The sequence below is a fragment of the Triticum urartu genome, chromosome 7A (genome assembly GCF_056163025.1).
Source record: "Triticum urartu cultivar PI428250 chromosome 7A, HENAU_Tu73, whole genome shotgun sequence".
NCBI lineage: Eukaryota > Viridiplantae > Streptophyta > Magnoliopsida > Poales > Poaceae > Triticum > Triticum urartu.
The window spans coordinates 138,054,516-138,198,694 of NC_141879.1; the positions used below are offsets into that span (position 1 = coordinate 138,054,516).

The 144,179-nt window shown below is 44.6% G+C and overlaps 5 protein-coding genes and 2 pseudogenes across 6 annotated transcripts; 5 read left to right on the forward strand and 2 right to left on the reverse strand.

The window, feature by feature from the left end:
* Nucleotides 1-30,433: 30,433 nt before the first annotated feature.
* LOC125521098 (Tetratricopeptide repeat (TPR)-like superfamily protein) lies at nucleotides 30,434-33,416 on the reverse strand. 2 transcript variants are annotated; one of them, XM_048686148.2, is made up of 2 exons: nucleotides 30,703-33,416; nucleotides 30,434-30,527 (listed from the first exon to the last, which is right to left on the reverse strand). In XM_048686148.2, exon 1 carries the CDS (start codon nucleotides 33,285-33,287, stop codon nucleotides 30,792-30,794), a length of 2,496 nt encoding a protein of 831 aa, XP_048542105.2. In that variant the 5' UTR covers nucleotides 33,288-33,416; the 3' UTR covers nucleotides 30,434-30,527; nucleotides 30,703-30,791. The 2 variants fall into 2 exon arrangements, with proteins under 2 accessions (XP_048542105.2, XP_048542103.2); XM_048686146.2 differs by having other exon boundaries at nucleotides 30,434-30,598.
* A 3,231-nt stretch (nucleotides 33,417-36,647) lies between these two features.
* Nucleotides 36,648-38,483, forward strand: LOC125524187 (F-box protein At5g49610). The gene is given in 2 exon segments (XM_087536747.1): nucleotides 36,648-36,955; nucleotides 37,079-38,483. Coding segments are annotated over 2 exon segments (1,437 nt in total). The 5' UTR covers nucleotides 36,648-36,703; the 3' UTR covers nucleotides 38,264-38,483.
* Nucleotides 38,484-42,742: 4,259 nt separating this feature from the next.
* On the forward strand, nucleotides 42,743-43,883 carry LOC147958576 (protein FAR1-RELATED SEQUENCE 5-like; annotated as a pseudogene).
* A 13-nt stretch (nucleotides 43,884-43,896) lies between these two features.
* Nucleotides 43,897-45,078, reverse strand: LOC147958577 (protein FAR1-RELATED SEQUENCE 5-like; the record flags this gene model as incomplete). Its single annotated transcript, XM_087532200.1, has 2 exons — nucleotides 44,983-45,078; nucleotides 43,897-44,616 (listed from the first exon to the last, which is right to left on the reverse strand). Coding segments are annotated over exons 1-2 (816 nt in total), but the record flags the coding sequence as incomplete, so codon positions are not given.
* A 611-nt stretch (nucleotides 45,079-45,689) lies between these two features.
* On the forward strand, nucleotides 45,690-52,808 carry LOC125523746 (uncharacterized). The gene is made up of 5 exons (XM_048688809.2): nucleotides 45,690-45,958; nucleotides 46,075-46,124; nucleotides 46,250-46,373; nucleotides 46,449-46,556; nucleotides 51,954-52,808. The coding sequence occupies exons 1-5, from the start codon at nucleotides 45,772-45,774 to the stop codon at nucleotides 52,571-52,573; spliced, it is 1,089 nt and encodes a 362-aa protein (XP_048544766.2). The 5' UTR covers nucleotides 45,690-45,771; the 3' UTR covers nucleotides 52,574-52,808.
* A 1,848-nt stretch (nucleotides 52,809-54,656) lies between these two features.
* LOC147958578 (uncharacterized) lies at nucleotides 54,657-82,170 on the forward strand (annotated as a pseudogene).
* A 2,279-nt stretch (nucleotides 82,171-84,449) lies between these two features.
* LOC147958579 (F-box protein At5g49610-like) lies at nucleotides 84,450-86,392 on the forward strand. The gene is made up of 2 exons (XM_087536615.1): nucleotides 84,450-84,757; nucleotides 84,838-86,392. The coding sequence occupies exons 1-2, from the start codon at nucleotides 84,596-84,598 to the stop codon at nucleotides 86,041-86,043; spliced, it is 1,368 nt and encodes a 455-aa protein (XP_087392741.1). The 5' UTR covers nucleotides 84,450-84,595; the 3' UTR covers nucleotides 86,044-86,392.
* The last annotated feature ends 57,787 nt before the right edge of the window (nucleotides 86,393-144,179 follow it).

The following is a 144,179-nucleotide window of genomic DNA, read 5'->3' on the forward strand; positions in this document are numbered from 1 at the left end:
GAAGGGAAGTTAGAGACCGCACAGTATTCTGCAAATCATTGTAGATATTTACTGTTTATAAATCATTGTTTGATATTACTATTCACAAATCGTTGTGTTAGATCGTAATTTTTAGAAGGCCAGCGAAGAGAAGTCGGGGCCCTGTATTATCCTTTGTCGTCTCTTCTAAAGTCAGAAGATCTTGTTCTGGCAGCAGCCTCACAAAATTAAAAATCTAATCGCAAAAAATAACCTGAAGCTTGCAGCATGGCTCCCAACCTAACTGTTAGGACGTAACCACCGCCTCCCCACAAAGTACTCCACTATTATGAGTGAGATGATATATACTGCTCAAACACTAGTCGGTGTTGGGCTTTCAAGAATATGTGGAGATTGTTCAATTTTTTGCAATTAAATCCACATAAGGTTTTGTTATTTATAATCAGTCGGAAGTACGATCGAGCACAACAATTCAGTCACTGGGTAGAAGTGTAGCCATTTTCCGGCGGGAGTGGACAACCAACATCTAGATTCTATGGACCGGTGAACCCATCAGGGCATCTCCAACGGCACCCGTAAATTTCGTCCCTCATCACGTACATTTTAACAATAGTTCCAACCAACCGGATGAAATTCATTCAAATATGTCTGGATTTTATATAAATATGATGAATTTCATTACATTTACATCAAAATGGTGCTAGTTCGGCTTTGGAGGTATAATTAATACATAATCTAAATGGTCACCTGCGCCCGTTCCCCGTGTGTGGCCATGAGCCCCGAGAACTGAAACTTCGCCTTCTCTAGTTCCGCCTCAGTGCTCTCCAGCTCTGCCTCCGGAGACCCGGGAAGTGAAGTTGTCCACCTCCACGTCGCCGCCAGGCGACTAATCGGCCGCCAATGCTGAGCCCACCAAGCTTGGCGTCGAGGGGAGGGGAGGAGCGATGACCTTCTTAGGACACGAGCGGCGACGACCTACCGTGCACTACTCTTCCTCGCTGTCGGTGGCGCCCCCGGACGTGTCGGCTTTGTGGTCGTCATGGCGGGGAGCGGCCTCTGAAGGAAATATGCCCTAGAGACAATAATAAAGTTATTATTTATTTCCTCATATCATGGTAAATGTTTATTATTCATGCTAGAATTGTATTAACCGGAAACATAATACATGTGTGAATAAATAGACAAACAGTATGTCACTAGTATACCTCTACTTGACTAGCTCATTGAATCAAAGATGGTTAAGTTTCCTAGCCATAGACATGAGTTGTCATTTGATTAACGGGGTCACATCATTAGAGAATGATGTGATTGACTTGACCCATTCCGTTAGCATAGCACTTGATCATTTAGTTTGTTGCTATTGCTTTCTTCATGACTTATACATGTTCCTATGACTATGAGATTATGCAACTCCCGTTTACCGGAGGAACACTTTGTGTGCTACCAAACGTCACAACGTAACTGGGTGATTATAAAGGTGCTCTACAGGTGTCTCCGAAGGTACTTGTTGGGTTGGCGTATTTCGAGATTAGGATTTGTCACTCAGATTGTCGGAGAGGTATCTCTGGGCCCACTCGGTAATGCACATCACTATAAGCCTTGCAAGCATTGCAACTAATGAGTTAGTTGCGGGATGATGTGTTACGGAACGAGTAAAGAGACTTGCCGGTGACGAGATTGAACTAGGTATTGAGATACCGACGATCGAATCTCGGGCAAGTAACATACCGATGACAAAGGGAACAACGTATGTTGTTATGCGGTTTGACCGATAAAGATCTTCGTAGAATATGTAGGAGCCAATATGAGCATCCAGGTTCCGCTATTGGTTATTGACTAGAGACGTGTCTCGGTCATGTCTACATAGTTCTCGAACCCGTAGGGTCCGCACGCTTAAAGTTCGATGACGATTATATTATGAGTTTATGCGTTTTGATGTACCGAAGGAGTTCGGAGTCCCGGATGAGATCGGGGACATGACGAGGAGTCTCAAAATAGTCGAGACGTAAAGATCGATATATTGGACGACTATATTCGGACATTAGAAAGGTTCCGAGTGATTTGGGTATTTTCAGGAGTATCGGGGAGTTACGGGAATTTGTATTGGGCCTTAATGGGCCATACGGGAAAGGAGAGAAAGGCCTCAAAGGGTGGCCGCACCCCTCCCCATGGGCTGGTCCGAATTGGACTAGGGAGGGGGGGCGCCCCCTTCCTTCCTTCTCCTTTTCCCTTCCCTTTCCTTCTCTCCTACTCCTACTACTTGTAAGGGATCCTAGTTCTACTAGGAAAGGGGGAATCCTACTCCCGGTGGGAGTAGGACTCCCCTAGGGCGCGCCATAGAGAGGGCCGGCCCCTCCCCTCCTCCACTCCTTTATATACGTGGCCAGGGGGCACCCCATAGACACAACAATTGATCTCTTGATCTCTTAGCCGTGTGCGGTGCCCCTCTCCACCATAATCCACCTCGGTCATATCGTAGCGGTGCTTAGGCGAAGCCCTGCGTCGGTAGAACATCATCATCGTCACCACGCCGTCGTGCTGACGGAACTCTCCCTCAAAGCTCGGCTGGATCGGAGTTCGAGGGACGTCATCGAGTTGAACGTGTGCAGAACTCGGAGGTGCCGTGCGTTCGGTACTTGATCGGTCGGATCGTGAAGACGTACGACTACATCAACCGTGTTATGCTAATTAACGCTTCCGCTTTCGGTCTACGAGGGTACGTGGACAACACTCCCCCCTCTCGTTGCTATGCATCACCATGATCTTGCGTGTGCGTAGGAATTCTTTTGAATTGCTACGTTCCCCAACAGCCTCGGCGATGTCCTGCTCCTCGTCGTCAGTCACGCCGAACACCGCCTCACCTGCGTCACTGCTCTTCTTGTAGGAGGGCGCCACCGCCGCCACCCGCTGGCCGTACCGCCAGTGGGCGAGGCGGATCTCGCAGGCGGAGTAGTAGGACTCGAGCATCTCCTCCTGCTCCGCTAGGTCCGCGTCCAGCGCGATCGCCCTGCCGGCGGCGAGATGCTCCTTCGCTTGTATGTGCTCCTGGAAGACGTGGTTATTTTCGGCAGCGTCGGTCTGTACCTCCCGAAACTGCTCATCCCACTCCTCCCGCGCCATGTCCATGTAACGGGCACGAGCCTCGCCGATGGTCATGGTGCAATGCACCGGAGAGGGTGGCGCGGAGGAGGAGGGTGGCGATGGTTCGTCGTCGACATCGTCCTCCATTGGGACATCGTCGTCCTCCGGCTGCCTGCCGGCCAGCCAGCCGGCAGCAATGGCGGCCATCTCCTTCTTCTGGTCCGAAGTCAGCCCGTCCTAGAGAGCTTTGGAGGGGGGGGGTAATCCATGATCGGAGTGGTGTAGAGAGGGGTGGATGGGTGGCGTCGGAGGAGACGCCTCGGCAACCGCGTGCCATCAATGTGGGCGGCAAACGAACGGACGGGCGGCCGTTGTGTCGTTTGGACGCGCATCAGTCGCCTGCACCGGGAAGCGGCACAGGCGGCGCTCTCTCGGCTGGCACGGCGCTTTCAATGCCGATGTCAGTGAACGGCCGCGTCCGCTTGGCCGAGCATGAATGCGGGCGCTAACACTCTGGAGCAGCGTTGACCGAAAACACACGGGAGGGGGAAGGGGTTTTGGGTGGGCCAAGGCGGTTAAAAGAGGGCTTGGGAACGGTTCAAACTGCTGCAAAGCCCCCCACCCCTCCACGTTTGTCTCCGGTTTATGGGATAAAACACGTCCAAACCGTGCCGTGGACCGATACAGAACCGCGTTGAATGGCTTCCGAGCTTCGAACAACGCGGTCCGGAGGCATGCGGGAGGTTTGCAGGTCAGCGTTGGAGATGCCCTCAGCTCCTGCAACCAGTCTCTCCGATCAGTAGTTTGCTCCCATATGAATGGTGAACCGCCACCTCGCCATATCTTTCATGCACCAGGAACGCGTTGCTGGTTGTCTTAAGGACTATTTGAATTGTGACTATGTTTGTCATGTATTGTCACATTATTTTTGCCATTCTTACACACTCGCCTTAGTTCCTTGGAGGGCGATGGTAGACATGGTACCACCGTCGACTGCAAAATAAAACTCCAAAGTACCATGGCTACTCTACGTCAACTTCAAGCTCTAACATTCTTTTTCACGCAACTAGCAGATTAACATCCCGGTAAAGCAAAATGGTTGAAAACTGAAATGAAAACCAGAACTTTGTTGACACCTTATTCGGCACATTCAGTAAACCACTCTTTAGATTACTTGTAACTTATCTCCAACACTATCATAATGGAGACTACAACAATAGTTCCGGTAAATCATTTGGGTGCATAACAAATTGGATGGATCAAGACTACTTTTTTTTTTGCCAAAGGAGTCTAAATTAAGTATCTACACAAAATTAAGGAAATCTGTTTCGCTCCACTACTGTAGCAGATGAACACTAAACTTCAGTCTGATCATAGCACGTGTACATAGGTAAATCACAAAGTCACCTACTATTTGCATTCAAACTTTTCTAGAGTACTATAATACTAGCTTCAAACAAAGTCTGGTGTCATAGCAAAACATATCCTATTATTCTCTTCTTCCAAACACAATCTGATTAGCATCTTATTAAAATAAGATACCAAACATAATATACATGAACAATAATCTATAGCAACAATTGTACACTGAAGCTGCAGAACAAATCCCGGTTACAGAAGTTGGGGGACATAGACCCTAGAGGGGTAGTGACCTGGTGTCCCGTTCTTGCTGATGGTGGTGTCATGAAGCCTATGAGGGCCAGGTCGACGAAGCCTCGGGTCCGCCTCCTGCCATCATCTTCTTGCCAGAGTTCACTCATGCCGACATCCGGCTCAGCTTTGGCGGCCCTGGCGCACAGCAGTGGAGCACTCGCAACCTGTTCAACGTTTCGGCTTTTCTTCAAGATATCCTCGCCAAGGCCAACCTCCTCTGAGCCTCTCAGAAGCATGCTTTCACCTTGCTTTATAAATAAATATAGCCACATGGACAGCACGACAAAACACACCAAACACCACTAATAAGTACCAAGAGTGCACAACTAGATGATGTCAGCAAGACGCCGAGAAAAATCACAGGGGAGGCTGGACCACCACGAGACACATCCTAGGCTGCCGGCGGCGTAAGAACACATGTCACCTTGAAGAAACTGTCAAACATACATGGCGCATACACATATACGTGACAGAGGAGATCTCTTCAGAGGTAGTTCAGGAGGTAGTTTAGCTAGGATATCTATTCCGTTGTAACCAAGTCTATCTTTTGCTTTCTTTCTCCTTAAGTTGTATCTTGATTCTCTCTTATCTTCTCAACCAACTCATGTATGCACCTCAGGGTTATTGCGCCCCTGCTATATAACACGTAGCACGTCGCCCAGGATAAGGCAAGACGTTTCCGCCATCGCACATGGTAATCAGAGCCTTCCTCTTTCAATCTAGCCTCCCGATTGCATCTAGTGCATAGCCATGTCTTCATCCTCCGGCACCGCTCAACCTAGCCTCAATGGCCAGGTCACCGAGAAGCTCAACCGCACGAACTACGTGCTATGGCGCACGCAGGTCACACCCCACCTGCGGGGCGCCGGTGTCTTCGGCTACGTCGACGGCACCGCGCCGGAGCCGGCCAGACTCCACGTCACCAAGGACAAGGACGGCAAGGAGTCTTCTGAGCCCAACCATTTCCACCCATTTTGGGTCCGGGAGGATCAACAGGTGCTTGGCTATCTGCTGAGTACCCTCTCCAAGGAGGTGCTGGTCGTGGTCACCGCGATCACCACGGCGCGCGAACTCTGGGTGGCCTTGGCGGGCATGTTCTCGTCCCAGTCCCTCAGCCGCGTCAACAACATCAGGACTGCGCTCATCAACGCGCAGAAGGGCAACCAATTGGTCGCCTCCTACTTCGCCTCCCCGCGCGGCCTCGCCGATGAACTCACCGTCGCCAGAAAACCTATCCAGGATGACGAGTTAATCTCGTACATCCTCCACAGCCTCGACGTCGACTACCAGTCGCTCGTCTCCGCCCTCGACGCTCGTGTTACGCCAGTCACCCTCGACGAGCTCTATGCCATGCTCAGTAACTTTGACCAGCGCATGGCCTAGTTCCACGGCTCCTCCGGCGGCTTCAAGTCTTCTGCCAACGCTGCATCTCGCGGCCGTGGTGGCGGCTCTCGCTCGCGTGGATCTCCCCGCAACAATGGGCGGTAAGGAGGAAACGACAATGCTAGCGTCTTCTCCAACTCTCGCAACGGCCGCTCCATCAACTCCAAGCCTCGCCGCAGTGGCGGCTCTAGCCGGTCACGTCCTGATGTGCCCTGATGTCAGATATGTGGCAAGCTTGGGCACACAGCCAAGGACTGCTGGTACCGCTACGATGAAGATGACGACTCCTCCCAACACGAGGACAAGGTTGCTGCGGCTGTGGACGGCTCCTGCGGTGTTGACACGAACTAGTACGTCGATAGTGGGGCTACCAACCACATCACCAGCGAGCTCGAGAAGGTCACCATGAAGGAAAAATACCGGGGCAAAGATCAAATCTACACTGCCAACGGCGAAGGTATGAGGATCAGTCACGTTGGTCACTCACTTTTTAGCACCCCTCGTCGTAAAATTCATCTAAAGAAAATTTTGCTAGTTCCTAATGCCGACAAGAATCTTCTTTCTGTTCATCGCATTGCCATTGACAACCATGTTTCCTTGAGTTTCATCCTTATTTTTTCTTGATCAAGGATCAGGCAACGAAGAAAGTTCTTTATCAAAGTAGATGCGTTTGAGGGCTCTACCCGTTGATTCCGGAGCGTAGAAGATTCAATAAACAAGCCTATGGTGCTGCCAAACTCTTGTCAACATGGTGGCACAATAGATTAGGACATGCTGCTTTCTCTTTAGTTGAAAAACTGCTTAGGAAAAATAAGCTCCCATTTGTTGGTGAGCGTGATCTTGAAACTATTTGTGATTCTTGTCAATGTGCAAAAAGTCATCAATTGCCTTATCCCATATCTACTAGTGTTTCTACCAAACCCTTGCACTTAATCTTCTCTGATGTTTGGGGCCCTGCTCCTAGTTCTGTTGGTAGACACACTTATTATGTGAGCTTCATAGATGACTACAGCAAATTTTCTTGGATTTATCTTCTCAAGAAAAGATCTGATGTTTTTCAAGTTTTTCAAAACTTTCAAGCTCTCGTTGAACGAAAATTCGATAGTAAGATCATTGTTGTCCAGTCGGATTGGGGAGGGGAGTATGAAAAATTAAAATCCTTCTTCCAAACCCTTGGCATATCACATCATGTGTCATGCCCTCACGCTCATCAACAGAACGGCTCTACTGAACGCAAGCACAAACACATAGTTGAGGTTGGTTTAGCCCTCCTAGCTGGCGCATCTATGCCCCTCAAGTTCTAGGATGAGGCTTTCCTCACAGCTGTTCATATCATAAATATGCTTCCTAGTCGTGTCATCAACAATGAAACACCACTAGAACGACTTCTCCACGTTAAACCCGACTACAAATCTCTTCGTGTCTTCGGTGTGCCTGTTGGCCCAATCTTCGCCCATACAACAACCATAAGCTCATGTTTCGCTCAAAACAGTGTGTTTTCCTAGGCTATAGCACTCAACATAAAGGTGTCAAGTGCCCCGACGTTGCCATTGGCCATGTGTATATCTCACGAGACGTTGTCTTTGATGAAACCAAATTTCCTTTTGTTGATCTTCTCCCAAACGCTAGTGCTCTTCTTCGCCAAGAGATCCTTCTTTTGCCTCCTCATCTCTCCGGTATTGATCAAGGGGGAAACAATAGTGATGATCAACTACTGACTAACCCTCTTACTGATGATATGCATGAGCCTTGTGGTGTTATAGGTGAAAACAGCGAGAAAAATGGTGAAACCAGAAAAGAAAACGGTGAAGAAAACTCTCCACCAGAGCTATATTTCATGTGCCCGGAATCCGGAGACAAATCCTCCCCGGGATCTGTTCACCTGCAGCACATCAGATCCTCCTCGGGATTAGCGGTAGCAGACGCGCCAGGGGAGCCAACTGCACGCACGCCTGCCTCGGACCAGGCGCGCACCATGCGGTCGCCGCTCACGGGCTGCGGTGCGTCACCACCTCCGCGCCAATTGCTACCTCTTGAGCATTGCGTTGGTTTTCGCTGAAGAGGAAGGGATGATGCAGCAAAGTAGCGTAAGTATTTCTCTCAGTTTTTGAGAACCAAGGTATCAATCCAGTAGGAGGCTACGCGCGAGTCCCTCGCACCTGCACAAAACAAATAAATCCTCGCAACCAACGCGATAAGGGGTTGTCAATCCCTACACGGACACTTGCGAGAGTGAGATCTGATAGATATGATAAGATAATATTTTTGGTATTTTTATGATAAAGATGCAAAGTAAAATAAAAGCAAAGGAAATAACTAAGTATTGGTAGATTAATATGATGAAGATAGACTCGGGGGCCATAGGTTTCACTAGTGGCTTCTCTCAAGAGCATAAGTATTCTACGGTGGGTGAACAAATTACTGTTGAGTAATTGACAGAATTGAGCATAGTTATGAGAATATCTAGATATGATCATGTATATAGGCATCACGTCCGAGACAAGTAGACTAACTGCTGCCTGCATCTACTACTATTACTCCACTCATCGACCGCTATCCAGCATGCATCTAGAGTATTAAGTTTATGAAAACAGAGTAACGCCTTAAGCAAGATGACATGATGTAGAGGGATAAACTCATGCAATATGATGAAAACCCTATCTTGTTATCCTCGATGGCAACAATCCAATACGTGCCTTGCTGCCTCTACTATCACTGGGAAAGGACACCGCAAGATTGAACCCAAAGCTAAGCACTTCTCCCATTGCAAGAAAGATCAATCTAGTAGGCCAAACCAAACTGATAATTCGAAGAGACTTGCAAAGATAACCAATCATACATAAAAGAATTCAGAGAAGATTCAAATATTGTTCATAGATAGACTTGATCATAAACCCACAATTCATCGGTCTCAACAAACACACCGCAAAAAGAAGATTACATCGAATAGATCTCCACAAGAGAGGGGGAGAATATTGTATTGAGATCCAAAAAGAGAGAAGAAGCCATCTAGCTAATAACTATGGACCCGTAGGTTTGAGGTGAACTACTCACACTTCATCGGAGGGGCTATGGTGTTGATGTAGAAGCCCTCCGTGATCGATGCCCCCTCCGGCGGAGCTCCGGAACAGGCCCCAAGATGGGATCTCGTGGATACAGAAAGTTGCGGCGGTGGAATTAGGGTTTTGGCTCCGTATCTGGTCGTTTGGGGGTACGTAGGTATATATAGGAGGAAGGAGTACGTCGGTGGAGCAACAGGGGGCCCACAAGGGTGGAGGGCGCGCCTGGGGGGGTAGGCGCGCCCTCCTACCTCGTGGCCTCCTCTTTTGCGTCTTGACGTAGGGTCCAAGTCTCCTGGGTCTTATTTGTTGAGAAAATCACGTTCCAGAAGGTTTCATTCCGTTTGGACTCCGTTTGATATTCCTTTTCTTCGAAACCCTAAAACAAGTAAAAAAACAACAATTCTGGGCTGGGCCTCCGGTTAGTAGGTTAGTCCCAAAAATAATATAAAAGTGGATAATAAAGCCCAATAATGTCAAAAACAGTAGATAATATAGCATGGAGCAATCAAAAATTATAGATACGTTGGAGACGTATCAAGCATCCCCAAGCTTAATTCCTGCTCGTCCTCAAGTAGGTAAATGATAAAAACAGAATTTTTGATGCGGAGTGCTACTTGGCATAATTTTAATGTAATTCTTCTTAATTGTGGTATGAATATTCAGATCCGAAAGATTCAAAACAAAAGTTCATATTTACATAGAAATAATAATACTTCAAGCATACTAACTAAGCAATTATGTCCTCTCAAAATAACATGGCCAAAGAAAGTTCATCCCTACAAAATCATATAGTTTAGTCATGCTTCATTTTCGTCACACAAGAATGCTCTCATCATGCACAACCCCGATGACAAGCCAAGCAATTGTTTCATACCTTAGTAATCTCAAACCTATAGACTTTCACGCAATACATGAGCGCGAGCCATGGATATAGCACTATGTGTTGGGGAACGTAGTAATTTCAAAAAATTTCCTACGCACACGCAAGATCATGGTGATGCATAGCAACGAGAGGGGAGAGTGTTGTCTATGTACCCACGCAGACCGACTGCGGAAGCGATCACACAACGTAGAGGAAGTAGTCGTACGTCTTCCCGATCCGACCGATGCAAGCACCGTTACTCCGGCACCTCCGAATTCTTAGCACATGTACACCTCGATGATGATCCCCGGACTCCGATCCAGCAAAGCGTCGGGGAAGAGTTCCGTCAGCACGACGGCGTGGTGACGATCTTGATGTTCTACCGACGCAGGGCTTCGCCTAAGCACTACAGCGATATGATCGAGGTGGAATATGGTGGCAGGGGGCACCGCACACGGCTAAGGAACGATCTCAAGGATCAACTTGTGTGTCTAGAGGTGCCCCTTGCCTCAGTATATAAAGGATCCAAGGGGGAGGGGCTGGCCGGCCAGGTTGGGCGCGCCAGGAGAGTCCTACTCCCTCTGGGAGTAGGATTCCTCCCCCCAATCCTAGTTGGAATAGGATTCCAAGGGGGGAAAGAGAGAGAGGGGGGCCGGCCACCTCTCCTAGTCCTAATAGGACTAGGGGAAGGGGGGAGGCGTGCAGCCATCTTGGGCTGCCCCTTTCACCTTTCCACTAAAGCCCACTAAGGCCCATATGGTTCCCGGGGGGTTCCGGTAACCTCCCGGTACTCCGGTAAAATCCTGATTTCACCCGGAACACTTCCGATATCCAAACATAGGCTTCCAATATATCAATCTTTATGTCTCGACCATTTCGAGACTCCTCGTCATGTCCGTGATCACATCCGGGACTCCGAACAACCTTCGGTACATCAAAATGCATAAACTCATAATAATTGTCATCGTAACGTTAAGCGTGCGGACCCTACGGTTCGAGAACAATGTAGACATGACCGATACACATCTCCGGTCAATAACCAATAGCGGGACCTGGATGCCCATATTGGCTCCTACATATTCTACGAAGATCTTTATCGGTCAGACCGCATAACAACATACGTTGTTCCCTTTGTCATCGGTATGTTACTTGCCCGAGATTCGATCGTCGGTATCCAATACCTAGTTCAATCTCGTTACTGGCAAGTCTCTTTACTCGTTCCGTAATACATCATCCCGCAACTAACTCATTAGTTGCAATGCTTGCAAGGCTTATGTGATGTGCATTACCGAGAGGGCCCAGAGATACCTCTTCGACAATCGGAGTGACAAATCCTATTCTCGAAATACGCCAACCCAACATCTACCATTGGAGACACCTGTAGAGATCCTTTATAATCACCCAGTTACGTTGTGACGTTTGGTAGCACAAAAAGTGTTCCTCCGGCAAACGGGAGTTGCATAATCTCATAGTCATAGGAACATGTATAAGTCATGAAGAAAGCAATAGCAACATACTAAACGATCGGGTGCTAAGCTAATGGAATGGGTCATGTCAATCAGATCATTCAACTAATGATGTGACCTCGTTAATCAAATAACAACACCTTGTTCATGGTTAGGAAACATAACCATCTTTGATTAACGAGCTAGTCAAGTAGAGGCATACTAGTGACACTAAGTTTGTCTATGTATTCACACATGTATTATGTTTCCGGTTAATACAATTCTAGCATGAATAATAAACATTTATCATGATATAAGGAAATAAATAATAACTTTATTATTGCCTCTAGGGCATATTTCCTTCAGTCTCTCCACTTGCACTAGAGTCAATAATCTAGATTACACAGTAATGATTCTAACACCCATGGAGCCTTGGTGCTGATCATGTTTTGCTCGTGGAAGAGGCTTAGTCAACGGGTCTGCAACATTCAGATCCGTATGTATCTTGCAAATCTTTATGTCTCCCACCTGGACTAGATCCCGGATGGAATTGAAGCGTCTCTTGATGTGCTTGGTTCTTTTGTGAAATCTGGATTCCTTTGCCAAGGCAATTGCACTAGTATTGTCACAAAAGATTTTCATTGGACCCGATGCACTAGGTATGACACCTAGATCGGATATGAACTCCTTCATCCAGACTCCTTCGTTCGCTGCTTCCGAAGCAGCTATGTATTCCGCTTCACATGTAGATCCCGCTACGACGCTTTGTTTAGAATTGCACCAACTGACAGCTCCACCGTTTAATGTAAACACGTATCCGGTTTGCGATTTAGAATCGTCCAGATCAGTGTCAAAGCTTGCATCAACGTAACCTTTTACGGTGAGCTCTTTGTCACCTCCATATACGAAAAACATATCCTTAGTCCTTTTCAGGTATTTCAGGATGTTCTTGACCGCTGTCCAGTGATCCACTCCTGGATTACTTTGGTACCTCCCTGCTAAACTTATAGCAAGGCACACATCAGGTCTGGTACACAGCATTGCATACATGATAGAGCCTATGGCTGAAGCATAGGGAACATCTTTTATTTTCTCTCTATCTTTTGCAGTGGTCGGGCATTGAGTCTGACTCAACTTCACACCTTGTAACACAGGCAAGAACCCTTTCTTTGCTTGATCCATTTTGAACTTCTTCAAAATCTTGTCAAGGTATGTGCTTTGTGAAAGTCCGATTAAGCGTCTTGATCTATCTCTATAGATCTTTATGCCTAATATGTAAGTAGCTTCACCGAGGTCTTTCATTGAAAAACTCTTACTCAAGTATCCCTTTATGCTATCCAGAAATTCTATATCATTTCCAATCAGTAATATGTCATCCACATATAATATCAGAAATGCTACAGAGGTCCCACTCACTTTCTTGTAAATACAGGCTTCTCTGAAAGTCTGTATAAAACCAAATGCTTTGATCACACTATCAAAGCGTTTATTCCAACTCCGAGAGGCTTGCACCAGTCCATAAATGGAACGCTGGAGCTTGCACACTTTGTTAGCTCCCTTTGGATCGACAAAACCTTCCGGTTGCATCATATACAACTCTTCTTCCAGAAATCCATTCAGGAATGCAGTTTTGACATCCATCTGCCAAATTTCATAATCATAAAATGCGGCAATTGCTAACATGATTCGGACAGACTTAAGCATCGCTACGGGTGAGAAGGTCTCGTCGTAGTCAACCCCTTGAACTTGTCGAAAACCTTTTGCGACAAGTCGAGCTTTGTAGACAGTAACATTACCATCAGCGTCACTCTTCTTCTTGAAGATCCATTTATTCTCAATTGCTTGCCGATCATCAGGCAAGTCAACCAAAGTCCATACTTTGTTCTCATACATGGATCCCATCTCAGATTTCATGGCTTCAAGCCACTTTGCGGAATCTGGGCTCACCATCGCTTCTTCATAGTTCGTAGGTTCATCATGATCTAGTAGCATGATTTCCAGAACAGGATTACCGTACCACTTTGGTGTGGATCTCGCTCTGGTTGATCTACGAGGTTCAGTAGTATCTTGTCCTGAAGTTTCATGATCATCATCATTAGCTTCCTCACTAATTGGTATAGGCGTCGCAGAAACAGTTTTCTGTGATGTACTACTTTCCAATAAGGGAGCAGGTACAGTTACCTCATCAAGTTCTACTTTCCTCCCACTCACTTCTTTCGAGAGAAACTCCTTCTCTAGAAAGGATCCATTCTTAGCAACGAATGTCTTGCCTTCGAATCTGTGATAGAAGGTGTACCCAACAGTCTCCTTTGGGTATCCTATGAAGACACATTTCTCCAATTTGGGTTCGAGCTTATCAGGTTGAAGCTTTTTCACATAAGCATCGCAGCCCCAAACTTTAAGAAACGACAACTTTGGTTTCTTGCCAAACCATAGTTCATAAGGCGTCGTCTCAACGGATTTTGATGGTGCCCTATTTAACGTGAATGCGTCCGTCTCTAAAGCATAACCCCAAAATGATAGCGGTAAATCAGTAAGAGACATCATAGATCGCACCATATCTAGTAAAGTACGATTACAACGTTCGGACACACCATTACGCTGTGGTGTTCCGGGTGGCGTGAGTTGCGAAACTATTCCACAATTTTTCAAATGTATACCAAACTCGTAACTCAAATATTCTCCTCCACGATCAGATCGTAGAAACTTTATTTTATTGTTACGATGATTTTCAACTTCACTCTGAAATTCTTTGAACTTTTCAAATGTTTCAGACTTGTGTTTCATTAAGTAGATATACCCATATCTGCTTAAGTCATCTGTGAAGGTGAGAAAATAACGATATCCGCCACGAGCCTCAATATTCATTGGACCACATACATCGGTATGTATGATTTCCAACAAATCTATTGCTCTCTCCATAGTACCGGAGAACGGTGTTTTAGTCATCTTGCCCATGAGGCACGGTTCGCAAGTACCAAGTGATTCATAATCAAGTGGTTCCAAAAGTCCATCAGTATGGAGTTTCTTCATGCGCTTTACACCGATATGACCTAAACGACAGTGCCACAAATAAGTTGCACTATCATTATCAACTCTGCATCTTTTGGCTTCAACATTATGAATATGTGTGTTACTGCTATCGAGATTCATCAAGAATAGACCACTCTTTAAAGGTGCATGACCATAAAAGATATTAATCATATAAATAGAACAACCATTATTCTCTGATTTAAATGAATAACCGTCTCGCATCAAACAAGATCCAGATATAATGTTCATGCTTAACACTGGCACCAAATAAAAATTATTTAGGTCTAATATTAATCCCGAAGGTAGATGTAGAGGTAGCATGCCGACTGCGATCACATCGACTTTGGAACCGTTTCCCACGCGCATCGTCACCTCGTCCTTCGCCAGTGTTCGCTTAATCCGTAGTCCCTGTTTCGACTTGCAAATATTAGCAACAGAACCAGTATCAAATACCCAGGTGCTACTGCGAGCTCTAGTAAGGTACACATCAATAACATGTATATCACATATGCCTTTGTTCACCTTGCCATCCTTCTTATCCGCCAAATACTTGGGGCAGTTCCGCTTCCAGTGACCAGTCTGCTTGCAGTAGAAGCACCCAGTTTCAGGCTTAGGTCCAGACTTGGGTTTCTTCTCCTGAGCAGCAACTTGCTTGCCGTTCTTCTTGAAGTTCCCCTTCTTCTTCTCTTTGCCCTTTTTCTTGAAACCAGTGGTCTTGTTAACCATCAACACTTGATGCTCCTTTTTGATTTCTACCTCCGCAGCTTTCAGCATCGCGAAGAGCTCGGGAATAGTCTTGTTCATCCCTTGCATATTATAGTTCATCACGAAGCTCTTGTAGCTTGGTGGCAGTGATTGGAGAATTCTGTCAATGACGCAATCATCTGGAAGATTAACTCCCATCTGAATCAAGTGATTGTTATACCCAGACATTTTGAGTATATGCTCACTGACAGAACTGTTCTCCTCCATCTTGCAGCTATAGAACTTATTGGAGACTTCATATCTCTCAATTCGGGCATTTGCTTGAAATATTAACTTCAACTCCTGGAACATCTCATATGCTCCATGACGTTCAAAACGTCGTTGAAGTCCCGCTTCTAAGCCGTAAAGCATGGCACACTGAACTATCAAGTAGTCATCAGCTTTGCTCTGCCAGACGTTCATAACATCTGGTGTTGCTCCAGCAGCAGGCCTGGCACCCAGCGTTGCTTCCAGGACGTAATTCTTCTGAGCAGCAATGAGGATAATCCTCAAGTTACGGACCCAGTCCGTGTAATTGCTACCATCATCTTTCAACTTTGCTTTCTCAAGGAACGCATTAAAATTCAATGGAACAACAGCACGAGCCATCTATCTACAATCAACATAAACAAGCAAGATACTATCAGGTACTAAGTTCATGATAAGTTAAAGTTCAATTAATCAAATTACTTAAGAACTCCCACTTAGATAGATATCCCTCTAATCCTCTAAGTGATCACGTGATCCAAATCAACTAAACCATAACCGATCATCACATGAGATGGAGTAGTTTTCAATGGTGAACATCGTTATGTTGATCATATCTACTATATGATTCACGCTCGACCTTTCGGTCTCTGTGTTCCGAGGCCATATCTGCATATGCTAGGCTTGTCAAGTTTAACCTGAGTATTCTGCGTGTGCAAAACTGGTTTGCACCCGTTGTAGATGGACGTAGAGCTTATCACACCCGATCATCACGTGGTGTCTGGGCACGACGAACTTTGGCAACGGTGCATACTCAGGGAGAACACTTCTTGATAATTTAGTGAGAGATCATCTTATAATGCTACCGTCAATCAAAGCAAGATAAGATGCATAAAAAGATAAAAATCACATGCAATCAATATAAGTGATATGATATGGCCATCATCATCTTGTGCTTGTGATCTCCATCTCCAAAGCACCGTCATGATCACCATCGTCACCGGCGCGACACCTTGATCTCCATCGTAGCATCGTTGTTGTCTCGCCAATCTTATGCTTCCACGACTATCGCTACCGCTTAGTGATAAAGTAAAGCATTATATCGCGATTGCATTGCATACAAATAAAGCGACAACCATATGGCTCCTGCCAGTTGCCGATAACTTGGTTACAAAACATGATCATCTCATACAATAAAATTTAGCATCATGCCTTGACCATATCACATCACAACATGCCCTGCAAAAACAAGTTAGACGTCCTCTACTTTGTTGTTGCAAGTTTTACGTGGCTGCTACGGGCTTAAGCAAGAACCAATCTCACCTACGCATCAAAACCACAACGATAGTTTGTCAAATAGACTCCGTTTTAACTTTTGCAAGGACCGGGCGTAGCCACACTTGGTTCAACTAAAGTTGGAGAGACAGTCGCCCGCAAGCCACCTGTGTGCAAAGCACGTCGGGGGAACCGGTCTCGCGTAAGCGTACGCGTAATGTTGGTCCGGGTCGTCTCGTCCAACAATACCGCTGAACCAAAGTATGACATGCTGGTAGGCAGTATGACTTATATCGCCCACAACTCACTTGTGTTCTACTCGTGCAAATAACATCAAACCATAAAACCTGGCTCGGATGCCACTTTGGGGAACGTAGTAATTTCAAAAAATTTCCTATGCACACGCAAGATCATGGTGATGCATAGCAACGAGAGGGGAGAGTGTTGTCCATGTACCCACGCAGACCGACTGCGGAAGCGATCACACAACGTAGAGGAAGTAGTCGTACGTCTTCCCGATCCGACCGATGCAAGCACCGTTACTCCGGCACCTCCGAGTTCTTAGCACACGTACAGCTCGATGACGATCCCCGGACTCCGATCCAGCAAAGCGTCGGGGAAGAGTTCCGTCAGCACGACGGCGTGGTGACGATCTTGATGTTCTACCGACGCAGGGCTTCGCCTAAGCACTACAACGATATGATCGAGGTGGAATATGGTGGCAGGGGGCACCGCACACGGCTAAGGAACGATCTCAAGGATCAACTTGTGTGTCTAGAGGTGCCCCTTGCCTCAGTATATAAAGGATCCAAGGGGGAGGGGCTGGCCGGCCAGGTTGGGCGCGCCAGGAGAGTCCTACTCCCTCTGGGAGTAGGATTCCTCCCACCAATCCTAGTTGGAATAGGATTCCAAGGGGGGAAAGAGAGAGAGGGGGGCCGGCCACCTCTCCTAGTCCTAATAGGACTAGGGGAAGGGGGGAGGTGCGCAGCCATCTTGGGATGCCCCTTTCACCTTTCCACTAAAGCCCACTAAGGCCCATATGGTTCCCGGGGGGTTCCGGTAACCTCCCGATACTCCGGTAAAATCCCGATTTCATCCGGAACACTTCCGATATCCAAACATAGGCTTCCAATATATCAATCTTTATGTCTCGACCATTTCGAGACTCCTCGTCATGTCCGTGATCACATCCGGGACTCCGAACAACCTTCGGTACATCAAAATGCATAAACTCGTAATAACTGTCATCGTAACATTAAGCGTGCGGACCCTACGGTTCGAGAACAATGTAGACATGACCGAGACACATCTCCGGTCAATAACCAATAGCGGGACCTGGATGCCCATATTGGATCCTACATATTCTACGAAGATCTTTATCGGTCAGACCGCATAACAACATACGTTGTTCCCTTTGTCATCGGTATGTTACTTGCCCGAGATTCGATCGTCGGTATCCAATGCCTAGTTCAATCTCGTTACTGGCAAGTCTCTTTACTCGTTCCGTAATACATCATCCCGCAACTAACTCATTAGTTGCAATGCTTGCAAGGCTTATGTGATGTGCATTACCGAGAGGGCCCAGAGATACCTCTCCGACAATCGGAGTGACAAATCCTATTCTCGAAATAAGCCAACCCAACATCTACCATTGGAGACACCTGTAGAGCTCCTTTATAATCACCCAGTTACGTTGTGACGTTTGGTAGCACACAAAGTGTTCCTCCGGCAAACGGGAGTTGCATAATCTCATAGTCATAGGAACATGTATAAGTCATGAAGAAAGCAATAGCAACATACTAAACGATCGGGTGCTAAGCTAATGGAATGGGTCATGTCAATCAGATCATTCAACTAATGATGTGACCTCGTTAATCAAATAACAACACCTTGTTCATGGTTAGGAAACATAACCATCTTTGATTAACGAGCTAGTCAAGTAGAGGCATACTAGTGACACTAAGTTTGTCTATGTATTCACACATGTATTATGTTTCCGGTTAATACAATTCTAGCATGAATAATAAACATTTATCATGATATAAGGAAATAAATAATAACTTTATTATTGCCTCTAGGGCATATTTCCTTCACTATGGGTGGAATAGAATATGATGATGGGGGTTATGTGGAGAAGACAAAAAGAAAGAAAGTCTCACATCAACGAGGCTAATCAATGGGCTATGGAGATGCCCACCGATTGATGTTAATGCAAGGAGTAGGGATTGCCATGCAACGGATGCACTAGAGCTATAAACGTATGAAAGCTCAACAAAAGAAACTAAGTGTGTGTGCATCCAACTTGCTTGCTCACGAAGACCTAGGGCACTTGAGGAGGCCCATTGTTGGAATATACAAGCCAAGTTCTATAATGAAAAATTCCCACTAGTATATGAAAGTGACAAGACAAAAGACTCTTTATCATGAAGATTATGGTGCTACTTTGAAGCACAAGTGTGGAAAAAGGATAGTAGCCTTGTCCCTTCTTTTTATTTTCTTATTTGGCCTTTCTTTTTTTATTTGGCCTCTTTTTTGGGGGGACAATGCTCTATGAATGATGATAATCACACTTCTATTTATTTACAACTCAATGATTACAACTCGATACTTAGAACAAGATATGACTCTATATGAATGCCTCCGGCGGTGTACCGGGATATGCAATGAACCAAGAGTGACATGTATGAAAGAATTATGAACGGTGGCTTTGCCACAAATACTATGTCAAATACATGATCATGCTAAGCAATATGACAATGATGAATGTGTCATGATGAACGGAATGATGGAAAGTTGCATGGCAATATATCTCGGAATGGCTATGGAAATGCCATAATAGGTAGGTATGGTGGCTGTTTTGAGGAAGATATAAGGAGGTTTATGTGTGAAAGAGCGTATCATATCACGGGGTTTGGATGCACCGGCGAAGTTTGCACCAACTCTCGATGTGAGAAAGGGCAATGCACGATACCGAAGAGGCTACCAATGATGGAAGAGTGAGAGTGCGTATAATCCATGGACTCAACATTAGTCATAAAGAACTCACATACTTATTGCAAAAATCTACAAGTCATCAAAAACCTCAGCACTACGCGCATGCTCCTAGGGGGATAGATTGGTAGGAAAAGACCATCGCTCGTCCCCAACCACCACTCATAAGGAAGACAATCAAATAATACCTCATGTTTCAAATTTGTTACATAACGTTTACCATACGTGCATGCTACGGGACTTGCAAACTTCAACACAAGAATTTCTCAAATTCACAACTACTCAACTAGAACGACTTTGATATTATTACCTCCATATCTCAAAACAATCATCAAGCATCAAACTTCTCTTAGTATTCAAAACACTCATAAGAAAAAAAATATCCATCTTGAACACCTAGCATATTAGGATTATTTAAGGAAATTACCATGCTATTCAAGACTCTCAAAATAATCTAAGTGAAGCATGAGAGATCAATAGTTTCTATAAAACAAGTCCACCACCGTGCTCTAAAAGATATAAGTGAAGTACTAGAGCAAAACTATATAACTCAAAAGATATAAGCGAAGCACATAGAGTATTCTAACAAATTCTAAATCATGTATGGCTCTCTCAAAAGGTGTGTACAGCAAGGATGATTGTGGTAAACTAACAAATAAAGACTCAAATAATACAAGACGCTCCAAGCAAAACACATATCATGTGGTAAATAAAAATATAGCTCCAAGTAAAGTTACCGATAGAAGTAGACGAAAAGAGGGGATGCCTTCCGGGGCATCCCCAAGCTTTGGCTTTTACGTGTCCTTAGATTATCTTGGGGGTGCCATGGGCATCCCCAAGCTTAAGCTCTTGCCACTCCTTGTTCCATAATCCATCAAATCTTTACCCAAAACTTGAAAACTTCACAACACAAAACTCAAAGTAGAAAATCCCGTGAGCTCCGTTAGCGAAAGAAAACAAAAGACCACTTCAAGGTACTGTAATGAAATCATTCTTTATTTATATTGGTGTTAAACCTACTGTATTCCAACTTCTCTATGGTTTATAAACTATTTTACTAGCCATAGATTCATCAAAATAAGCAAACAACACACGAAAAACAGAATCTGTTAAAAACAGAACAGTCTGTAGTAATCTGCAGCTAGCACAAGATCTGGAACCCCAAAAATTCTAAAATAAATTTCTGGACGTGAGGAATTTATCTATTAATCATCTTCAAAAAGAATTAACTAAATAACACTTTCCAAATAAAAATGGCAGCAGTTCTGGTGAGCGCTAAAGTTTCTGTTTTTTACAGCAAGATTAACAAGACTTTCCCCAAGTCTTCCCAACGGTTCTACTTGGCACAAACACTAATTAAACACAAAAAACACAACCTAAACAGAGGCTAGATAAATTATTTATTACTAAACAGGAGCAAAAAGCAAGGAATAAAAATAAAATTGGGTTGCCTCCCAACAAGCGCTATCGTTTAACACCCCTAGCTAGGCATAACAAGCAAGGATAGATTTAGGTATTGCCATCTTTGGTTGGCAATCCATAAGTGGATCTCGTAATAGATTCATAAGGTAATTTAATTTTCTTTCTAGGAAAGTGTTCCATGCCTTTCCTTAACGGAAATTGGAATTTAATATTTCCTTCCTTCATATCAATAATTGCACCAATCGTTCTAAGGAAAGATCTACCAAGAATAATAGGACATGAAGGATTGCAATCTATGTCAAGAACAATAAAATCTACGGGCACATAATTCCTATTTGCAACAATAAGAACATCATTAATTCTTCCCATAGGATTCTTAATAGTGGAATCCGCTAGGTGCAAGTTTAGAGAGCTATCATCAAAATCACGGAAACCTAACAAATCACACAAAGTCTTTGGAATCGTGAAAACACTAGCACCCAAATCACATAAAGCATATCATTCATGATCTTTAATTTTAATTTTAATAGTTGGTTCCCACTCATCATAAAGTTTTCTAGGAATAGAAACTTCTAACTCAAGTTTTTCTTCATAAGATTGCATCAAAGCATCAACGATATGTTTAGTGAACGCTTTATTTTGACTATAAGCGTGAGGAGAATTTAGCACGGATTGTAACAAGGAAATACAATCAATCAAAGAGAAATTTTCATAATTAAATTCCTTGAAATCCAAAAATAGTGGGTTTAGCAACATCTAGGGTTTTAATTTCTTCAATCCCACTTTTATCAATTTTAGCATCAAGATCTAAAAACTCCGAATTATTGGAACGTCTTCTAGGTAAAGGTGGATCATATTCAGTCTCATCATTATTAAGATTCATATTGCAAAACAAAGGTTTAATAGGGGACACATCAATAACTTTTAGATCTTCATCTTTATTTTCATAGCAATCCGGTTTAGCAGCCATCCTATTAACTAAGGTAGCCTGCCTATCCAAAATTTCAGCAGTCAATTTCTCAAGACGAGCAATTTGGGATCTTAAACCATCGAATTCTTTAGACATATCATCAAGCTCTTTATTCATAAAACTCATAAAACTTTCTGTTCCTTAAGCTCGTTTCTGAAGAAACTATTATGTTCAAATTGCAAAACCATAAAACTCCTGACATTGCTTTCGATCTCTTCTAACCTTTTAAGGTGAAGATCACCAAATTTAGATAGAGCCATCGTGACAAGCAAGCAAACTAACACACAAGCAAACAAAAAGCAAGCGGGCAAAAAGAGGAAAACGGGAAAGAGAGGGAGGATAGAGAGAGAGGGCGAATAAAACGGTAAGGGTGAAGTGGGGGAGAGGAAAACGAGAGGCAAATGGAAAATAATGTAATGCGGGAGATAAGGGTATGTGATGGGTACTTGGTGTATTGACTTTTGCGTAGACTCCCCGGCAACGGTGCCAGAAATCCTTCTTGCTACCTCTTGAGCACTGCGTTGGTTTTCCCTGAAGAGGAAAGGATGATGCATCAAAGTAGCGTAAGTATTTTCCTCAGTTTTTGAGAACCAAGGTATCAATCCAGTAGGAGGCTACGCGCGAGTCCCTCGCACCTGCACAAAACAAATAAATCCTCGCAACCAACGCGATAAGGGGTTGTCAATCCCTACACGGCCACTTATAAGAGTGAGATCTGATAGATATGATAAGATAATATTTTTGGTATTTTTATGATAAAGATGCAAAGTAAAATAAAAGCAAAGTAAAAAAGCAAAGGAAATAACTAAGTATTGGTAGATTAATATGATGAAGATAGACCTGGGGGCCATAGGTTTCACTAGTGGCTTCTCTCAAGAGCATAAGTATTCTACGGTGGGTGAACAAATTACTGTTGAGAAATTGACAGAATTGAGCATAGTTATGAGAATATCTAGGTATGATCATGTATATAGGCATCACGTTTGAGACAAGTAGACCGACTCCTGCCTGCATCTACTACTATTACTCCACTCATCGACCGCTATCCAGCATGCACCTAGAGTATTAAGTTCATGAAAACAAAGTAACGCCTTAAGCAAGATGACATGATGTAGAGGGATAAACTCATGCAATATGATGAAAACCCCATCTTGTTATCCTCGATGGCAACAATACAATACGTGCCTTGCTGCCCCTACTGTTACTGGGAAAGGACACCGCAAGATTGAACCCAAAGCTAAGCACTTCTCCCATTGCAAGAAAGATCAATCTAGTAGGCCAAACCAAACTAATAATTCAAAGAGACTTGCAAAGATAACCAATCATACATAAAAGAATTCAGAGAAGATTCAAATATTATTCATAGATAGACTTGATCATAAACCCACAATTCATCGATCTCAATAAACACACCGCAAAAAGAAGATTACATCGAATAGATCTCCACAAGAGAGGGGGAGAATATTGTATTGAGATCCAAAAAGAGAGAAGAATCCATCTAGCTAATAACTATGGACCCGTAGGTCTGAGGTGAACTACTCACACTTCATCGGAGGGGCTATGGTGTTGATGTAGAAGCCCTCCGTGATCGATGCCCCCTCCGGCGGAGCTCCGGAACAGGCCCCAAGATGGGATCTCGTGGATACAGAAAGTTGCGGTGGTGGAATTAGGGTTTTGGCTCTGTATCTGATTGTTTGGGGGTACGTAGGTATATATAGGAGGAAGGAGTACGTCGGTGGAGCAACAGGGGGCCCACGAGGGTGGAGGGCGCGCTTGGGGGGGTAGGCGCGCCCCCTACCTCGTGGCCTCCTCTTTTGTGTCTTGACGTAGTGTCCAAGTCTCCTGGGTCTTGTTCATTGAGAAAATCACGTTCCCGAAGGTTTCATTCCGTTTGGACTCCGTTTGATATTCCTTTTCTTCGAAACCCTAAAACAAGCAAAAAAACAGCAATTCTGGGTTGGGCCTCCGGTTAGTAGGTTAGTCCCCAAAATAATATAAAAGTGGATAATAAAGCCCAATAATGTCCAAAACAGTAGATAATATAGCATGGAGCAATCAAAAATTATAGATACGTTGGAGACGTATCACCAATCGCCACCCGCCACTTGTCATCATACGGTTGGCGCGGGCGGTGCACGCTTCACCAGCCAACCGGTGTGCTACAAGCATTGTTGAGGAAATCGTTAACTGGTAGCTGCTCGGTCGGCTGGTGAGTAGGGGATTAATAGGCTAATCAGCAAGTTAATCGGCCATTTAATCAATTAATCAGATGATTTATCGGGTAATCAGCTACTTGGGGACCCTATGAGAAGGGATTAATCGGCAAGTTAACTGGTTAATCGGATGAATTCTTGAACAGGGGCTACAAGCGGCGCCACCCAGTCCGCCCGACCAGCATGGCTCCAAAGCCGGCGCGGGATCCAGCGCCGACATGCGCATGCACCCGACCAGCGTCAGACCCGAGGCTGATTCGCCATCATGTGGCAATGACGAGCCGGCTCCTCCAGCGGGATCTTCTGCGGATTCTACACATGAACAACTTTTGTCCTTCACCACAGAAAATCTGAGCAGGGCGGAACCTGCTGCTACAGCGCATGGATCTTCCTCGGGATCGGCACGTGCAGAAACTCATGTTCAGCCTGCGAGATCCTCTGTGGATGAAAATCTGACCACTTCTCCGCGGCGTACACGACTACAAAAGGGAGTAATACAACCTGTTAATTACAAACGTGTAACAAAATATGGCATGGTTTGTTCTACAGGTGAACCTCATACTCTAGAAGAAGCACTTGGTGATGAAAATGGAAGAAAGCAATGAATGAAGAATACATGGCCCTAAGGAAAAATAAGACATGGCACTTAGTTCCTCCACAGCAAGGTAAAAATTTAATTGATTGCAAGTGGATATTCAGGATCAAGAGAAAATCTGATGGAACTATTGACCGTTACAAGGCTAGCCTCGTTGCAAAGGGTTTTAAACAACGGTATGGCATTGACTATGAGGATACCTTTAGTCCAGTTGTTAAAGCTGCAACCATCCGTCTTGTTTTGTCTATTGCTGTTTCTAGGGGCTGGAGTCTCAGACAGTTAGATGTACAGAACGCGTTTCTTCACGGTGTTCTAAAAGAGGAAGTGTACATGAAGCAACCTCCTGGGTTTGAAAGCAAAAGTTCCCCCTCTTATGTGTGCAAACTTGGCAAGCCACTTTATGGGTTGAAACAAGCACCGAGAGCACGGTACTCTCGTCTCTGTCATAAAATGCAAGCACTTGGCTTTATTCCATCCAAGTCTGACACTTCTTTATTCATCTACAACAAATCCAACACATGCGTATTTTTTTGATATATGTTGATGATATCATTGTGACAAGCTCATCAAATGAAGCAATCACAGGACTGTTGAAAGATTTGAGTGCAGATTTTGCTCTAAAAGACCTTGGTGACTTACACTATTTCCTTGGAATTGAGGTGAAGAAACATACAAATGGACTTCATCTCTCTCAGGAAAAGTATGCAACTGACTTGGTAAAAAAGGCTGGACTGCAAGGTTGTAAGCCAACACCCACTCCATTATCTAGCTCAGAAAAGTTGTCTCTCATAGAAGGCAATCTCTTGAGTCAAGAAGATAGCACAAAATACAGGAGCTTGGTAGGAGCACTTCAATATCTCACTTTGACCAGACCTGATATATCTTTTGTTATCAACAAAGTGTGCCAGTTTCTCCATGCACCTACTAATGTTCATTTTACTGCTGCAAAACGCATAGTGAGATATGTCAAAGGAACTTTGAACATTGGTCTAGATTTAAGCAAATCATCTTCAAACCTTGTCAGTGCCTTCTCTGACTCGGGTTGGGCAGGATGCCTGGATGACAGGCACTCCACCGGTGGTTTTGCAATCTTTTTTGGACCGAATCTAATTTCATGGTATGCTCGGAAACAGGCAACTGTTTCTAGATCCATCACAGAGGCAGAGTATAAAGCACTGGCGAATGCTACAGCTGAAATTATATGGGTTCAGTCCATGCTGAAAGAACTGGGCATCAAGAACACACCAGCTCCATGTCTGTGGTGTGATAACCTCGGTGCAACTTATCTGTGTACCAATCTAGTTTTTCATGCAAGGACAAAACATATTGAAATAGATTTTCACTTTGTTCGTGAGAGAGTTGCTCAAAAGCAATTTGATATTCGCTTTATTCACTCCAAGGATCAACTTGCAGATGGATTTACAAAGGCTTTGCCTGTGAGAAGCTTTGAAATTTTTTAACATAATTTCAACTTAATAAAGTTGTAATTAAGGGGGGTGTCAAACATACATGGCGCATACACATATACATGACAGGGGAGATCTCTTCAGAGGTAGTTTAGCTAGGATATCTATTCGGTTGTAACCAAGTCTATCTCTTACTTTCTTCCTCCTCAAGTTGTATCTTGATTTTCTCTTATCTTCTCAACCAACTCATGTATGCGCCTTAGGGTTATTGTGCCCCTGCTATATAACATGTAGCACGTCGCCCAGGATAGGGCAAGACGTTTCCGCCATCGCACAGAAACCACCGGACTTTGTCGGATGACCGCCTGCCCTCTCGCTCCGGACTGAGGAGCTTCAACCCTGCCGGCGAGCAGGCAAGACTGACAGAACGGAAGACGTCGTCACCTGCAAATGAGAGGGGATGGCGACATAGCGTTACTGCGAACCACCCTACCTGAAGCAGGGCCAAGTGTATGGAGGGCAATCCCTCATGGCAGAGCCGCCCTTGATGCTGGACTGATCAAACGTGTGAGCGACGGTTCTTCCATTCGGCCTTGGGAGGATCCATGGATTCCGTCTACTATTTCTTGGCGAGCGTTTGTTCGTCTGCCTGCGGCCACAATGAACAAACAGGGCAGAGGTTCTCGTCGACGAGAACAGTAATTCATGGGATATTAATTGGAAGAGCCCAAACATATTTTGTAGAGCTGGATGTCTCTGGCATATGTAGGATTCCGTTGGGGCGACTAATGGAAGATGCATGGGCTTGGAATTTGGAGAAATGCGGTCAGTTTACGGCTCGCTCCACTTACGGAGCACTCATGGCTGCAAAAAGACAAACAAATGATGCATCAAACTCAGGTAACAGTAATTACTGGAAGAAACTTTTGTTACTGGTGGAGAGTAATAAAAGGTTTATGGTGCCTTGCCGGTCAGATCTTTCTGAAGGAGACACATTGAAAGAATAGGCTGCTGTGAAGCATGTGGAGCGGAAGAAACTATTGATCACGCACTGGCACAACTGGTATCGTCATGAGAAATAATGCTGGAGCACTTCTTCGCGCCAAGGCTCGCCGGCACGAATTTCCTGCAGGGACGGGGTTCTGCTCGCGACAGTCTAAACCATTACCAAATAGAGGATAAGAATTACACCCTATCACTTTTTTTTAACGGGGCATTGCCCCTTTCCATTACTTCCATAACGGAAATACAGAATTCTCCGAACAGAAATCAGCAGAGAAACTACAAAGCAGAGGAAGCGGGGCGGGGCAGATAGCAGGAAACCGCTATAGATAGTTCGCCATCGAACCACCCACCACCGGGCAAAAACCTGCTACCACCAAACCAACACAAGTTCTAACAGAGATGCATCTATTGCCAACATCGGAAGAGCAATCCAAAAGACAGAAAACACCAGGTACAATTCTACAGCCACTTAAATAAACGACCACAGGAGTCCCCAGCTTCGGATTACTCCAAGCACTCGGCCTCCAGGAATACAAGATGTTCTCGCCCCCTGCAGAAGCCGAGCTCATGAGAGACGCAGGAGTGGTAGCCTCGTTCATCAATGTCTCGACTTCGGCCCTGAAGACGCCTTGCTCCCCGCTTTTGAGTAAACCTGCCCAGTTCCCAGTATAAGAGAAATGTACAGATTATGAACACAACTTCCATAGGGGATTGCATCTTATGCTTCTCAAAGGTGACCTTATTGCACACATTCCATATTCCCCAGCAAACAGCTGCAATACACACATATAGAATTTGGTCCTGTCCGGCAAGAAAGCATACAGCCATGTCGAGCTTTGCCACAAATTCCTAGGACAATACAAGGTGCCCAGAATCCTGCGAATAGTTCCCCAGGCGGACTTAGCCACACTACATGAGAAAAAACAAGTGCTTAGCAGCTTCAACATCACCACAAAAAGAACATAAAGGATTTTCAGGCCAGTTTCTCTTGCACAAATTATCACGTGTCAGAATAGAGTTCTAAAATAACTGCCACATAAAGACCTTAATCCTTAGCGGGATGTGTGCTCTCCAAATCTATTGATTATTAGCCCCAGCAAGCCCATTCTCCAACCACTTATAAACAGATACGGTTGAAAACAGCTTGTTCTTAGTATGAGCCCAACTCACTTCATCAGGAAATATCATTCAACACCATAGACTGGGCATTTTTTTTAAATCTCCTCCCAATGTGAGAGACTTTCATCATAAAGCCTTCTAAAGGATAAAGCCAGCCCAGAGTTTAAAGCATCAGCCACAGTACAATCCTGCCGTTGACAAATGTCAAACAAACCAGGATATTGAGCTTCCGAAGTACCCCCAATCATATGAATTTCTCTTAGATTTAAAGTATGAATAATCGAATTAAAAATATCAGATGATCGAGGGAGTGACATATGTTTATTCTTTTCCCCACAATGTCTCAAAACATTAAGTCACAACATGAGGTACAGCAATACTATTGCAAAATTCAGACATCTCAGAAAGAAATTCCAACTTATGCTCATCATGAGCAGCTCCATACACAACTAACACAGCCAACTCCAAATTCAAAGTTTTATGCTTCACACTAAGCTGCATAATATAAAACCCTCTCCTATCAGAAATAGTATCCCAGGTTTCCATCTTAATACCACAAAGAATACCCCGAGACTTCCCAACAGAAGCAATGCAGTGCCAATCAAAACAAAAAATCCAGGATCAATTTTTCTAAAAAAGCATCATTATTTCCTCTTTGTAGTCTCTTAAATTCCCAGGACATCCAGGGGATGAGCATGACTATGTCTTTGATGTAGGAAGACATGCTTTTCTTTCCCACACCCCTACAATTCCAAAATAATACTCTCATTGTTTTTATATCTATCGGGGGGGGGGGGGGGGGGGGCTTACTCTACCAGATCAACTAGGGGGCAAAGTAGAACTTTGCTGACTTCTAGTACAAGGTATAGAAGAGGAGGTAAGAGACGAAATAGTGACATTTCCCTTAGCAGGAGACATTTTCTTTATTACTAGAAACTACAGTAAATGTCTCCTACTCTTCCACTACAGTATCATGCCCGTTTGATAACAAAGTATTTTCTAAGTATTCTAGGAATAGTGCAGTTTTTTTAGTTATCACAATTACTGTGAGTTGTTTGGTTACCTAAAAAACTGCAATATTAATACCACAGTATCTTTAATACAGTACCATGGTATTTTCTCTGTCTAAAAAAAAGAGGGTCCGACCTCTTTTTTTTTTAAACTAGCAACCGAAAAAGACAAATCCACGCACGGCTCAAGGTCGTTGTTCTTACTTAACCGGTTCTGATGGCGCCCAATTTATTAGGATCTTCAGCTCGGTGATTTGGCTATCTGTTAGGATCTTCACCGTGATTTGACTCAACGAAACATCCAAGAGTTAACTCACTGTGATTTGACTCAACGAAACATCCAAGAGTTAGGCTGGTTCCTAGTCCAGTACGCGATTAAAAATCGGCATGGTAAGCTGGACGCAGAAGTAGCGACTCCGTTGGTGAACTAGTCACAACTACCGTTTGCATGCAACGGCGGCTGGCTTAAAAAACACGCGTGTTTGCTACAGCTAACAGCTAGCCGGCATTTTTTACATCGATGCGCACCATGCTAGTCAAATAAGTCCTCTGTATTATTGATACTTCAAAATATGTTGATATGTAAAAACCGTGGTATCCTATAACCACATGCTAAAATACTGTAGTTTTTCAATACTTCGGTTTTGACAATATTTTGTTGCCAAACACAGCTAGACACAGGGCACAGGGGGGCGACATTTCCATTCGAGTCATGAATATCTAAACAGTGTTCATTTTTCTTACTAATTTGTTCCCTGGATAATTCCAATTCCTTAAGAACATCAATAAAATCAAAATTATCCAGGGGTATATCAACACGCATCATCGATGCTCTAAACATAATCTCCTTATTGGGTAGTACAGAAAAGGAATTGCCGTAATTGAATGCAGGATTACCTTCCATATTTCTCTTAGCAAATTCGGAGCCTTCACATACACCATATCACATTTAGTTCTACAATTACATAGGGTATTTGACTCAAGACTTGAAGTCTTGGATACGACTGGGGCCTATAAAGGATATTTAAACCAGAAGGTGTCCATCCAATTCAGAAGCAACCATGAGGAACACCTATTGAGAACTCCACAAATTTAGTTCCATTGATCTTAAGCCCCAAGCTGCCAACAATTAACATACAGGACCTACGATAGATGATAAACATCATGTCGTAATTTGACAAGAGAAATATTATTGTACTACAAAGAGGGAAGTAACCACTGAGAAGCGTTTTCCAGATCAAAGATACCTTGAGAAAGTAGTTGCACGCAGTAGGAACAATCTGCTAGCAGCAGGAAAGGGCTTCCTGGTTAGAGCCCTTGAGGTGAGCAACAAATGTCAGTTTCCATCTTTCTTGCCCATAGTTTGAGCCCTTGAAATTAAACCTTTCTCTACAAGTATACTTATCTCTGGAGAAGTTCTTCCATCTTTAGACAACACTTCAACTGCTTTATTTATTAATCCTACCATTTTCAAATCATCACCCTGTGTCATGTCCCTTTGAAGAACCTCTTTCAAAAGTTCACATCCTTTAGTTGTATTCCCATTTGATATCAAAGCATTTATAAAATATAAGCAGGAAAAGGTATCTAACACAAAACCTTTCGTCATCATCTCCTCATAGTAGGTCAGTGCAGTCTCTACTCGACCACACTTGCACAATCCATTTAGAAAAGCAGTATACGCTATCTTATTTGGAGCACAATTTTTATCACTCATTTTGTGCCACAAAACAATGGCTTCGTCAGGTCTTCCAGCACCGCAGAGTCCATCTATCAAGCTTGTATATGTAACTATTGTTGGCGACTTCTCTTCATCAACCATTTTATTTAAGCAATCAACCGCTTTTTCAATATTGCCAGACTTGCACCAAACATCGATCATAAGGTTGTAGGTAACAACAGACGGAAACAGACCCTTCCCCAACATCTCTTCCATAATTTCTTGCGCCTCATTTAATTTACCTGATAGACGGAACCCATTTATCAAGATATTATGTGCTACCACATCAGGAAGATAAGATTTGGCAGAAATGTCACGGAAGAGTCCTAACGCATTGTCCACCTCACCGGTTTTACACAGTCCATTCATGGCTGCGGAGTATGTCACGATATCAGGAAGAAAACCCATTTTGAGCATTTCTTCTAGAAAGCCAAGAGCTTCTGTTATCCTGCCACTAAAGCAAAGCTGTTGCACCATTTCTGTGCAATTCTTTATCCATGGTCTATGTCCATTGGTGCACATCTCCCTCAGTAAATCAGAAGCACCATTTGGATCTTTTCTCCTGCAAATGCCATAAAATAATGAATTATATGTGAACTCCGTGGGAATCACACCAAGATCCTTCATTTGGTTAAACAATTTGTATCCTTCATCTAACCTATCTGCATTGCACAACTCATAGATCAAATCATTAAACATCAATAGCTTTCCCTTGCTGCCAAAGCCAACCATATCCTTCACGAGAGCTAAGGCATCATCCAGCTTCTTAACCTTACAAAGGCCGCACACAACAATGTTGAAGGAATCAGAGTTTGGCTTCACATCCTGCACGGTATCAAACACATTTGCACCAACAGTCAAACCATCACTAATCCCCTGAACACCACGCACCCTTGAGGCGAGCAACTGATAAGCTGCTTCTACCTGCCCGTGGTTAACAAGCCCTTGTAGAACCACATTGTACAGTGCGGTAACATCACTGGGTTTTAACTTCCCGGCATTTTCATTGATAAACGGGCTAACAGTGGCTATATCTCCTTCATGAATGAAAGCCTCAATCATATTCTTGAGTAAACGGACATCAGGAACAACCTCACTGCTCTTCATTACCTCAAATATTTTCAGCGCTTTTCCTATTTGCTTCTGCCTGCAGAGACCCTCAATTAACACACCGTACATTGGCAAATCAGCAACATAACCATAAGCAGACATCTTGTCAAACATCTCAATGGCTTTGTCGATCCTGCGCTGTTTTGCAAACCCATGGACCAGCACACTAAGTGTCTTCTCACTCGGCCTCATCGCCAACACTTCCATCCTCCCCACGAGCTCAACCGCCCCGTCCACCTTCCCCCACTTGCTGAACGCCACCGCCAGCATCGTCAGCACATGCTCGTCCACCCAACCATGCTGGCTCATCCTCTGGAACACGTCGTTGGCGTCATCTGGGCGGCCTGCATTGCAGTAGCACTGCAGGAGCGAGGTGAGGGTGTACTTATCGACACTTCCATCGCCGCATGCCACCATCATCTCCCGGAGCCTCGCCTCCGCGTCGTCTGCGCGGCCGGCCTTAGCCAGCGCGTCAAGAAGGCAGTTGAAGGTGTACGAGTTGGGAGTGCAGCTAAGGCGCGCCCTCGCGCTGTCAAAGACGAGGGCGGCGGTGTCAGGAAGCCCGGCGTCGCCGAGGCAGCGGAGGAGGAACCCCAGCGCGCCGGGCGTCATGGGGCAGCCCGCGGCGAGCGCGTCGGCGGCAAGGCGGTCGAGGTGGGCGGGCTGGCGGCGCCGCAGGAGCGAGGCCATGGCGTTGAACGAGTAGCAGGAGTGGCGGAAGCCCGGCTGCTCGTCGGCCCAGCGGAAGAAGTCGAGCGCGTGGCGCCAGGAGGGGAGCCGCGCGATGACGGATTCCACGGCGGGCGCGGTGAGGTGGGCGGCCAGGCGGCGGAGGCGCTCCCCGTCGCGGGAGGCGCGCGGGCGGGAGAATTCGTCGAGCAGGTGGTGGGCGAGGTAGGACGGGGAGGCGGGCGCGGTCTCCGCTGCCTGTGGGAGAACAGTAGTGAAGGACTTGAAGGAGAAGGAAGGCGAGGACGCGCCGGCGAGGCGGCGGAGAGCCATCGAGACGGCCGGACTTTACGCAGCCGAGTGGAGGCGGAAGGTGGACACTACGCTGTCGGCAAGCGGCAACGAACGGTGGACTCTCGAGTTTTTCTCTTTCCTTTTTTTTTTGGTCGCTTGAAGATGGGACTCGCGAACGGTGGTTAGAGTAACTCTCTGGGGTCGCCAGGCCGCGTTTTTCCCGCGGATTCACTGGACACTCCAAAAAACCGGCCCGACCAGGTCCGCTAAAAACGGCCCGGCCCATAAAACGTTTACAGGAGACCCGTAAACCGCCCGCGAATTCGCGATATATACCAGCGCCTGATCGTGTTTTAGGGTTCCCGTCCTCCTTTTCTCTTATCCTCCTCCGCCGCATTTCACCTTCTCCGATGACAAATCGCTCTCCCTCCAACGTAGTTTTTCGACGAGCATAGCCACCGAAATCATATGCGTGACATTCATCTCTAGGATGTTTTTTATGGTGAGGTCCCTTGTCCGTCGCGTCCAATTTCTCTTGTGGCTCCTACTCCGTCGATACTACTGATTCTTGCTGTGGATGCTAATCGGGTTGCGAAGGATGCAGCTAAGCTTGCTGATGAGACTGTCGTTCGTGCTTATGATGAGCCGGTTCTAGCATATGAGGAGGCTCTTCGCACTTATCATGAGGCTCCGTCTGTTTACACTCATTGGCTTGATGATGATGCTCGTGTTGTTGCTGCTGTTCGCACTTGTGGTGTTCTGTTTCAGTTTTTCATTGAGTTCCTAGGCCTTCCTACCGTATTTGAGATGTGGACTCGTCTTTGTCAGCGCTATCAGCCCACTGGTGATGCCTTATACATGTATGTGATCTGCCATGAGCATGCCATGGGTGACTCTAGTGTTGATGATTTCTATGCACATAGTTCTACTATCCGGCGTCAAGTTGATTCTCTCTGCACTACTGGTTGTCGCACTTGCCAGTCTTGTCAGGTTGTTCTGTTGATTTGGAGTTTCATCGTGTCTACGAGTTCCTGTCTCGGCTTCGTAAGGGATTTGAAACCTGACGCGCTCATTGCGTGTGGCCGTATTTTCCTTATGGATGCGCTTTCTGCGATTGCTAAGGAGACTCGCTTACATGGCCTTGATTTACTTGAGGTTCCCTCTACGCTCACTGCTCGAGCTCCTGCTATGTCGCGTGCTGCACCGACTTCGACTATTTCTCGTTGCAGTGCTTTGTTGCTCTTGCGCACTCCTATTGGAGGTCAAGGCCGCTCTCATCCTCATTATGGCTAGTGCGACCAGGATGGTCATCCTGAGTCTCAGTGCTTCCTTAACAAGCGACACATGCGTAAGGTGCGAACATCGTCTTCAGGGACTCGTTCTTCTACTCCAACACCTTCAGCCACCGCGTTGACTGAGCAAGATATTATGAGATTAAGAGCATGTTTGGGAATGCTTCGCTTCACCAAACCAGTTTCACTCCACCAAATTTACTTTGGAGCAGTTTCACACAGAGGTTGTAGCACTACCAAAGAGAATGTTTGCCTTTCATCTAGTTTCAGCTTCAAGAATGGGTAATTTCCTGGAAAGGATCTATTTTATTGAATGAAGGGGGGGGGGACGAAGGGGTATTTACTGATGGTACTGGTGGGTAATCCCCCCCCCCCCCCAACTCCAGCCTTTTTCTTAAAGATACCCCTGAATAGCTTCATAAAAAACTGGGAGTTGTACCCCAGATTCTTTTTTTTTGCAAAGCGACATATCGTGGAGCTACCTTGTTTGGCTTGTGTTTTTTAGAGCGGAGCTGAATTTTAAGGAGCAGAGTAGTCCCAAACAGGCTCTTAAGCATCCGCTTGCCGCTTCAGATTCTTCTTCGTCAGGTACTGCAGGTTTTGTGACTGATGCTTCCCGCACTGAGCAGCCACCCTCTACATAGTTAGGTACACCCTACTCCAAACACCATCAAACGGTAACAAGGGCGTTCGCTAGGAAACCTCAAAAATCTGACGGCAGCAGATAAGATTTTCCTTTATTATTGCAAATGAATTTTTTTTCTTTGAGAGTTTTTTTTTCTGAAAGCGTTTCCATTTTTTAGACAATGAACTCGTTTTCTTTGAGAGCTATACTTCTTTCTTTTGGGGACAGTTAGAGAGTTACTTTTTTTTAGCAACTTTTGAGAGGTACTCCTATTTCAAACGAGTTGTCCACCAAAACACGTTTTTTAGGCAAACACTTTAAGTGGTTGTTTGGATACAGGGAATTAGAAGTAGGAATTTAGGAAACGAGTTTTTAGAGGATTTTTAGGAAAACCAGTTTTGGTTAGTTATTCTGTTAAGGTAAGCACATACAATACTTTGTTTGGATGAGAAAAATAAGAAAGCATGGATACGCAGCTCCATCACACAACGACTTAGTCAAAATTTCAATACATTCCTTCGGTCGATCTATTGAGCTGCTGGCGCTTAGCGGGAGCATCTCCGTCGAGCGCTCCTGTCAGCCTCGCTGCGCCCACTTCCCCAAATACGGCGACAGAGACAAGGGCGCTGTCGGTGGCGACGGTGATGACAACGAACCAGGCTGCCGGCCATGCAGCAGTATCCTCTGTGCGCCGCTGGGATGACTAGGCAGGGGGCAGTGCTTACGATGTGATGTTGTTCGCCGTTCGCGTACGCTGGGGAGATCAGGTTGTAGCAACCGTCGGTAAGACGAACACATCGGCTATGGCACTCTGTATTCCGCGGCAGCTCCCGGCTCCCGCCTCACCAAGTCACCATGCCATACGGCGACGGGCACGTTCAAGCCACGAACGGCAAGCTCGCCGAGCCTCGCCGACTTCCAGCGTAAACTCGTTGATGCCTGTAGAGCACGTCGCGACCCTTGTGCTTCGTCGCTGTGTCACACGACGAAGGCCACGTCCGGGCCAGAGCGGCGAGAGCTCGCTGAGCCGCACTGACTTCCAGCGTCGCCTCGCTTGTGCCTGCAGAGGACGTGGCGGCGCTATAATGCGTCGTCGTGCGACACGACCACGACCACGTCTGGGCCCCGAGCGGCGAGCTCACCCACTCGTCGGCGCCTCGCTCATGCCCGAAGAGGATTGTGGATGTCGTCGTCGGCAGAAGGAGGAGCACATCGGCCATGGCACCATGCGCTCCGTATGTGGCCACCGTATTCATAAAACTGGTTTATATAAAAACGCCAAATAGTCGTTTTTTTATAAGCTGGGTTTTTGAGGTTTTGTAGAACTCAGTTTTCTTTATCCATGATTCAGTTAGGCGATCTAAACAAAATTTTTGGTTGTTACAACAGAAATTGCGTTTAACTAGAGCTAGTTCTCTATAATCTTCCTATCCAAACAACCCCTAAGAGCGGGCCGTGCTAATTACTTGGGCCGAAGTAACCAGCCCAGCTCGTCTAGCAATCCCATTCTTTTCACTGGGTCGCAGGCGACGACGCCGATGACGAAACAACAGCCGCCGCCGCCCGTCCAATCCCCCTTGCCAAACCCTCGACGAGCCGACCTGTGCCGCCGGCCGGTGAGAGCCCCTGCCGAGGGCGCCGAACCGGAGGAGGCGATGCCGCCAGGAGGTAGCGGAGGCGAGCACGGCTACGGGGAGCCGGCAGCCGCCCGCGGAGGCCGGGACGAGGAAGATCCATCCCGTTCTTCGCATCCGCCGCCGTCGCCGTTGCCGCCTGGCCTCGCCGTCGCCGTTGCCGCCTGGCCTCGCCGTCATTCCCATGGCATCTGAGGTTTGCTCCCATCCTCCTTCCAATCCTAGGTCTAGGAGTTGACACCGGGAACTGAATTGAATTATTTATACTACCATTTTTAGATGGAGAAGGAGAAGGAACTGAAGAATGTGCGGCAGGAGGAGGAGGTTCCCGCGGCGAGCTTTCCGGCGGACGCTCTCATGGAGATCCTGTCACGCGTGCCCTGCAGGCCGCTGTGCCGCTTCAAGTGTGTGTCCAAAGAGTGGCTCGCCCTCTGCTCCTACTCCCACACCCGCAAGATGTCGCTGCAGACCATGTCCGGCTTCTTCTACAATGATCACGGCTTGCGTTTCCACAATTTGTCCGGAAAAGGTCCTCCCATGGTCGACCCCGACCTCTCTTTCTTGCGCAGCAGCTATAAGCATTTCTGTGTCACGCAATGCAGCACCAGCCTTCTCCTTTGCAAGTGCTGGAAAGTTCCCTATCCTAAGCAGCTCGGTTGGAATTCTCTTCCCAAAGGAAAAACCGAGCAATTTTTTTAATGGCCCGAGGCCGACGAATTCGATTACGTTGTCTGCAATCCTGCCACTCAGGAGTGGACTTCGTTGCCTCCTATAGAATTGCCTGATCACCTTCCGCTTTTCCGCCCAGGCAAATACTTTTTAGGTTTTGACGCGGCCATTCCTTCCCGCTTCGTCGAGTTTGTGCCCCTGAACTCATCTCAGACATATGGCCTGTCCGCGGACATGGTCTACTCATCAGATACAGGAGGATGGACTTTAACAGAGCACAATGATTTCAGTACATATTCAATTAGTTATTTTGAAAGCACCTTCCTGAATAACACTATGCATTTCCCTACTCGTTATTCGGAAATAGTCACAGTGGATATGGAAAGGAAAGATTGGAGGAAAATTAAAATGCCACGTGGCATGACAAATGAATATGGCGATGTTTCCATTGGGAAGTCCCAGGGACGCTTGTTTGCTTGGCATATAAAGGATCAAGGTGATTATCAACTCTCTATTTGGGTTCTTGAAAATTATGACAGCGGAAAGTGGACCTTAAAGTGTACTGTTAGCTGTTCCAAACTGTTTGGAACGGATTGTCGCGAAAATTACGAGTCCTACTCCATGTTCGCAATTCATCCAGAATGTAATTTGATTTTCCTTACTGACAATAAGAAGAAGACATTGTCATATGATATGGATAATCAGGAAGTGCATATTATCTGTGCTACTGGAGATTTCTTGGAAAGTCTACCTTACACTCCCTCTTTTGTGGAATGGACATCAGATGGTCACTAAAGGCTTGCAATACTTAGCATGGCTCTAGTGTCTTGGTAAACATCAGTTGTCGGGTATACCCCAATTCTTGAAGATGTGTGTTGGATTAGTCTTATGTAGCCATGAAGAATTTGTAACTGCCCTATTTTGCTTTCATGTAATAATTGTTGATGTCACTCTTTTAGCTTCTCGTATGGGGACAAATGTGAGATAAATATATTATCTATGTTTGAAATGTTTATTTTCCTGTAACCATATCTTCAGTATGCAACTTTCTATCCACCAATCTTAAATGTTGAGTTTCCCTGTTTTTATACATTTGGAAGATTTATCTGTTATCTCCTTCTGGATTGGCTTTTCGATGTGTTGTGTTATAACATATACAGTGGGTATAAAGAAAGCTTAGTTTCCTTTCAAGTATGAAACTTGCATAGTCTTCAATTGATGATATCAAACAATATGCAGCTTTACAAACCTACTAGAGAACTTACTTCACTAAGTCGGTATGTTTGTAGTTAATACCGGGTTAGTACCCTTCAAATTTGTAGCTTATGATTCTAACTCATGCTCCTCTAGTGTTTTTTTAATTCTTGTTTGGATTGAGCTTTATCCATAAACCATTTTTTTCGGTTCCTTAACTCTGGTTAGACTGTTGTATTTGGATTCTCTGGATCAACAATGGCGGGTTGAGAAGCTTGACAGTGATGATGTCTTTGAAGCCCCAAGCTAAACAGTCCTGGTTAGTACGGCCTCGGAGAAAACCAAATCTATTCTGGTGAATAATTCTCAAGATAACCTGCTAACCAGAAGTTTTGTAATCAATTTTAGGCAGCAGTTAAGCAAAGTGATGGGCCGGTAATCATTAGCTGTCTCAGGTGAGGCATTTTGTTTTTGAATCAAAGTAGCCCGTATTAATTGGTGCTCCTGAGATTTAGTTCACCAGTGCAAAACTCTGAGCAAAGGCGATAGAAATTCTCATTGACAGTGCCCCAACACGTTTTCGTGGCTAACAATATCTGGCAAGCGAAGGCGGAGCCTAACTACAAAGTTTTTACTTGGCTCATCCTCCATAAAGAGGGCTTTGATGGCAGACCGCCTAACGGGGCGAGGTTGGCCTAGCCCCATGATCAAGCTTGCAAGCTTTGCGACATGGATTCTGAGACAAATGATTACATTTGCACGGGGCTGCATGTTCTATCGGTGTTAAGGGATTGACGGATTGTCGCGGACTGGAAGGACCTCCAAGTAGGGTGAACCTCAGGGGTCGTTTGGAGCACAGGATTTGTGGAGGAATTTGAAGGGCGGGAGTTTCATAGGAGAGTTCCTTTGGCGCCCTCGGGAATAGGAAAACGAGATGAGAGAATTCCTTATTTAACATCGTGTCTAAATTTTACACCATATTTAACATCGACGAGTAATTTCTTCTCTATTTAACAGCGAGTCTAAATTTTATGCCTTTTATAACACTTCTGTCTATTTCAAGCCTAGATGATACCTGAAAAGACCATTTTGCCCTCACGTGGTATGTTTGTGTGTGTGTGTGCGCGTGTGCTATTGCGTGTGTGTACGCGCGCGCATGTGTGTGCTATTGCCGTGGATGTGCATGTGTGCTGCTGCGTGTGGCTTGGCTATTGCGTGTGTACGTGTGTGTGCATTGCGTGCATGTGTGCATTAATCTTGTCATATGTTATACAGGGCAAGTGTGGATCATGGGTGTGTTGGATGCTATGTTGAGCACTAGAAATAAGATGAGTTAGTTAGTCTGATAGTGCTTGACCGCATTTGTACGCATTGCATGCAGGTCAGATTGTGCGGCCATTATGGTAAAAAAAAAGTTAGAGTAAACTATACTGATGGTGTTAGAGTAAATTATACTGATGGTCATTGAACTTATCATGTATGCTCACTTTAGTCACTGTATTTTAAAATACGGTCACTATATACGTGTTGAGATGATTATACAGTCACTGTCAGATCATGTAGCTCCGTATTCCATCTATTTGACCGATCAAACAATTCACATGACACCTCTCCAGCTTGTTTTCTCTCTTGTTGAGTATAATGTATATTAGAAAGTATAGAATAGATTAGGAGTTGTTCCTACCTTGTCTTGTACTTCAAGTTGGTCATTGTACTTCTATATATATGCCCACGAGGCTCAAGCAATACAATAAACTATTTCAGCAATCCTTCTCTCTCTTCTAACATGGTATCTATCGCAAGTTGATCCTAAACCCTAGCCGCCGCCGCTTCCGCACCTGCGCGCCGGCCCCGGGGCAGTCGGCCTCCATGACCGCCGTCGGGGGCCGCGCCGCCCGTACCTAGGGTTCGTCCGCCGGTTGTGTTGACCGGCTGCCCTAGAGAGTCTTTTCCCTGAGCCTTGCTCCGGGGTTTTCTCTCTCCCGCCGGTCATCTTGATAGCGCGATTTCTTTTTGGTTCTTCGATCTATTCTTGATCGGTTTGCGTTGCCCATCGCCGCCGTCGACCCCGAGCGCCTCTATTCCTATCCCGGCGCGACCAGCCGACCTCTCCTCCGACCCGGTGGCCACGCACGCCGAGGCGGCCCGTCCTGGCCAGCCGCCGTCCGCGAGTCGGTCCGCCCGTCGCCCTGCGCCGGCCGTCACCGCCCTGCTCTGATCGGAACACCTGCATCGCCCCGACCCGGTGGCCTCGCGCCATGCGACGGCCAATCATAGCCGTCGCTTGCGCGCCGGCCCGCCCATCGATCCACATCACTCGCCTCCGTCGCATCTGCTCGGCGCCCCGGCGGTCTACCTCGCCGGCCTCATCCTCGGCGGCGTCAGGCTCGTCGGCTGTCTCAACTCGGGCGTCGCTGTTCCGTTGGTCGCTCGGGCCTCACTGCCTGGGCGTCGGTGTTGCTTTGGCAGCCCGGATGCTGGTGCTGACAAGCTCGTCCGCACGACGTCCCACGACGTCCGTCGTCGTCGGCTTCATCTCGGACTCTGCCGCCATCATGCCTCCACCAAGCGGCGTCCCCGACCTCGCGCGCGATCGGCTTGATCATCCGCTCGCCGCCGCGATCCGCCTCATCTATGCCGCGCGACCGACCTGGCCCGTCGGTTACGCGCGCCTCCGCAGGTCCCGTGAAGATCGTCCCCGAGTTCAGCGCGCCTCTCCACCGATCGAGCATCGGGCTGCCGCTGCGTCGCCCTGTCGGGCCGCATCGCTACCGTTGTGACTGCGGGGGATGTTGAGTATAATATATATTAGAAAGTATAGGATAGACTAGGATTTGTTCCTACCTTATCTTGTACTCCAAGTTGATCATTGTACTCATATATATATACCCACGAGGCTCAAGCAATACAATAAACTATTCCACCAATCCCTCTCTCCCTTCTAACATCTCTCAATATCTATGTGGGGCCCATCTACTAGTGATGGACGAAAAGAAGTAGGGGGGAACATCTGTCAGTGATGGACGAAAAGAAGTAGGGGGGAAATAAAATTCTGTACCCATGCAGAGTCGAACTCCAAACCTCGCAATTGGGGGCGACCACGCTAACCATCTAATGGTTGACTTGAGGAAGTAACCTTCTTTATATTATTCAGGCATTCACGTGATAGCCATTGGGAATTTTTTTATTTTTGCGTGACAGACATTTTACATACGACCCGTGCGACCTTTTCTGAACATATCATGGTGTATATACAGCTCTGGCCGTCGACATTGTACCAACCCCTCTTTCTCTTGTTAACCCGATTTGTACATGCAAATAAGAGTAATAACACAAACTTTGAAGGAAAAAAATTGTACGGATAAAATCTAAAGACCATCTTTAACCATGCAAAGTGTGTGTGTGTATCTGTTGCTACGTGTGTGCTACTGCCATCGCACTGATGCTGCGTGTGTGTGCTACTGGCCCGCACACACACATATCACATGAGGGGTAAAATGGTCTTTTCAAGTCTTATTTAGGCTTAAAATGGACAAAAGTGTCATAAAAGACATAAAATTTAAACTCTTTATTAGATAGGGAAGAAAAAGTTTTTCAATGTTAAATAAGGAAACGAAATTTAAGATAGTGTTAAATAAGGTATTCTTTCAAACGAGATCCCGGAGTATTGGCTTCGTATCCTTCAGGTTTCAAAAGAAAAGGAAAACCATTTGCTTGAGGTTTGCTGCGGAGGTTTGTCTTCACTGAGGCAGCAGGTAGCCGCCTGCATCCAACAAAAAACGTGTAGTTATGCAGCTTGGACTGAGGCGGCTTGTGCATGCATGCTAGTTGCTACCGATGCTCGGAAGAAAATCCTATGTGATCTGGGTCGTACGCCCATGTTGTGAGACCCTTTCGAGAGGAGAACACTTGACAAAAGCTTTTCAACACAAGCAATTAATTCTTTAATTAATTTCAGCAACAAATCGCTAATCACGTTCCGTCCGTCCCACTCTGTTCCCCACGCCTCCTAGTCCTTTCAGCTTCTACTCCTATTCATCTTCTTTGTCTCTTCCATCTCGCCGGCGACGAGGCCGCACCATGGCGCCGCCGAACGACGGCGACGAGGCACCAGCGCAATCAGCATATATGGCCGCACATCCATCGGGACCTCCTCTGCCCACATCTCCACTCATGGTGAGTACAACCTTCTGCACGAGAAATTATATCCTTCTGAAGCACGTTCGATTGATTTCAGTACTCTCGCAGCAGTCGCCATGGAACACAGTTCCACCATGGACGAGCAGCGCAACAAGAAACGATCAGGAGTTTCAAGATGGAAATATGGCAGCCCATCCATCGGAACCTCCTCTACCCACACCTCCTCCACTGATGGTGAGTACAACTTGTTACAAACAATATATAGTGAGCAGATTTAACACAAACATGTCTTTCTTCAGAAGCACGCATCTAAGTTTTGGTAAAGAACAGATTAATAGCATCAATCCTTTGTATAATTATTTATTTCTGAACCATGTTTGAATGATTACATTACCCTCGCAGCAATCGCAGAACACAATTCCACCGAGGATGAGCAGCACAGCAAGGAACGATCAGGATTTGCAAGATGAAAATATTGTTCCAAGAGTTGGGAAGACCTTTCAGTGTGAGGAAGAGGCATATCAGTTTTACAATTCTTATGCTCAAACCAAAGGATTCAGCATTAGGAAGTGCCACCTTAAGCATAGAGGAGATGGGACTTTAAGTTCTAGATATTTTGTTTGTAGCAAGGCAGGTGTGAAGGGCACTCATCCGACACATGTAGCCAAGAAAGAACAAGCTAATTCGAGAACTGATTGCATGGCTCGTGTTCAATTCAGCATCACTCGGGAAGGTATTTGGAATGTGCAGAAAGTCATGCTCGATCACAATCATCAGCTTGTAAGTCCAGATAAGAGGCACATGCTTAGATCGCAGCGTCAACTCTTAGATGCCGATCGCCATATGATTAAGCAGATGAGGACATCGGGAATTAAACAAGCTGAAATATATGATTTCTGTGAGCTTTGGTATGGTAAAGATGCAGTACCCTTCTTGCAAATGGATTGCAACAATTTTTTATGAAGTGAGCCCTCAAAGTATTTGGAAACCAAAGATGTTCAAACATTAACAGAGTATCTAAAGAACAAGCAAGCTGAGGACCCTTCGTTTTTCTAACGCCATGCAACTAGATGATGATGATACGCCATGCAATAAGCAAGCTGAGCGTCGGGGAAGAAGATATTCATTATTGTGCCATCATCATCATCTAGTTGCATGGCGTAGAAAAACGAAGGGTCCTCAGCTTGCTTGTTCTTTAGATACTCTGTTAATGTTTGAGCATCTTTGGTTTCCAAATACTTTGAGCGCTCACTTCGTAAAAAATTGTTGCAATCCATTTGCAAAAAGGGTACTGCATCTTTACCATACCAAAGCTCACAGAAATCATATATTTCAGCTTGTTTAATTCCCGATGTCCTCATCTGCTTAATCATATGGCGATCGGCATCTAAGAGTTGACGCTGCGATCTAAGCATGTGCCTCTTATCTGGACTTACAAGCTGATGATTGTGATCGAGCATGACTTTCTGCACATTCCAAATACCCTCCCGAGTGATGCTGAATTGAACACGAGCCATGCAATCAGTTCTCGAATTAGCTTGTTCTTTCTTGGCTACATGTGTCGGATGAGTGCCTTTCACACCTGCCTTGCTACAAACAAAATATCTAGAACTTAAAGTCCCATCTCCTCTATGCTTAAGGTGGCACTTCCTAATGCTGAATCCTTTGGTTTGAGCATAAGAATTGTAAAACTGATATGCCTCTTCCTCACACTGAAAGGTCTTCCCAACTCTTGGAACAATATTTTCATCTTGCAAATCCTGATCGTTCCTTGCTGTGCTGCTCATCCTCGGTGGAATTGTGTTCTGCGATTGCTGCGAGGGTAATGTAATCATTCAAACATGGTTCAGAAATAAATAATTATACAAAGGATTGATGCTATTAATCTGTTCTTTACCAAAACTTAGATGCGTGCTTCTGAAGAAAGACATGTTTGTGTTAAATCTGCTCACTATATATTGTTTGTAACAAGTTGTACTCACCATCAGTGGAGGAGGTGTGGGTAGAGGAGGTTCCGATGGATGGGCTGCCATATTTCCATCTTGAAACTCCTGATCGTTTCTTGTTGCGCTGCTCGTCCATGGTGGAACTGTGTTCCATGGCGACTGCTGCGAGAGTACTGAAATCAATCGAACGTGGTTCAGAAGGATATAATTTCTCGTGCAGAAGGTTGTACTCACCATGAGTGGAGATGTGGGCAGAGGAGGTCCCGATGGATGTGCTGCCATATATGTTGATTGCTCTGGTGCCTCGTCGCCGTCGTCCGGCTGCGCCATGGTGCGGCCTCGTCGCCGGCGAGATGGAAGAGACAGAGAAGATGAATAGGAGTAGAAGCTGAAAGGACTAGGAGGCGTGGGGAACAGAGTGGGACGGACGGAACGTGATTAGCGATTTGTTGCTGGAATTAATTAGAGAATTAATTGCTTGCGTTGAAAAGCTTTTGCCAAGTGTCCTCCTCTTAAGAGGGTCTCACGACATGGGCGTACGACCTGGGTCGCATAGGATTTTCTTCCTGCTTTGCCTGATGGGCTCACGTATTTGGCCATTCACATCCTTTGTCTGTTCCCTCTGTGAATGCCGTAGCCTCAGGGGCGCGCACCGCTGCCAGCCAGTGCCACTGATCGATGTGGCAAAACGAGAGATATGAGCTACGTACAATCCAGACCAGCTTCGTCCGTTGGTTCCAACCAAAGTAAGGCTGCACAGCACAGGATAGGCACCGGAGAAGAAGAAGCTAGCGTACGGCTACTTTGCGCGTCACGAGGAGTAGTGGCTAGCCTCTGACAGAAGAACACTCAATGCTGGTGGCGGTCACACACTCACACATACCAAGGAATAGGATGGATGTGGCTACTTTATATCTTCTTGCCTTCACGTCCGTATGCATAACCAACAAACAGTAGTAGAACTCTCTTCTTCCAGCTCTTCTCGGCTGCTAAGGTGACACTCTACAATAGATACACCTTGTGATGAAAATGGCGAGAGCCCTGTTCATCGCGGTCCTTGCCACGTGCTTTGTGGCGCTCGGCCTGCCCGGCGAAGCGGCGGCCGAGAGGAAGACCGTCGGTGTCTACGAGCTCAACAAGGGGGATTTCTCAATCAAGGTCACCAACTGGGGCGCCACCCTCATGTCCGTGATTCTCCCCGACTCGAGAGGTAATGAAATGACACGCTTCTTCCTTCCTTCCTTCCTTCCAAAAGGCCCGTGGTTCTCGTCCGTTGCTTCTGCAAATGATCTGGGATTATCTCACTCTTCTTCCCTTGCACTGTAGGAAACTTGGGGGATGTCATCCTGGGCTACGATACGGTTGCTGAATATATGGTAAGATCACGAATAAACGCCTTTGTTTCTTTTCCTAATACAACATGGTTTAGTTCTTCTTCTTTAGCCGCTGACAAAGTTGGTTTCTGCTTTTGCTTTGCATCCGATCGCGTGTTTATACACAGAATGGCACCGCCTACTTTGGAGGGTTGATCGGCCGCGTCGCCAACAGGATCGCCAATGCCCGGTTCACGCTCGACGGCAAAGTCTACCGGCTGGTTCCCAACGATGGCAACAACACGCTCCATGGTAGGTCCAAGAGAAAAATTTCTCTCCTGGCTCCTAAGAGCTGCGACTGATCATCTTTTTGCTGTGGTTCTCTAGGTGGTCACCGGGGATTCGACAAGGTCGTGTGGACGGTGAAAGAGCACGTCGCCGGCGGCAGCTCCCCCTTCATTACTCTGTATTACCATAGCTTCGACGGAGAGCAAGGTAAGGAATAATTTGAAGCCCTTACAATTTTCTGATATTTTCATCAAGAGGAAGTTGCATAAATACTCGATTTTTGGGGCTGACATAACGCAGAACCACAACTCCAGAGGATTTTAACAGAAAACCACAACTCCGGGCCTAACCGGTAACAAAAAAACACAAATTTGTTCTGGTTAGTAAGTTAAGGAGAATTAGTTACTTCTTGCTCAAGTCCACTCCGCCGATGACTATAGAGAATGCCAGGGATGGTGGAATCAGGAAGAAACTCTCTTATGAGAATACGTCAAATGTAACAAGTCATAGAGGGAGTGAAATAGTGGTTGCAGAGGCGGGCAAAGCAGATACGGTCATGACTGAAAAAGCAAAAGTAGCTAGTGGAGCGAAGGAGGGAGAGGTGTATGTGGGAGAGGGGAGAAGTGAGGGGCTGGTCCATAGTTCATAAAAGGAGGAGCAGGTAAAGAAGCAAATGTCCAGATTTAAGAGGAGGAAAAGGGAGGAGGGGATAGGTAACCAGCAGGGTCTTGGTGTGGTCGTAGGAGAGAAGAGGCAAGGGATGGACATGGATGTTGTCGAGGAGGAGGAAGATAGTCAGAAGAGGGCTCGGACAGAGGAGAAGATGACTCAAAACCATGAGGCGGGGCTGTCGGAACAGCTCCGCGAGCAGAAATAAAAATTATAGCATGGAACTGTCGGGGGCTTGGGAACCCCGCGGCAGTTCGAAGCCTTTTGGAATTACAGAAGGCAGAAGATCCCGATGTGCTCTTTCTCTCTGAAACTAAAAGCTATGAGAGGGAGATGGAGCATTTGAGGTGGAAGCTTGGTATGCCAAACATGGTGGTGAAAGATCCGGAAGGTCGTCGGGGAGGGCTCGCTCTCTTTTGGCGAAGGGGAGTGGATGTACGACTACGGTAGAAGGATAAATACTTTATAGATGCGGTGGTGATGGAGGAAAATGGAGTGCAGTGGCGGTTGACGGGCTTGTATGGGGAGTCCAAAGCGGGGGAGAAAGGAAATACGTGGAAGGCATTGAAGTCATTGAAGGGGCAGCTGAACCTACCATGGCTATGTTTGGGCGATTTTAACGAAATCCTATTTGCAAATGAGAAGGAAGGAGGGCCGGCTCGGGCCCAAGGGTGTATGGATGCTTTTCGTGCCACACTGGAGTTGTGCGGGCTCGAGGATTTAGGATTTGAAGGAGATCCCTATACGTGGCGTAACAATTGGCATGATGTTGAAGGGTATACAAGGGAGAGGTTGGATCGGGCAGTGGCATGCAATAACTGGCGCGGGTTGTTCCCTCTGTATAAAGTAATAAACGGGGATCCTCGTCACTCTGACCACAGGCCGGTTACAGTTCTGGTGGATGGCATGCAGCAGGAGGGAGAAGGTGCTAGAGGTGATGGGTGTTTTAGGTTTGAGGCAAGATGGTTGATGGAGGAGGAGTGTGCTCGGGTGGTGGAAGAGGCGTGGAATGCAGCATTTGTAGAGGGGGATGCTTCTGTTAAGGATAGACTGGCTAAGGTGGGGGGAGAACTCACAAAGTGGGATCGAGAGGTGTTGGGTGAGCTAAAAGGAAGGATTAAGAAGGCAAAGAAGGAGCTTGAGAACTGTCGGTGGGGCTGTATTAGTCAACATAAAATAAACCAGGAGCATCTTCTTCGATTTAAGCTCAGCAGGCTGGAGGATCAGTACAATTTATATTGGAGGCAGAGGGCGCATGTTAATTGGTTGGAGAAGGGAGATAAAATACAGACTTTTTCCACGCCCATGCAAATGAGAGGAAGAGGGTGAATACGATAAAGAAGCTTAGAAAGGAAGGGGGTGAGGTAGTGGAGGGAGAAGAGGAGATAGGAAAAATTATTACCGACCACTACAAAAGTTTGTTCATGTCTTCTGCAGGTATCGCCAACGACGAGGTGCTGTCCCACATGCACACCTCGGTCACACACGATATGAACTCTTGCCTAACTCGTGAATTCACAGAACAAGAAGTAAAGGAGGCCCTGAATTTCATTGGTGATTTGAAAGCACCAGGTCCGGATGGCATGCCGTCCATATTCTATAAGCGGTTTTGGGAGCTGGTCGGGCCAAAAGTGAAGGAGGAAGTGCTGGGTGTGCTGAATGGTGCTCCGATGCCGAATGGATGGAACGAAACTACTATTGTGCTCATACCCAAGGTCAAAAACCCAGAGAAGGTCACTGAGTTTAGGCCTATAAGCCTTTGTAATGTTTTATACAAGTTGATCTCAAAGGTACTTGCAAATCGGCTCAAGGAAATCCTGCCTGAAATCATCTCGCCAACACAGTCAGCATTTGTCCCCGGTAGGATGATCACCGATAACGTGCTCCTGGCATATGAAATCACTCACCTGATGCATAAACGGAAGGGAGGGCGCAAGGGACTGGTGGCGGTGAAGCTTGATATGAGCAAAGCGTACGACCGCGTTGAGTGGGGCTTTCTAGAACGGGTCATGATCAAAATGGGTTTCGCTGAACAATGGGTGCACCTGATTATGAAGTGCGTTAGATCAGTTTCATACAGGGTAAAGATTAATAGGAGTTTGTCAGAAGTGATCACCCCAGGCAGAGGACTCCGGCAAGGGGATCCTTTATCACTGTACCTCTTTATAATGTGTGCGGAGCCTTTCTCTGCTATGTTGTACCAAGCGGAGCGGGAGGGCTCTATACAGGGGGTTCAGATATGTCGTGGAGCTCCAAAGATAAACCACCTTTTTTTTGTGGACGATTCGCTAATTGTTATGAAGGCAACAGTGGAGGGGGCAGCCAAACTGCAGCAAATTTTAGCTCTTTATGAGGATCAATCCGGCCAAATGATTAATAAGGAGAAGTCTAATGCCATGTTCAGTAAAGGAACCAGTGTAAACACACGGGGGGCTGTCCTGGCTGGCCTTGGCATAGCAGTAGAGTCCTTTAATCAGCGATATCTGGGACTGCCAGTTCACATTGGAGCATCCAGGAGTAAGGAATTTGAATATTTGAAACAGAAGATTTGGCAAAGGATTCAAGGGTGGAAGGAAAAGCTGCTATCGAAGGCGGGGAAAGAGGTCTTGATCAAGGCTGTAGCTCAGGCGATACCCACGTACGCAATGTCATGTTTTGATCTCACAAAGCAACTTTGCGAAGAGATTAGCGCACTTATTGCCCGGTACTGGTGGAGCCAACAAGATAAAAGCCGATGTCATTGGATAAGCTGGGAACGAATGACGAAATCGAAGAAGGATGGAGGACTTGGGTTCAGAGATCTGCATATTTTTAATCTGGCCATGTTGTCTAGGCAGGGGTGGCGATTACTCGAGGCTCCGGATACACTATGTGCGCAAGTACTGAAGGCTCGCTACTACCCAAACTGTTCTCTTCTTGAGGCGACAGAAAGAGAGGGTATTTCTTATACCTGGAGAAGCATACTGAAGGGGGTTAATCTGCTCAAGGAAGGAATTGTTTGGCGGGTGGGGTCGGGGGATAACATCAAAGTGTGGGAGGATCCGTGGATTCCTCGAGGAGATACTAGAAAGCCAACATCAGTAAGAGGGAACACAGTTATCACACATATTTCTGAACTAATGGACCCGGTTAGGGAAACCTGGGATGAGCAGTTAGTAAGGGACCTTTTCAATGAAGATGATGTGTCGCATATCCTCGCTATCCCGGTGCGACCGGATATGGACGATTTTGTAGCATGGCACTATGACCCCAAAGGAAAATTCTCTGTAAAAAGGGCGTATCATGTCGGTATCCAGATAAGAGATGCAAGAAATGGCAATGATGCAGGCCCATCATTGAGTCAGGGAAGGGGAGAGGATAAATGGCAAAGATTGTGGAACCTGGAGATGCCAGGGAAGGTGCGTATTTTTCTGTGGAGGTTTGCGCATAATAGCTTGCCCCTCCGTATGAATATTAAACGAAAAAGGGTGGACTTGGATACAAGATGCCCAGTGTGTGGCCGGCTGGATGAGGATGGTGGTCATCTGTTCATAAAATGCAAAGCTGTCAAGCAAGTTTGGAGAGGATTGGAGCTAGAGGATACAAGAAGTGCTCTGTTGGAGTGCACTGGGCCAGGAGAGGTGTTTGATCACATATGGAGCTTGGATAATAGTAAGCGAGATACTTCCCTTATCCTGCTATGGGAATGGTGGTCAGTGAGAAACAAGGTAAATGCAGGAGAGACGATGAGGTGCACTGACAATATCTGCTATACTATCCGACAGTATTTTTATGAATTCAGTAAAAGTGTTATGAAGCCTGTACAAGTGCCTCCCCAGGACAAGGTTACGTGGAAGCGACCCCCACCTGATGTCGTTAAAGTCAATTTTGATGCATCCTATCATGCGGACACAGGGAGAGGAGCATTTCTGGCAGCAAAGGCCGGCACACTTGAGCATCTTACAGGGCCTCTACATGCAGAAGCTTTGGCATGTGTGCTAACTACTGAAGCAAGTGCGGGACTGGGCATCCACAGGGTGATTCTTGAGTCTAATTCCCAAGTGCTTGTCCATGCACTCAATTCTGGTGAATATGAACGAGCGCTGATCGGTGTCCTCCTACGGGAGACGCGAAGTATCTGCCATCTGAACTTTGAATCATTTAGTTTCAGTTTCTGTAACCGAAATTGTAATAAGGTAGCACATGAGTTAGCTGCTTTTGGCTTCAGATCGGGAGCTGCTGATCTGTCGTGGATCGAGTATGCCCCAGACTTTGTTTCTGTTCTGGTCGCCAGCGACATTGCTGAGCCAGTTTAGTAATGGAATGAATTGTTCCGGGTCAAAAAAAAGTTAAGGAGAATTATGACATATGGGTTCAGTCTTAAATGATCAATCTGGGGAATTCTCAGCCAATCTAGGCCAACCATTTTAAAATTTGGACAATTTTTTATAAGAATCGGTCAAATTTTCTTAAAGAATCCAAAGTTTTCAAAAAATCATCTGAAGAACATGTTAAATGGTCAATTTGGGGAATTTTCAGCCAAGTTAGCCCAATCATTTGAAATTTGGACAGTTTTTGTAAGATAAAACTGATTGATTTGTGCTTTTTTTACTGATTGGTCCTGGGGTTTTGGTTTTTTGTTAAAACCCACTAGAGTTGTGGTTTTGTGTTACCTCGGTCTCAATAATTGTGTATTTGTGCAATAGTCTTGCTAAATCTCAATAGACCGAGACTTCGTTAAGTCTCAGTTGATGTTATATTCATGAGATATTACGTTGAAATCCGTGCATTTTTTTTTCTCTGTTTTTTTACATATTATGTCACTTCACTGAGACTCAGTCTGACTGAGACCTAGTCACACCCTTTGTGCAGTTTCCTGTTTCATCAAATTGAGGAGCTCTTCGCTTCTCATTTTATTTCAAAACATAACTTAACGAAGTAGCAGAACTTGAACAGGGTTCCCAGGCGACGTGGACGTGCACGTGACGTACCAGATCACGGGCACGCACGAGCTGAGCGTGCGCATGAACGCGACGGCACGGAGCAAGGCCACCCCGGTGAACCTGGCGCACCACGCCTACTGGAACCTCGGCGGGCACGGCAGCGGCAGCATCCTCGGCGAGGAGGTCCGCCTCTTCGCCTCCCGGTACACGCCCGTGGACGCCGCGCTCATCCCGACGGGCCGCCTCGCGCCCGTGGCGGGCACGCCGTACGACTTCCGCAGGCCGGCCGCCGTGGGCTCGCGCATCGGCGGCCTCCTGAGCCGGGGCGTCGATGGGTACGACATCAACTACGTCGTGGACGGCGGGGGCCTGCGGCGGGTGGCGGCCGTCCGGGACGGCGCGTCCGGCAGGGCAATGGAGCTGTGGGCGGACCAGCCTGGGGTGCAGTTCTACACGGCCAACGGGCTGAGCGGCGTGAGGGGAAAGGGCGGCAAGGTCTACGGCCGGTACGGCGCGCTCTGCCTGGAGACGCAGGGGTTCCCCGACGCCGTGAACCGCCCGAGTTTCCCGTCGCAGATCGTCCGGCCGGGGAAGGTGTACAGGCATGACATGGTGTTCAAGTTCTCCTTCTAGTAGCTAGTACTAGCTAGTGGTAGCGTGGTACCTGAGCTCGGTCGTTTGTCAGGCAACACAGTCGTCTCGTGTTTTGTGTAGTGTCTGAATTTGATCGGTTGAGCTTCAAGGGAGGAATAAAAGCATGCTGCAGGTTCAAGCCTTTTTTAGATATTGAAGAGTAAAATGCACTCTGGGTCACTCTTTATTTTTTTAAATATACTACTATGTAAACTAATATAAGACCATTTACAAAGGGAGTACTTTCATAAAATTGCACTCTGCATCACTCTCCAGCATGCAATATCGTCACTGCTTTATGAACCACGGCATGGATGCAAGCCGGAGGCGGCCGCATGACGACGGGGCCCACCTCTGCTGTGACCCCCTCGTCGCAGCACCGTAGGTGTTGCAAGCGATGCTGCGACGGTGCCACCTTCAATGCCCTTTGCTGCAGTGCCGTTGTGCTGCAAGTGAGCAACGGGGTGCGACAGGAAGCTGTGGCTGCAATGACCGGCGAGCCTGGCAGGGCTACGACGTGTGGGAGAGGAAGGACGAAGCAGGGGTGGGCGCTGCATTTTGGAAGAACAACGAGTGGAGGATGACGAGGGGATGCTACGCTCACAGCCACACAACATTAAAGTCCAACCCCCAGCTTCCCACCCACCCCCGCATCTCACTGAGCTCTCCCCGCCTCAAATCCCCATCTGAGAGTCCGCATGGCTGGAGCGTGTCGCCGCGGCGTGCGGGTTCGCCGGCTTGCGCCGGTGGCGTGGGTAGCGGAGCCGCGGGCATTTCCGCCCCCGGTAGTGGCGTCGCTGCCCGAGATCGACCCGCACTCGCCGAAGCGCTTCCCCGACCGTGACGAGTGGGGAGAGATTCACCTTCACATCCTCCGCCACACGAACTTCGTCGAGCGCGCGCGCTTCATCGGAGACGACGGCTGCGAGGATGTGGAGCTCCTTCTCTGGGCGATCCAGGAGGCGGAGTCATCGGATCCGCGGCAGGCCGCCGCTGGGAGAACTTCAGGACGGCGAATCCCTCAAGGCTCAACATCCGCTCGCCCTCATGGGAGGGCATCGCCAACATCCCGCCGGAGTTCCTCCCTCCGGGGACCGTCTGGCCCCGCGTCGTCAGTAGATCGACTGCCCCGACTGGTCCAAACACAGCGACGACCCATCGATCCCCCGCCTTGGCCTGGTGAGTTAGGTATGCATTTGCGTGCTGATTTAACTCTTAAGGCTAGATCGAGGGAATTTCGTTCGCGCCGTCGGGGGATGCGAGATTGTGCTGTTTCGATTATTCACTCGCCTGATCAGGAGTCGATGGTAGAGTCGAGGGTTCTCCCTCCTGGTTCTAGTAATAATAAGGAGTGTGTGGCTGCTTCTGCAGCCGGTGAGACCTCATCGAAGTTGGTTTCCGGCGAGGGGCTCGACCATAGTTTAAAATCTTGTCCCAAACCAGGGTCGGCGATTCCCTGTCGTTCCCCCCTGTGAATCCAGCTTTGCCTGGCCCCACGTTCAAATTACGTGTTATTGGGGAGAAAGAGGGTAGGGCGAGGGGATTACATAAAGACGAATCCCTAGAAAACGTGGAGGAGCATTTTGGCCAGCTCTGGCTTATTCCCTCTCCCCCTCGCCGCCGCTTCCCTAGAAACCCTACCCAGCAGCCACAAGATCCTTCAAAAACCGGATTCCTTTGCTGGATCCGGAGAGACTTGGTCGAGAACAATTCCCTTTTGGCCGCGAATTGTTTTCCTGCATCCCGCCGACCATTTGACCCACCACCAAAACAAATCAAGGTAGCTCGTGAGGGGATTGGGCCTGGTTTAATCTCCTTTGCGGAGGCTGTGAAGCGGGGGTTGAAGATGGCCGATCGCCGTGCAGGAGGGAGCAGCAATCTTGCTGCTGGTCAGTCCAAGGGGGCGGGTCAGAAACCCGCTTCGTTCGCTGGACGGAAGCCAACTGCGCCTGCAGCAAAGGAACAAGCCCCTGCCCCCAAGCCCACCAGATCCACAACCTCGACTGCTGCCTCTGCTCAGGTACAATCATCCCAATCTGTAGAGGTTGAAGTGGAACAAGTACTTGATCCTAGGTATAAGGATATGATTTGCTTTAACTGTGGTGGACCTGGACATTATGTTGGGAATTGCGTGAAGCCAAAAGCCTATTTTATCTGTCAGTAGAACCACAATCTGAACAATTGCGCAACATGGTCTAAGATTCAACCTATTGCTGCCTTTTTTGGTAGTGGAGCTCAAGGCCTTGGTTTCTACCATGTGGATGTTCCCGTTGCTAATGAGTCAAAATGGTTAAACTTCCAGAATTATGCGGTGGTAAATATCTTAAAAGGAGAAGTTGATTGTGCTAAACTGATGGAACTACTGTCTGCTACTTTCTGTAAGACTAAACACTGGCCTTGGCAAATCAGAGGGCTCTCCAGCAAGACCTTTTTGGTCAGATTCCCCCCTTGGAAGAAAGTGGAAGACCTCATTGAACTACCTAGATTCTCCCTGCCACAGGATGTGAATGTAACATTAACTGAATGGAAGGGTGGATGTGAACCTTTTGGAGAGTTGATTGAAGCCTGGGTACTGATTGAGGGGATTCCCCCAAAGTGGTGTACTTGGAAAGTGTTTTCCCAAATTGCTTCACTATTTGGGGTGCTTATAGATGTGAATTGGAATGGAATGTTCAGAACTTTCTTTGAGAATGTCAGAATCAAAATAGCCTGCAGAGATCCTACTAAGATTCCTTTTGAGAGACTGATTGAGATGAAGAAAAAAGTTGTTCCTGCTTGGTTTCACTGTTGAGGGCTTTGAACAAACAGGTGGTGTTGACTCTGTCATTGATGTAGATGAGGATGAAGATGATAATGAGGAGGATGAGAGACCTGAGGAAGAACATGCTGAAAAAGATAATGGAACTCAGGGAGAACATGCTTCTGAAGGGTCAGGTGAGGGTGATTTAGCCATTGATGAATTAGACAAAGCTAACTTCTCAACTAAACATGGGTCCTCAAACAAGTATGGTGTTCAAAGGTTGGTGGTTACACCTATGGAACATGAACATGATGCTGATCAGGAGGATTTCATTATGAAATATGCTTTGGCTGCTGTTGACCTTGATGGTGCATCTTTTGATGGACATGAACCTAAGTCTGGCTATGTTGGTAACCTTCTAGAATAGAACCAAAATACTGATGGGGAGGAAAGGGAGGATCAAGGAGTGGTGACCCAAAAAAACCCTCTCCATCTGGGAAGAATGATACACACATAACTCTTGAGAAGAGTGCTGGTAGTATGGAATATTGTGAAGATCTACTAAGGTCAGTGGATATTTCTGATTCTGAAAATGAGGAAACAAAAGAAGAAGAGTTGGTGGTTCTCCCTCTTGAACCTGTCCAAATTCTACAAAGTGAGACTTGGAAGAGGTCCCTGCTGGAATCACTTAACCGAACCCAAAGTGATGAGGCCATCCATGAGAAGAAACCAAGATGGGGCCCTGTGCTAGCTCAAAGGCCTGCTACTAGAGGCCATGGCAATGTTAACATTATGGAGAAAGCTGCTGCATACAAGAGGAAGAAGAACTTGGAGATCCCACAAACATTCAAAGGTAATTCCTTTTCTACTATGGATAAATCTGTCCTTGCTAATCAAATGAATCAAATGAACTTGGTGATTGGGGGGGGTGAAATTCAAAAGAATCTCACCATTGATGATATGATAGCTGTGGAGAAAGAGAGATGTTTGGTGTTTGCCAATAATAATCCTGAAATAGTGCTTCCTGCTAATCTTGACATTGATTCTAATGAATTAGTTAGTACACTTGGGGGTGCCCTCCCCTTGGAGCCAGTTGGCACTGCTGATGCTACTAGGGGAACACCTGTTGTTCTAACTAAAGCTAAGCCTTGTGGCTTATCCCATCCTTTCAAAATTAATTAATTATGATAGGGCTTATTTGGAATATTAGAGGTCTAGGGCAACATGGGAAGATACAGTGCCTATGTGATACTATTGCTAAGTCTGATCCTGATTTTATTGGTTTTCAAGAAACAAAGAAAGAGAATATTTCTGAGGGTTTCCTCAAGGCTATTGATAGATTTGATAATTTTGTGTGGCATTTCTTGCCAGCTAAAAATACTGCTGGGGGATCCTTGTGGGTTTTAAGAAAATTATTTTTTGAGGTAGTTGGTTTTATTAACAAAAGATTCTCTATTATTGCTAATGTTAAAAATAAATCTGATGGCTTTGTCTGGCAGATGGTGTTAGTGTATGGATCTTCTTACCCTGAATTTAGGATGGATTTCGTAGCTGAACTGCATGATACTCTATCAAATGCTTCTTATCCTATCATGATTTGTGGAGATTTCAATCTGATTATGAATGAAAAAGAGAAAAGTAGGGGTTTAGTAAATCAACAGACTGCATTTCTGTTTAATGATTGGATCAACAGATGGGCCTTGATGGAGATTTCTGTCTCTAACAGGGTGTTTACCTGGTCTAACAACCAAATTTCCCTTGTGTTTGCTGTGTTAGATAGAGTATTCATTTCTGTGAATTGGGACACCCATTTTCCTTTTTTCACCTTGTCAGCCCTTCCCAGGGTGGGGAGTGATCATACTCCTCTGATCCTGGGCATTGGTGTTAGAGCCCCATCCGACCCCAAACCTTTTAGGTTTGAGAAATGGTGGCTCTCCCAACCAGGATTTCATCAAATGGTCATAGAAGCCTGGAATTTCATGTCCTCATCCAAATCCTCAGCTGATAACTGGATGCTTAAGACTAGAGTTCTTAGAAAGAAAACTAAAGGGTGGAGTATTAATAGAGAGGCAGTTTTGAAGAAAAAGAAGAGGGCACTCCTTCTGGAGTTTGAGACTCTCGATGTCATGTCTGAAACTCAACAATTATCTATGTCTGACTATGACAGAATGAAGGAGATTAAAAAAGAATTGGATGAAGTGTGGAAGAAAGAGGAGACTGCTCTATGGCAGAGATCTGGGGACAGGAAAATTTTAGAGGGGGATAGGAATAATGCTTATTTCCAAGCCCTGGCTAACCACAGACATAGGAAGAATCATCTTTCTAAACTAAACAATCCTAATGGTGTGGTCACTTCGACCAAGGAGATGCTCGAGGTTGCTACCTCTTTTTATAAAGATTTGTTTGCTTTTGAACCCAAACCTGACATCCATTTCGATGCTGACTTTTGGTCTGAGGATGAATTGGTTAGTAATGATGAGAGAGAGCAACTAGAGAGACCTTTTTCTGAAGAGGAAATCAAACAAGCTGTGATGAGCTCGTATGCTAGTGGTGCCCCTGGCCCGGATGGCCTATCCTTTTTATTTTATCAAACTTTTTGGGAATTGATCAAAAAAGATTTTATATGGATGGTTAGAGACTTTGAGAATGGTAACCTTGATATACATAAGTTGAATCATGTCATTATTACTCTTATTCCTAAAATCCCTATGGCTAGAGATATGAAGAATTTTAGGCCTATCAGTCTTAGCAACTGTGTTGTTAAATTTTTTCTAAAGCTATGACTACTAGGGTCTCCCCCTTATGTGACAAGCTTATCTCCTCCAACCAAAAAGGGCGGATTTATTTTGGAGAGTGTGGTTATGGCTCATGAGATCATTCATGAAATTCATAGGTCTGGGTCTGCTGGTTTGATTCTTAAACTTGACTATGAGAAAGCATATGATAGAGTTAGTTGGGACTTTTTGAAGGAAATGATTCTTTCTAGAGGCTTTGGTAGTAAATGGGTGGAGTGGGTTATGTCTACTATTCACCAAGGGACATTTCAGGTTAGAATTAATGACTCTAATGGTCCCCAGTTCTATGGGGGGAAAGGCTTGAAATAGGGCGACCCTCACTCACCCCTTTTGTTCAATCTGATAGCTGATGTTTTCTCTAAAATGCTTCGTAAGGCTGCCAATAGTGGTTTAATCTGTGGACTGCTACCTCATGCCTTCCCAGGTGGGGTGGTCAGCGTACAGTATGCTGATGATACCATTTTATTCTTGGATAACTCACTGGAGCATGCCAAGAACTTAAAGTGGATTCTCTCTTGCTTTGAAAATCTATTTGGTTTGAAGATTAATTTCCATAAAAGTGATCTTCATGCTATTAATATCTCTGAGCAATTATCTAATGATTTTGCCCAGGTTTTCTACTGCCAGCTTGGGGATTTCCCCTTTAAATATTCAGGTGCCCCCCTTCACTTTAAAAAACTTAGAAGGGAAGACCTCCAACCCATTATTGATACAATTATCAAGAACAAAGCTAGGTGATTAAGGAGATTTCTCTCATATAGGGGGAAACTGATACTGCTTACTACTTACATTGTCAGTATTCCTGCTTATCTAATGTCTATTATAAAATTCCTCAAATGGGCTATTGATATGATCACCTCACAGATGTCTCACTTCTTCTGGGGAGTGTGGGGGATAACAATAAATATCATCTTGCTAACTGGGGTTTGATCTTGAGAAGGAAAGAGTTTTGGGACATGGTGATGAATAGCAACGAGAGGGAAGAGTGTCATCCACGTATCCTCGTAGACCGTAAACGGAAGCGTTATGACAAAACGGTTGAAGTAGTCATACGTCTTCATGATCGACCGATCCTAGTACCGAACGTACGGCACCTCCGAGATCTGCACACGTTCAGCTCGGTGACGTCCCACGAACTCACGATCCAGTAGAGCTCCGAGGGAGAGTTCCTTCAGCACGACGGCGTGATGACGGTGTTGATGAAACTACCGACGCAGGGCTTCGCCTAAGAACCGCTACGATATGACTGAGGTGGATTATGGTGGAGGGGGGCACCACACACGGTTAAAAAATCAACTGATCAACTTGTGTGTTCATGAGGCGCCCCCCTTCCCCATGTATAAAGGAGTGGAGGAGGGGGAGGGCCGACCTCTCTATGGCGTGCCCTGCGGAGTCCTACTCCAACCGGGAGTAGGATTCCTCCCTTCCATGTAGTAGGGGTAGGAAGAAGGAAAGGAAAAAGAGAAGAGAAGGAAGGTCCGGCGCCGCGGAAGCAAACCGGCTCCTACTGGCAACGCCAAGTGGGCCAACCCACAGACGGAGCGAGCAGTAAACAGGCTCGCAAAAAAAGAACGAAAAAAATCTAGTAGAACGACGACTCGAACTCATGACGCTACATAGCAAGATTTTTAAGCCAACCACTACACCATTGGATGACTAGCGACCGAGATCAAACGCGAACCCTATAACAACCATAAGAGCCGCGCTATTTATTGCACAGAATAGTACAGTTTTCTTTATATCTTGGATTTTCAAATTTATTAAATATTGTACGTTTTACTTTATAGCTTGAACAAAAGTTCATTCAATTTGAAAATAAGTTCATCAATGAAAAAAGTTCATAGATTTTTAAAAAAGTTCATCAAATTTGGAAAAAGTTCATCAATTTTGAAAAGAGTTCATCGCATTTGAAAAAAGGATCACAAACTTGAAAAAATGTTCACAAGTTTGAAAAAAAGTTCATCAGATTTGAAAAAAAATCATCAATTTTGAAAAGAGTTCATCTCGTTTTTGAAAAAAATTCATCACATTTGAAAAAAGGTTCACAAACTTGAAAATTTGTTTACAAATTTGAAAAAAGTTCATCGAATTTGAAAAACAGGTTCACGAATTAAAAAAAGCGTGCACTGAAGAAAACAAAGAAAAATGATAAAAAAGAATAAAGAAAAAGAATAAAAAAAGAAACCGAACTGAAGAACGACTAAAAAGCAAAGAAAGAAAAAAAGTTGCAATCCTTTCGGATGCCCTGGTGGCTACAGCCGTGCGCTTGCGAGGAAGAGGTCGGCTTGTTCGACTCCCCATCGCCTCAGACTTTTTGCGTTTGAAAACCAGGAAAAAAGAGCGTAACGGGCCGGCCCAATCTGAAGCGCCTGCAGGCGCCAGTTGGCCAACCGGCGCATACGCGCCTTCCGACTAAGCCTTGGGGACGCGCAGCCTCCTCTCTTTCTTTCCCCTAAGGTCCAATAAGGCTCATATACTTCTCGGCGAATTCCTGTAACTCTTCGGTATTTCGAAAAATACCCGAATCACTCGGAACCTTTTCGATGTCCGAATATAGCCATCCAATATATCGATCTTTACGTCTCGACCATTTCGAGACTCCTCTTCATGTCGCTGATCTTATCCAAGACTATGAACTACCTTCGGTACATCAAACACATGAACCCATAATACCAATCGTCACCGAACGTTAAGCGTGCGGATCCTACGGGTTCGAGAACTATGTCGACATGACCGAGACACGTTTCCGGTCAATAACCAATAGCGGAACCTGGATGCTTATATTGGTTTCTACACATTCTACGAAGATTTTTATCGGTCAAACCGCATAACAACATACGTTGTTCACTTTGTCATCGGTATGTTACTTGCCCGAGATTCGATCGTCGGTATCTCAATACGTAGTTCAATCTCGTTACCGGCAAGTCTCTTTACTCGTTCCGTAATGCATCATTCCGCAACTAACTCATTAGTCACATTGCTTGCAAGGTCTATAGTGATGTGCATTACCAAGAGGGTTCAGAGATACCTCTCCGACAATCGGAGTGACAAATCCTAATCTTGATCTATGACAACTTAACAAGTACCATCGGAGACACCTGTGAAGCACCTTTATAATCATCCAGTTATGTTGTGACGTTTGGTAGCACACAAAGTGTTCCTCTGGTAATCGGGAATTGCATAATCTCATAGTCATAGGAACATGTATAAGTCATGAAGAAAACAATAGCAGTAAACTAAACGATCATCGTGCTAAGCTAACGGATGGGTCAAGTCAATCACATCATTCTCTAATGATGTGATCCCATTAATCAAATGACAACTCATGTCTATGGTTAGGAAACATAACCATCATTGATTCAACGAGCTAGTCAAGTAGAGTCATACTAGTGACACTCTGTTTGTATGTATTCACACATGTACTAAGTTTCCGGTTAATACAATTCTAGCATGAATAATAAACATTTATCATGATATAAGGAAATAAATAATAACTTTATTATTGCCTCTAGGGTATATTTCCTTCAGTCTCCCACTTGCACTAGAGTCAATAATCTAGTTCACATCTTTATGTGATTAGTTCACATCTCCATGTGACTAATACCCAAAGGGTTTACTAGAGTCAATAATCTAGTTTCACATCGCCATGTGATTAACACCCAAAGAGTGATCATGTTTTGCTTGTGAGAGAAGTTTGGTCTACGGGTCTGCAACATTCAGATCCGTTTGTATTTCACAAATTTCTATGTCTACAATGCTCTGCACGGAGCTACTCTAACTAATTGCTCCCACTTTCAATATGTATTCATATCGAGACTTAGAGTCATCTAGATCGATGTAAAAAGCTTGCATCGACGTAACTCTTTACGACGAACTCTTTTATCACCTCCATAACTGAGAAATATTTCCTTAGTCCTTTAAGGATAATTTTGACCGTTGTCCGGTGATCTACTCCTAGATCACTATTGTACTCCCTTGCCAAAATCATGCTAAGGTATACAATAGGACTGGTAAACATCATAGTTTACAGAACCTATGACAGAGGCATAGGGAATGACTTTTCATTCTCTTTCTATTTTCTGTTGTGGTCGGATTTTGAGTCTTTACTCAACTTCACACCTTGCAACATAGGCAAGAACTCCTTCTTTGGCTGTTCCATTTTGAACTACTTCAAAATCTTGTCAAGGTATGTACTCATTGAAAAAACTTATCAAGCGTCTTGATCTATCTCTATAGATCTTGATGCTCAATGTGTAAGCAGCTTCATCAAGGTTTTTCTTTGAAAATTTATTTTCAAACACTCCTTTATGCTTTCCAGAAAATTCTACATTATTTTTGATCAACAATATGTCATTCATATATACTTATCAGAAATGATGTAGTGCTCCCACTCACTTTCTTGTAAATACAGACTTCACCGCAAGTGTGTATAAAACCATATGCTTTGATCACTTTATCAAAGCATATATTCCAACTCCGAGATGCTTGCACCAGTCCATAGATGGATCGATGGAGCTTGCACACTTTGTTAGCACCTTTAGGATTGACAAAACTTTCTTGTTGTATCATATACAATTATTTTTTAAGAAATCCATTAAGGAATATAGTTTTGACATCCATTTGGCAGATTTCATAAAATGCGGCAACTGCTAACATGACTCGGACAGACTTTTAAGCATCGATACGAGTGAGAAACTCTCATCGTAGTCAACACCTTGAACTTGTCGAAAACATTTTGCGACAATTCGAGCTTTGTTGATAGTAACACTACAATTAGCGTCCGTCTTCCTCTTGAAGATCCATTTATTCTCAATGACTCGCCGATCATCGGACAAGTCAATCAAAGTCCACACTTTGTTCTCATACATGGATCCCATCTCAGATTTCATGGCTTCAAGCCATTTTGCGGAATCTGGCCTCATCATCGCTTCCTCATAGTTCGTAGCCTCGTCATGGTCAAGTAACATGAATTCCGGAACAGGATTACCGTACCACTCTAGTGTGGATCTTACTCTGGTTGACCTACAAGGTTCGGTAGTAACTTGATCAGAAGTTTCATGATCATCATCATTAGCTTCCTCACTTACTGGTGTAGGAATCACTGGAACTGATTTCAGTGATGAACTACTTTCCAATAAGGGAGAAGGTACAATTACCTCGTCAAGTTCTACTTTCCTCCCACTCAGTTCTTTCGAGAGAAACTCCTTCTCTAGAAAGGATCCACTTTTAGCAACAAAGATGTTGCCTTTGGATCTGTGATAGAAGGTGTACCCAACAGTTTCCTTTGGGTATTCTATGAAGAGACATTTCTCCTATTTGGGTTCGAGCTTATCAGGTTGAAACTTTTTCACATAAGCATCGCAGCCTCAAACTTTAAGAAACGACAGCTTAGGTTTCTAGCCAAACCACAGTTCATATGGTGTCGTCTCAACAGATTTAGATGGTGCCCTATTTAACGTGAATGCAACTGTCTCTAATGCATAACCCCAACATGATAGTGATAAATCGGTAAGAGACATCATAGATCGCACTATATCTAATAAAGTACGGTTATGACATTCGGACACACCATTACGTTGTGGTGTTCCAGGTGGCGTGAGTTGTGAAACTATTCCGCATTGTTTCAAATTAAGACCAAACTCGTAACTTAAATATTCTCCTCCATGATCAGATTGAAGAAACTTTATTTTCTTGTTATGATGATTTTCCACTTCACTCTGAAATTCTTTGAACTTTTCAAATGTTTCAGACTTATGTTTCATCAAGTAGATATACCCATATCTGCTCAAATCATTTGTGAAGGTCAGAAAATAATGATACCCGCCGCGAGCCTCAACACTCATCGAACCACATACATCAGTATGTATTATTTCCAATAAGTCAGTTGCTCGCTCCATTGTTCCGGAGAACGGAGTCTTAGTCATCTTACCCATGAGGCATGGTTCACAAGCATCAAGTGCTTCATAATCAAGTGATTCCAAAAACCTATCAGCATGTAGTTTCTTCATGCGCTTTACACCAATATGACCTAAACGATAATGCCACAAATAAGTTGCACTATCATTATTAACATTGCATCTTTTGGCTTCAATATTATGAATGTGTGTATCACTACGATCGAGATTCAATAAACCATTTATATTGAGTGTATGACCATAGAAGGTTTTATTCATGTAAATAGAACAACAATTATTCTTTGACTTAAATGAATAACCTATTGCAATAAACATGATCCAATCATATTCATGCTTAACGCAAACACCAAATAACATTTATTTTAGGTTCAACACTAATCTTGAAAGTATAGGAAGTGTGTGATGATGATCATATCAATTTTGGAACCACTTCCAACACACATCGTCACTTCACCCTTGACTAGTCTCTGTTCATTCTGCAACTCCCGTTTTGAGTTCACTTTGCCATCCTTCTTATCCATCAAATACTTGGGGCAGTTTTGCTTCCAGTGACCAGTCCCTTTGCAGTAGAAGCACTTAGTCTCAGGCTTAGGTCTAGACTTGGGCTTCTTCACTTGAGCAGCAACTTGCTTGCCATTCTTCTTGAAGTTCCCCTTCTTTCCTTTGCCCTTTTCTTGAAACTAGTGGTCTTGTCAACCATCAACACTTGATGTTTTTCTTGATTTCTACCTTCGTCAATTTCTGTATCACGAAGAGCTTGGGAATCGTTCTCGTTATCCCTTGCATATTATAGTTCATCACGAAGTTCTAGTAACTTGGTGATAGTGACTAGAGAATTCTGTCAATCACTATCTTATCTGGAAGATTAACTCCCACTTGATTCAAGTGATTGTAGCACTCAGACATTCTGAGCACATGCTCACTAGCTGAGTGTAACGCTCCGAGACCGATGTGTCAGGTGTCTTCCTGTTATTCGCTGTTGTTGCCATGTCATTTGCTTGCGTGTTGCATCTTGCCATGTCATCATGTGCATTGCATCATCATGTTTTCAAAACCTGCATTCGTCCGGGTTCCCCTAGTTCCTTCTGTTGTCCGTTCTGAGCCCAGACACACTTGCACCCGCCCGCGGCATGTCTGAAATATTATTTTATAAGTGGCCGTAAAATGTTCTCGGAATGGGATGAAAGTTGGCGTGTGGTCTTATTATAGTGTAGGTAGACCGCCTGTCAAGTTTCATTGCATTCGGAGTTCGTTTGACGCCCCAACGATTAACTATAGCGACAATATAGCCGGTCAAACGTCGGGCGTTTTCGGTCTCCGGAAATAGTCGTCGGGTCTCCCTCTCTTCTCTTCTCTCAGCTCGAGACCGTCTACACAGCCCACTACCTACCGCCAGGTCCAACCTAACCTCTCTCGTCAGCCCGCAGCCCCCCTCGTGCGCGTCTGAAAGTTGTCCCGAACCCGACCCGGACTGTCGCCACCGTTGTGTCCGGATCATCCCCAAACATCTACAAAACGTCTCCGTTTTGTTTATTGGACTTCCTAATATATTTTTCCCATTCATCCGATTACGATCGAAGAGACGAGATAGCCCCTAGCCTAACCTACCCACTATATATAACTAGTCCAACCCTAGATCCTAGGAGGGCTGTCCCATCCAATCCTTCTCCCCGCCGCCACTCCTCTCCCACCTTGGGATCCTCTGAAGGAAATATGCCCTAGAGGCAATAATAAAGTTATTATTTATTTCCTTATAATCATGATAAATGTTTATTATTCATGCTAGAATTGTATTAACCGGAAACATAATACATGTGTGAATACATAGACAAACAAAGTGTCACTAGTATGCCTCTACTTGAGTAGCTCGTTAATCAAAGATGGTTATGTTTCCTAACCATGAACAATGAGTTGTTATTTGATTAACGAGGTCACATCATTAGTTGAATGATCTGATTGACATGACCCATTCCATTAGCTTAGCACACGATCGTTTAGTATGTTGCTATTGCTTTCTTCATGACTTATACATGTTCCTATGACTATGAGATTATGCAACTCCCGTTTGCCGGAGGAACACTTTGGGTGCTACCAAACGTCACAACGTAACTGGGTGATTATAAAGGAGCATTACAGGTGTCTCCAAAGGTAGATGTTGGGTTGGCGTATTTCGAGATCAGGATTTGTCACTCCGATTGTCGGAGAGGTATCTCTGGGCCCTCTCGGTAATGCACATCACATAAGCCTTGCAAGCATTACAACTAATATGTTAGTTGTGAGATGATGTATTACGGAACGAGTAAAGAGACTTGCCGGAAACGAGATTGAACTAGGTATTGGATACCGACGATCGAATCTCGGGCAAGTAACATACCGATGACAAAGGGAACAACGTATGTTGTTATGCGGTCTGACCGATAAAGATCTTCGTAGAATATGTAGGAGCCAATATGGGCATCTAGGTCCCGCTATTGGTTATTGACCAGAGACGTGTCTCGGTCATGTCTACATTGTTCTCGAACCCGTAGGGTCCGCACGCTTAAGGTTATGATGACAGTTACATTATGAGTTTATGCATTTTGATGTACCGAAGGTTGTTCGGAGTCCCGGATGTGATCACGGACATGACGAGGAGTCTCGAAATGGTCGAGACGTAAAGATTGATATATTGGAAGCCTATGTTTGGACATCGGAAGTGTTCCGGGTGAAATCGGGATTTTACCAGAGTACCGGGAGGTTACCGGAACCACCCGAGAGCCATATGGGCCTTCATGGGCCTTAGTGGAAAGGAGAAAAGGGCAGCCCAAGGGGGCTGCGCACCTCCCCCCTCCCCTAGTCCTATTAGGACTAGGAGAGGTGGCCGGCCACCCTTCTCCTCTTTCCCCCCTTGGGAATCCTACTTGGAATAGGATTGGGGGGGGGGGAGTCCTACTCTCGGAAGGAGTAGGACTCCTCCTGCGCCTCCCTCCTTGGCCGGCCAGCCTCCCCCCTCTACTCCTTTATATACGGAGGCAGGGGACACCTCTAGACACACAAGTTGATCCACGTGATCTATTCCTTAGCCGTGTGCGGTGCCCCCTACCACCATATACCTCGATAATACTGTAGCGAAGTTTAGGCGAAGCCCTGCTGCTGTAGTACATTAAGATCGTCACCACGCCGTTGTGCTGACGGAACTCTTCCCCGACACTTTGCTGGATCGGAGTCCGGGGATCGTCATCGAGCTGAACGTGTGCTCGAACTCGGAGGTGCGGTAGATTCGGTGCTTGATCGGTTGGATCGTGAAGACGCACGACTACTTCCTCTACGTCGTGTCATCGCTTCCGCAGTCGGTCTGCGTTGGGTACGTAGACAACACTCTCCCCCTCGTTGCTATGCATCACATGATCTTGCATGTGCGTAGGAATTTTTTTGAAATTACTACGAATCCCAACAGTGGTATCAGAGCCTAGGTTATTTATGTTGATGTTATATGCACGAGTAGAACACAAGTGAGTTGTGGACGATACAAGTCATACTGCCTACCAGCATGTCATACTTTGGTTCAGCGGTATTGTTGGACGAGACGACCCGGACCAACCTTACGCGTACGCTTACGCGAGACCGGTTCCCTCGACGTGCTTCGCACATAGATGGCTTGCGGGCGACTGTCTCTCCAACTTTAGTTGAACCGCGTGTGGCTACGCCCGGTCCTTGCGAAGGTTAAAACGGAGTCTATTTGACAAACTATCGTTGTGGTTTTGATGCGTAGGTGAGATTGGTTCTTACTTAAGCCCGTAGCAGCCACGTAAAACTTGCAACAACAAAGTAGAGGACGTCTAACTTGTTTTTGCAGGGCATGTTGTGATGTGATATGGTCAAGGCATGATGCTGAATTTTATTGTATGAGATGATCATGTTTTGTAACCGAGTTATCGGCAACTGGCAGGAGCCATATGGTTGTCGCTTTATTGTATGCAATGCAATCGCGATGTAATGTTTTACTTTATTACTAAACGGTAGTGATAGTCGTGGAAGCATAAGATTGGCGAGACGATAACGATGCTACGATGGAGATCAAGGTGTCGCGCCGGTGACGATGGTGATCACAACGGTGCTTCGGAGATGGAGATCACAGGCACAAGATGATGATGGCCATATCATATCACTTATATTGATTGCATGTGATGTTTATCTTTTATGCATCTTATCTTGCTTTGATTGACGGTAGCATTATAAGATGATCTCTCACTAAATTATCAAGAAGTGTTCTCCCTGAGTATGCACCGTTGCGAAAGTTCTTCGTGCTGAGACACCACGTGATGATCGGGTGTGATAGGCTCTACGTTCAAATACAATGGGTGCAAAACAGTTGCGCACGCGGAATACTCAGGTTATACTTGACGAGCCAAGCATATACAGATATGGCCTCGGAACACGGAGACCGAAAGGTCGAGCGTGAATCATATAGTAGATATGATCAACATAATGATGTTCACCGATGAAACTACTCCATCTCACGTGATGATCGGACATGGTTTAGTTGATTTGGATCACGTGATCACTTAGAGGATTGGAGGGATGTCTATCTAAGTGGGAGTTCTTAAGTAATATGATTAATTGAACTTAAATTTATCATGAACTTAGTACCTGATAGTATCTTGCTTGTTTATGTTGATTGTAGATAGATGGCTCGTGCTATTGTTCCGTTGAATTTTAATACGTTCCTTGAGAAAGCAAAGTTGAAAGATGATGGCAGCAATTACACGGACTGGGTCCATAACTTGAGGATTATCCTCATTGCTGCACAGAAGAATTACGTCCTGGAAGCACCGCTGGGTGCCAGGCCTGCTGCTGGAGCAACGCCAGATGTTATGAACGTCTGGCAGAGCAAAGCTGATGACTACTCGATAGTTCAGTGTGCCATGCTTTACGGCTTAGAATCGGGACTTCAACGACGTTTTGAACGTCATGGAGCATATGAGATGTTCCAGGAGTTGAAGTTAATATTTCAAGCAAATGCCCGCATTGAGAGATATGAAGTCTCCAATAAATTCTATAGCTGCAAGATGGAGGAGAACAGTTCTGTCAGTGAGCATATACTCAAAATGTCTGGGTATAATAATCACTTGATTCAATTGGGAGTTAATCTTCCAGATGATTGCGTCATTGACAGAATTCTCCAATCACTGCCACCAAGCTACAAGAGCTTCGTGATGAACTATAATATGCAAGGGATGAACAAGACTATTCCCGAGCTCTTCGCGATGCTGAAAGCTGCGGAGGTAGAAATCAAGAAAGAGCATCAAGTGTTGATGGTCAACAAGACCACTAGTTTCAAGAAAAAGGGCAACGGAAAAAAGAAGGGGAACTTCAAGAAGAACGTCAAGCCAGTTGCTGCTCAAGAGAAGAAACCCAAGTCTGGACCTAAGCCTGAAACTGAGTGCTTCTACTGCAAGCAGACTGGTCACTGGAAGCGGAACTGCCCCAAGTATTTGGCGGATAAGAAGGATGGCAAAGTGAACAAAGGTATATATGATATACAAGTTATTGATGTGTACCTTACTAATGCTCGCAGTAGCACCTGGGTATTTGATACTGGTTCTGTTGCTAATATTTGCAACTCGAAACAGGGGCTACGGATTAAGCGAAGATTGGCTAAGGACGAGGTGACGATGCGCGTGGGAAACGGTTCCAAAGTCGATGTGATCGCGGTCGGCACGCTACCTCTACATCTACCTTCGGGATTAATATTAGACCTAAATAATTGTTATTTGGTGCCCGCGTTGAGCATGAACATTATATCTGGATCTTGTTTAATGCGAGACGGTTATTCATTTAAATCAGAGAATAATGGTTGTTCTATTTATATGAGTAATATCTTTTATGGTCATGCACCCTTGAAGAGTGGTCTATTCTTATTGAATCTCGATAGTAGTAATACACATATTCATAATGTTGAAGCCAAAAGATGCAGAGTTGATAATGAAAGTGCAACTTATTTGTGGCACTGTCGTTTAGGTCATATCGGTATAAAGCGCATGAAGAAACTCCATACTGATGGACTTTTGGAACCACTTGATTATGAATCACTTGGTACTTGCGAACCGTGCCTCATGGGCAAGATGACTAAAACACCGTTCTCCGGTACTATGGAGAGAGCAACAGATTTGTTGGAAATCATACATACCGATGTATGTGGTCTGATGAATATTGAGGCTCGTGGCGGATATCGTTATTTTCTCACCTTCACAGATGATTTAAGCAGATATGGGTATATCTACTTAATGAAACATAAGTCTGAAACATTTGAAAAGTTCAAAGAATTTCAGAGTGAAGTTGAAAATCATCGTAACAAGAAAATAAAGTTTCTACGATCTGATCGTGGAGGAGAATATTTGAGTTACGTGTTTGGTGTACATTTGAAAAAAATGTGGAATAGTTTCGCAACTCACGCCACCCGGAACACCACAACGTAATGGTGTGTCCAAACGTCGTAATCGTACTTTACTAGATATGGTGCGATCTATGATGTCTCTTACTGATTTACCGCTATCATTTTGGGGTTATGCTCTAGAGACGGCCGCATTCACGTTAAATAGGGCACCATCAAAATCCGTTGAGACGACGCCTTATGAACTGTGGTTTGGCAAGAAACCAAAGTTGTCGTTTCTTAAAGTTTGGGGCTGCGATGCTTATGTGAAAAAGCTTCAACCTGATAAGCTCGAACCCAAATCGGAGAAATGTGTCTTCATAGGATATCCAAAGGAAACTATTGGATACACCTTCTATCACAGATCCGAAGGCAAGACTTTTGTTGCTAAATTCGGAAACTTTCTTGAGAAGGAGTTTCTCTCGAAAGAAGTGAGTGGGAGGAAAGTAGAACTTGACGAGGTAACTATACCTGCTCCCTTGTTGGAAAGTAGTACATCACAGAAAATTGTTTCTGCGACACCTACACCAATAAATGAGGAAGTTAATGATAATGATCATGAAACTTCAGAACAAGATACTACTGAACCTCGTAGATCAACCAGAGTAAGATCCGCACCAGAGTGGTACGGTAATCCAGTTCTGGAAGTCATGCTACTAGATCATGATGAACCTACGAACTATGAAGAAGCAATGGTGAGCCCAGATTCCGCAAAGTGGCTTGAAGCCATGAAATCTGAGATGGGATCCATGTATGAGAACAAAGTATGGACTTTGGTTGACTTGCCCGATGATCGGCAAGCAATTGAGAATAAATGGATCTTCAAGAAGAAGACTGACGCTGATGGTAATGTTACTGTCTACAAAGCTCGACTTGTCGCGAAAGGTTTTCGACGAGTTCAAGGGATTGACTACGATGAGACCTTCTCACCCGTAGCGATGCTTAAGTCCGTCCGAATCATGTTAGCGATTGCCGCATTTTATGATTATGGCAGATGGATGTCAAAACTGCATTCCTGAATGGATTTCTGGAAGAAGAGTTGTATATGATGCAACCGGAAGGTTTTGTCGATCCAAAGGGAGCTAACAAAGTGTGCAAGCTCCAGCGATCCATTTATGGACTGGTGCAAGCCTCTCGGAGTTGGAATAAACGTTTTGATAGTGTGATCAAAGCATTTGGTTTTATACAGACTTTTGGAGAAGCCTGTATTTACAAGAAAGTGAGTGGGAGCTCTGTAGCATTTCTGATATTATATGTGGATGACATATTGCTAATTGGAAATGATATAGAATTTCTGGATAGCATAAAGGGATACTTGAATAAAAGTTTTTCAATGAAAGATCTCGGTGAAGCTGCTTACATATTAGGCATTAAGATCTATAGAGATAGATCAAGACGCTTAATTGGACTTTCACAAAGCACATACCTTGACAAAATTTTGAAGAAGTTCAAAATGGATCAAGCAAAGAAAGGGTTCTTGCCTGTGTTACAAGGTGTGAAATTGAGTAAGACTCAATGCCCGACCACTGCAGAAGGTAGAGAGAATATGAAAGATGTTCCCTATGCATCAGCCATAGGATCTATCATGTATGCAATGCTGTGTACCAGACCTGATGTGTGCCTTGCTATAAGTTTAGCAGGGAGGTACCAAAGTAATCCAGGAATGGATCACTGGACAGCGGTCAAGAACATCCTAAAATACCTGAAAAGGACTAAGGATATGTTTCTCGTATATGGAGGTGACAAAAAGCTCACCGTAAAAGGTTACGTTGATGCAAGCTTTGACACTGATCCGGACGATTCTAAATCGCAAACCGGATACGTGTTTACATTAAACGGTGGAGCTGTAAGTTGGTGCAGTTCTAAACAAAGCGTCGTAGCGGGATCTACATGTGAAGCGGAGTACATAGCTGCTTCGGAAGCAGCGAACGAAGGAGTCTGGATGAAGGAGTTCATATCCGATCTAGGTGTCATACCTAATGCATCGGGTCCAATGAAAATCTTTTGTGACAATACTGGTGCAATTGCCTTGGCAAAGGAATCCAGATTTCACAAAAAGACCAAACACATCAAGAGACGCTTCAACTCCATCCGGGATCTAGTCCAGGTGGGAGACATAGAGATTTGCAAGATACATACGGATCTGAATGTTGCAGACCTGTTGACTAAGCCTCTTCCACGAGCAAAACATGATCAGCACCAAAGCTCCATGGGTGTTAGAATCATTACGGTGTAATCTAGATTATTGACTCTAGTGCAAGTGGGAGACTGAAGGAAATATGCCCTAGAGGCAATAATAAAGTTATTATTTATTTCCTTATAATCATGATAAATGTTTATTATTCATGCTAGAATTGTATTAACCGGAAACATAATACATGTGTGAATACATAGACAAACAAAGTGTCACTAGTATGCCTCTACTTGAGTAGCTCGTTAATCAAAGATGGTTATGTTTCCTAACCATGAACAATGAGTTGTTATTTGATTAACGAGGTCACATCATTAGTTGAATGATCTGATTGACATGACCCATTCCATTAGCTTAGCACACGATCGTTTAGTATGTTGCTATTGCTTTCTTCATGACTTATACATGTTCCTATAACTATGAGATTATGCAACTCCCGTTTGCCGGAGGAACACTTTGGGTGCTACCAAACGTCACAACGTAACTGGGTGATTATAAAGGAGCATTACAGGTGTCTCCAAAGGTAGATGTTGGGTTGGCGTATTTCGAGATTAGGATTTGTCACTCCGATTGTCGGAGAGGTATCTCTGGGCCCTCTCGGTAATGCACATCACATAAGCCTTGCAAGCATTACAACTAATATGTTAGTTGTGAGATGATGTATTACGGAACGAGTAAAGAGACTTGCCGGAAACGAGATTGAACTAGGTATTGGATACCGACGATCGAATCTCGGGCAAGTAACATACCGATGACAAAGGGAACAACGTATGTTGTTATGCGGTCTGACCGATAAAGATCTTCGTAGAATATGTAGGAGCCAATATGGGCATCCAGGTCCCGCTATTGGTTATTGACCAGAGACGTGTCTCGGTCATGTCTACATTGTTCTCGAACCCGTAGGGTCCGCACGCTTAAGGTTACGATGACAGTTACATTATGAGTTTATGCATTTTGATGTACCGAAGGTTGTTCAGAGTCCCGGATGTGATCACGGACATGACGAGGAGTCTCGAAATGGTCGAGACGTAAAGATTGATATATTGGAAGCCTATGTTTGGACATCGGAAGTGTTCCGGGTGAAATCTGGATTTTACCGGGTTACCGGGAGGTTACCGGAACCACCCGGGAGCCATATGGGCCTTCATGGGCCTTAGTGGAAAGGAGAAAAGGGCAGCCCAAGGGGGCTGCGCACCTCCCCCCTCCCCTAGTCCTATTAGGACTAGGAGAGGTGGCCGGCCACCCTTCTCCTCTTTCCCCCCTTGGGAATCCTACTTGGAATAGGATTGGGGGGGGGGGGAGTCCTACTCTCGGAAGGAGTAGGACTCCTCCTGCGCCTCCCTCCTTGGCCGGCCAGCCTCCCCCCTCTACTCCTTTATATACGGATGCAGGGGACACCTCTAGACACACAAGTTGATCCACGTGATCTATTCCTTAGCCGTGTGCGGTGCCCCCTACCACCATATACCTCGATAATACTGTAGCGGAGTTTAGGCGAAGCCCTGCTGCTGTAGTACATTAAGATCGTCACCACGCCGTTGTGCTGACGGAACTCTTCCCCGACACTTTGCTGGATCAGAGTCCGGGGATCGTCATCGAGATGAACGTGTGCTCGAACTCGGAGGTGCCGTAGATTCGGTGCTTGATCGGTTGGATCGTGAAGACGTACGACTACTTCCTCTACGTCGTGTCATCGCTTCCGCAGTCGGTCTGCGTTGGGTACGTAGACAACACTCTCCCCCTCGTTGCTATGCATCACATGATCTTGCGTGTACGTAGGAAATTTTTTAAAATTACTACGAATCCCAACATCCTCCCGATGCATCCATCCACCAGCCAGCCGCTCCTGATTTTTCCTCGCCTTCCGTGCCCTATCAACCACCGCACACCACCAGTCAGATCCATCCAACCACCAAGCGCCCAGCCTGCTTCCTCCTCAGATCAGCCGCAGCTGAGCCGCCCTTCAGACCAGTGCGCCCAAGCCCCCTCGATCCAGCCGTCCAGGAGGACGCCGCCATGGGCGCCAGGGGCTCCCCTGTGTGCCTCCACTGCCTCCGTGCCCGCAAGTCGCCGCCGTTCCCGGCTGCCTCGTCAGCCCGTCGTTCAAGACGAGTACTACCAGGAGCTCTTGACGCCTTGCTCCGTCGCCGCCTTGCGAGCATGCCAGCGCCCTCCATCGCGTCTCGTCCCGCTCGCTGGTAACACGCCATAGCTCTGCAACGAGCGTTGACTCCGCTCGCGCGCACCACTTCTTCTCCGCATCGCCATGAACCTCCTCACTCGCTCCCGCCGCGTCTGTCACCTGTAGGAACCAGGGGCGCTGCCTCCTTCAGTTCGTCAAGCTGCCCGTCAAGTTCATGCCCCGGCCCCGGTCTGGACCGGATCTCCTCTGCTCCGTCGCCCCACCTGCCGGATCTGCCCCTTCCCCGCCGTCCGCCGGCGTCCTGCTTCTCTGGAGCCGCAGCACCGTCCCCTGCTTCACGAACGAGACGAGCGCATCGCTCCTGCTTCGTTGACCCGCTCCTGTTTCTGGCTTGGTTCGTCTAGAACGCCCGCGCGAGGCCCAGCACCGTGGCCCACCAGCAAGCAGGCCCAGCGCCCCCTTCCAGCCTTCCTCTCCTAGCCGACCGGCCTCAAGGCCCAATGTGAGGCCCAGTCCGCCCCAGTTTTGGCCCGTAGTGTTTTTTTATTGACTGGCGATTTGTCTATTTATTCCAGAGACGACTGTTTTACAGAAAAACCCTTGTTCTTCATGCATATAATAACTTTTCAACCGTGCATCGGATTAAAACAAACTTAATATGAAAAATGTTTAGAATTTTGTGTAGTTTAGTAATATGCCACTTTCATGCATGTTAAAAATGTCTAAAATGTTGTTTATTTAATTTTGCATAAATAGCATGCTAAAATGGTTTAATTCATAACTAAATAACCGTAGCTCCAAATTTAATAAACTTTATATGTAAATGGGGTGGGAAAATGTCTAGTTTAACATGGTGGCATCACTTTGCATGTTTAACAACTTTAAAATATGGTTTAGGGCAGAACAGTACCAAGCCTAATATATGCATAGGGGGATTTACCGGAATTGTTGTTCGTTGCTTCCGGCCTCATTTAAACTTGACCAGATAGGTAGCTTTACTTTGCTTCACCCTCTTGCCATGGTTAACAACATTTAATTTTGTTGGGTACATAAATGAGATCAAACTAAATAACTTGAATGTGGTGTTTTGTCAATATGCAACTCGTTGCATATTGAGCTCCACTTAATTTGTAGGGTTGTTTGTGCACTTTGCCATGCCATGCCTCATCAAACCGGGCATGCATCATACTTGTTTGCGCATCGTGTCATGCCTATGTGATGATTGTTCACTATGTTGTTTGCTTTCTTTATGGTGTACTTCTTATCGGTAATCCGGTAACATCGCATTTGTGAGGATTCGTTCGACTACGTCCGTTTGACTTCTTCATAGACTTGTTCTTCTTCCTTGCGGAATTTCAGGCAAGATGACCATACCCTCGAAATCACTTCTATCTTTGCTTGCTAGTTGTTCGCTCTTTTGCTATGCCTATGCTGCGATACCTATCACTTGCTTATCATGCCTCCCATATTGTTAAGCCAAGCCTCTAACCCACCTTGTCCTAGCAAACCGTTGTTTGGCTATGTTACCGCTTCGCTCAGCCCCTCTTATAGCGTTGCTAGTTGCAGGTGAAGATTGGAGTTTGTTCCTTGTTGGAACATGGATATTTTTTTGGGATATCACAATATCTCTTATTTAATTAATGCATCTATATACTTGGTAAAGGGTGGAAGGCTCGGCCTTATGCCTGGTGTTTTGTTCCACTCTTGTCGCCCTAGTTTCTGTCATATCGGTGTTATGTTCCCGGATTTTGCGTTCCTTACGTGGTTGGGTTATAATGGGAACCCCTTGACAGTTCACTTTGAATAAAACTCCTCCAGCAAGGTCCAACCTTGGTTTTACCATTCGCCATCTAGCCTTTTTCCCTTGGGAGTCGCGCATCCCGAGGGTCATCTTTATTTTTAAATCCCCGGGCCAGTGCTTGTCTAAGTGTTGGTCCAACCCAAAGCACCGTGCGGGGCCGTCCCTTGGCAACTTGGGTTACATTGGCTCCCGTACACTTAGCTTATCCGGTGTGCCCTGAGAACGAGATATGTGCAGCTCCTATCGGGATTTGTCGGCACAGCGGGTGGTCTTGCTGGACTTGTTTTACCATTGTCGAGGATGTCTTGTAACCGGGATGCCGAGTCTGATCGGATTGTCTTGGGAGAAGGAATATCCTTCGTTGACCGTGAGAGCTTGTGATGGGCTAAGTTGGGACACCCCTGCAGGGTTATGAACTTTTGAAAGCCGTGCCCGCGGTTATGGGCAGATGGGAATTTGTTAATGTCCGGTTGTAGATAACCTGAAGCTTAACTTAAGTAAAATGCATCAACCGCGTGTGTAGTCGTGATGGTCTCTTTCCGGCGGAGTCCGAGAAGTGAACACGGTGTTGGAGTAATGCTTGACGTAGGTTGTTCTAGGATCACTTCTTGATCATAGTTGTTCGACCGTGCTTTGCCTTCTCTTCTCGCTCTCATTTGCGTATGTTAGCCACCAAATATGCTAGTCGCTTGCTGCAGCTCCACCTCATACCTTTTACCCTTCCCATAAGCTTAAATAGTCTTGATCGCGAGGGTGTGAGATTGTTGAGTCCCCGTGACTCACAGATACTTCCAAAACCAGTTTGCAGGTGCCGATGATACCGTGCAGGTGACGCACCCGAGCTTAAGGAGGAGCTCGATGAAGATCGTGTTCGTTATGTTGTTTCCGTTTCTAATTGATCAGTAGTGGAGCCCAGTTGGGACGATCGGGGATCTGTGTAGCATTTGGGGTAGTCTTCTTTTATTTTGGTTCCGTAGTCGGACCTTGTGTGTATCTGGATGATGTAATGCTTTATTCATGTAATTGTGTGAAGTGGCGATTGTAAGCCAACTATGTATCTTTTTCCCTTATGTATTACATGGGCTGTGTGAAGATTACCTCACTTGCGACATTGCTTTCAATGCGGTTATGCCTCTAAGTCGTGCTTCGACACATGGGAGATATAGCCGCATCGAGGGCGTGACACTGAGCTATTCTCCTCCATTTTGTAGGCAAAGTACTTGTCAAAGGTCTCATACCTTTCGACATGGGCATGAGTCTGAAATACTAATTTCAACTCTTGGAACATCTTATATGCTCCGTGGCATTGAAAACATTTTTTGAAGTTCCGGTTCTAAGCCGTAAAGCATGGTGCACTAAACTATCAAGTAGTCATCATACCGAGCTTTGCCAAATGTTCATAACGTCTGCATATGCTCCTACAATAGGTCCGTCACCTAGCGGTGCATCAAGGACATAATTATTCTGTGCAGCAATGAGAGGATAATCCTCAGATCACGGATCCAATCCGCATCATTGCTACTAACATCTTTCAATTTATTTTTCTCTAGGAACATATCAAAAATAAACGGGGAAGCTATGTGCGAGCTATTGATCTACAACATAGATATGCAAATACTATCAGGACTAAGTTCATGATAAATTTAAGTTCAATTAATCATATTACTTAAGAACTCCCACTTAGATAGACATCCCTCTAGTCATCTAAATGAGCACGTGATTCAAATCAACTAAACCATGTCCGATCATCACGTGAGATAGAGTAGTTTTCAATGGTGAACATCATTATGTTGATCATATCTACTATATGATTCATGCTTGACCTTTCGGTCTCCAATGTTCTGAGGCCATATCTGCATATGCTAGGCTCGTCAAGTTTAACCCGAGTATTTCTGCGTGTGCAAAACTGGCTTGCACCCGTTGTATGTGACGTAGAGCTTATCACACCCGATCATCACGTGGTGTCTCGGCACGACGAACTTTGGCAACGGTGCATACTCAGAGAGAACACTTGTACCTTGAAATTTAGTGAGAGATCATATTATAAATCTACCGCCGAACTAAGCAAAATAAGATGTATAAAAGATAAACATCACATGCAATCAAAAATATGTGACATGATATGGCCATCACCATCTTGTGCCTTTGATCTCTCCAAAGTACTGTCATGATCTCCATTGTTACCGGCATGACACCATGATCTCCATCATCTTGATCTTTTATCAATGTGTCGTCACATGGTCATCTCACCAGCTATTGCTTTTGCAACTATTGCTATCGCATAGCGATAAAGTAAAGCAATTACATGGCACTTGCATCTTATGCAATAAAGAGACAAGCATAAGGCTCCTTCCAGTTGCTAATAACTTCAACAAAACATGATCATCTCATACAACAATTTATATCTCATCACGTCTTGACCATATCACATCACAACATGCCCTGCAAAAACAAGTTAGACGTCCTCTACTTTGTTGTTGCAAGTTTTACGTGACTGCTACGGGCTGAGCAAGAACCGTTCTTACCTACGCATCAAAACCACAACGATATTTCATCAAGTTAGTGTTGTTTTAACCTTCAACAAGGACCGGGTGTAGTCACACTTGGTTCAATTAAAGTTGGAGAAACTGACACCCGCCAGCCACTTGTGTGCAAAGCACGTCGGTAGAACCAGTCTCGCGTAAGCGTACGCGTAATGTCGGTCCGGGCCGCTTCATCCAACAATACCGCTGAACCAAAGTATGACATGCTGGTAAGCAATATGACTTGTATCGCCCACAACTCACTTGTGTTCTACTCGTGCATATAACATCTATGCATAAACCTGGCTCGGATGCCACTGTTGGGGAATGCAGTAATTTCGAAAAAATTTCTACGCACACGCAAGATCATGGTGATGCATAGCAACAAGAGGGAAGAGTGTCGTCCACATACCCTCGTAGACCGTAAGCGGAAGCGTTATGACAACGCGGTTGATGTAGTCGTACGTCTTCAGGATCGACCGATCCTAGTACCAAACGTACGACACCTCCGAGATCTGCACACGTTCAGCTCGGTGACGTCCCACGAACTCACGACCCAGTAGAGCTTCGAGGGAGAGTTCCGTCAGCACGACAGTGTGATGACGGTGTTGATGAAACTACCGACGCAGGGCTTCGCCTAAGCACCACTACGATATGACCGAGGTGGATTATGGTGGAGGGGGGCACCGCACACGGCTAAAATATAAACTTATCAACTTGTGTGTCCATGGGGTGCCCCCTCCCCCGTATATAAAGGAGTGGAGGAGGGGGAGGGACGGCCCTCTCTATGGTGCGCCCTGGGGAGTCCTACTCCCACCGGGAGTAGGATCCCCCCTTCCATGTAGTAGGAGTAGGAGAGAAGGAAAGGGAAAAGAGAAGAGAAGGAAGGAGGGGCGCAACCCCTCCCTCTAGTCCAATTCGAACTAAGCCTTGGGGCGTGCGCAGCCTCCTCTCTCTCTTTCCCCTAAAGCCCAATAAGGCACATATACTCCCTGGCGAATTCACGTAACTCTCCGGTACTCCGAAAAATACCCGAATAACTCGGAACGTTTCCGATGTCCGAATATAGTTGTCCAATATATCGATCTTTACGTCTCGACCATTTCGAGACTCCTCGTCATTAGCCCCATCTCATCCGGGACTCCGAACTACCATCGGTACATCAAACACATAAACTCATAATACCGATCATCACTGAACGTTAAGCATGCGGACCCTACGGGTTCGAGAACTATGTAGACATGACCGAGACACGTCTCCGGCCAATAACCAATAGCGGAACCTGGATGCTCATATTGGTTCCTACATATTCTACGAAAATCTTTATCGGTCAAACCGCATAACAACATACGTTGTTCCCTTTGTCATCGGTATGTTACTTGCCCGAGATTCGATCGTCGATATCTCAATACCTAGTTCAATCTCGTTACCGGCAAGTCTCTTTACTCATTCCGTAATGCATCATTCCACAACTAACTCATTAGTCACATTGCTTTCAAGGCTTATAGTGATGTGCATTACCGAGAGGGCTCAGAGATACCTCTCCGACAATCGGAGTGACAAATCCTAATCTCGATCTATGCCAACTCAACAAGTACCATCGGAGACACCTATAGAGCACCTTTATAATCACCCAGTTATGTTGTGACGTTTGGTAGCACACAAAGTGTTCCTCCGGTAATGGGGAGTTGCATAATCTCATAGTCATAGGAACATGTATAAGTCATGAAGAAAACAATAGCAGTAAACTAAACGATCATCGTGCTAAGCTAACGGATGGGTCAAGTCAATCACATCATTCTCTAATGATGTGATCCCGTTAATCAAATGACAACTCATGTCTATGGTTAGGAAACATAACCATCATTGATTCAACGAGCTAGTCAAGTAGAGGCATACTAGTGACACTCTGTTTGTATGTATTCACACATGTACTAAGTTTCCAGTTAATACAATTCTAGCATGAATAATAAACATTTATCATGATATAAGGAAATAAATAACAACTTTATTATTGTCTCTAGTTAATATTTCCTTCATTCCCAACCTTAGAGAGTTCAACATGGACTTTTTGTCCTTATGGGGAAAAAGATTCTATGATGACAGGGATAGTGATTGGAAGAAAATGCTGACCTACAAGTATAAGACTAATATCCCTAATCTCTTTAACACTAGGGTGACCCTGGGATCTCCATTTATGAAAAGTTTATCATGGGCTCTTGCAGCCTCTAAAAACTTCTATAGATGGATCCCTGGGGATGGTAAAAGCATTGCCTTCTGGCATGACATCTGGATTGGAGATTGTTCTCTTAAAACTGCATTTTGGGGCCTGTATACTATTTGTCAACAGCAAGATTCTACCCTTGCACAGGTCTGGGTGAGTGGCGAATTACGCTTAACTTTTAGGAGATGTGTTGTGGAAAGTACTTTAGTTAGATGGAAGGAGCTCATCAAGGTTGTTGAGCCAGTGTGTCTATCTGGTTCCCCAGACTAGCCTGTCTGGATGCTGGATTCTTCCAGCAAGTACTCTGTCGAATACTTTTATAAGGTAATTAACTTTGGAGGGATATCATCTGTAATTAAAGATGATATCTGGAATATCAGAGTCCCACCCAACATCCATGTTTTCCTCTAGTTGATCTACTATAATAAGAGCTTAACTAGAGATAATCTTGCCAAGCGCAGGAATGTAGATGGCATGTCTTGTGTCTTCTGCAGTGAGCCTGAAACTATCCAACATTTATTCTTTGATTGCATTGTTGCTAGACATGTTTGGGATTTGGTAGCTGATAGCTTTAATGTTATTGCACCTGATTCCTTTGTTCTGCTGGCTTCCTTCTGGAAGAGGAGAAAATATTTTGAAGCTTTAAACATTGTTACTGCTGCTGCCTTGTGGAGCTTATGGCGTTTCCGAAATGACTTTGTTTTCTAGGGGTGAAGATGGCGAAGTATATGGTGTGTTTTGGACCTGTTGGGGGCAACGATCGGGCAATGGAAAATCCTATGTTCAGAGGCTCAGGGTGCGCTTCTTCTCCGGTGCTTAAGGCTATTGGACCACCGAAGAGGGGAATCGCTTAGGATTGTATGGCGCTAATGCTGTCGTCGGGGGCATCGCTGGGTTGTGTTCTGCTAGCTTGCAAATCTTAACTTTGATCTTAAAAAGTAAGCTGGCATGTTGCCGCCTGGTTATGTATCCTGTCTAGATCCGCCTTAAAACTTGTAATAGGGCAGTTAAACCTTGCTTTCCGTCTATGGCAGCTACTCTCCGGTTGCCGCCGAGCGCTGTTAACAGTTTTATGTTGGTTGGCTTTGCCTTGGCTTTATATAAAGTTGGGTGGGGCGAAACCCATTTTGGTTCAAAAAAACACATGGTTGGACGACTCGTGACCCGAATTTTAAGGAAATCAGTCTGATGACGCCTATCAGCTGCCTTTATTTTCGGGAAAAGCTTTGTGGTCACCCGACAGATCTTTCATCGCCCATCCGCCTCCTCACGCTTGCGACGCGTGTCCTCGTGGGACCAGCTCGTTCTTATCCTCACGCCAACGTCCACGCCTCCCATTCATGAAGCTTCTCGATGGAATCGTTTTCTTCTCCTTTCGTCCACCCCGTCTGCTTCCATCTCCCCCACTCTCTCTCCTTGAGCCGGCGCTGCTCATCCACCTCTCTCATCTCCTCTCTCCTCCTTACTATGCTGCTGCATCGGGGACACGCCTCATGCATGGGACACGCCTTGTTGGCCAGATCCATGGCATGCCTACTTCAAGGCTCCCGCGTCGCAGGCTAGGCCCTGGATGCTACATGCGTGTGTTACTCACCATCGAGGTTTGGAGGAAATTCACTACATGATACTACAAGTGCTTCAGGCAGAATTTTCACAACAAAGTATTGTTGCAGGAATACGGAGAAGAGGTCGTGTTGTAATTTTTGAAACAAGGGTCTTGTTGCAGGAATACATAGAAGATTTTTTTTGCAACAATGGTCTTGTTGCAGGAATGCATAGATGAGGCCGGAGATGTTGTTGCAATTTTTGCAACACGGATCTTATTGCAGGAATCTAGGGAAGAGGCCGGAGATGTTCTTGCAATTTTTGCAACAATGATCTTGTTGCAGGAATACGACAAAGGGAACAAGGATTACTTGCCCCTGCGCGCCGGCAGCAGCTGATTTTTTGCGGTGGTTTGGGGCGGCATCATGCTGGGTGCAGCTCTGTCAGGGACGGTGAACAGGGAGTCTGTTTCTGAAACAAAGCCATTGTTGCGAGAATTAAAGAGGGGTCAGCTGGCGCGAGGTGGTTACATCGAACGGCTGTTAGCGCTCTGATCCAACGGTTGTCCAACCGACGGATCATTATAACGCGTCCGCCGGCCGACGCGTAGCGCCGCCCTTTATTTTTCCATCTGAAAGGTTCAATTAGTTTTTAAGGGTGTCTCGGAACTTCAAGTGCTCCTAACATTTGAAGGGCGGACCCAGAACATATCAGAACTACTCCCTCCGTCCCATAATATAAAAGCGTTTTTTACATTAGTCTCATAATAAAAGAACGTTTTTGACACTACACTAATGTACGTTACAGCATATACGGACTTACACAGGTTACAAAGAAAGCTTAGTTTCCTGTATGAAACTTATATTAGTCTTCCATTGATGGTACCAAACAGTCTGCCGCTATACAAGCCTACTGTCATATGCTACGTACTAAGGTACCTTCAAATTTGTATCTCGTCACTTTAACTCATGCACCTCTGGTGTGTCTGCAATTCTTGTTTTGATTGAGCTGTATCCTCCCATTTCTGGCGTATGCCCAGTCCTCGCTGCAGATCGCCAAACACCTCAATGCTTACTGCTAGTCTGCTACTGGAATTATGCTGCATGCCTGCATCCGAACTTCTCTACATTGCGTGGCAATGAAGCTCTGTTCTCCTGAATAGTTGCACCTCTATTTTTATTTTTAACTAAAAGATGAATGTGTGCTATGACCATTGGAACAGTTCATCAATTTTCATAGGCCAGATCAGATTAGTCGCCGTGATGCATATGGAGAGAACACCCCCGACATCCTCACATGGGAACACTGACAACAGACCACATCTGTGACCTCCAAGCAGTAGCTGCCGACTGATCTCTTGCTCATTATCCAGATGCGAGCCTCGCGGGGCTGCACATTCTTCAAATCAGATTCACGATTCATGGATTCTTCAGTTCATTTGTTCAGCTTTTCATGAATACTGAAGCTTAGAAGAAGACATTACGTTTTTTTCTTTTTGAGAAAAAGAAGAAGACATATCAGAGTTGGGCTTTCTGATAACTGAAAGACATATCAGCTTTCCGATGGCTCAGTTGGGCCGACCAAACAAGCCCACGACTCTTTCTTCTCGCGAACGAGTGACCACACAAGTCCAACGCCGCCGCCGCTCCCTGCTACATTCCCCCTACCAAACCCTCGCTCCACCAGACGACCTGTGCGGCCTGCCGGCGACAACGCTCGAGCAGCCGAGCCGCAATGCCTCCAGGAGGAGGAGGAGGAGGAGGAACGGGCGAACAAAGATTCGGGAAGGACCACCCACCGGCGACTGGCCACGAGTGCCGCGACGAGGAGGCCCCATCCCGTTCGCCGCCGACGCCGTTGCTGCCTTACCTCGCCGTCACTCCCGTCGCCTCTCAGGTGTGTTCCTCGCCTCTTCTGCTCTTTGATCCGTGAAATCGATCCGTGACCTAAATGAAATGTCTTTACCACATCTTTAGAACAAGAAGATGAGGCGGGAGGATGAGCAGCAGGGGGAGGAGGAGGAGACCCCGGCGAGCTTCTTCCCGGAGGACGTTCTCGTGGAGATCCTGTCGCGGGTGCCCTACGTCTCGCTCTTCCACTTCAAGTGCGTGTCCAAACAATGGCTAGCCCTCTGCTCTGCCCCCGACGTCCGCAAGAGGTCGCCGCAGACCTTGTCTGGTTTCTTCTACTTCAATTTCGGCTGGCGTTTCCACAATTTGTCCGGGAAAAGTCCCCCCATCGTCAACCCCAATCTCCGTTTCCTCCGCGGCAGCTATAAATTTTTCAGCATCCAACAGTGCAGCACCAGCCTTCTCCTTTGCAAATGCTGGAGATCCCGCCGTCCTAGGCAATACAGTTGGAATTCTGTCCCAAATCCAGGACCCGGGCAATGTTTCAAATGGCCTGAGGCTAAGGAGTTTGATTATGTTGTCTGTAATCCTGCTACTCATGAGTGGACGGTGTTGCCTCCTATAGAATTGCCTGACGACCTTTCGTGTTTCAGCCTAGGCAAATACTTCTTGAGCTTTGACCCGGCCACCCCGTCCCGCTTTGTGGTGTTTGTGTCCCTGGACACATATTATGAATATGGCCTGTCCGCGGCCATGATCTACTCATCAGAAACTGGAGGGTGGACTTCCATGCAGAGTCAGCACAATGATAGCAGTGCATATTGGGTTAGTGATTCAGAAAGCACCTTCCTAAATGGCATTATGTATTTCCCTACTCGATCTTCGTCAATAGTCACAGTGGACATGAAAAGGAATGCTTGGGGGGAAATTGAAATGCCACCTGGCATGCCAAACAGCTATGGTTGTGCTTCCATTGGGCAGTCACAGGGACGTCTGCATGTTTGGCAAGAGGATCAAGATGGTTGCCAACTCTCTATTTGGGTTCTTGAGAATTATGATAGTGGACAGTGGACCCTAAAGTGTACCATTAACTGTTTTGAACTGTTTGGAAGGGATTGTTGCAAAAACGTTGAGTACTACTCGATGTTTGCAATTCATGCAGAATGTGATTTGATTTTCCTTACTGATGGAAATGCCAAGATATTATCATATAACATGGATAATCAGAAAGTCTATGTTATCTGCGCTTCTGAAGATTTCTTCAAAGGTCTGCCACGCCGCCTACTGCCTTATGTACCCTGTTTTGCAGAATGGACATCAAATGGTCAGTGAACGCTTAATATACTTGGTATGGCACTAGTGTCTTAGTAAACATGAGTTGTGGGGTATATGCCGAATCTTCTAGTTGAAGCTGTGTGATGGATAAAGCAGACATGCGCTTCAATTTGTATTTTTTTTCTTTTCATTTAGTATCTAGGCGCATGTGCATACCCTTCTTTTTCTTTGAGAAATGTTTGAGTCATCAAGAATTTGTAACCAACCCTCCAATGGGAATGTTTAGTTCTAAGAATGAACTTAGTCATTGATCTATTTGCTTCCATGTAATAATTATGGATGTTGCTCTTTTAGCTCCTATGGGGCAAATGTGAAACAATATATTATATATGCTTGAAATGTTTAATTTCCTGCAAGCAAAATCTTTATTATGCAATTTGCTATCAACCATTGCTAAATATTGATCTTGCCCTGATTTTATGCATTAGGAGGATTTATTTGTTATCTCCTTCTGGATTGGCTTTTCAATGTAAGGTACAGCATATGCAGAGGGTATAAAGAAGGCTTAATTTCCTTTATGAAACTTACATGGTTTTCCATTGATGGTATCAAACAATCTGCAGCTTTACACACCTACTGGAGAATATAGTTCACTCAGTCATAGTTAACATATGCTTGTGTTTCCAATTCTTGTTTTGTTTGAAATGTTCCCATAACCCTTTTGTTTGTGTTCATTGATTCTGGTTAGACTGTTGAATTTGGATTTTCTGGATCAACAACGGCAGGATGAGAACCAGCCCTCCTAGGGACGGTTCAGCTCCTAGACCTGCGGTAAAATAAAAAAGAAACTGGTTCAATCTTGCCAAACTGGAACAATCTTGGATCTGGTTATCCTTGTTTATGCCGGACAGCAGCAGGTGGTATGTAATACATATTGAAATCTCTAAAAAGACTTATAGGAGTATTTAGGAGTGGAGAGAGTAGAACTGGGATGCATGGATTTTAACATTAACAGGTCAAAGTACTCAAATTCATCGAGTCTGCAAAATCCAACATGCTCTTAAAACATCGGAATGCCAGTTGAAACTACTGAAATCTCCCGCATGTTCTGGATACGATTGTAATGATCTGGCCTCTCTCTCTTTCTTTTTCTCCAGTGCAAATTATTTATCCCGAACTAGTCCTGGTTTACATTTTATCATGACTGGATCAAGTTTGTAGTTATTCTTGAAATTACAATGAACTTAATAACAAATTGTCAAATTCCTCAATAAATACGTGATTCAGTTTTGTTAGGGAGTTTTTTTTTTTGCGAGACTACTTCCAATCTAGCGACGACTACAAACATTGAAGCGAGTCTAAGGCGCGCCGCCGTTATCAGCCCTCCCTCCCTAGAGTCGGGCAAAATTTGATGTAGTAGACAGTCGGGAAGTCGCCGTGCTAAGGCCCTATAGGACCAGCGCACTAGAACAGCAACCGTCGCCGTTGAAGAGAAGTTTAGATCGGAAGGATCCAACCTGTAGACACACGAACAGACACGGACAAAGCGGATCCATGTGGATCCACCAAAGACAAACGTCGACCGAATCCCGTGAGATCCACCAGAGATAAATCTCCACACGCCCTCCGATAACGCTAGAAGCACCATCGGGACGGGGCTAGGCGAGGAGAATCTTATTCCATCTTTAGAGAGTTGCCGCCGACTCATCTCTCTAAGTAGGACATAAACTCTAAGAAAGCTCAAAAAAGTATCAAAAAAATCAAGCCCTCCCACCGGCAAGGGGCCGAGATCCATCACGCCTCCATGGTCCTAAGACCAGAGGAGACGAGGTAGACCGGCACGGAACCGACGGGAGACAGGAGGAACCCTAGCGCGGCGGCTAGGTACCAGCATTATGGTCAGTAGTCGTTTCTAGTTTTGTTAGGGAGTTAACTATACTAAAAGGAGGGCTAGGGGGCTAGAGGGAATTTGTTTCAAATCAGATAGCTTGGAGTGCTAAACATTACTTACCTTCGACCTAGATCTCCTCCGCACTGCTGCCTCGGCCTCCCTCCTCTACCCATCCGCCGGCCTTGTCGACAGTCATACGAGCGTGGACACGTCCCTTTCGTGTTTCTTAGGACATGTTCGGTAGTTGGCCAGCTTTCGGATTTACTAAATTTGCGTTGGAGCTGGGTCGAACGGTTCTGCTCCAGGAAGCTAGCTTCTTGAATCTAAGGAGCTACGTACAAAAGGCTAGAGCAGGGTTTCGAGCCATCCCAGAAATAGGGAAACCGGGAGGTAGCCTAGATTACGGTTGAATTCCATCGCCAAGTGATTCGAGGAGTCACGTACTGGTTTTTTTTACGAATTCTCGCCAAACTTTATTCATTCAAGAACAAGCGACATAGATATAAGATTTGGATTATGAGGGTTGCCCAACCAAACATGTCTACCTAGTCCTAGAGTACAAGCAAAGTTGACGAGATTATGAGTCTTGTAATTGTGGTTTCTAAGTTCATGAATAAACGAGTATGAATTAAAACTATTACACCGAAGCATTATTTCATGTATAAGGGCAGCGTTGGGACCTCCTGTCCCTCTGTTAATGTCATTGACCACTTCTTGACAATCCGAGGCCACACATATGTTGGTTGTCGCAAGATCTCCTGCCAATGCCAACACTTCCCTGCAAGCATAAGTCTCGAGCATCACCGGATCCGTGATTCCCTGAAAAACAACCGTCGATGAATCCAGATATAGGCCGTCCTGGTCCCGGCATATCACTGCAGCAGCCCCTCCATGCCGAGACCTGGCCACTGCTCCGTCCACATTAATCTTTGCCTTGCCATTTGGAGGTGGAAGCCACCTTTTCTGCTGTGTAGGTGCTGCTCTTTGTGTTATTTGATGCTCCTTCCTAGCATATAACTGCCCAGCTCATCAATGTAATTGTTCACAAAGGATGTGGTATGTTGTGGACTTTGAAAAATTGATTCATATATAGCCTTCCTCCTTGCAAACCATATAGACCATAGTGTAATTACCAGCTGCGTGAAGCTTGCGTGGTCTAGGGATTCATTCAACTGGAATAACCAAATCCGTGCGTTAGCTTCCAAGTTCTCACACATTTGGGAAACAAGTGCCTCATCTGATAGAGCCCACACGCAGCGTGACATCGTGCACGACACCAGTGCATGTCTCCATGAATCAACGCAGCCGCATAGCGGACATGTAGCCTGTACCGCCATGTTTCGCCTCTGCAAAGTGTCCGTCGTTGGTAGCGAGTGGTGAGCAAGCCTCCAAAGGAAGATCCTGACCTTCGACGACACCTTTAATTTCCATAACGAACACCATGATTTTTTTCTCTTGTTCACCATTAGAGGATCCACTCCTTCCTTCGAGCCACTCCTCCCTCTGTAACTTGGTTTTTTGAAGGAATCTATAGGCCGAACTAACACTGAAATTTCCTTTCTTCTCCGGGTGCCATGCCCAGAAGTCTAGTATGTTGCGAGTGCAAATAGGGATTTTTAATATGGCATTGGCATCAATTGGAAGGAAAACATTGCGGATCAGGTTCTCATTCCATTACGTTGTCGCCGGGATCAAGAGCTCTGACACATACCTTGGAGGATTCGCCACTAGCGACGCGATCGGTCGTGGTGTCATCTCCTTCGTTATCCAGTTGTCAGCCCAAATATCTGTCGTTTGCCCATTACCAATCCGCCTTATGATGCCTTGCTGTAATAAATCTCTTCCTTCCAAGATAGCACACCAAATTTGTGAGGGTCTAGTCCCTAACTCCGCATTAAGGATTGACTTGTCCGGATAGTAAACAACTTTTAGAATTCTTGCACTCAGGCTTGCTGGTTCCTGGAGAAGCCTCCATGCTTGTCTAGCAAGCAAAGCCAAATTAAAAATCTCGAGATCCCTAAAGCCAAGGTCTCCCAAATGCTTTGTCCGAGTCATCACGTCCCAAGAAACCCAAGTCGGCTTGCGCTCACCTTGCTTACATCCTCACCAGAATTTCCTGATAATAGACTTGATGTGATCACACAATCCCCTCGGGAGCTTGAAGCATGACATAGAGTAAACCAGGATGGCTTGGGCTACTGACTTAATGAGAACATCTTTGTCGCCAGCTGAAAGGCATTTGCTCATCCAACCCTTTACCTTGTCCCACACCCTATCACTTAAATATTTGAACGTCCCCTTTTTTGAGTGACCCACATCAGTTGGCATACCCAAGTATCTGTCGCTCAGAGATTCATTGTGAACCTGCAAAAATCCCTTGATAGCATCACACACTATCTCGGGGCAGCCCTTACTGAAAAAGATTGATGATTTTTCTTTGTTTATTCTCTGTCTCGATGCCATGCAGTAAGTATTCAATAGGTTTGAAACTTCCTCTGCTCCATTAACACTTGCCCTGAAAAACAGCAGGCTATCATCCACGAATAAAAGATGACTCACCGCCGGCGCCACCTTAATGCCGCTGAGCTGGGATGATTCATTCTGGGAATTTAACAGGCACGAACGGCCCTCCGCTGCTACCAAGAAAAGGTAAGGAAAGATTGGATCTCCCTGTCGTATACCTCTTGTGGGTTTAAACTCTTCTGACTTCACACCATTAAACATGACAAAAAAAGATACTGAGCTCACCATATTCATCACCACAGTCACCCAAGGAGTCACGTACTGGTTCACTACTTCTCTCTCCCCTCTGCTCATGTGTCCGACTGGGCCTTAAGGCCACCTTACCTGTTGAACCGGCTGGGCACCAGCCTGTTGGGGAACATAGTAATTTCAAAAAAAAATCCTACGCACACGCAAGATCATGGTGATGCATAACAACGAGAGGGGAGAGTGTTGTCTACGTACCCTCGTAGACCGTAAGCGGAAGCGTTATAACAACGCGGTTGATGTAGTCGTACGTCTTCACGATCGAACAATCCTCAGTACGGAACGTACGGCACCTCCGCGTTCAGCACAGGTTCAGCTCGGTGACATCCCACGAACTCATGATCCAGTAGAGCTTCCGGGAAGAGCTTCGTCAGCACGACTGCATGGTGACGGTGATGATGATGCTACCGACGCAGGGCTTCACCTAAGCACCGCTACGATATGACCGAGGTGGATTATGGTGGAGGGGGGCACCGCACACGGCTAAGAGATCAACAGATCAATTGTTGTGTCTTTGGGGTGCCCCCTGCCCCCGTATATAAAGGGGGTAGGAGGAGACGGCCGGCCAAGGGAGAGGCACGCCCAAGGGGGGGCAATCCTACTCCAAGTAGGTTTGTCCCCCCCCTTTCCTATTCCAAGAAGGAGAAGGAGGAAGGAGGAGGTGGAGAGAAGGAAGGAGAGGGGGGCCGCCGCCCCTTCCCCTTGCCCAATTCAGATTGGGGCAAGGGGGCCGCGCACCACCTTCTGGCTGCCCTCTCTCTTCTCCACTAAGGCCCAATAGCTTCCCGGGGGGGGGGGGGTTCCGGTAACCTCCGGTACTCCGGTATATGTCTGAAACTTCCCGGAACCCTTCTGGTGTCCGAACATAGTCATCCAATATATCGATCTTTACGTCTCGGCCATTTTGAGTCTCCTCGTCATGTCCGTGATCATATCCGGGACTCCTAACTACCTTCGGTACATCAAAACACAAAAACTCATAATACCGATCGTCACAGAACTTTAAGCGTGCGGACCCTACATGTTCGAGAACTATGTAGACATGACCGAGACTTGTCTCCGATCAATAACCAATAGCGGAACCTGGATGCTCATATTGGTTCCTACATATTTTACGAAGATCTTTATCGGTCAAACCGCATAACAACATACGTTGTTCCCTTTGTCATCGGTATCTCAATACCTAGTTCAATCTCGTTACCGGCAAGTCTCTTTACTCGTTCCGTAATGCAACATCCCACAACTAACTCATTAGTCACATTGCTTGCAAGGCTTAAAGTGATGTGCATTATCGAGAGGGCCCAGAGATACCTCTCCGACAATCGGAGTGACAAATCCTAATCTTGATCTATGCCAACTCAACAAGTACCATCGGAGACACCTGTAGAGCACCTTTATAATCACCCAGTTACATTGTGACGTTTGGTAGCACACAAGGTGTTCCTCCGGTAATTAGGAGTTGCATAATCTCATAGTCATAGGAACATGTATAAGTCATGAAGAAAGCAATAGCAGTAAACTAAACGATCAAGTGCTAAGCTAATGGAATGGGTCATGTCAATCACATCATTCTCCTAATGATGTGATCTTGTTAATCAAATGACAACTCAAGACTATGGCTAGGAAACTCAACCATCTTTGATCAACGAGCTAGTCAAGTAGAGGCATACTAGTGACACTATGTTTGTCTATGTATTCACACATGTATTATGTTTCCGATTAATACAATTCTAGCATGAATAATAAACATTTATCATGATATGAGGAAATAAATAATAACTTTATTATTGCCTCTAGGGCATATTTCCTTTAGTCTCCCACTTGCACTAGAGTCAATAATCTAGATTACACAGTAATGATTCTAACACCCATGGAGTCTTGGTGCTGATCATGTTTTGCTCGTGGAAGAGGCTTAGTCAATGGGTCTCCAACATTAAGATCCGTATCTATCTTGCAAATCTCTATGTCTCCCACCTGGACTTGATCGCGGATGGAATTGAAGCATCTCTTGATGTGTTTGGTTCTCTTGTGAAATCTGGATTCCTTTGCCAAGGTAATAGCACCAGTATTGTCACAAAAGATTTTCATTGGACCCGATGCACTAGGTATAACACCTAGATCGGATATGAACTCCTTCATCCAGACTCCTTCATTTGCTGCTTCTGAAGCAGCTTTGTACTCCGCTTCACACGTAGATCCTGCCACGGCACTTTGTTTAGAACTGCTCCAACTGACAGCTCCACCGTTCAATATAAATACGTATCCTGTTTGCGATTTAGAATTGTCCGGATCAGTGTCAAAGCTTGCATCGACGTAACCATTTACGACAAGCTCTTTGTCACCTCCATAAACGAGAAATATCCTTAGTCCTTTTAAGGTATTTCAGGATGTTCTTGACCGTTGTCCAGTGATCCACTCCTGGATTACTTTGGTACCTCCCTACTAAACTAATAGCAAGGCACACATCAGGTCTGGTACACAGCATTGCATACATGATAGAGCCTATGGATGAAGCATAGGGAACACTTTTCATTTTCTCTTTATCTTCTGCAGTGGTCGGGCATTGAGTCTTACTCAACTTCACACCTTGTAACACAGGCAAGAACCCTTTCTTAGGTTGATCCATTTTGAAATTCTTCAAAACTTTATCAAGGTATGTGCTTTGTGAAAGTCCAATTAAGCGTCTTAATCTATCTCTATAGGTCTTGATGCCCAATATATAAGCAGCTTCACCGAGGTCTTTCATTGAAAAACTCTTATTCAAGTATCCTTTTATGCTATCCAGAAATTATATATCATTTCCGGTTAACAATATGTCATCCACATATAATGTTAGAAACACTACAGAGCTCCCACTCACTTTCTTGTAAATACATGCTTCTCCAAAAGTCTGTATAAAACCATATGCTTTGATCACACTATCAAAATGTTTATTCCAACTCCGAGAGGCTTGCACCAGTCCATAAATGGATCGATGGAGCTTGCATACTTTGTTAGTACTCGTTGGATTGATAAAACCTTCAGGTTGCATCATACACAACTCTTCTTCCATAAATCCATTCAGGAATGCAGTCTTTACATCCATTTGCCAAATTTCATAATCATAAAATGTGGCAATTGCTAACATGATTCGAACGGACTTAAGCATCGCTACGGGTGAGAAAGTCTCATCGTAGTCAACTCCTTGAACTTGTCGAAAACCTTTCGCAACAAGTCGAGCTTTGTAGACAGTAATGTTACCGTCAGCGTCAGTCTTCTTGAAGATCCATTTATTCTCGATGGCTTGCCGATCATTGGGCAAGTCAACCAATGTCCACACTTTGTTCTCATACATGGATCCCATCTTAGATTTCATGGCTTCAAGCCATTTTGCGGAATCTGGGCTCATCATCGCTTCCTCATAGTTCGTAGGCTCGTCATGGTCAACTAACATGACCTCCAGAACAGGATTACCGAACCACTTTGGTGCGGATCTTACTCTGATTGACCTACGAGGTTCAGTAGTAACTTGTTCTAAAGTTTCATGATCATCATCATTAGCTTCCTCACTAATTGGTGTAGGTGTCACAGGAACCGGTTTCTGTGATGAACTACTCTCCAATAAGGGAGCAGGTACAGTTACCTCATCAAGTTCTACTTTCCTCCCACTCCCTTCTTTCGAGAGAAACTCCTTCTCTAGAAATGATCCATTCTTGGCAACAAATGTCTTGCCTTCGGATCTGTGATAGAAGGTGTACCCAACAGTCTCCTTTGGGTATCCTATGAAGACACATTTCTTCGATTTGGGTTTGAGCTTATTAGGTTGAAGCTTTTTCACATAAGCATCGCAGCCCAAAACTTTAAGAAACGACAACTTTGGTTTCTTGCCAAACGATAGTTCATAAGGCGTCGTCTCAATAAATTTCGATGGTGCCCTATTTAACGTGAATGCAGCCGTCTCTAAAGCATAACCCCAAAACTATAGCGGTAAATCAGTAAGAGACATCATAGATCACACCATATCTAGTAAAGTATGATTACGACGTTCGGGCACACCATTACGTTGTGGTGTTCCGGGTGGCGTGAGTTGCGAAACTATTCTGCATTGTTTCAAATGTAGACCAAACTCGTAACTCAAATATTCTCCTCCACGATCAGATCGTAGAAACTTTATTTTCTTGTTACGATGATTTTCCACTTCACTCTGAAATTCTTTGAACTTTTCAAATGTTTCAGACTTATGTTTCATTAAGTAGATATACCCATATCTGCTCAAATCATTTGTGAAGGTGAGAAAATAACGATACCCGCCGCGAGCCTCAATATTCATTGGACCACATACATTAGTATGTATGATTTTCAACAAATCCGTTGCTCGCTCCATTGTTTCGGAGAACGGCGTTTTAGTCATTGATACGTCTCCAACGTATCTATAATTTTTTATTGTTCCATGCTATTATATTATCAGCCTTGGATCTTTTATATGCATTTATATGCTATTTTATATGATTTTTGGGACTAACCTATTAACCTAGAGCCCAGTGCCAGTTTCTATTTTTCCTTGTTTTACAGTATCGCAGAAAAGGAAAATCAAACGGAGTCCAATTGACCTAAAACTTCACGGAACTTATTTTTGGAACGGAAGCAATCCAGGAGACTTGGAGTAGACGTCGGGGAAGCTTCGAGGAAGCCACGAGGCAGGGAGGCGCGCCCTACCACCCTGGGCGCGCCCCCCACCCTCGTGGGCCCCTTGTGGCTCCCCTGACCGACTTCTTTCGCCTATATATGTCCATATACCCTAAAAACATCGAGGAACAGAATAGATCGGGAATTCCGCCGACAGAAGCCTCCGTAGCCACCGAAAACCAATCTAGAACTGTTCCGGCACCCTGCCGGAGGGGGGAATCCCTCTCCGGTGGCCATCTTCATCATCCCGGTGCTCTCCATGACAAGGAGGGAGTAGTTTTCCCTCGGGGCTGAGGGTATGTACCAGTAGCTATGTGTTTGATCTCTCTCTCTCTCTCTCCCTCGTGTTCTTGATTCGACACGATCTTGATGTATCGTGAGCTTTGCTATTATAGTTGGATCTTATGATGTTTCTCCCCCTCTACTCTCCTGTAATGGATTGAGTTTTCCCTGTGAAGTTATCTTATCGGATTGATTCTTTAAGGATTTGAGAACACTTGATGTATGTCTTGCATGTGCTTATCTGTGGTGACAATGGGATATCACGTGATCCACTTGATGTATGTTTCGGTGATCAACTTGCGAGTTCCATGACCTCGTGAACTTATGCATAGGGATTGGCACACGTTTTCTCTTGACTCTCCGGCAGAAACTTTGGGGCACTCTTTGAAGTTCTTTGTGTTGGTTGAATAGATGAATCTGAGATTGTGTGATGCATATCGTATAATCATACCCACGGATACTTGAGGTGACATTGGAGTATCTAGGTGACATTAGGGTTTTGGTTGATTTGTGTCTTAAGGTGTTATTCTAGTACAAACTCTAGGATAGATTGAACGGAAAGAATAGCTTCGTGTTATTTTACTACGGACTCTTGAATAGATCGATCAGAAAGGATAACTTTGAGGTGGTTTCGTACCCTACAATAATCTCTTTGTTTGTTCTCCGCTATTAGTGACTTTGGAGTGACTCTTGGTTGCATGTTGAGGGATTGTTATATGATCCAATTATGTTATTATTGTTGAGAGAACTTGCACTAGTGAAACTATGAACCCTAGGCCTTGTTTCAACGCATTGCAATACAGTTTGTGCTCACTTCTATCATTAGTTACCTTGCTGTTTTTATATTTTTAGATTACAAAAACCTATACCTACCATCCATATTGCACTTGTATCACCATCTCTTCGCCGAAATAATGCACCTATACAATTTACCATTGTATTGGGTGTGTTGGGGACACAACAGACTCTTTGTTATTTGGTTGCAGGGTTGTTTGAGAGACCATCTTCATACTACGCCTCCCATGGATTGATAAACCTTAGGTCATCCACTTGAGGGAAATTTGCTACAGTCCTACAAACCTCTGCACTTGGAGGCCCAACAACGTCTACAAGAAGAAGGTTGTGTAGTAGACATCAAGCTCTTTTCTGGCGCTGTTGCCGGGGAGGTTAGCGCTTGAAGGTATATCTTTAGATCTTGCAATCGAATCTTTTTGTTTCTTGTTTTATCACTAGTTTAGTCTATAAAAGAATATTACAAAAAATGGAATTGAGGTCACCTCATACGCTTCATCTTTTTAATATCTTTTATGAAAATAAGGATTCCAATAATTGTGCTCAACTACTAGAAGAAGAATGCATTAGAATGTTTGGCACTAAATCTTTGTATGATGAGCATGATTGCAATGTTGTTAGTATGAATTCCTTGTATATCTATGTGAAGGAAATATGCCCTAGAGGCAATAATAAAGTTATTATTTATTTCCTTATTTCATGATAAATGTTTATTATTCATGCTAGAATTGTATTAACCGGAAACATAATACATGTGTGAATACATAGACAAACAGAGTGTCACTAGTATGCCTCTACTGGACTAGCTCGTTAATCAAAGATGGTTATGTTTCCTAACCATAGACAAAGAGTTGTTATTTGATTAACGAGATCACATCATTAGGAGAATGATGTGATTGACTTGACCCATTCCGTTAGCTTAGCACTCGATCGTTTAGTATGTTGCTATTGCTTTCTTCATGACTTATACATGTTCCTATGACTATGAGATTATGCAACTCCCGTTTACCAGAGGAACACTTTGTGTGCTACCAAACGTCACAACATAACTGGGTGATTATAAAGGAGCTCTATAGGTGTCTCCAAAGGTACATGTTGGGTTGGCGTATTTCGAGATTAGGATTTGTCACTCCGATTGTCGGAGAGGTATCTCTGGGCCCTCTCGGTAATGCACATCACATAAGACTTGCAAGCATTGCAACTAATGAGTTAGTTACGAGATGATGTATTACAGAACGAGTAAAGAGACTTGCCGGTAACGAGATTGAACTAGGTATTGAGATACCGACGATCGAATCTCGGGCAAGTAACATACCGATGAAAAAAGGAACAACGTATGTTGTTATGCGGTCTGACCGATAAAGATCTTCGTAGAATATGTAGGAGCCAATATGAGCATCCAGGTTCCGCTATTGGTTATTGACCGGAGACGTGTCTCGGTCATGTCTACATTGTTCTCGAACCCATAGGGTCCGCACGCTTAAGGTTTCGATGACAGTTATATTATGAGTTTATGAGTTTTGATGTACCGAAGTAGTTCGGAGTCCCGGATGAGATCGGGGACATGACAAGGAGTCTCGAAATGGTTGAGACGTAAAGATCGATATATTGGACGACTATATTCGGACATAGGAAAGGTTCCGAGTGATTCGGGTATTTTTCAGAGTACCGAAGAGTTACGGGAATACGTATTGGGCCTTATTGGGCCATACGGGAAAGAAGGAAAAGGGCCTCAAGGGTGGCCGCGCCCCTCCACTTGGTCTGGTCCGAATTGGATTAGGGAAGGGGGGCGCCCCCTTCCTTCCTTCTCCTTTTCCCTTCCCTTTCCTTGTCTCCTACTCCTACTACATGGAAGGACTCCTAGTTGGACAAGGAAAAGGGGAATCCTACTCCCGATGGGAGTAGGACTCCCCTAGGGCGCACCATAGAGAGGGCCGGCCCTCACCTCCTCCACTCCTTTATATACGGGGGCAGGGGGCACCCCATAGACACACAAGTTGATCTTCGTGATCTTTCTCTTAGCCGTGTGTGGTGCCCCCTCCACCATAATCCTCGATAATATTGTAGCGGTGCTTAGGCGAAGCCCTGCGACGGTAGAACATCAAGATCGTCACCACGCCATCGTGCTGACGGAACTCTTCCCCGACACTTTGCTGGATCGGAGTCCGAGGATCGTCATCGAGCTGAACGTGTGCTAGAACTCAGAGGTGCCGTAGTTTCGGTGCTTGATCGGTCGGGCCGTGAAGACGTACGACTACATCAACCGCGTTGTGCTAAACGCTTCCGCTTCTGGTCTACGAGGGTACGTAGACAACACTCTCCCCTCTTGTTGCTATGCATCACCATGATCTTGCGTGTGTGTAGGAATTTTTTTGAAATTACTACGTTCCCCAACAGTGGCATCCGAGGCTAGGTTTTATGTGTTGATGTTATTTGCACGAGTAGAACACAAGTGAGTTGTGGGCGATATAAGTCATACTGCTACCAGCATGTCATACTTTGGTTCGGCGGTATTGTTGGATGAAGCGGCCCGGACCGACATTACGCGTACGCTTACGCGAGACTGGTTCTACCGACATGCTTTGCACATAGGTGGCTGGCGGGTGTCAGTTTCTCCAACTTTAGTTGAACCGAGTGTGGCTACGCCCGGTCCTTGCGAAGGTTAAAACAACACCAACTTGACAAACTATCGTTGTGGTTTTGATGCGTAGGTAAGATTGGTTCTTGCTAAGCCCGTAGCAGCCACGTAAAACTTGCAACAACAAAGTAGAGGACGTCTAACTTGTTTTTGCAGGGCATGTTGTGATGTGATATGGTCAATACATGATGAGATATAAGTTGTTGTATGAGATGATCATGTTTTGTTGAAGTTATCGGCAACTGGCAAAATCCTTATGGTTGTCTCTCTATTGCATAAGATGCAAGCGCCAAATAATTGCTTTACTTTATCGCTATGCGATAGCAATAGTTGCAAGAGCAATTGTTGGCGAGACGACCATGTAACGACACATTGATATAGATCAAGATGATGGAGATGATGGTGTCATGCCGGTGACGATAGAGATCATGACAGTACTTTGGAGATGGAGATCAAAGGAGCAAGATGATCATGGCCATATCATGTCACATATTTTGATTGCATATGATGTTTATCTTTTATACATCTTATTTTGCTTAGTTCGACAGTAGCTTTATAAGATGATCTCTCACTAAATTTCAAGGTATAAGTGTTCTCCCTGGGTATTCACCGTTGCGAAAGTTCTTCGTGCTGAGACACCACGTGATGATCGGGTGTGATAGGCTCTACGTTCAAATACAACGGGTGCAAAATAGTTGCACACGCGGAATACTCAGGTTAAACTTGACGAGCCTAGCATATACAGATATGGCCTCGGAACACTGGAGACCGAAAGGTCGAACGTGAATCATATAGTAGATATGATCAACATAGTGATGTTCACCATTGAAAACTACTCCATCTCACGTGATGATCGGACATGGTTTAGTTGATTTGGACCACGTGATCACTTAGATGATTAGAGGGATGTCTATCTAAGTGGGAGTTCTAAAGTAATATGATTAATTGAACTTAAATTTATTATGAACTTAGTCCTGGTAGTATTTTACAAATTATGTTGTAGATCAATAGCTCGCGTTGTTGCTTTCATATGTTTATTTTGATATGTTCCTAGAGAAAATTGTGTTGAAAGATATTAGTAGCAATGATGCGGATTGGATCCGTGATCTGAGGTTTATCCTCATTGCTGCACAGAAGAATTATGTCCTTGATGCACCGCTAGGTGACAGACCTATTGCAGGAGCAGATGCAGACGTTATGAACGTTTCGCTAGCTCAATATGATGACTACTTGATAGTTTAGTGCACCATGCTTAACGGCTTAGAATCGGGACTTCAAAGACGTTTGAACGTCATGGACCATATGAGATGTTCCAGGAGTTGAAGTTAATATTTCAAGCAAATACCCGAGTTGAGAGATATGAAGTCTCCAACAAGTTCTATAGCTAAAAGATGGAGGAGAATCGCTCAACTAGTGAGCATGTGCTCAGATTGTCTGGGTACTACAATCGCTTGAATCAAGTGGGAGTTAATCTTGCAGATAAAATAGTGATTGACAGAATTCTCTAGTCACCATCACCAAGTTAGTAGAACTTCGTGATGAACTATGATATGCAAGGGATAACGGAAATGATTTCCAAGCTCTTCGTAATGCTGAAATTGACGATGGTAGAAATCAAGAAAACATCAAGTGTTGATGGTTGACGAGACCACTAGTTTCAAGAAAAGGGCAAAGGAAAAAAGGGGAACTTCAAGAGGAACAGCAAGCAAGTTGCTGCTCAAGTGAAGAAGCCCAAGTCTGGTCCTAAGCCTGAGACTAAGTGCTTCTACTGCAAAGGGACTGGTCACTGGAAGCGGAACTACCCAAGTATTTGGCGGATAAGAAAGGATGGCAAAGTAAACAAAGGTATATTTGATATACATGTTATTGATGTGTACTTTACTAGTGTTCATAGAAACCCCTCAGTATTTGGTACTAGTTCAGTTGCTAAGATTAGCAACTTGAATCGGGGGTTGCAGAATGAATAGAGACTAGTTAAGGGTAAGGTGACGATGTGTGTTTGAAGTAGTTCCAAGATTGATATGATCATCATCGCACACTCCCTATACTTTCGGGATTAGTGTTGAACCTAAATAAGTGTTATTTGGTGTTTGCGTTGAGCATAAATATGATTTGATCATGTTTATTGCAATACGGTTATTCATTTATGTGATGCCCGGGTAATCAAGCTACAGTAATTCCACGCTAATGATGCCACGTCACCTCGGTTACTGTTATTAATCTCGCGATGGTTCAAAAACGGTTCGAATTCAAATTTAAAATCAAGTCAAACAATTAAAGTTTTCAAAAGTCAAAACTAAAATGTTATTAATGTGACAAATAAATCATGGATATTATTGGTGGAGTAACAACATCTTTATAAAATATTTAACTACCCTTAAGTGATTAAAACAACATCAAAACAATTAGTTATACTCCTAATATATTTTACCAAATACTAAACTATTTTTATTCTGAGGTAAAACTTCTTAGAACAGTGGATTAATTTGACACACTATTTTTGGAGCTGTTTTCATATTTTACTAAACCAAAAATATAGTGCAACTAAAATAAAAGAGAAATGAATAAAAGGTAAAACAAAAAAATAATAAAAGAAAGAGGAAACCCCCCTGGCCAACTGGGCCGAACGGCCCAACTGGCCGCCGAACCAACCGACCCAGGCCGGCCCACCCCCAGTCCCCCTTATCCCCCACCCCCCAGAAACCCTAGATCGAAACCCCACCGCACTCGCCCCACTTCCCCTCCCCACACCCCGCTCCTCCCTCTGTCCCCCCGATTGGATCGGGGGAATCAACCCCATCGACTGCGCCGCTCGACCCCCCCTGCGATCCATCACCGGACGCCATCGCCGCGGTCCTCTCCGTCGCTGGAGGCCCCCTCGCCGGACCGCAACCTCGCCGGCCTGCCTCCCCCTCCCCGCCGGACTGCTACCTCTCCGTCCCAGTCATCCTCCCCACGGGTTGCCCTCGAACCTCGCCGCCCGGATCACCAGCCGCCTCGCGTCTCCGACATCGTCGCCTGCTTCCTCGTCCTCCTCCTCGAGCACGTTGCCGTTCCCCTACACCGCAAGTGAGGCCCGACCTCTCCTCCTCTCTCCCCCGCTGCCGTTGCTCCCCCCTCTCTCCGCTCATCGTGGCCATCCGCACGCGCGCGTCCTACACCTCGCCGTATCGCCGCTGCCTCTGCCGCAGCTGCCGCCCCGTCCCCGCCTCGCCTGGCCGCCCCGTGCACTCCCCGCTCGCCAGCCGCGGCTCCGCCGCTCCAGCCTCGCCACGCTCCCCGGAGCTCCTCTGCTCCGCCTCACGGCCGCGCTCCCGCTCGGCCTTGTGTGCCTCGCCCGCAGCCCCCGTGCGCTGCTCCCGCGTCCACCCACTCTGCCGTAGCCACCCCGCTACCCAGCATCGCTGCCGCGCCCGAGCCGCCCATCCTCGCCGGCGCGCCCCTGTGTTCGGGCGACGCCGTGCTCGGGTTGCCCGTTAGCGCCCGCCCTTCACCCGCTAGCGTCCGGCGCCCACTAAGGCCCCTGGGCCTATGACGTTGGGGCCCCACCCCCCCTGTGAACGAAAACGAAATAAAAAAATAATACTAATTAAATTAATTTTTTAAAAAAGAATTAATAAATAATAATTAAAATTGATTAAAATGATAATTAATTAATTAATTAATTAAAGAATTAATTAAATTAATTAATCCTGATTAGATTAATCTAATTACTAGTTAACTTAATTAACCCCTGATTAGCCTAATCAGTCAATGACCAGTGGGACCCACACGTCAGCGACCCAGTCAACACCTCTGTTGACAGCTGATGTCATGCTGACGTCATGATGATGTCAGCAAACACTGTTTTGGATAATGTTGAATTAAATTAATTAAATAAATTCTAAAAATGATCTAAACTTTAGAAAATCAATATAAAATAAACCGTAGCTCGGATGAAAAAACTTTATACATGAAAGTTGCTCAGAACGACGAGACGAACCCGGATACGCAGCCCGTTCGTCCGGCACGCATCCCTAGCATAGCAAACTCGCAACTTTCCCCCTCCGGCTCCTTTGCCCAAAAACGCGAAACACCGGGGATTCTTTCCCGGATGTTTCCCCCCTTCACCGGTATCACCTCATACCGCGTTAGGGCACCCCTAGCACCGATACTTGTCATGTCATGCATCGCTATGCATCTGTTTGCTTAAATATTTATTGTTTCTTCCCCCTCTTCTCTCGCTAGACACCGAGACCGACGCCGCTGCTACCCAGTACGACTACGGAGTTGACGACCCCTCTCTCTTGCCAGAGCAACCAGGCAAGCCCCCTTTTGATCACCACATATCGCCTACTCTTCTCTATACAGCTTGCATTAGAGTAGTGTAGCATGTTACTGCTTTCCGTTAATCCTATCCTGATGCATAGCCTGTCCTTGCTACTATTGTTGTTACCTTTACCTGCTATCCTACTGCTTAGTATAGGATGCTAGTGTTCCATCAGTGGCCCTACACTCTTGTCCGTCTGCCATGCTATACTACTGGGCCGTGATCACTTCGGGAGGTGATCACGGGCATGCTATATACATTACACTGTTACATTACCTGTGATACTGTTCGGAGATGGGGGCTGAAGGGGCAGGTGGCTCCATCCCGGTAGAGGTGGGCCTGGGTTCCCGATGGCCCCTGACTGTTACTTTGAGGCGGAGCGATAGGGCAGGTTTAGACCACCTAGGAGAGAGGTGGGCCTGGCCCTGGTCGGCGTTCGCGGATACTTAACACGTTTAACGAGATCTTGGTATTTGATCTGAGTCTGGCTACTGGCCTATACGCACTAACCATCTACGCGGGACAGTTATGGGCACTCGACGTCGTGGTATCAGCCGAAGCCTTCGTGACGTCAGCGACTGAGCGGCGCGCGCCGGATTGGACTGGAACGCCACTAGGCTAGGTCTGCTTCCGGCCGCGTTCGCAACGTGCAGGTGTGCAAAGGGCGATGGGCCCAGACCCCTGCGCCATAGGATTTAGACCGGCGTGCTGACCTCTCTGTTGTGCCTAGGTAGGGCTGCGACGTGTTGATCTTCCGAGGCCGGGCATGACCCAGGAAAGTGTGTCCGGCCAAATGGGATCGAGCGTGTTGGGTTATGTGGTGCACCCCTGCAGGGAAGTTAATCTATTCGAATAGCCGTGATCTTCGGTAACAGGACGACTTGGAGTTGTACCTTGACCTTATGACAACTAGAACTGGATACTTAATAAAACACACCCTTCCAAGTGCCAGATACAACCGGTGGTCGCTCTCTCACAGGGCGACGAGGGGAGGATCATCGGTTAGGGTTATGCTATGCGATGCTACTTGGAGGACTTCAGTCTACTCTCTTCTATATGCTGCAAGACGGAGGCTGCCAGAAGCGTAGTCTTCGACAGGATTAGCTATCCCCCTCTAATTCTGGCATTCTGCAGTTCAGTCCACTGATATGGCCCTTTACACATATACCCATGCATATGTAGTGTAGCTCCTTGCTTGCGAGTACTTTGGATGAGTACTCACGGTTGCTTTTCTCCCCCTTTTTTCCCCTTTTCCCTTCTACCTGGTTGTCGCAACCAGATGTTGGAGCCCAGGATCCAGACGCCACCGTCGACGATGACTCCTACTACACTGGAGGTGCCTACTACTACATGCAGCCCGCTGACGACGACCAGGAGTAGTTTAGGAGGATCCCAGGCAGGAGGCCTGCGCCTCTTTCGATCTGTATCCCAGTATGTGCTAGCCTTCTTAAGGCAAACTTGTTTAACTTATGTCTGTACTCAGATATTGTTGCTTCCGCTGACTCGTCTATGATCGAGCTCTTGTATTCGAGCCCTCGAGGCGCCTGGCTTGTAATATGATGCTTGTATGACTTATTTTATTTGTAGAGTTGTGTTGTGATATCTTTCCGTGGGTCCCTGATCTTGATCGTACATGTTTGCGTGTATGATTAGTGTACGGTCAAATCGGGGGCGTCACAAGTTGGTATCAGAGCCGACTGCCTGTAGGAATCCCCCTTCCACACTCCTTGGCCGAAGTTGAGTCTAGTCGATGAAAATTGTTTTACTAACTTGGCTGTGCGGCCCTTGGGCCCACGTCACCATCGGGCGTTATTAGGATCTTTTATTCCTCAACCTATACTCTGGGACTCTGACATCTCTTCTATTCGGGTTAAAGGATTTTACTAACTCTGACTCTAGGTTCTCGATAATACTTTCTCCCAGAGAGCCCCTTATTACAGATGTTCGTCTGCTGCACCAGAAGAATCCGAAGATACTCTCCGATGTTCTCCAGTATGGCGTCGCTTTTGCAATACCCTTCCTTCGATAAACACCTGTGGATAACCACGTATACTCGCCATTCATACGATGCTTCCCAGTTGATCTTGTTATTACAAGATACCCCGAAATTCTCTCTGTTGTTTCGAGAATCCTTTGAGCTTACTGCCTTGCTGATCTTTGCCACATGAATACCACTATGAATAATTTCTAGCACTCACCGGATATTTGCTCATCCCCAGTTGATTCATGTATTCAGAAAAAGTATTCAAAATACTATTTGAACTTCCGAAAATCCTGAGTAGCCTATTGCTCTTGAAATTCTTACTTGCTTGCATTATGGTTAATCCCATAAGTCGGTAATCTTATTGGCATCTCTTGTCATTATTATTGTGAGTCCGTTGATTCAATTTGTTGCGAATGCTCGCAATCCTCAATCAGATCCTAGAATTCATCCTTCCGGCTCAGACGTCATTTTAAACATGAGCTGGTTCTCGCCAATCAAATTGTCTTCGATTGTGCCCCTAAGTATATTGAACTTATCCATCCTTAATCAGAGCGTTTGCTTCTGATCCCTTGATTTAGAAATCACAATTCCTTTGCATTTGAGATTTGAATTAATTAGTCAATGGTTTCTATAATCGGATACCTTGCATTCCTTTTCCCTTCTGATTGAGTATTGATACTCACATCAGGTTCCTTGTGGTCCGCGAGACCATTTGCTTGGTTATTATCCGACAATGTCCTTCACAACCAAAATTCTTGTGAGTTCTTTACCTGATACATAATGCCCTTGGTAAATTGTATCATCTGCTTGGCCAACCATGCTCTGCTTTCGAGCTGGTCGTATTTACTATTGAAGCTTGTGGTATATGTTTCCACGATACCCTGACGGGTTGAACCTATGCCTTCCTTTATATGTGTGAACTTGGAAGTTTTCACGAGTCATACTCATCTGGTATTTCACCAGATAAAACTTTCAGCATAATGCCTTTAACAAAGCGAAAAGTGAATGGAAGGTTATACATTGAAGAAGTGGGAGTCGACCTGGAACTTTGTGTTCATGCCCATGGACACGATGTGGATCTTATCATTAAAGCTTCTCTTAACTTGATTATTCCTGGGTATAAGTTCTGATATCTGGGATCTAGCCTTTTTCAATCGTGGTTCCGACCATGTTCTCCTTTAAATAACATTTCTCGTGCAAGTTTAAGCACTTGTCTTCTACGGGGTAATACCCCAGTCCAACCTCTACTTTGATTTGTCGTCGAGTATTACCCCCTGGTATCTCAAGATTATCACGGAATTGCATAACTTCTTATGAGTTCTTCATCAAGTGCTACATTCTCATTGATTCCAATTTTTCATGGGCTCTAAGTTATTAAACACTCAAAGACACCGATAACTGAACCGAGTCCACACTACGGTTCAACAACTCTTAGTAATCTTCTTTAAGTACGAGTTTGTACCCGATCACGCCATTCCTAGCCTGTTTGGCTTTATCATTGTCGTGATGATTTTAACTGCGCTACCTGGTCCTTATTCTTGGAGCACCACTTTCGGTGATGAGCTAAGCTTACCTCGATCTTCCTTGTCTTATCGTTCCACCTTGAACCACAAGCCTGAATTCGAGTTGGTGTCCTACTCATGGTCTCAAGATCATTTCGCTTCATCATTCCTTTGACTTGATGTCATCGCCGATCGATTACATCTCCAGGAAACCTCTCGACAGAATTTGTCATGATCATCATCAACATTCTGAGCTCTTCCAGGATATCAATTGAATTCATGATGAGGAATACCATCCTTTCCCTCGATGCTTGGTATTATCATCGTCCACTTTATTGCCTTCCGTTCAACACAAACCTGTCCGTGTTTGTGTTATACCTTGAGTTCCTTAATATCCAGCATATGTTCTTCTTTACCTTAGAGCATTACCATCTTTTTATGTCAAGAATGTCGTGAGAATTTCACCACCTCTTAAGAATCCTTGATATAGTAATACTTCTCACCATCACCATTTTTTCTTGGTCCCCGTGTTGTTGCTAACCAGAATACCGACAATTGAACTATGAAGTGTGAATTCAAGACTTTTAGCAATCCTATTGCTTTGAAGTGAATGGTCGATTGATTCATTATAACTGTTTTGATCGTGAAGTCGCCGTTCTAACATTTATCGTGCAACCCATCCCATAATTCGGGTGCACCTGTCAACCAATGTTTGGTTGTGGATGTTTCCTCGAACCTACATCATTATATCATTGGATCTGACAAATGTTATCTCATTGTTCACCTTTTTGTGGAAATCCATCCTTTTGGGAATCTTGAAGAATTGTCGCTGAGACCATCAGCCACCCCTCATTCTCTCCTTGGTTTAATGATGAGCTCTTGTTTCGGGACTCGCTTCCATAGTTCAATTCCCGAGAATCTTACTATGTCATCTCGACAATTTATGTTGCACTTTCTTCTCAGGCATCCTGAGTCTGACGTATCCTAACACCGATCAGATCTGAATCTCGGTCAGATATGATGGTTGGAACATTTTTTCCATGAGTTATAACACTGGTCTTTTATGACCCGGTAAAGTGATGGCATGCCCAGCACACCTGGCCGGATGACCTACTGTTATAGTTTCCTTTTTAGAAAAGTTATCCATTTTTTTATGAGAAAATTGTAAGACTTATTCTATAAGTTGTTCCTGGTGAATCCTTAGAGTATCCAAACTCTGATCTTTATCCAGTGACCATGTCAATGCTATCTCGAAGCATATCTGTGATACTCCAATTTTCAACAAGAACATTTGAAGCACAACGTTGAATTTTCTTTATCAATTATCCAAACACCGTTGTATGGGTAATGTCATGAAGTTTCTCTCCCCTTTTCTAAAGGGTTTCCTACATTATATCCTGTCATGGATATCATACTCTGCTTGTCCTTGGGAAGGATATACCCTTGAAATATGTGTTTAAACACATTTTCCTTTCCATTGTTCTGCTTAAACCTGACAATCACTTTTCCTTTCCATTGGGATTGTTTAAACCTTCTTGTGATCTATATGATGTAAGCAGTAGTTTTCTCCTACTTAGGTAAACACCTCGGTGTACAATTCTGTCAGTAAGACCCTGTTTCTATTGTTGATGACATTCTAGTAACCACCGATGGATGAGAACTTTGCCTATTGGTCCGCCTCGTTCAACGAGAAGGAGAATGGTTCTCTTCGTCCCTCGCCCTTGGTATCGATGTTGTTGCCGACATAACTGACAGACTAGCCTCTGACATGCCTTGCTATCGTGACCATGCAAGATGTCACCCCTCCTACTTTTATCCCACATGGTGGGCCCATAACCCACAGTTCCACAGGATCGAAACCTGACTCTCCTATACACCACCTGTTCCCAAGGTTGTTCCTCACGCTCGACTTAGTATGTAATTCACGGACCACCTGTCTAGTGATCTATTCTGGTATGAGGCGCAATACCTATTCTCGTTGCCCTGAAACCCTTTCACCTTCTGATTAGGCATCGAACGATTGCCTATCCGTTTGAAACTTCTCATGGTACCTTCTTACTTTGCTCTCGATATCTTCTTAAGTTTCAAATCGAGAGAAACTTATGCTTCTTCCCTGAGTTAACCGTCTGATGCTCGATCTTGTTAGAATCCATCCATATACAATTTTCCCTTCTCACCCTTTCGTAAGTTCAGTGATGGTCCTGAAGGAAGGACGGTGACTTCATCATGACGACCTGAAGCAGAGGACCAAAGACATCAATGTAATGGATCGACCTCTTCGAGAAGAGCAACTATGACCGAGAAGAATCCTTAGAATTTTGTAACCAGATCCCTTCCCCTTGTAACCGCTCCTAAATCTCGGGACGAGATTTCTTGTAGTGGAGGAGAATTGTGACGCCCGGGTAATCATGCTATAGTAATTCCACGCTAATGATGCCACGTCACCTCGGTTACTGTTATTAATCTCGCGATGGTTCAAAAACGGTTCGAATTCAAATTTAAAATCAAGTCAAACAATTAAAGTTTTCAAAAGTCAAAACTAAAATGTTATTAATGTGACAAATAAATCATGGATATTATTGGTGGAGTAACAACATCTTTATAAAATATTTAACTACCCTTAAGTGATTAAAACAACATCAAAACAATTAGTTATACTCCTAATATATTTTACCAAATACTAAACTATTTTTATTCTGAGGTAAAACTTCTTAGAACAGTGGATTAATTTGACACACTATTTTTGGAGCTGTTTTCATATTTTACTAAACCAAAAATATAGTGCAACTAAAATAAAAGAGAAATGAATAAAAGGTAAAACAAAAAAATAATAAAAGAAAGAGGAAACCCCCCTGGCCAACTGGGCCGAACGGCCCAACTGGCCGCCGAACCAACCGACCCAGGCCGGCCCACCCCCAGTCCCCCTTATCCCCCACCCCCCAGAAACCCTAGATCGAAACCCCACCGCACTCGCCCCACTTCCCCTCCCCACACCCCGCTCCTCCCTCTGTCCCCCCGATTGGATCGGGGGAATCAACCCCATCGACCGCGCCGCTCGACCCCCCCTGCGATCCATCACCGGACGCCATCGCCGCGGTCCTCTCCGTCGCTGGAGGCCCCCTCGCCGGACCGCAACCTCGCCGGCCTGCCTCCCCCTCCCCGCCGGACTGCTACCTCTCCGTCCCAGTCATCCTCCCCACGGGTTGCCCTCGAACCTCGCCGCCCGGATCACCAGCCGCCTCGCGTCTCCGACATCGTCGCCTGCTTCCTCGTCCTCCTCCTCGAGCACGTTGCCGTTCCCCTACACCGCAAGTGAGGCCCGACCTCTCCTCCTCTCTCCCCCGCTGCCGTTGCTCCCCCCTCTCTCCGCTCATCGTGGCCATCCGCACGCGCGCGTCCTACACCTCGCCGTATCGCCGCTGCCTCTGCCGCAGCTGCCGCCCCGTCCCCGCCTCGCCTGGCCGCCCCGTGCACTCCCCGCTCGCCAGCCGCGGCTCCGCCGCTCCAGCCTCGCCACGCTCCCCGGAGCTCCTCTGCTCCGCCTCACGGCCGCGCTCCCGCTCGGCCTTGTGTGCCTCGCCCGCAGCCCCCGTGCGCTGCTCCCGCGTCCACCCACTCTGCCGTAGCCACCCCGCTACCCAGCATCGCTGCCGCGCCCGAGCCGCCCATCCTCGCCGGCGCGCCCCTGTGTTCGGGCGACGCCGTGCTCGGGTTGCCCGTTAGCGCCCGCCCTTCACCCGCTAGCGTCCGGCGCCCACTAAGGCCCCTGGGCCTATGACGTTGGGGCCCCACCCCCCCTGTGAACGAAAACGAAATAAAAAAATAATACTAATTAAATTAATTTTTTAAAAAAGAATTAATAAATAATAATTAAAATTGATTAAAATGATAATTAATTAATTAATTAATTAAAGAATTAATTAAATTAATTAATCCTGATTAGATTAATCTAATTACTAGTTAACTTAATTAACCCCTGATTAGCCTAATCAGTCAATGACCAGTGGGACCCACACGTCAGCGACCCAGTCAACACCTCTGTTGACAGCTGATGTCATGCTGACGTCATGATGATGTCAGCAAACACTGTTTTGGATAATGTTGAATTAAATTAATTAAATAAATTCTAAAAATGATCTAAACTTTAGAAAATCAATATAAAATAAACCGTAGCTCGGATGAAAAAACTTTATACATGAAAGTTGCTCAGAACGACGAGACGAACCCGGATACGCAGCCCGTTCGTCCGGCATGCATCCCTAGCATAGCAAACTCGCAACTTTCCCCCTCCGGCTCCTTTGCCCAAAAACGCGAAACACCGGGGATTCTTTCCCGGATGTTTCCCCCCTTCACCGGTATCACCTCATACCGCGTTAGGGCACCCCTAGCACCGATACTTGTCATGTCATGCATCGCTATGCATCTGTTTGCTTAAATATTTATTGTTTCTTCCCCCTCTTCTCTCGCTAGACACCGAGACCGACGCCGCTGCTACCCAGTACGACTACGGAGTTGACGACCCCTCTCTCTTGCCAGAGCAACCAGGCAAGCCCCCTTTTGATCACCACATATCGCCTACTCTTCTCTATACAGCTTGCATTAGAGTAGTGTAGCATGTTACTGCTTTCCGTTAATCCTATCCTGATGCATAGCCTGTCCTTGCTACTATTGTTGTTACCTTTACCTGCTATCCTACTGCTTAGTATAGGATGCTAGTGTTCCATCAGTGGCCCTACACTCTTGTCCGTCTGCCATGCTATACTACTGGGCCGTGATCACTTCGGGAGGTGATCACGGGCATGCTATATACATTACACTGTTACATTACCTGTGATACTGTTCGGAGATGGGGGCTGAAGGGGCAGGTGGCTCCATCCCGGTAGAGGTGGGCCTGGGTTCCCGATGGCCCCCGACTGTTACTTTGAGGCGGAGCGATAGGGCAGGTTCAGACCACCTAGGAGAGAGGTGGGCCTGGCCCTGGTCGGCGTTCGCGGATACTTAACACGTTTAACGAGATCTTGGTATTTGATCTGAGTCTGGCTACTGGCCTATACGCACTAACCATCTACGCGGGACAGTTATGGGCACTCGACGTCGTGGTATCAGCCAAAGCCTTCGTGACGTCAGCGACTGAGCGGCGCGCGCCGGATTGGACTGGAACGCCACTAGGCTAGGTCTGCTTCCGGCCGCGTTCGCAACGTGCAGGTGTGCAAAGGGCGATGGGCCCAGACCCCTGCGCCATAGGATTTAGACCGGCGTGCTGACCTCTCTGTTGTGCCTAGGTAGGGCTGCGACGTGTTGATCTTCCGAGGCCGGGCATGACCCAGGAAAGTGTGTCCGGCCAAATGGGATCGAGCGTGTTGGGTTATGTGGTGCACCCCTGCAGGGAAGTTAATCTATTCGAATATCCGTGATCTTCGGTAACAGGACGACTTGGAGTTGTACCTTGACCTTATGACAACTAGAACTGGATACTTAATAAAACACACCCTTCCAAGTGCCAGATACAACCGGTGGTCGCTCTCTCACAGGGCGACGAGGGGAGGATCATCGGTTAGGGTTATGCTATGCGATGCTACTTGGAGGACTTCAGTCTACTCTCTTCTATATGCTGCAAGACGGAGGCTGCCAGAAGCGTAGTCTTCGACAGGATTAGCTATCCCCCTCTAATTCTGGCATTCTGCAGTTCAGTCCGCTGATATGGCCCTTTACACATATACCCATGCATATGTAGTGTAGCTCCTTGCTTGCGAGTACTTTGGATGAGTACTCACGGTTGCTTTTCTCCCCCTTTTTTCCCCTTTTCCCTTCTACCTGGTTGTCGCAACCAGATGTTGGAGCCCAGGATCCAGACGCCACCGTCGACGACGACTCCTACTACACTGGAGGTGCCTACTACTACATGCAGCCCGCTGACGACGACCAGGAGTAGTTTAGGAGGATCCCAGGCAGGAGGCCTGCGCCTCTTTCGATCTGTATCCCAGTATGTGCTAGCCTTCTTAAGGCAAACTTGTTTAACTTATGTCTGTACTCAGATATTGTTGCTTCCGCTGACTCGTCTATGATCGAGCTCTTGTATTCGAGCCCTCGAGGCGCCTGGCTTGTAATATGATGCTTGTATGACTTATTTTATTTGTAGAGTTGTGTTGTGATATCTTCCCGTGGGTCCCTGATCTTGATCGTACACGTTTGCGTGTATGATTAGTGTACGGTCAAATCGGGGGCGTCACAATTTAAGTAAGAGAATAAATTGTTGTTCTGTTTACATGAATAAAACCTTATATGGTTACACACCCAATGAAAATGGTTCATTGGATCTCGATCGTAGTGATACACATATTCATAATATTGAAACCAAAAGATGCAAAGTTAATAATGATAGTGCAACTTATTTGTGGCACTGCCGTTTATGTCATATTGGTGTAAAGCGCATGAAGAAACTCCATGCTGATGGGTTTTTGGAATCACTTGATGCTTGCGAACCATGCCTCATGGGCAAGATGACTAAAACGACGTTCTCCGGAACAATGGAGCGAGCAACTGACTTATTGGAAATAAAACATACTGATGTATGCGATCCGATGAGTGTTGAGGCTCGCGGCGGATATCGTTATTTTCTAACCTTCACAGATGATTTAAATAGATATGGGTATATCTACTTGATGAAACATAAGTCTGAAACATTTGAACAGTTCAAAGAATTTCAGAGTGAAGTGGAAAATCATCGTGACAAGAAGATAAGGTTTCCACGATCTGATCGCGGAGACGAATATTTTAGTTACGAGTTTGGTCTTCAATTAAAACAATTTGGAATAGTTTCACAAATTCATGCCACCTGGAACACCATAGCATAATGGTGTGTCCGAACATCATAACCGTACTTTATTGGATATAGTGCAATCTATGATGTTTCTTACCGATTTACCACTATAGTTTTGGGGTTATGCATTAGAGACAGCTGCATTCACGTTAAAAAGGGCACCATCTAAATCTGTTGAGACGGCACCGTATGAACTGTGGTTTGGCAAGAAACCAAAGTTGCCGTTTCTTAAAGTTTGGGGTTGCGATGCTTATATGAAAAAGTTTCATCCTGATAAGCTCAAACCCAAATCAGAGAAGTGAGTCTTCATAGGATACCCAAAAGAAAATGTTGGGTACACCTTCTATCACAGATCCGAAGGTAAGATATTCGTTGCTGAGAATGGATCCTTTCCAGAGAAGGAGTTTCTCTCGAAAGAAGTGAGTGGGAGGAAAGTAGAAAACTTGATAAGGTAATTGTACCTTCTCCCTTATTGGAAAGTAGTTCATCACAGAAATCTGTTCTTATGACTACTACACCAATTAGTGAGGAAGCTAATGATGATGATCATGTAACTTCAGATCAAGTTACTACCGAATCTCGTAGGTAAACCAGAGTGAGATCCGCACCAGAGTGGTACGGTAATCCTGTTCTGGAAGTCATGTTACTAGACCATGACGAACTTGCGAACTATGAGGAAGCGATGATGAGCCCAGATTCCGTGAAATGGTTTGAGGCCATGAAATATGAGATATGATCCCTGTATGAGAACAAAGTATGGACTTTGATGGATTTGCTCGATGATCGGCAAGCCGTAGAAAATAAATGGATCTTCAAGAGGAAGATGGACGCTGATAGTAGTGTTACTATCTACAAAACTAGAATTGTCGCAAAAGGTTTTCGACATGTTCAAGGTGTTGACTACGATGAGAGTTTCTCACGCGTATCTATGCTAAAGTCTGTCCGAATCATGTTAGCAATTGCCGCATTTTATGAAATCTAGCAAATGGATAAACAAAACTGCATTCCTTAATGGATTTATTAAAGAAGAGTTGTATACGATGCAACTAGAAGGTTTTGTCGATCCTAAAGGTGTTAACTAAATATGCAAGCTCCAGCGATCCATCTATGGACTGGTGCAAGCATCTCGGAGTTGGAATATACGCTTTGATAAGTTGATCAAAGCATATAGTTTTATACAGACTTGCGGTGAAGCCTGTATTTACAAGAAAGTGAGTGGGAGCACTACAACATTCCTGATAAGTATATGTGAATGACATATTGTTGATCGGAAATAATGCAGAATTATTCTGCAAAGCATAAAGGAGTGTTTGAAAGTATTTTTTCAAAGAAAACCTCGGTAAAGCTGCTTACATATTGAGCATCAAGATCTATAGAGATAGATCAAGACGCTTGATAAGTTTTTTCAATGAGTACATACCTTGACAAGATTTTGAAGTAGTTCAAAATGGAACAGTCAAAGAAAGAGTTCTTGCCTGTGTTACAAGGTGTGAAATTGAGTAGGACTCAAAACCCGACCACGGCAGAAGATAGAAAGAGAATGAAAGGCATTCCCTATGCCTCAGCCATAGGTTCTATAAAGTATGCCATGCTGTGTACCAGATCTATTGTATACCCTACACTGATGTTGGCAAGGGAGTACAATAGTGATCTGGGAGTAGATCACTGGACAGCGGTCAAAATTATCCTTAGTGGAATAAGGATATGTTTCTCGATTATGGAGGTGACAAAAGGTTCGTCGTAAAGGGTTACGTCGATGCAAACTTTGACACTGATCCAGATGATTCTAAGTCTCAATCTGGATGCATATTGAAAGTGGGAGCAATTAGCTAGAGTAGCTCCGTGCAGAGCATTGTTGACATAGAAGTTTGCAAAATACATACAGATCTGAATATGGCAGACCTGTTGACCAAACTTCTCTCACAGGCAAAACATGATCACACCTTAGTACTCTTTGGGTGTTAATCACATAGCGATGTGAACTAGATTATTGACTCTAGTAAACCCTTTGAGTGTTGGTCACATAATGATGTGAACTATTGGTGTTAAATCACATGGCAATGTGAACTAGATTATTGACTCTAGTGCAAGTGGGAGACTGAAGGAAATATGCCCTAGAGGCAATAATAAAGTTATTATTTATTTCCTTATTTCATGATAAATGTTTATTATTCATGCTAGAATTGTATTAACCAGAAACATAATACATGTGTGAATACATAGACAAACAGAGTGTCACTAGTATGCCTCTACTTGACTAGCTCGTTAATCAAAGATGATTATGTTTCCTAACCATAGACACAGAGTTGTTATTTGATTAACGAGATCACATCAATAGGAGAATGATGTGATTGACTTGACCCATTCCGTTAGCTTAGCACTCGATCATTTAGTATGTTGCTATTGCTTTCTTCATGACTTATACATGTTCCTATGACTATGAGATTATGCAACTCCCGTTTACCGGAGGAACACTTTGTGTGCTACCAAACGTGACAACGTAACTGGGTGATTATAAAGGAGCTCTACAGGTGTCTCCAAAGGTACATGTTGGGTTGGCGTATTTCGAGATTAGGATTTGTCACTCCGATTGTCGGAGAGGTATCTCTGGGCCCTCTCGGTAATGCACATCACATAAGCCTTGCAAGCATTGCAACTAATGAGTTAGTTGCGAGATGATGTATTACGGAACGAGTAAAGAGACTTACCGGTAACGAGATTGAACTAGGTATTGAGATACCGACGATCGAATCTCGGGCAAGTAACATACCGATGACAAAGGGAACAACGTATGTTGTTATGCGGTCTGACCGATAAAGATCTTTGTAGAATATGTAGGAGCCAATATGAGCATCCAGGTTCCGCTATTGGTTATTGACCGGAGACGTGTCTCGGTCATGTCTACATTGTTCTCGAACCTGTAGGGTCCGCACAGTTAAGGTTTCGATGACAGTTAGATTATGAGTTTATGAGTTTTGATGTACCGAAGGAGTTCGGAGTCCCGGATGAGATCGGGGACATGACGAGGAGTCTCGAAATGGTCGAGACGTAAAGATTGATATATTAGACGACTATATTCGGACATCGGAAAGGTTCTGAGTGATTCGTGTATTTTTCGGAGTACCAGAGAGTTACGGGAATACGTATTGGGCCTTATTGGGCCATACGGGAAAGAAGGAAAAGGGCCTCAAGGGTGGCTGCGCCCCTCCCCTTGGTCTGGTCCGAATTGGACTAGGGAAGGGGGGCGCCCCCTTCCTTCCTTCTCCTTTTCCCTTCCCTTTCCTTGTCTCCTACTCCTACTACATGGAAGGACTCCTAGTTGGACTAGGAAAAGGGGAATCCTACTCCCGGTGGGAGTAGGACTCCCCTAGGGCGCGCCATAGAGAGGGCCGGCCCTCCCCTCCTCCACTCCTTTATATACGGGGGCAGGGGGCACCCCATAGACACACAAGTTGATCTTCGTGATCTTTCTCTTAGCCATGTGCGGTGCCCCCTCCACCATAATCCTCGATAATATTGTAGCGGTGCTTAGGCGAAGCCCTGCGATGGTAGAACATCAAGATCGTCACCACGCCGTCGTGCTGACGGAACTCTTCCCCGACACTTTGCTGGATCAGAGTCCGGGGATCGTCATTGAGCTGAACGTGTGCTAGAACTCGGAGGTGCCGTAGTTTCGGTGCTTGATCGGTCGGGCCGTGAAGACGTACGACTACATCAACCGTGTTGTGCTAAACGCTTCCGCTTCCGGTCTACGAGGGTACGTAGACAACACTCTCCCCTCTCGTTGCTATGCATCACCATGATCTTGCATGTGCGTAGGAATTTTTTTGAAATTACTACGTTCCCCAACACTATGATGCTAATGATATGCAAAGCCACAAGCTTGGGGATGCTATGTTTGATGAAGATGATATTTTTTGTCCCCCAAGTTTTGATGAGCAAATTTATTATGATGATAGCATGCCTCCTATTTATGATGATTATATTGATGAAAGTGGGTTTGTAAGAGTGTCAACTTTAGGAAGTAATGATCCCACTATTTTGGAGGGTGTTGAATCTTATTGTGATAATTATGAAAGTGGATTTGGAGAGGTCATGACTTTATTTAGTGATGATTCCACTATTTTGGAAGAGGTTCCAATTGATTATGTGAACAAAGTTGCTATCTATGATGATTATTGTGATGACTTGTATGCTATGAATAATAATGATAACCATGAAACTTGTCATCTTGATTTTAATTTTCAATTGGATTATGCCTCACATGATAGTTATTTAGTTGAGCTTACTCCCACTATAATCCATGACAATAAATTTGCTTGTGTGGAGAGTAATGAAATTTCTATCCTTATGCATCATGAAAATAATGCTTTATGTGATAGCTATATTGTTGAATTCATTTATGATGCTACTGAAAATTATTATGAGAGAGGAACATATGCTTTTACATATTGCAATAATATCAAGTTTCCTCTCTACATGTTGAAAATCTTGAAGTTATTCTTGCTTTACCTTCCTATGCAAGTTGATTCTTGTTCCCACAAGTTGTTTGCTCACAAAATCCCGATGCATAGGAAGTGGGTTGGACTTAAATGTGCTAGTAATATTATTCATGATGCTCTCTTTATGTTTCAATTCTTATCTTTTATGTGAGCATCATTGAAATCATCATGCCTAGCTAGGGGTGTTAAACGATAGCGCTTGTTGGGAGGCAACCTAATTTTATTTATGTTCCTTGCATTTTGCTACTGTTTAGTAATAAATAATTTATCTAGCCTCTGTTATGATTGAGTTTTTATGTTTTAATTAGTGTTTGTGCCAAGTAGAACCTTTGGGAAGTCTTGGGGAAAGTCTTTGCGATCTTGCTGTAAAAAACAGAAACTTTAGCGCTCACGAGATTAGCTGCCATTTTTTACTGGAGAGTGCTATTTAGTTAATTATTTTTGCAGATGATTAATAGATAAATTCCTCACGTCCAGAAATTTATTTTAGAATTTTTGGGGTTCCATAATTATACGTTTGATCCAGATTACTACAGACTGTTCTGTTTTTTGAAAGATTATGTTTTCTATGTGTTGTTTGCTTATTTTGATGAATCTATGAGTAGTATCGGAGGGTATGAACCATAGATGAGTTAGAATATAGTAGATATTACACAAATATGAATTTATAATGAGTTCACAACAATACCTAAGTGGTGATTTTTTTTCTTATACTAACGGAGCTTACGAGTTTTCTGTTAAGTTTTGTGTTTTGAAGTTTTCAAGTTTTGGGTAAAGATTCGATGGACTATGGAATAAGGAGTGGCAAGGGCCTAAGCTTGGGGATGCCCAAGGCACCCCAAGGTAATATTCAAGTACAACCAAGAGCCTAAGCTCGGGGATGCCCTAGAAAGCATCCCCTCTTTCGTCTTCGTTCATCAGTAACTTTACTTGGAGCTATATTTTTATTCACCACATGATATGTGTTCTGCTTGGAGCGTCATTTTATTTTATTTTTGTTTTGCTTGCTGTTTGAATAAAATACCCAGATCTGAAAATCTTAAATGTTAGAGAGTCTTCACATAGCTGCATAATTATTCAACTACTCATTGATCTTCACTTATATCTTTCGGAGTAGTTTGTCATTTGCTCTAGTGCTTCACTTATATCTTTTAGAGCACGGTGGTGGTTTTATTTTATAGAAATTATTGATCTATCATGCTTCACTTATATTATTTTGAGAGTCTTTTAGAACATCATGGTAATTTGCTTTGGTCATGAAACTAGTCCTAATATGATAGGCATCCAAGATGGGTATAATAAAAACTTTCATATAGAGTGCATTGAATACTATGAGAAGTTTGATACTTGACGATTGTTTTGAGATATGAAGCTGATGATATTATAGTCATGCTAGTTGAGTAGTTGTGAATTTGATAGATACTTGTGTTAAAGTTTGTGATTCCCGTAGCATGCACGTATGGTGAACCGTTATGTGATGAAGTCGGAGCATGATTTATTTTTTGATTGTCTTCCTTATGAGTGGCGGTCGCGGATGAGCGATTGTCTTTTCCTACCAATCTATCCCCTTAGGAGCATGCGCGTAGTACATCGTTTCAATAACTAATAGATTTTTGCAATAAGTATGTGAGTTCTTTATGACTAATGTTGAGTCCATGGATTATACGCACTCTCACCCTTCCACCATTGCTAGCCTCTCTAGTACCGAACAACTTTCACCGGTACCATAAACCCACCATTTACCTTCCTCAAAACAGCCACCATACCTACGTATTATGGCATTTCCATAGCCATTCCGAGATATTTTGCCATGCAACTTTTCATCGTTCCATTTATTATGACACGCTTCATCATTGTCATATTGCTTTGCATGATCATGTAGTTGACATTGTATTTGTGGCAAAGCCACCGTTCATAATTCTTTCATACATGTCACTCATGAGTCATTGCACATCCCGGTACATCGCCGGAGGCATTCATATAGAGTCATATTTTGTTCTAAGTATCAAGTTGTAATTCTTGAGTTGTAAGTAAATAAAAGTGTGATGATCATCATTATTAGAGCATTAACCCATGTGAGGAAAGGATGATGGAGACTATGATTCCCCCACAAGTCGGGATGAGACTCCGGACGAAAAATAAAAAAGAGAAAAGAGAAAAAAGGAGTCCATAAAAAAGGCTAAAAAAACAAAAAAAACAAAATGAGAGAAAAAGAGAGAAGGGGAAATGATACTATCCTTTTACCACACTTGTGCTTCAAAGTAGCACCATGATCTTCATGATAGAGAGTCTTCTATGTTGTCACTCTCATATACTAGTGGGAATCTTTAATTATAGAACTTGGCTTGTATATTCCAATGATGGGCTTCCTCAAAATGCCCCAGGTCTTCATGAGCAAGCGAGTCGGATGCACACCCACTTAGTTTCTTTTTGAGCTTTCATACACTTATAGCTCTAGTGCATCCGTTGCATGGCAATCCCTACTCTCTCACATTGATATCTATTGCTGGGCATCTCCATAGCCTGTTGATACGCCTAGTTGATGTGAGACTATCTTCTCCTTTTTGTCTTCTCCACAACCACCATTCTATTCCACTTATAGTGCTATGTCCATGGCTCACGCTCATGTATTGCGTGAAGATTGAAAAAGTTTGAGAACATCAAAAGTATGAAATAATTGCTTGGCTTGTCATCGGGGTTGTGCATGATTTAAATATTTTATGTGATGAAGATAGAGCATACCCAGACTATATGATCTTGTAGGGATAGCTTTCTTTGGCCATGTTATTTTGAGAAGACATGATTACTTTGTTAGTATGCTTGAAGTATTATTATTTTCATGTCAACATTAAACTTTTGTATTGAATCTTATGAATCTGAATATTCTTGCCACAGTAAAGAAGATTACATGGATAAATATGTTAGGTAGCATTCCACATCAAAAATTCTGTTTTTATCATTTACCTACTCGAGGACGAGCAGGAATTAAGCTTGGAGATGCTTAATACATCTCCAACGTATCTATAATTTTTGATTGTTCCATGCTATTATATTATCAACCTTGGATGTTTTATATGCATTTATATGCTATTTTATATGATTTTTGGGACTAACCTATTAACCTAGAGCCCAGTGCCAGTTTCTGTTTTTTCCTTGTTTTAGAGTATCGCAGAAAAGGAAAATCAAACGGAGTCTAATTGACCTGAAACTTCACGGAACTTATTTTTGGAACGGAAGCAATCCAGAAGACTTGGAGTAGACGTCAGGGAAGCTTCGAGGAAGCCACGAGGCAGGGAGGCGCGCCCTACCACCCTGGGCACGCCCCCACCCTCATGGGCCCCTCATGGCTCCCCTGACCGACTTCTTTCGCCTATATATGTCCATATACCTTAAAAACATCGAGGAACAGAATAGATCGGGAGTTCCGCCGCCATAAGCCTCCATAGCCACCGAAAACAAATCTAGACCCATTCCGGCACCCTGCCGAAGGGGGGAATCCCTCTCCGGTGGCCATCTTCATCGTCCCGGTGCTCTCCATGACGAGGAGGGAGTAGTTTTCCCTCGGGGCTGAGGGTATGTACCAGTAGCTATGTGTTTGATCTCTCTCTCTCTCTCTCTCTTGTTCTTCATTCGGCACGATCTTGATGTATCGCGAGCTTTGCTATTATAGTTGGATCTTATGATGTTTCTCCCCCTCTACTCTCCTGTAATGGATTGAGTTTTCCCTGTGAAGTTATCTTATCGGATTGAGTCTTTAAGGATTTGAGAACACTTGATGTATGTCTTGCATGTGCTTATCTGTGGTGACAATGGGATATCACGTGATCCACTTGATGCATGTTTCGGTGATCAACTTGCGAGTTCTGTGACCTCATGAACTTATGCATAGGGGTTGGCACACGTTTTCGTCTTGACTCTCCGGCAGAAACTTTGGGGCACTCTTTGAAGTTCTTTGTGTTGGTTGAATAGATGAATCTGAGATTGTGTGATGCATATCATATAATCATACCCATGGATACTTGAGGTGACATTGGAGTATCTAGGTGACATTAGGGTTTTGGTTGATTTGTGTCTTAAGGTGTTATTCTAGTACGAACTCTAGGATAGATTGAACGGAAAGAATAGCTTCGTGTTATTTTACTACGGACTCTTGAATAGATCGATCAGAAAGGATAACTTTAAGGTGGTTTCGTACCCTACAATAATCTCTTCGTTTGGTCTGCGCTATTAGTGACTTTGGAGTGACTCTTTGTTGCATCTTGAGGGATTGTTATATGATCCAATTATGTTATTATTGTTGATAGAACTTGCACTAGTGAAAGTATGAACCCTAGGCCTTGTTTCAACGCATTGCAATACCGTTTGTGCTCACTTCTATCATTAGTTACCTTGCTATTTTTATATTTTCAGATTACAAAAACCTATATCTACCATCCATATTGCACTTGTATCACCATCTCTTCGCCGAACTAGTGCACCTATACAATTTACCATTGTATTGGGTGTGTTGGGGACACAAGAGACTCTTTGTTATTTGGTTGCAGGGTTGTTTGAGAGAGACCATCTTCATCCTACGCCTCCCACGGATTGATAAACCTTAGGTCATCCACTTGAGGGAAATTTGCTACTGTCCTACAAACCTCTGCACTTGGAGTCCCAACAACGTCTACAAGAAGAAGGTTGTGTAGTAGACATCAGTCATCTTGCCCATGAGGCATGGTTCGCAAGTACCAAGTGATTCATAGTCAAGTGATTCCAGAAGTCCATCAGTATGGAGTTTCTTCATGCGCTTTACACCAATATGACCCAAACGGCAGTGCCACAAATAAGTTGCACTATCATTATCAACTCTACATCTTTTGGCTTCAACATTGTGAATATGTGTATCACTACTATCGAGATTCAACACAAATAGACCACTTTTCAAGGGTGCATGACCATAAAAGATATTACTCATATAAATAGAATAACCATTATTCTTAGATTTAAATGAATAACCGTCTCGCATCAAACAAGATCCAGATATAATGTTCATGCTTAACGCTGGCACCAAATAATAATTATTTAGGTCTAAAACTAATCCCGAAGGTAGATGTAGAGGTAGCGTGCCGACGGCGATCACATCAACTTTGGAACCATTTCCCACGCGCATCGTCACCTCGTCCTTAGCCAGTCTTTGCTTAATCCGTAGTCCTTGTTTTGAGTTGCAAATATTAGCAACAGAACTAGTATCAAATACCCAGGTGCTACTGCGACCAGTCCCTTTGCAGTAGAAGCACTCAATCTCAGGTTTAGGTCCAGACTTGGGTTTCTTCTCTTGAGAAGCAACTTGTTTCCCATTCTTCTTGAAGTTCCCTTTCTTCTTCCCTTTACCCTTTTTCTTGAAACTGGTGGTCTTCTTGACCATCAACACTTGATGCTCCTTCTTGATTTCTACCTCCGCAGCTTTTAGCATTACAAAGAGCTCGGGAATCATCTTATCCATCCCTTGCGTATTATATCTCATCATGAAGCTCTTGTAGCTTGGTGGCAGTGATTGCAGAACTCTATCAATGACACTATCAACTGGAAGATTAACTCCCAACTGAGTCAAGTGGTTATGGTACCTAGACTTTCTGAGTATATGTTCACTGACAGAACTATTCTCCTCCATCTTGCAGCTGTAGAACTTATTGGAGACTTCATATCTCTCAATCCGGGCATTTGCTTGAAATATTAACTTCAACTCCTGGAACATCTCATATGCTCCATGACGTTTAAAACGTCGTTGAAGTCCCGGTTCTAAGCCGTAAACCATGGCACACTGAACTATTGAGTAGTCATCAGCTTTGCTCTGCCAGACATTCATAACATATGGCGCTGCTCCTGCAGCGGGTTTGTCACCTAGCGGTGCTTCCAGGATGTAATTCTTCTGTGCAGCAATGAGGATAATCCTCAAGTTACGGACCCAGTCCGTGTAATTTGCTACCATCGTCTTTCAACTTTGCTTTCTCAAGGAACACATTAAAATTCAATGGAACAACAGCACGGGCCTTCTATCTACAATAACATAGACAAGCAAAATACTATCAGGTACTAAGTACACGATTAATTTAAGTCAATTAATCATATTACTTAAGAACTCCCACTTAGATAGACATCCCTCTAATCATCTAAGTGATCACGTGATCCATATCAACTAAACCATAACCGATCATCACATGAAATGAAGTAGTTTTCAATGGTGAACATTACTATGTTGATCATATCTACTATACGATTCACGCTCGACCTTTCGGTCTCAGTGTTCCGAGGCCATATCTGCATATGTTAGGCTCGTCAAGTTTAACCTGAGTATTCTGCGTGTGTAAAACTGTCTTACACCCGTTGTAGATGAACGTTGAGTTTATCACACCCGATCATCACGTGGTGTCATGGCACGATGAACTTTGGCAATGGTGCATACTCAGGAAGAACACTTTTACCTTGAAATTTAGTGAGAGATCATCTTATAATGCTACCGTCAAACAAAGCAGAATAAGATGCATAAAGGATAAACATCACATGTAATCAATATAAGTGATATGATATGGCCATCATCATCTCGTGCCTTTGATCTCCATCTCCAAAGCACCGTCATGATCACCATCGTCACCGGCGCGACACCTTGATCTCCATCGTAGCATCGTTGTCGTCTCACCAACTATTTCTTCTACGACTATCGCTACCGCTTAGTGATAAAGTAAAGCCATTACAGGGCGATTGCATTGCATACAATAAAGCAACAACCATATGGCTCCTGCCAGTTGCCGATAACTCTGTTACAAAACATGATCATCTCATACAATAAATATAGCATCATGCCTTGAACATATCACATCACAACATGCCCTGCAAAAACAAGTTAGACATCCTCTACTTTGTTGTTGCAAGTTTTACGTGGCTGCTATGGGCTGAGCAAGAACCGTTCTTACCTACGCATCAAAACCACAACGATAGTTTGTCAAGTTAGTGTTGTTTTAACCTTCTCAAGGACCGGGTGTAGCCACACTCGGTTCAACTAAAGTTGGAGAAACTGACACCCGCCAGCCACCTGTGTGCAAAGCACGTTGGTAGAACTAGTCTCGCGTAAGCGTACGCGTAATGTCGGTCCGGGCCACTGATACGTCCATTTTGCATCATGCTTTTATATAAATATTTATTGCATTATGGGCTGTTATTACACATTATCATCACCAACGCTCCTCTCATGGGGAGAGGGCAATCTCCATCAACATCTTCATCAGCACCATCTCATCTCAAAACCCTAGTTCATCTCTTGTATCCAATTCTTGTCTCCAAGTCCTGGATTGGTGCTAGTAGGTTGCTAGTAGTGTTAATTACTCCTTGTAGTTGATGCTAGTTGGTTTAATTGGTGGAAGATCATATGTTCAGATCCTATATGCATATTAATACCCCTCGGATTATGAACATGTTTATGCTTTGTGAGTAGTTACTTTTGTTCTTGAGGACATGGGAGAAGTCTTGCTATTAGTAGTCATGTGAATTTGGTATTCGTTCGATATTTTGATGAGATGTATGTTGTCTCTCCTCTAGTGGTGTTATGTGAACATCGACTACATGACACTTCACCATTATTTGGGCCTAGAGGAAGGCATTGGGAAGTAATAAGTAGATGGTGGGTTGCTAGAGTGACAGAAGCTTAAACCCTAGTTTATGCGTTGCTTCGTAAGGGGCTGATTTGGATCCATATGTTTCATGCTATGGTTAGGTTTACCTTAATACTTTTGTTGTATTTGCGGATGCTTGCAATAGAGGTTAATCATAAGTGGGATGCTTGTCCAAGTAAGGGCAGCACCCAAGCACCGGTCCACCCACATACCAAATTATCAAAGTACCGAACGCGAATCATATGAACGTGATGAAAACTAGCTTGACGAACAACCTTCTTCTTGTAGACGTTGTTGGGCCTCCAAGTGCAGAGGTTTGTAGGACAGTAGCAAATATCCCTCAAGTGGATGAAGATGGTCTCTCTCAAACAACCCTGCAACCAAATAACAAAGAGTCTCTTGTGTCCCCAACACACCCAATACAATGGTAAATTGTATAGGTCCAATAGTTCAGCGAAGAGATGGTGATACAAGTTCAATATGGATGGTAGATATAGGTTTTTGTACCGAACGCGAATCATATGAACGTGATGAAAACTAGCTTGACGATATTCCCATGTGTCCTCGGGAGCACTTTACATCTTATAAGAGTTTGTCCAGGCTTGTCCTTTGCTACAAAAGGATAGAGCCACCTTGATGCACTTTATTTACTTTTGTTACTTGTTGGTCGTTACAAATTATTCTATCACAAAACTAGCTTGACAATATTCCCATGTGTCCTCGGGAGCACTTTACATCCTATAAGAGTTTGTCCAGGCTTATCCTTTGCTACAAAAGGATAGAGCCACCTTGATGCACTTTATTTACTTTTGTTACTTGTTGGTCGTTACAAATTATTCTATCACAAAACTATCTGTTACCACTTATTTCAGTACTTTGCAGAGAATACCTTGCTAGAAACCGCTTACCATTTCCTTCTGCTCCTCGTTGGGTTCGACACTCTTACTTATCGAAAGGACTACGATAGATCCCCTATACTTGTGGGTCATCAAGACTCTTTTCTAGCGCCGTTGCCGGGGAGTGAAGCGCCTTTGGTAGGTGGAATTTGGTAAGGAAAAATTTATATAGTGTGCTGAAATTTACTGTCACTTGTTATCATGGAAGGTAATCCTCTAAGGGGCTTGTTCGAGGTATCTTCACCCCGACCAGTAGAGCAAAGAGTTGCTCCTCAACCTACTAAACCTACTGAAAATGAATATGAAAATGAAAATGCTTTCTTTGAAGTTCCTTCGGGTATGATAGAAAAACTGCTAGCTAATCCTTTTTTAGGAGATGGAACAAAACATCCTGATGAACATCTGATATATGTGGATCAAGTTTGTGGATTATTTAAGCTTGCATGTGTACCCGGAGATGTTGTTAAGAAGAAGGTCTTTCCCTTATCTTTGAGGGGAGATGCATCGACATGGTATAGGCTATGTGATGATATGAGGTCTTGGAATTACAAACAATTGAAATTGGAATTTCATTAGAAGTTTTATCCTATGCATCTTGTTCATTGTGATCGCAATTATATATATAATTTTTGGCCTCGCGAAGGAGAAAGCATCGCTCAAGCTTGGGGGGGGGGCTTAAATCAATGTTATATTCATGCCCCAATCATGAGCTCTCAAGAGAAATGATTATTCAAAAATTTTATGCTCGGCTTTCTGGTAACAATCGCACCATGCTTGATACTTCTTATGCTGGCTCTTTTATGATGAGGACTATTGAATTCAAATGGGATTTATTGGAAAGAATTAAACGCAACTCTGAAGATTGGTACCTCGACAATGGTAAGGAGTCAGGTATGGCACCTAGTTTTGATTGTGTTAAATCTTTTATGGATACCGATATTTTTCATAAATTTGGCACTAAATATGGACTTGACTCTGAGATAGTAGCTTCTTTCTGTGAATCTTTTGCTACTTATGTTGATCTCCCCAATGAGAAGTGGCTTAAATATCATCCTCCCATATAAGTAAAAGTAGCTGGACCTATTAAAGTTGAAGAAAAGACTATTACTTATAATGATCCTATTGTTCCTACTTCTTATGTTGAGAAACCACCTTTCCCTGTTAGGATAAAGGATCATGCTAAAGCTTCAACTGTGGTTCGTAAAAGCAATATTAAAACATATACACCTCCTGAGCAAGTTAAAGTTGAACCTAATATTGCTATTGTTAAAGATCTCTTGTCTGATAATATTGATGGGCATGTTATTTATTTATGTAATGAAACTGCTAGAATTGCTAAACCCCATGATAAAGATAAACCTAGACCTGTAGTAGGCATGCCTGTTATTTCTGTTAAAATAGGAGATCATTGTTATCATGGCTCATGTGATATGGGTGCTAGTGCTAGTGCAATACCTTATTCCTTATACAAAGAAGTTATGAATGATATTGCACCTGCTGAGATGGAAGATATTGATGTCACAATTAAACTTGCCAATAGAGATACTATTTCACCAATGGGAATTGTTAGAGATGTTGAAGTCTTGTGTGGGAAAACTAAATATCCTGCTGATTTTCTTGTTCTTGGTTCCCCACAAGATAGCTTTTGTCCCATTATATTTGGTAGACCCTTCTTAAATACTGTTAACGCTACCATAGATTGCAAAAGAGATGTTGTTACTGTCGGTTTAGATGATATGACTCATGAATTTAATTTTTCTAAATTTAGTAGACAACACCGTGAAGAAGAATTACCTAGTAAGGATGAAATTATTGGTCTTGCTTCTATTGACGTACCTCCTAGTGATCCTTTAGAACAATATTTGCTAGACCATGAAAACGATATGTTTATGAATGAAAGAAGGGATTAGATGAAGTGTTCTTTAAACAGGAACCTATTCTGAAAAATAATTTACCTGTTGAAATCCTAGGGGATCCTCCTCCACCCAAGGGTGATCCCGTGTTTGAGTTTAAACCGTTACCTGATACTCTTAAATATGCTTATGTTGATGAGAAAAAGATATATCATGTTATTATTAGTGCTAACCTTTCAGAACATGAAGAAGAGAGATTATTGAAAACTCTGAAGAAGCACTGTGCTGCTATTGGGTATACTCTTGATGATCTTAAGGGCATTAGTCCCACTCTATGTCAACATAAAATTAATTTGGAAGAAGATGCTAAACCAATTTGTGATCATCAACGCCGGCTGAATCCTAAAATGAGAGAAGTGGTAAGAAAGGAGATACTAAAGCTCCTTGAGGCAGGTATAATTTATCCCGTTGCTGACAGTCAGTGGGTAAGGCATGTCCATTGTGTCCCTAAGAAAGGAGGTATTACTGTTGTTCCTAATGATAAAGATGAATTGATTCCTCAAAGAATTATTACAGATTATAGGATGGTAATTGATTTCCTCAAATTAAATAAGGCTACTAAAAAGATCATTACCCCTTACCTTTTATCGATCAAATGCTAGAAAGATTATCTAAACATACACATTTTTTCTTTCTAGATGGTTATTCTGGTTTCTCTCAAATACCTGTGTCAGCCAAAGATCAATCAAAGACTACTTTTACATGCCCTTTTGGTACTTTTGCTTATAGACGTATGCATTTTGGTTTATGTAATGCACCTGCTACCTTTCAAAGATGCATGGTGGCTATATTGTCTGACTTTTGTGAAAAGATTTCTGAGGTTTTCATGGACGACTTTTTCGTCTATGGGTCTTCTTTTGATGATTGCTTGAGCAACCTTGATCGAGTTTTGTAGAGATGTGAAGAAACTAATCTTGTCTTGAATTTGGAAAAGTGCCACTTTATGGTTAATGAAGGTATTGTCTTGGGTCATAAAGTTTCTGAAAGAGGTATTGAAGTTGATAAAGCCAAGGTTGATGCTATTGAAAAGATGCCATGTCCCAAGGACATTAAAGGTATAAGAAGTTTCCTTGGTCATGCCGGTGTTTATAGGAGGTTCATTAAGGACTTCTCAAAGATTTCTCGGCCTTTGACTAATTTATTACAAAAAGATATACCATTTGTCTTTGATGATGATTGTGTAGAAGCATTTGAAATACTTAAGAAAGCATTGATTTCTGCACCTATCGTTCAGCCACCTGATTGGAATTTACCCTTTGAAATTATGTGTGATGCTAGTGATTATGCTGTAGGTGATGTTCTAGGACAAATAGTTGATAAGAAACTAAATGTTATTCAATATGCTAGTAAAACTCTAGATAATGCTCAAAGAAATTATGCTACCACTGAAAAAGAATTCTTAGCAGTTGTATTTGCTTGTGATAAGTTTAGACCTTATATTGTTGATTCTAAAGTAACTATTCACACTGATCATGCTGCTATTAAATATCTCATGGAAAAGAAAGATGCTAAACCTAGACTTATTAGATGGGTTCTCTTGCTACAAGAGTTTGACTTACATATTGTTGATAGAAAGGGAGTTGAGAACCCCGTTGCAGACAACTTGTCTAGGTTAGAAAATGTGCTTGATGACCCACTACCTATTGATGATAGCTTTCCTGATGAGCAATTAAATGTCATAAATTCTTTGCATACTCCTCCATGGTATGCTAATTATGCTAATTATATTGTTGCTAAGTTTATACCACCTAGTTTCACATTCCAGTAAAAGAAAAAGTTCTTCTATGATTTGAGGCATTACTTTTGGGATGACCCACATCTTTATAAAGGAGTAGATGGTGTTATTAGACGTTGTGTACCTGAGCATGAACATGAACAATCCTACGCAAGTGTCACTCCAAAGCTTATGGAGGACACCATGCTGGAGATAGAACTGCACATAAGGTACTGCAATCTGGTTTTTTATTGGCCTACTCTCTTCAAGGATGCCCGTAAGTTTGACTTATCTTGTGATGAATGTCAAATAATTCGTAATATTAGTAGACGTCAAGAAATGCCTATGAATTATTCACTTGTTATTGAACCATTTGATGTTTGGGGCTTTGACTATATGGGACCTTTTCCTTCCTCTAATGGTTATACACATATTTTAGTTGCTGTTGATTATGTTACTAAGTGGGTAGAAGCTATTCCAACTAGTAGTGCTGATCATAACACCTCTATAAGATGCTTAAAGAAGTTATTTTTCCAAGATTTGGAGTCCCTAGATATTTAATGATTGATGGTGGTTCACATTTTATTCATGGTGCTTTCCGTAAAATGCTTGCTAAATATGATTTTAATCATAGAATTGCATCTCCTTATCACCCTCAGTCTAGTGGTCAAGTAGAATTGAGTAATAGAGAACTCAAATTAATTTTGCAAAAGACTGTTAATAGGTCTAGAAAGAATTGGTCCAAGAAACTTGATGATGCATTATGGGCCTATAGAACTGCATATAAAAATCCTATGGGTATGTCTCCGTATAAAATGGTCTATGGGAAAGCATGTCACTTACCTCTCGAACTTGAACACAAGGCTCATTGGGCTATTAAAGAACTTAATTATGATTTTAAACTTGCCGGTGAGAAGAGGTTATTTGGTATTAGCTCACTTGATGAATGGAGAACCCAAGCCTACGAAAATGCCAAGTTGTTTAAAGAAAAGGTTAAAAGATGGCATGACAAAAGTATACAAAAGCGTGAGTTTAATGTAGGTGACTATGTATTGTTATACAACTCCCGTTTAAGATTTTTTGCAGGAAAACTCCTCTCTAAATAGGAAGGCCCTTACGTTATCGAGGAGGTCTACCGTTCCGGTGCCATAAAAATCAACAACTTCGAAGGCACCAATCCGAAGGTGGTGAATGGTCAAAGAATCAAACACTATATCTCAGGTAATCCCATAAATGTTGAAACCAATGTTATCGAAACCGTAACCCCGGAGGAATACATAAAGGACACTTTCCAAAACGTTTCAGACTCCGAAAAGGAATAGGTATGTGGTACGGTAAGTAAACCGACTCCAAAACAGTTTTTAAGGCAATATTTCTCCGTTTTGGAATATTTAGAAAAAATAGAGAAATAAGCAGCAGTCCGGGAAGGACACGAGGGCTCCACGAGGGTGGAGGGCGCGCCCTACCCTACTGGGCGCGCCCCCTACCTCGTGGGCACCCAGTGTGCTCTTCGGACTCCATTTTCATACACGACACGTATTTTGGTTTGTAAAAATTCATTATATAATCTCTCGGGGGTTTTGACTCCCGTATCACGCAAAAATCTCCTGTCTTTGTTTCGAGCTATTTTCTGTCAGGGTTGTCAAGGCCAGGCACTATGTCATCTCCCTCCTCCTCCAACCACGAGGGCAATGATGCTTGGCTAATGAAGATAGAGATGAAGAGAGAAGAACCTATGGAGATCAACAAGGATGAAGGGATCAAGAAGGCCATGGAGGACCAAGTTCCAGCAACAGAAGACACCCTTCAACTGGATCACAATCTTCTTACGCCAACAGAAATTGAAGCTTTCAAGATGATTGAGTTGGCTCGTATACAAAATAAGTATCTCACACGTGAAAATATTTTGTTGAAGGAGCATATCATTGCACTCAAGGGCATTATCCGCAAGTTAGAAGACCTCCTACGCTCGATGTGCGACTATCCATCATCAACAACCCCACCTTCTTCACCAGCAAAGGAGACATAATCACATGGGTATGGGCACTCCACTTGGCAATTGCCAAGCTTGGGGGAGTGCCCCGGTATCGTATCACCATCACTCTATCTTTACCGTTTTTCTTAGTTCGATCCTTTTGGTAGTATCTTGATCTAGTAGAATAAAAATTCTTAGTATGATCTGGTTGTGAGTTTTGCTTTATTATCCTTCTATGTAATCGAGTTCGTGAGCTATATAATAAATATTAGTGTGGGCGCCCCCACCCTCGTGAGCAGGGTGTGTGCCCTAGGGGGGTGGGCGCACCCACCCTCGTGAGAAGGGTGTGTGCCCCCTGGCCTTCATCTTTGGCGAGGATTTTTCTTTATTTATTTTAAGTTGTTCCGTGGAGTTTCAGGACTTTTGGAGTTGCGTAGAATAGGTCTCTAATATTTGCTCCTTTTCTAGCCCAGAATTCCAGCTGTCGGCATTCTCCCTCCTTATGTAAACTGTAACATCCCAAATTTGCAATTTGGAATGTTATACACTAGATCATCATGCATATCATATTTTCTTGCATTTTGGTCGATCCTAGAAATTTCACGCAACTCAAGGACCCACGGAGAGAGTTGGAGATTTTGTTATTGTCATATTTGAGTTCTCTCAAATTTTGGAAAGGAGGATCATTTGATTTATTTATTTCATCTTCAATTATTTTTCCAATATCAAAAATATGAGAGAGGGAATAATATGACTTTCCCAAATTTAGCAAAAATGAAGATTTAATGAATAAATCAAATTTTGGTTTTGCCGGAGTTTTGTTTGCTTTTATTTGGATAGGGAAAAATGCGTGTTTTCAAAAATTGCATTTTAGGCCCGGAGAAAAGTTCACTTTGTTCGACTCATTTTTAGGAGTCGGGGAAAATTTACTTTAGAAATTTTGGAGTTCGTTTAGATTTTTCTTTCTTTTGTTTTTCTGCGCACGTAACCGATATATATATATAAAAAGAGCAGCGCCCCGCCTGGGCCAAGGGCCCAGCCGGCAGGCCCAGCCGCTAGCCGCCCTGCGCGCCAGCGCCAGCCCCGCCGCCTGCCTTGCGCCGCCCCCTAGGCCGAGTCCTAGTAGGACTCTAGGCCGCCCCCCCCCCTTTTGCTCGCCCCTTCCCCAAGCAACACCCCCCCTCCCTCCTATAAATACCCAAGCCCCCCCTCTCCTCCCCAAGCCGCCGCCGCCTATAGCCGCCGCCGCCCTTGCACCCCGCCGCCGCCGGAGGTAGCCCCGCGCCGCGCCTCTTTTTCTTCCCCGGTTCGGTTTTTCTTAAAAGAACCGTTCCGTTTCTTTTCCGTTTTCTTCCGCCTTTGTTTCGGTTTTCTTCCGAAACCCTAGATCGGTTTTTCGTTCTTCTTTCAGACCGTTCGTCTCAACGAACGTGATCACCGATTTTTCCCGGTTAACGACGCCCGTTCGTTTAACCGTTCGTCTCTTTCTTTTCGTCGGATTTATTCCGCGATCGCGATCTCAGATCCGATCTTCGTTCTAGTCTTTCTTCCCGCTCGTTTATCGGAATCAGGTGATTCAAGCGCTTGGAGTTTCGTTTTGAAACCGCCGTTCTGTCTAATCAACTTGAACAAGCCTTTGCTACAGTAAAATTTGACCTAGTTTCAACTTGCTAGAACCGAGTTGCTCTTTTTCTGCCGTTTGTTTTTCCGTTTCTTTGTTCGGTTCTTTCTTTCTTTGCAACCGGAGTTCTTAAATTGAACTTTCTGGTTCGTTCTCTTGTTCGAGTTTTACCTGTGCATTAGATGAGTACTTATTGTATGCTTGTTGTTTGTCTGCGATAGATCACCCGGATTGCGCCGCTTGTTACTTCGAAACCCTAGGCCCGCGGATCATCAGCAAGGCAAGTAACACTTTGATCATACCTTTTCTACAACCCATGTTTTATTGCATTAGATCAATCCTCTCACATTGCATGATTAGGATCTAATTAAATTGTGGGATGGGAAGTAGATGAGGTAGTACCTATTACCTGTATTATTATGAAACCTTTGGGAGTTACTTCTACGTTTGCTTATTATGCCATGCTATGCTAGTAGACGTGGATTGGATGAGTGATATCCATGACAGATGTGAGATTGATAATTAAGGGTTTATCTAAGGTGGCAACTTGAACACACATCTGGGTGGATTGAGGCACCTGATGTCTATCAGGACTTGCCTATTTTCTTTCGGACAGCCACCCAGGCTCAAAGGAATCATAAGATCATTCATGCTAGTAACTTCCGTGTGCAGCCACAAGCCATTATGGGCTCTGGCATAGTTGACTAAGTCGTGCGAACTCTTACGGGTAGACTAGCAGATGTAGGGGAAAGTAGGTGTACCGGTCTACCCACATGTAAGGTGCTAGCGCTTCTGAAAGACTGTGTCTCGGTCATCCGTCTTCTCAAACACCATGTAGTGCGAGAAACCAAACGGAGGCGATCGAGTCTTGTGGGGAAAAGTGCGCAACCTCTGCAGAGTGTACAAACTAATCATGATTAGCCGTGTCCCCGGTTATGGACAACTTGAGTATCTAGTACTTGAATATCATGTGAATCTCATCACGTTACTTATAATTAATGTTGTTGGGTTTTAATTGTTCACTTAATTGGGATCGGAATGCTGTCAACCATTCTCGATGTTTAACAACTACCATGATAGTTAAATAAATTTATTCCTTTGCAGTAGGGAAAAACTGGCTTTACGCAAAACTGTAACCATAGAGCTTTCCACCAGCCATATATGCATGTAGTATAGTTGTTTCATTCCATTACTCTCTATGTGTTACATTGCCAGCATATTCCATGTGCTGACCCGTTTTTGGGCTGCAACTTTCATGTTGCAGACTTTTCAGACAACGAGTAAGGTGCTTTTAGGTCGTGGTTCTATACTCAGTGATGCCGTTGGAGTTGATGGACCCATTTATCTTCCGAGTCTTCCGCTGTTATCACTATTAGATGGCCTTAAGCCATATTTATTGTAATAAGTTCTCTTTGAGACAACGATGTAATAAGTGTGTGATTGCCACTCTGCTATAAATCCTTCGATGTACTGTGTGGTGTCAGCATTACTGATCCAGGGATGACACCTGAGCATAGAGCGCTTGATCCATTCGGGTCGGGTCGCTACAGAGATGGTATCAGAGCACACGCTGACTGTAGGACACGACCACTAAGTTAAAGCCATAGAACACCATTCTCTTCTCATTTTCTAACTCCTCATCTTTTCTACTCTATTAGGATGACGAACGCGAAGATTAAGTACGCTCAACCGGATGAAGGCACACCTTTTGGATTTCAATTGAAGGAAGTCACCAAGTACCTGAACATTGGATTACCAAGCTTCACGGGAACCTTCAACGCCACTCTGCCTGAAGAGGAGCGCTGGAAGATTCAAGCTCACGTTCCGGGAAGGACATTCGCGCCAATCACGAAGCCCATAGATAGTGTTTTCAATGCACCAACCTGGAGTCTGGGAAGGAGGATGGCAGCTCATATCACCATAGGACGCATTGGAGAAGTTTATCAAGAATACCTCAAGGACACTATCTACCAGATTGCAGACGCCGAGATGAACAATGGGAGTTAGTCAGCACCAAGAAGGATAGATCCATTGCATCTTTCATCCAGGAGTTAAACCAGCACATTCGACGCCACGAGAACCAGATGTGCAATGATATGATAGAGTTGAAGAATGCAAAGGCAAGGATCATCAAGCTAGAAGGAGAACTGAAGTCTACACGCAAGGACTACATGGACGAGATCGTAGCTCTAGCGAGACACAATGGCGATCTTAAGCAGGAGATTGAAGAACTCAAGAGGAAGTTAGCATCCAAGGAGGAAGACGAGTACGTCGCATGTCCGGACAACTACATCATCATCGACGACACCGATTCGGAACCAAGTGAACCCGACTTTGAAGACGAAGCTGGAGCAGATATCATGGAGTCTTCCACCGGTTCAAATTTCTAGATGACCACCAGATAGTAGTAGTATTCCCCCATGTAAACATCATAGTCGATCACTTTTGCGATAGTTTTAGACCGATTGTAAGCCCTTGTTTGATTGAATGAAGTGATTTTGTGTGCATTTGCTCATGTGCATTGGGGTAGTGTTTTCTCTTTAGACCTCACTCTATTCTTAATTCTCGTCTCTTCTAACCCTCAGATGCCTCCGAGACGTGACAATGGATTTCCACCGGAGCTCACTCAGTTAATCCAGCAGCAGAATCAATTGATGCAGATGTTAGTCCAGAACCAGCAGAACAACAACAACAACCCACCACCACCACCACCTGTTGACCACTTAGCCCGTTTCCTTAGGCTGAATCCGCCGGTGTTTTCCAGTAGCATCGAGCCAATAGTAGCAGACGATTGGCTCCGCAAGATAGGAAGGGAGTTGACCACTGCAGGATGCACGGATGGTGAGAAAGTGAAGTTTGCCGCTCACCAGCTTGATGGACCCGCGGCAGCATGGTGGGAGAATTTCACAGCCACTTACCCAGTTGACACTGTCACATGGGATCAGTTTCAGCAAGCTTTCCACACTGCCCATGTTTCAGCAGGAGCTATGGCCATGAAGAAGCGTGAGTTTCGCAACTTACGCCAAGGAGGAAGGACAGTTGGCCAGTACGTTGACGATTTCAGCAAGTTAGCACGTTATGCCCCAAATGACGTTGCTACGGATGCCGCTAAGTAGGAGAAGTTTCTGGAAGGACTGAATGATGAACTAAGCATGAAATTGATGGTAGCGAGTTTCAACAACTACCAGGAGTTGGTAGATCGTGCCATCATGATTGAAGGAAAGCAACAGCAGATTGAGAACTGTAAGAGGAAGTATGGACAGGGGAAGTATAGCTCTGGAGCCCAGCAGAAGCCTCGTTTTACCCCTAAACCGGGATTTCAGTTTCAGCATACCCATGGAGGAGGTAGTTCGCACAACCATAATGGCCACAAGAATGGTAATGGGAATGGAGGAAGCAACGGCCAGAACCGGACCACCACATCGACCCCAACCAAGAGAGATCTGTGTCAAGTCACCTGTTTCAAGTGTTCCAAGACCGGACATTATGCCAATGAATGTCCCGAAGGCCAGAACGGAAATGGCAATGGAAGCTCTGGGAAGAAGCCGAACCCTTTCAATAGAGGACAGGTGAACCACGTTAATGTGGAGGAGGTTGAAGATCAGCCTGATGCAGTAATCGGTAAGTTTTTGGTTAAGTCATTTACCGCACTCGTTCTTTTTCATACTGGTGCATCGCATTCATACATATCAAGGGGATTTGTGGAAAAGTATAGCCTGCCCACTAGGATTCTTAAAACACCTATGCTAGTAAGCTCGCCAGGAGCAGAGTACATGGCCAGACAAGGATGTTTCCAAGTACCATTAAGTATAGGAAGGCATGTTTTCCCAACAGATTTAATTATTCTGGAATCCCAAGGTTTGGATGTGATTCTTGGTATGGATTGGCTGTCGATGTATGGAGGAAACATCGATTGTGCTAGTAAGACAATTTTGCTTACCACACCAGAAGGAAGAAGGATCAAGTATGTATCCCGGCATGTGCCAAACAGGACACAAGTAAACTGCCTAACCGGAGTTGTGTAGGAAGAAGTACCAGTGGTAAAGGATTTTCCTGATGTATTTCCTGAGGAATTGCCAGGCATGCCACCGGATAGAGACATTGAGTTTTTGATTGAGTTATTGCCAGGTACAGGCCCAATATCGAAGCAACCGTACCGGATGCCAGCAAAGGATTTGGTGGAAATTAAGAATCAGATTAAGGAGTTATTGGATAAAGGTTACATTCGCCCAAGTTCTTCGCCTTGGGGATCACCCGTACTTCTAGTGGAAAAGAAGGATGGATCATTAAGGATGGTTGTAGATTATCGAGGATTGAATGAAGTAACCATCAAGAATAAGTACCCACTGCCAATGATTAATGATCTGTTTGATCTTTTGCAAGGAGCTAAAGTGTTTTCCAAGATCGATTTGCGATCAGGGTACCATCAATTAAAGATTCGAGAGCAGGACATACCTAAGACAGCATTCACCACAAGATATGGACTGTATGAGTATACCGTTATGTCATTTGGATTGACTAACGCACCTGCCTATTTTATGAACCTGATGAACAAAGTATTTATGGAGTTTTTGGATAAGTTCGTCGTAGTGTTCATTGATGACATCCTGGTTTATTCAAAGAATGAAGAGGAGCATAAGGAACATTTGCGTTTGGTTTTGGAGAAACTAAGGGAACATCAGTTATATGCCAAGTTCAGCAAATGTGAGTTTTGGTTAAAGGAAGTTGGATTTGTTGGACACGTTATATCCGGAGAAGGTATAGCAGTTGACCCCACAAAGGTTGAGACCGTAACCGAATGGGAACCACCAACGACAGTTGGAGAGATCCGGAGTTTTCTTGGACTCGCAGGATACTACCGGAGATTCATTGAGAACTTTTCAAAGATTGCAAAGCCTATGACTGAATTGTTGAAGAAGGATACTAAGTTCAATTGGACTAAGGAGTGTGAGGCTAGTTTCCATGAGTTGAAGAAACGCTTGGTTACCTCACCAGTATTGATTTTGCCAGATCAGACCAAGGATTATGAGGTGTATTGCGACGCTTCACGTCGAGGACTTGGAGCAGTGCTTATGCAGGAAGGAAGAGTTGTTTCGTATGCTTCACGACAACTGAAGCCTCATGAGTTGAATTATGCCAGGCATGATTTGGATTTAGCAGCCATAGTGCATGCATTGAAAACGTGGAGACATTTCCTCATTGGAAATCATTGTGAGGTGTACACAGATCACAAGAGTTTGAAGTACATTTTCACGCAGAAGGAGTTGAACCTCAGACAAAGGAGATGGTTGGAGCTCATCAAGGATTATGATATGAGATTGCATTACCATCCCGGAAAAGCTAATGTGGTAGCTGACGCATTCAGCCATAAGAGCCATGTCAATATGGTAATGACAGGAGAAGTACCAAAGGAGTTAGCAGAAAACCTTTGTGAGCTATGTTTGGAAATAGTTCTGAGAGGCTATGTAGCAACATTAGAGATTCAGTCAACATTGATGGATAAGATCAGAGAAGCTCAGAAATCTGACAAGGAGATTGCTGCTATAAAAGAGAAATTGAGCGAAGGAAAAGCAAAGGGATTTCGTGAGGATGAGCACGATACCTTATGGTTTGAGGACCGTGTTTATGTGCCCAATGACCCGGAGATCAGGAAGTTGATTTTGCAAGAGGCACATGATTCACCGTATTCGATTCACCCAGAGAATACCAAGATGTATTTGGATTTGAAGGAAACATTTTGGTGGACCGGAATGAAGAAGGATATTGCAGCATATGTAGCGGTTTGTGACGTATGTCAGAGAGTAAAGGCAGAGCATCAGAAGCCAGCAGGATTGTTACAACCATTGCCGATACCCGAATGGAAGTGGGATAAGATAGGCATGGATTTTATCACAGGACTACCCAGGACGAAAGCAGGCTATGACTCGATATGGGTAGTAGTTGATCGTTTGACAAAGGTAGCACATTTTATTCCAGTTAAGACCACTTACACCAGTGCTAAGTTGGCAAAGATATACATGACTAGGATCATTTGTTTGCATGGAGTTCCGAGAAGTATCGTATCAGATAGAGGAACCCAATTTACCTCAAAGTTTTGGAATCAATTGCATGAAACTTTAGGAACCAGACTAGAGTTCAGCACAGCTTTTCATCCGCAGACAGATGGACAGACCGAGAGAGTCAATCAGATTTTGGAAGATATGCTGAGAGCTTGTGCACTAGATTATGGATCTAGCTGGGACGATAACTTGCCGTATGCGGAGTTTTCTTATAACAACAGTTACCAAACCAGTTTAAAGATGGCACCTTTCGAAGCTTTATACGGAAGGAGGTGCAGGACACCGTTGTCATGGGACGAAGTTGGAGACCGCCAATTCTTTGGACCAGATTTGATTAAGGAGTCTGAACGGAAAGTTAAGTTGATTCGCGATAGGCTCAAGGTAGCCCAGTCCAGGCAGAAGAGCTACGCAGATTCTAAACGCAAGGAGACAGTCTACGAAACCGAAGACAGAGTTTATCTTCGAGTATCCCCACTTCGAGGAGTTAAGCGCTTTGGAGTTAAGGGAAAATTAGCACCCCGTTTCGTTGGACCGTATAAGATCTTGCAACGTATGGGAGAAGTCGCTTATAAGTTGGAATTACCAGAGGGACTGTGAGGAGTTCATGATGTACTCCATGTTTCTCAGCTGAAGAAATGTCATGCCGAGATGGCGGAGATACCGCTAAGAGATACAGTACCGCTTGAAGCGATTCAGTTGAAGGATGACTTAACATATGAGGAGAAGCCAGTCAAGATTCTCGATTATGCCAGCAGAGTTACCCGCAGCAAGGTCATCAAGTTTTGCAAAGTTCAGTGGAACCACCACTCAGAGGATGAAGCCACCTGGGAGAGAGAAGAAGATTTGCTCAAGGACCACCCTCACCTATTTTCTAGCCAACCCGAATCTCGAGGGCGAGATTCATCTTAAGGGGGGTAGGTTTGTAACATCCCAAATTTGCAATTTGGAATGTTATACACTAGATCATCATGCATATCATATTTTCTTGCATTTTGGTCGATCCTAGAAATTTCACGCAACTCAAGGACCCACGGAGAGAGTTGGAGATTTCGTTATTTTCATATTTGAGTTCTCTCAAATTTTGGAAAGGAGGATCATTTGATTTATTTATTTCATCTTCAATTATTTTTCCAATATCAAAAATATGAGAGAGGGAATAATATGACTTTCCCAAATTTAGGAAAAATGAAGATTTAATGAATAAATCAAATTTTGGTTTTGCCGGAGTTTTGTTTGCTTTTATTTGGATAGGAAAAAATGCGTGTTTTCAAAAATTGCATTTTAGGCCCGGAGAAAAGTTCATTTTGTTCGACTCATTTTTAGGAGTCGGGGAAAATTTACTTTAGAAATTTTGGAGTTCGTTTAGATTTTTCTTTCTTTTGTTTTTCTGCGCGCGTAACCGATATATATATATAAAAAGAGAGCAGCGCCCTGCACGCCAGCGCCAGCCCCGCCGCCTGCCTTGCGCCGCCCCCTAGGCCGAGTCCTAGTAGGACTCTAGCCCCCCCCCCTTTTGCTTGCCCCTTCCCCAAGCAACACCCCCCTCCCTCCTATAAATACCCAAGCCCCCCCCCCTCTCCTCCCCAAGCCGCCGCCGCCTATAGCCGCCGCCGCCTAGCTGCCGCCGCCGCCCTTGCACCCCACCGCCGTCGGAAGTAGCCCCGCGCCGCGCCTCTTTTTCTTCCCTGGTTCGGTTTTTCTTAAAAGAACCGTTCCGTTTCTTTTCCGTTTTCTTCCGGCTTTGTTTCGGTTTTCTTCCGAAACCCTAGATCGGTTTTTCGTTCTTCTTTCGGACCGTTCATCTTAACGAACGTGATCACCGATTTTTCCCGGTTAACGACGCCCGTTCGTTTAACCGTTCATCTCTTTCTTTTCATCGGATTTATTCCGCGATCGCGATCTCAGATCCGATCTTCGTTCTAGTCTTTCTTCCCGCTCATTTATCGGAATCAGGTGATTCAAGCGCCTGGAGTTTCGTTTCGAAACCGCCGTTCCATCTAATCAACTTGAACAAGCCTTTGCTACAGTAAAATTTGACCTAGTTTCAACTTGCTAGAACCGAGTTGCTCTTTTTCCGCCGTTTGTTTTTCCGTTTCTTTGTTCGGTTCTTTCTTTCTTTGCAACCGGAGTTCTTAAATTGAACTTTCTGGTTCGTTCTCTTGTTCGAGTTTTACCTATGCATTAGATGAGTACTTATTGTATGCTTGTTGTTTGTCTGTGATAGATCACCCGGATTGTGCCGCTTGTTACTTCGAAACCCTAGGTCTCGCGGATCATCAGCAAGGCAAGTAACACTTTGATCATACCTTTTCTACAACCCATGTTTTATTGCATTAGATCAATCCTCTCACATTGCATGATTAGGATCTAATTAAATTGTGGGATGGGAAGTAGATGAGGTAGTACCTATTACCTGTATTATTATGAAACCTTTGGGAGTTACTTCTACGTTTGCTTATTATGCCATGCTATGCTAGTAGACGTGGATTGGGTGAGTGATATCCATGACAGATGTGAGATTGATAATTAAGGGTTTATCTAAGGTGGCAACTTGAACACACATCTGGGTGGATTGAGGCACCTGATGTCTATCAGGACTTGCCTATTTTCTTTCGGACAGCCACCCAGGCTCAAAGGAATCATAAGATCATTCATGCTAGTAACTTCCGTGTGCAGCCACAAGCCATTATGGGCTCTGGCATAGTTGACTAAGTCGTGCGAACTCTTACGGGTAGACTAGCAGATGTAGGGGAAAGTAGGTGTACCGGTCTACCCACATGTAAGGTGCTAGCGCTTCTGAAAGACTGTGTCTCGGTCATCCGTCTTCTCAAACACCATGTAGTGCGAGAAACCAAACGGAGGCGATCGAGTCTTGTGGGGAAAAGTGCGCAACCTCTGCAGAGTGTACAAACTAATCATGATTAGCCGTGTCCCCGGTTATGGACAACTTGAGTATCTAGTACTTGAATATCATGTGAATCTCATCACGTTACTTATAATTAATGTTGTTGGGTTTTAATTGTTCACTTAATTGGGATCGGAATGCTGTCAACCATTCTCGATGTTTAACAACTACCATGATAGTTAAATAAATTTATTCCTTTGCAGTAGGGAAAAACTGGCTTTACGCAAAACTGTAACCATAGAGCTTTCCACCAGCCATATATGCATGTAGTATAGTTGTTTCATTCCATTACTCTCTATGTGTTACATTGCCAGCATATTCCATGTGCTGACCCGTTTTTGGGCTGCAACTTTCATGTTGCAGACTTTTCAGACAACGAGTAAGGTGCTTTTAGGTCGTGGTTCTATACTCAGTGATGCCGTTGGAGTTGATGGACCCATTTATCTTCTGAGTCTTCCACTGTTATCACTATTAGATGGCCTTAAGCCATATTTATTGTAATAAGTTCTCTTTGAGACAACGATGTAATAAGTGTGTGATTGCCACTCTGCTATAAATCCTTCGATGTACTGTGTGGTGTCAGCATTACTGATCCAGGGATGACACCTGAGCACAGAGCGCTTGATCCATTCGGGTCGGGTCGCTACATAAACCTTGTAAAATAAGAGAGAATAGCCATAAGTATTGTGACATAAAGTGAAATAACAGTCCATAATGCAATACATATCGATATAAAAGCATGATGCAAAATGGACGTATCACATGTCGTCCCAGGATTCGGAAGGAGAAAGCTACATGGCTGATTACCTTGCAGATCCTAAGGTTTATGGGGATGTGGAGCATTGCGGTTGGACTACGGAAGAAGAAGAGGACTATGAACCCAAGGGAAAGGAGGAGACGAGCTCAGATGAAGATCAAGTCCCACTACCTCAACCTGGGGACATGCATGTGGAGTTCAAAAAGTCAAGCCTCCCGGATAGGGTAAAGAAACCTAAGATCGAGTTTATCCCTTTTCGCCTCTTGCAGGAAAACAAACAGGACCTATGCGAAAAGATACTGAGCTTGGAGCAGGAGATCGAGGACCTAAGGAACCAAAATTCTGTCCTCAAGCGCAAATTAAGGAAGAAGCCTACGCCATCAACAAAATCACGACCGTCTCGACCAACAAAGAAGAATTGAGTATCTGGTATGGGCACTCCACTTGGCAACTGCCAAACTTGGGGGAGTGCCCCGGTACCGTATCACCATCACTTTATCTTTATCGTTTTTCTTGGTTCGATCCTTTTGGTAATATCTTGATCTAGTAG

Coding starts and splice junctions, on each gene's coding strand:
- LOC125523746 (XM_048688809.2), top strand. CDS start 45,772: ATGAAAATGGCGAGAGCCCTGTTCATCGCGGTCCTTGCCACGTGCTTT. Junction 45,959..46,074: donor GATTCTCCCCGACTCGAGAG/GTAATGAAATGA, acceptor CTTGCACTGTAG/GAAACTTGGGGGATGTCATC. Junction 46,125..46,249: donor ATACGGTTGCTGAATATATG/GTAAGATCACGA, acceptor GTTTATACACAG/AATGGCACCGCCTACTTTGG.
- LOC147958579 (XM_087536615.1), top strand. CDS start 84,596: ATGCCTCCAGGAGGAGGAGGAGGAGGAGGAACGGGCGAACAAAGATTC. Junction 84,758..84,837: donor TCACTCCCGTCGCCTCTCAG/GTGTGTTCCTCG, acceptor CCACATCTTTAG/AACAAGAAGATGAGGCGGGA.
- LOC125521098 (XM_048686148.2), bottom strand. CDS start 33,287: ATGGCTCTCCGCCGCCTCGCCGGCGCGTCCTCGCCTTCCTTCTCCTTC.